The following is a 144,179-nucleotide window of genomic DNA, read 5'->3' as shown; positions in this document are numbered from 1 at the left end:
GTCATATATCATTAAAGATGTTTGTTCATTTAATCTAAGTTGTTGTGCCTATTGGTACAAAATTGCTCACAATATTAGCCAAGTATATGTGTCTATAGGATCTGTAGTGATGTACCTCTCTCATTTCTTATATTGATAATTTTTGTCTTCCTCATTATCTTTTTCCCAATCAGCCTGGCCAAAGGTTTATTAATTTCATTGTCTTTACAAAGTTAATTAACACATCCATTAATTAAGTTAACATTAATTAAGTTAATAAACACATCCATCACCTCACAACTACCTTTTTTTCATTTATTTATTTATTTTTTGGTGAGAGGCTTAAGATCTACTCAGTTAGCAAATTTCAAGTATACAGTACATTATTATTAACTATATCACCATGCTGTACATTAGATCCTCAGAATTTATTCATCTTGTAATTGAGAGTTTGTACCTTTTGACCAATATCTCCCAATCCCTCAGCCTCTGGCAACCACCACTCTATTCTCTGTTTCTGAGTTTGACTTTTTTTTTTTTTTTTAAGAGTCCACATATAGGTGACACAAACAGTATTTATTTTCTCTGTCTCGCTTATTTTACTTAGCATAATGCTCTGCAAGTTCCTCCATGTTATAACAGATGGCAAGATTTCCTTCTTTATTATGGCCAAATAATATTCCTCTGTGTGTGTGTGTGTGTGTGTGTGTTGTATTATTTTTTATCCAATTATTCTTCAACAGACGCCTAGGTTGTTTCCATATCTTAGCTATTGTGAATAAAACTACAATAAAATCAGGAGTATAGATATCTCTTCAAGATGGTGATTTCATTTCCCACTCCAGTGATCCAGGAGTGGGATTGCTGGATCATATGGTAGTTCTATATTTAATTTTTAAAGGAACACCCATGCTATTTTCCATATGACTATAACAATTTACACTCCCACCAACAGTGCACAAGGGATCCACTTTCTCCACATCCTCACCAACATTTGCTGTTATCTATTTGATTATAGAAATTCTAAAAGATGAGAGGTGATATCTCATTGTGATTTTGATTTGCATTTCTCTGACGGTTAGTGATGTTGAGTTTCTTTTCATGTGTCTGTTGGTCATTTGTCAGCCTTCTTTGGAAAAATGTCTATTTAGGTCCTTTCCCCTTTTTTGCATCAGTTTATTTGGGTTATTTTGCTACTGACTTGTAAGAATTCCTTATATATTTTTGATATTAACCCCTTATCAGATATATGGTTAGCAAATATTTTCTCCCATTCCATAGGTTGCCTTTTCATCTTGTTGATCAGTTTTTTCCTATGAAGAAACATTTTAAATTTTATGTAGTCCCACTTGTTTTTTTTATTTTGCTTTTGTTGCTTGTGCTTTTGGCAATAAATCCAAAAAATATCATCAAGACCAATGTCAAGGAGCTTTTCCCTGTGTTTTCTTCTAGGAGTTTTATGGTTTTATGTCTTAAATTTAAGTTGGGGATGTTTTTTGTGTATGGTGTAGGATAAGGTCCAATTTCATTCTTTTGTATGTGGATATCCAGTGTTCCCATCACCATTTATTGAAAAGACTATCCTTTCCCTGTTGTGTAGTCTTGGTACTTTTGTGGAAAATTAGTTGAGCATGGGTTGATTTCTGAGCTCTTTTCTGTTCATTGATCTTTCTGTCTGTTTTATGGCAATATTGTTCTGATTAGCTTTGACGTGTGATGCCTCCAGCTTTGCTATTTTTGCTCAAGATTACTTTAAGCTATGAAGGGTCTTTTGAGCTTCCATATGAATTTAGAATTCCTGTTTCTATTTTTATGGAAAATTCCATTGGAATTTTGATAGGTATTGCATTGAATCTGCAGATTTCTTTGGGTAGTATGGACATTTGAACAATATTAATTTAATATTAATTTTAATATTATTTTTTCTGATCTATGAACACAGGATATCTTTCCATTATTTTGTGTCTTCTTCCATTTTCTTCATTGTTTTATAGCTTTCAGTGTATGATATTTTACCTCATTGGTTAATTTTTTTTTTTTTTAATATATATGCTAGGTATTATTTTTTTTAATTTTATTTATTTATGGCTGTGTTGGGTCTTCATTTCTGTGCTAGGGCTTTCTCTAGTTGTGGCAAGCGGGGGCCACTCCTCATCGTGGTGTGCGGGCCTCTCACTATCGCGGCCTCTCTTGTTGCAGAGCACAGGCTCCGGATGCACAGGCTCAGTAATTGTGGCTCACGGGCCCATTTGCTCCGTGGCATGTGGGATCTTCCCAGACCAGGGCTCAAACCCGTGTCCCCTGCATTGGCAGGCAGATTCTCAACCACTGTGCCACCAGGGAAGCCCCTCATTGGTTAAATTTATTCCTAATTATTTTATTCTTTTTGATGATATTGTAAGTGAGATTTTTTTTCCTTAATTTTTTTTTTGGATAATTTATTGTTACTATATAGGAACGCAACTGATTTTTGTATGTTGATTTTACATCCTGCAATTTTACTGATTTTGTTTATCAGCTCTAACAGTTTTTTGGTAGTGTCTTTAGGGTTTTCTATATATAATGTTGTGTCATATGCAAACAGAGGCAATTTTACTTTTTCCTTTCTGATTTGGATGTTTTTATTTCTTTTTCTTGCCTGATTACTCTAGTTAGAACCTTCAGTACTGTGTTAAATAGAAGTGGCAAGAATGTGCGTTCATGGCTTGTACGTGATTTTAGAGGAAATGTTTTCAGCTTTACACTGCTGAGTATGATTTTGGCTGTGGGCTTGTCATATATGGCCTTTATTCTGCTGAGACACATTCATTTTATATCTAATTTTTGAGATTTTTATCATGAAAGGATGTTGAATTTTGTCAAATATTTTTTCTACATATATTGAAATGATATGATTCTTATCCTTCTTTCTTTTAATGTGGTGTATCACAGTTATTGATTCATGTATGTTGAGCCATCTTTGCATCCCAGAGATAAATTCCACATTATCATGGTGTATGATCCTTTTAATGTGCTGCTGAATTTGCTTTGCTAACATTTGAGGATTTTTCACCTAGGTTTATCAAGGATATTGGCCTGTATTTTTATTTTCTTGTAGTGTCTTTGTCTCACTTTGGTATCAAGTTAATGCTGGCCTCATAAATAACTTGCAAGTGTTTCTCCTCTTCAATATTTCAGAGGAGTTTCAGGAAAATTGGTTTTAATTATTTTTTAAATGTTTAGTAGAATTCACCAGTGAAGCCATTTTGGTTCTGGACTTTTTAACTGGACAATTTTGGGTTATTGATTCAACATCCTTTTCATTAACTTGGCCCTTTCAGATTTCTGTTTCTTCATGATTCAGTCTTCCTGGGAATGTATGTTTGTAGAAATGTATCACTGTTAATTCTTTTGTTGCATATTACATGATTTATTAACAGGTTTACACTTTTCATTATGTTTCAGGTGTACAACATTATAATTCAACATCTATGTATAATAAAAGTGATCACCACTACAAGTCTAATTATCATCCTTCACTGTATAGTTGACATCCATTTTACCCACCCTTCAATTCTTTTCCCCTCTGGTCACCACTAATCTCTTCTCTTTATATATGGGTTTGTTTTTGTTTTGCTTGTTTTATTTTTTAAGATTCTACATAGGAGTGAAACTATGCAGTATTTTCTTTCTCTGTCTGACTTATTTCACTAAGCATACCTTTAAGGTCCATCCATGTTGTCAGAAATGGCAGGATTTCATACTTTTTTAAGGCTGACTAGTATTCTAGTGTGTGTGTGTGTGTGTGTGTGTGTGTGTGTGTGTGTGTGTGTGTGTGAGAACTCACATCTTTTTTATACATTCATTCATTGATGGACACTTAAGTTGTTTCCATATCTTGGCTATTGTAAATAATGCTGCAATGAACATAGGGGTGCATATGTCTTTCTGAAGTAGTGTTTTTGTTTACTTTGGAAAAATGCCCAGAAGTGGAATTGCTGGGTCATATGGTAGTTCAATTCTTAATTTTTTGAGGAATCCGCATACTGTTTTCCATAATGGCTGCACCAATTTACAGTCCCACCAGCAGTTTACAAGGGCCCCTTTTCACCACATCCTCTCCAACACTTATTATTTCTTGTCTTTTCAATAATAGCCACTCTCAACAGGAGTGAGGTGATATCTTATTGGGGTTTTGATTTGCATTTCCCTAATAATTAGTGATGCTGAGTATATTTTAATATGCCTATTGACCATTTATATTTCTTCCTTGGAGAAAATGTCTATTCATAATGTCTGCCCATTTTTTAATCAGGTTGTTGGTTTTCTGTTGTTGAGTTGTATCAGTTCTTTACATATTTTGGATGTTAACCCATTATCAGATACATGGTTTGCAAATATCTTCTCCCACTTATTGCTTTTGATTCCCTTGCCTTTGGAATCAGAGCCACAAAAACATTGCTAACCTGATGTCAATGAAGTTGCCACCTGTGTTTTCTCTGAGAATTTTATGGTTTCAGGTCTTACATTCAACTCTTTAATCCATTTTGAGTTAATTTTTGTGTATGGTTTAAGATAGTGGTCTAGTGTCATTCCTTTTCATGGGCTGTCTAGTTTTTCCATCACCATTTATTGGAGAGATTTACCTTTCTCCATTGTATGTTCTCTGCTCCTTGTCAGAAATTGTCTATATATGCATAGGTTTATTTCTGGGCTCTCAGTTCTGTTCCATTGATCCATGTGTCTACTGCTGTGCCGATACCATACTATTCTGATTATGATAGCTTTGTAGTATAGTTTGAAATCAGGGCGCATGATACCACCAGCTTTGTACTTCTTTCTCAAAACTGTTTTCTTTTTCAGGATTTTTTGTAGTTACCTACAAAGTTTAGATTTCTTCTAGTTCTGTAAAATATGCCATTGGAATTTTGATAGGGATTGCATTAAATCTGTAGATTGCTTTGGGTAAGATGGATATTTAAACAATGTCAATTCTTCCAATCCATGAGCATTAAATAGCTTTCTATGTATTTGTATCTTCTTCAGTTTCTTTAATTAGTGTCATAGTCTTCAGTGTACAGGTCTTTCACCTCCTTGGTTAAACTTATTCCTAGGTGTTTTATTATTTTTTATGCAATTGTAAATGGGATTGTTTTCTTAATTTCTCTTTCTGATAGCTTCTTATTAGTGTATAGAAACACTACAGATTTCTGTATACTGATTTTGTATCCTGCGACTTCACTGATTTCATTTACTAGTTCTAAGTCATTTGATGAAGACTTTGGAGTTTTATATATATAGTATTAATATCTTGTCATTGGCAAATAGTGACAGATTTACTTCTTCCTTTCTGATTTGTATGTCTTTTATTTTTTTCTTGCCTAATTACTGTGGCTTCAACTTCCAAAACTATGTTGAATAAACGTGGCAAGAGAGGGCATCCTTGTCTCATTCCTGATCTTAGAGGAAAAGCATTCAGCTTTTTACTGTTGAGTGTGATATTAGCTGTGGGTTTTTCATATATGTCCTTTATTATGTTGAGGTATGTTCCCTCTATATCCATTTTCTTGAGAGTTTTTATCATAAATGGATGTTAACTTTTGTCAAATACTTTATCTGCATGTATTGAGATGATCATGTTTTTTATAATTTTATATAATTAATTTATAATAATTCCTAATAACTAGTTATGCAACATTTGTCTCAGCCCTGTGCAATTAAGATAAATACAATTAAGATTACTTTTCAAGGTAGTTGTGAGACCCAAATAAGTAATTAAGTTGTGAAATGTTTTTGTTTATGGTAGAGTCTAGAAGGAAGGGATTTTGTATTAGTTAACTGGTAGTCCTTCTTTGTATCTTTAATATCAACAGCGTTTCCTTTAGAGCCCTCTGTAACCCAGAAAAAGCCCATGACTTTCCTAGAATCTGAGTTACACAGTGTTCCTCATCCTTCTGGTGACATTGATTTGATTGCATATCGTAAACTGTCCAGCAGTATTTTTATTGTCAGTTTAAACTGAAATAATAGTATCAGCAGCAGAATGCCAGTTAGGTATTTGTATAAGTGATTCTAGCTGAAAGGATATACTGACACTATTTAGTATTTGGTAGACTCTGGTAGAGTGAGAGGGTGAACTTTAAGTCTGAAGCATCCTTATGAGGATATTCTATATGAAGGATTATTTCTGTAATGCAAAATTTCCTTTCACTTTGCATGAATCCAATCCAATCAAATGAAAATGATTGCATTCATTCCTCGAGTGATTGCACATCTACTCTATGTGAAGACATGTTGCCAAAATATTGTATTGCAGAAGTACTTACAGAATCCAGAGAAGAATAGGGTTAGAGTCGGGAGAGTGAAATTAGCCACTTGTTTCTCTCTCCTCTGTCACTTTCTTTAAAAAGAGGTATCGCACAGGCCACACACATTTTAGAGTTGATGAAATTTGTCTTCTGTCCCTGCACCCACTCCATGTTCCCTTAATGCCTCAGTGCAGTTGCCTACAAGCAATAGGTATTTCCATTGTTACCTCTCAGATCCAGTGGCATCTTTTACTCTCTGGCCTTGTACAGACTGCTAATGAGGTACTGTCCCTGGTCTTCTCTCCCAGGAAGTGTGTCACAGGCTCCTGAATGAACCCTTTATCCTTTATTTCTGTTCTAGTAAAACCTTACTCTTTAAGATAGTTGATTTCAGCTAGATGTTAGAAAAAAGCAGTAAAATAAATTCACACCAAGATTCCATTACTAATAGCTGACAATGGGTTAGATTTCTCAAGTTCAATGTGTAAAACCAAAAAATGGACTGGCCAGTGTTGGACTCACAGGAAGCAGATTCTGATAGGGATCCTTCCTAAGCTGCCTAAAGTCATCTATCAGAGATGAACTTCATCCTATGCATGATGTAGCCTCTCTTCCTGAGTTACAGTTTGAATGGATCACTGCATCATAAACAGAGATATTGCTCTGAATCTAAAGACAAGTTTGTCTGTGGAGAATATCCTTAACCTGGGAGATGAGTGGAAATCTAGTAAAACCCACCAGTAAAGGCCAAATGAGAACCCTCGCTGAGAATAAAAACAGTACTTTGAAATGGGGTTCTGGTCCAAATCCATTTAAAATGATCAAAAGGAATAAAAATGGAATGAAGGACAGAGAATTGATGGTTTTAAATGTATCAAGTCCTTAATTATTATTTACCAAACATATGTTAAACACAGGGTAGGACATTAGAGTTTCAGAAGTGATAGACATGGTCCAGAACTAAGAAAGCTCACTCTCTAGGGAGTAGATCTGCAACGAGAGATTTACCTTATAAACATGTGATAAATGTTATGATAGAAATAAGTAGAAAGTATACTGAGAGCTTAAAGTAGTACCTAGTCTAGACAGGGAGTAGCACATAGGGCGATATCCTGGAAAGCTTTTATTTGGTAAGATAACATTAACTGAATTTTGAAGGCTGAATAAAGATTAACTAGAAGAATAAAAAAAGATCTCTCCTACTGTCTTGCTCTCTATCTTAATTGGAAAGTCATTAACCCTGAATTAGTCTTTTTTGTTGTTTTTTTAAAAAGTATTTTCTAAGTTTACATGCATGATACAGGATAAATTAAAGGTTGAAAAAGCAAGTGGTGTAAAAGATAAAAAGCTTTCAGATTCCTTTTGAATGCCCAACTATGTGTGGATTTTGGTAATTATGTGTTCAATTACTCGTGTACATTTCTACCAGTCCCACAAATGACAGTTAAAGGAGAAGAGCATAGTAAACTCAGCCAGAAACTATTTAAAGTGGTTCAGCATTCATTAACTACAAAAACTCTAAATGAAAAAAGTGAGGTACATTAGGCACTTGGATTCAAGACACAGGGATGGATGTGCAATACCATATCTACTTGGAGTTCTTATACTTTATTGGATCCATAATAATGTGCCAAGGAATTATAGAAACTCCAGGATGAAATTTGTATATCTACCTAGAGAATCAATTTTACTGAAAGATTTAGGAAAATATAGTTAGTAGTAAAACACAGAAATACAAAGCAATCCATGATGGGTTGAGATAATATATGTATGATATCTATATATCTATATATATGTACATGTATCTCCTTTACTTCTTTGGTTTATTTAGGAAAACTGTAAAAGACTAAAAGACAGAGAAAAACAGCAAAAAAAAAATAGTTTATCTGCATGTATTGAGATGATCATGTTTTTTATAATTTATTTTGTTAATATGATGTATCACATTGATTGATTTGCAGTTGTTGAGCCATCCTTGTATCCCTGGAATAAATCCTACTTGATTGTGCTGTATGATCCTTTTAGTATATTGTTGGATTGATTTGCTAATATTTTGTTGAGGATGTTTACATCTAGGCTCATCAAGGATATTAGCATGTAATATTCTTTCTTTCTTTCTTTTCTTCTCTCTCTCTCTTTTTTTTGTAGTGTCCTGTCCTTATCTAGTTTTGGTATCAGAGTAATGCTGGCCTCATAAAATGTGTTTGAAAGTATTCAGTTTTTTTCTCTTTTTGGGAAAAATTTGAGTAGGATAGGTGTTAAATCTTCTTGAATATTTTGTAAAATTTACCAGTGAAGCCTTCTGGTCCTAGGGTTTTGTTTGTTGGGTGATTTTTGTTTCCTATTTCAATCTCCTTACTAGTAATTGGTCTATTCACATTTTATATTTCTTCGTGATTCATTCTAAGACGATTGTATGTTTCTAGGCATTTATCCATTTCTTCTATGTTGTCCCATTTGTTGTCATATAATTGTTAGTAGTAGTCTCTCTTGATCTTTTGCATTTCTTTGGTATTAGTTGTAACTTATCTTTCATCTCAGATTTTATTTATTGAGTCCTCTTTCTTTTTTTCTTGGTTATTCTAGCTAAGTTTTTGTTGATCGTGTTTTTCTTTCCAAAGAATCAGCTCTTAGTTTCATTGGTCTTTCTTATATGTTTTAGTCTTTATCTCATTTATTTCTTTTCTGATCTTTGTTATTTCCTCCCTTCTACTAATTTTGGGCTTTGTTTTTTTTTTTTTTTTTTATTCCCTTAGGTATAAAATCAAATTGCATATTTGAGATTTTTCTTGTTTCTTGAGGTAGGCCTTGTATTTCTATGAACTCCCCTCGTAGGACTGCTTTTGCTGCATCACATAGATTTTGGTATGTTATATTTCTGTTTTCATTTGTTTCTAGGTCCTTTGATGATCCATTGGTTGTTCAGGAGCTTGTGGTTTAATCTCCACATAACTGTGATTTTTCCCTTTTTTGTGATTGATTTCTAGTTTCATAGCATTGTGGTTGGAGAAGACGCTTGATATGATTTCAAGCTTCTTGAACTTATTGAGACTTGTTTTGTGACCTAACATGTGATCTTTTATGGAGAATATTTTATGTGCACTTGAGAAGAATGTGCATTCTGCTGCTTTGGGGTGGAATGTCCTATATATATCTATTAAATCCATGGGTCTAATGTGTTGTTTAAGTCCATTTTTGTTGTTGTTGTTGTTGTTGATTTTCTGTCTGGTTGACCTATTCACTGTTGTAGAGGGGTGTTAAAATTCCTTAGTATAATTGCATTGCTTTCTTTTTTTTCTTTAAGTCTGTTAATATTAGTTTTATATATCTTGGTGCTCCTCTGTTAGGTGCATATACATTTATAAATACTACATCTTCTTGCAGGATTAACCCCTTCATAATTATATAATGCCCTTCCCTGTGTTTTAATACAGTCATTGTTTTAAGTCTATTTTGTCTGATAATGAATATAGCTATTACAGCTTCTTTTCATTTCTATTTGCATGGATTATCTTTTTCCATCCCTTCACCTTGTCATTTTCTGTCCTTTCTTCTAAACTGAGTTGCTTATAGATAGTATATAGATGGGTCTTGTTTTTTATCCATTCAGCCACTCTATGTCTTTTGATTAGCAAATTTTCCCATTTACATTTAAAGTAAATATAATCATTAACAGGTATATAATTATTAGTAGATATGTACTTATTTCCATTTTGATAATTGTTTTTCTCAATGTTTTTGTGGTTCCTCTCTGTTCCTTTTTTTTTTTTCTTGTCCTGTGTTGGTGGTTTTCTTTAATGTTATATTTAGATTCTTTCTCATTTTCTTTTATGTATCTACCATAAGTTTTTTCCTTGCAGTTACTGTGAGGTTCACATATAACATTGCTATGTAAGTAGTAGCCAGTTTTGAGAGGGTAGTGACTTAAATTTGAACACATTCTGAGTCTTTATCTTTTTACTCCTCCCCACACATTTTATACTTTTGATGACACATTTTTCATCTATTTATTTTGTGCGTCCTTTAACTAATAATTGTAATTTTAGTTCATTTAGCTACTTTTTACTACTTTTGTCTTTTAATCTTTGTGCTTGCTTTATAAATGATTGACCAACTACCTTTATGATATATTTACCTTTTTCAATGAGATTTTTACTTCTTTATGTTTTCTTGTTAATTTGTGGCATTTCTTTTCAGCTTAAAGAAGTCACTTTAATATTTCTTGTAGGACTTAGTAGTGATGGACCCCTTTAGCTTTTGCTTATATGGGAAAATCTTGATCCCTTCTCCAATTTTGAATGGTAGCCTTGTTAGGTAGAGAATTCTTGGTTGGATTTTTTAGGGTTTTTTCTCCTCAGCTCTTTGAATATGTTAAGCCACTTTCTTCTGGCTTGAAAGTTTCTGCTGAAAAATCTGCTGGTACCATTATGGGGTTTCCTTTGTACATAACAGATTGTTTTTCTCTTGCTGCTTTTAAGATTCTCTCTTTATCCATAACATTTTCCATTTTAATTATAATGTGTCTTGGTGTGTGTCTCTTTGGGTTCATCTTATTTGGAACTCTCTGGGATTCCTGGACATGGATGTCTCTTTCCTTCTCCATAGTAGGGAAGTTTTTAGCCACTATTTATTCAAATAAGTTTTCTGGACTTTTCTCTCTTTCTTCTCCTTCTGGGACCCCTATAATGAAGATGCTATTCCGCTTGATGTTAAGGTATCTTTACTTTTTAAAATTCTTCTTGTATTTTGCTGCTCTGAGTTAGTTCCATTGTTTTGTCTTCCAGCTCACTTATTCATTCTTCTCCCTTATCTAGTCTGCTGCTGAACCCCTTTAGTATATTTTTCAGTTTAGTATACATTCTATTTTGTACTTCCTTACATTTTTTATCTGTTTAAGTTTTCATTGTGTTCATTCATTTTTCCCGTGAGTTCACAGAACATCTTTATGATTGTTATTTTAAACTCTCTATCAAGTAGATTACTTATCTGTTTTGTTCTTTTTCTGAGGTTTTCTCTCGTTCTTTTCATTGGAACATATTTCTCTGTTTTCTCATTTTGTCCAATTCTTTGTGTTTGTTTACCATTCTTTGTGTTGTTACCATGTATTAGGTAAATCAGTTATCACTTCTAGTCTTGAAGGAGTGACCTTATTTAGGAGATGTCCTGTGGAGCTCAGAAGCACAATCCTACCTGGCCACCAGAGCCAGGCACTCACAGGGTGGCTCCTATGTGGGCTGCCTGCTCCCTTCTGTTGTGGCAGTAGCACAGCTGCACAGTCCTGATGGGCAGGGTTGGTCCCTGGATGAGCTGTGGAGCCCAGCAGCAGCTGCTGTGGCATGCTGGTGGGCAGGGCTATTTCTTGACCAGCTGTGAGGCTTGGCCAAGGCTCAGAGGTAGGTGGGGCTCTCTGCAGGGTGCACCAACTGGTGCTAATGAGGTTAGATGGAGAATTCCAAAATGTCATACACCAGTGTTGACATTCAAGCAGCCTGAGACCACAAAAATGGCTCCCACCAGTGTTTCAGTCCCCAAACAGCATCCCAACTATTTTCTGCCTCTCTGGCAGAGGCTTTAAGATTACTAAGTGGATCCCTTTCACATCTGGTCCATGCACTTTTCAATATGGTGTTTTTATGCTGGTTTTCAAGTCAGGTGGGTCTGCACACCAGCCCTTTAAGAGCAGGTTTTCTGTTCTCTGAAGTTCTGTAGTTTTCCTGGGCACATTCCTCATTGGTTTTCACAGACAGGTGTTTTGGGGGCTCATCTCTCCTGTGCAGGATCTAAGGGTTGGAGTGCCTAATGTGGAGCTAAATCCCTCATACCGCAAGGAAAAGATCCTTACCTTTGTGACCCCTCCCAATTGTGGTTTGCTGTGGCTGGGGTGTGGATATTTCCTTGTTGAGACCATATCTCTGCCTCTTCTACCTGTCTCAGTGCTGTCCTTTTACCCTTTGTTGTGGAGGCTCTGTTTATCCAGTTTGCAGCTCCCTTTTTGAGGGAATTATTCCATATGTAGTTATAGATTTGTTTTATCTGTGGGTGGAGGTGAGTTGAGGATCTTCCTACACCACCATCTTGAAACCTGTCAATGGTTAATTCTTAATTCCTGGTAAAAATGTGAATTAGTAAAGCCATTGTGAAAAACAATCTATCAACATTGATTAAACTGAAGAATACACATACTCTTTGTCAAGTAATCTCTCAAGGAATCTACTGCATGGAAATAAAACCACATCAGTTTGCTATTTTTTTGTCCAAGGACAATTACTGTAGTATTGTTCTGAAAAAAAAAAAATACCCATTAATAACAAGCAGTCTGATTACAGAACACTCACACAATAAAATATTATGCAGTTATTAAAGGAATACTTTATTATTTGACTTGGAAGAATTTCTACAAGGTATTTAATATGATCCCATTGTTGTAAGATAAAATATTTGCATGTTATACATATGTGTGTGAAAGTATATTAAGGATATGATTATGGAGAAATCAAAATGTAAAATTAAGTTCTGCTTTTGGTTGACTGGATAAGGGTTAGCATGGATTGTTGTGAAGTTAGGGGTACCTACTAGGTATATGAGGAATACCCTAGAAAAACTGATGAATGAGTAGCTGGTAAATGATTGTATATCACGAGTGTTGATATGATCTATGTAAACCCAGTATGAGTGATTTCTAAAGCCATCCTCTAAAAAAATATTTATTGAATGCCTATATATGTCAGGCACTCTTCTAGGTGCTAGAGAAACAGTAGTAAATAAGACAGTTTACAGAGGGAGTTTTAGTAGGACATGCCACAAGGCACTATTCTTTATCTTCAATTGGTCAACATTTTTATTAAGATAACATTGGCAGTATTTACAATACAGAAGGGATGGGGATTATTTTATTAATAGAATAAGGATTCATGAATATTTCAGGGGACTTTATTAACTTTCTACTAAAATATTAACTTTAACAGTATTAACAATAAGGTCACATTAAGGTCACTATTTTTTTTTAATGAGAAGCATCTGCTGAAGCAGTAAATGAAGAGTGGTGCTTTCCTAATAGTACAGAAAAGCTATTTCAAAGTTTTAGGTTACTAGAATCTCAGTGAGACTTAGTAATATGGAATGGTTTTCCAAAGAATGAAAAAAATAAATTAATATTGCCTTAATAGAAATTCAGTGTGCAGTTAAGTATAGTATATAACAGAGGAAGCTTTCATTTATGTTAAATACTATAAGATATTATAAATAGACTAACTCCAGCTGTGGGTAATTAACTCTATGTGCAAATTTATGTTATTAATGAAAATGGAATAAATAGTGCCCAGAAAAATATACTATAAGTGGTGAACAGAATTAAAAAGGATTCCATTGAGGAGTAGTTGAGATGTTTAATTTGAAGAAATCTCTTCACACTTTTGAAGTTTTTTTCAGATATGTGGAATGTATTATTTTTTTTTAATCTTCATTTGATAAAATTATAAAGAATCATATTTGTCTTTAACAAGTTGATGAACAAATTATTCACAATAATTCAAATATGGGATGCAATAACTTATCAGCTAGTGAGTTTTTCATCATGAGTGGCATTCAACTGGATGCTAAATAATCATTAGCATAGATGTCATAGAGGGAATCATGAATGTGTTGTAGAGTGAGAAGAATTGGAGTGAGAAGAATCAGTCAGTTTCCGAGGTCCCTTCCAATTCTGAGAATCTTGAGCTAAAGGAACTTCTTTTGATGAGTCTCACAGTATGTCAGGGCTAGTTTGCTGAAAAGTCTGCAACTGTGAAATGATTTGCAGATTGGTTAAGCCCAAGAATATACAAACAAAAGTTTTAATTAAAAAAACCAGCAATCTGTAGAGCAAATATATTTTTTAAATTCCATATTCAATTTAATTTTTCTTCTTTTTCATTATTTTTCAGAAGGTTTAAATTTTATTCTGATGAGTTTAAAAGAAATACAGAATTCCTAAATTATATGCTCTCTATACAGTGAGAGAAAAATAAAGAGGATTTGGCTCTCCATTCTAGCAGACTTACTCATTTTTTTAAAATAAATATATACATATAGTCTAAGTAATGTGTGCCTCAACACATGTATGTGTATATATGGTATCATTAATGTAGTATTTATATTATTTATCATAATAGTTATGTACCTGCCTACTGATTTCAAATCATATTAAGTTACAATCCTTTTTATTAGATAGTATAGTACTTAACTGCTTTGTGGAATTTAAAAATCTAATGATTCTCTTTTATATCAGAGTTTTTCACTTAGCGTGTAGTCATTTAATCTATGATTTTTACTTGATAGAATTTTAATTTTCTACTCAAAACTGCTTTATAAACTAACATGTTTAAACTTCAGTTTCTGAAATCACATATGATTGATTTGTTGATCAAATACTGCAGTGAATTTGTTTTTCTAATAGTGGATGAAGAGAGTGTTACACATGGATATGAGTTGATATATGTAAAAGTTATTTATAAGCTGCAAATAGTAGGAAATTGATATGTACAAGACCTATAATCTTTTTAAATTGCATCTGTAAGAAATAGAAATGAAATATTAAATGGGAACAAATTCTAGTATTTCCTTCAAAGTCATGACTTACAAAGGAATATCCACCACCACACTGTTATTCATCATTGTACAAAATGTGTGAAAGCATTTGGACACACAGGAAAAAAAAAGGAGGTATACATACTAGAATGGAAGAGACAATATTATCATTCCCTCTGGGCTATAGAAATATCTTTCTATAAAACATGTTCAAGAACATAAACCAGAAAACTATTAAAATATTAGAATGAAAAGTAAATAAGTGTAATCAAATTGCTGGATACTGTTGAGCAATGTTGAGATGGTCAGTTAGGAAAACGAGTCCAACTGAAAGTAACAATCAGGCCTTTATTCACGTAGTGTGACAATGCACACAAGAGGCCAAAAGAGGCACTGGCTCCTCAGTGTTCCATTTTCCTTCACAGAATGACACTGGGCAAGAGTCTGAAAGATACAGCTCAGCTAGGAAGAACGGTCCCCCTGCCAAGGACCCCTAACAAAAGACCCCTGCCTATTATGGACTCATGGACCAAGGGAGAAGGAAGAGAGAAAAGGAATAAAGGTGGGAAAGTACTGAGTTAAAGTGGAGAAAAATGCCTCAGCTGAGGTCTCCAGTAAAGGGGGGACACCTGGGAAGTGCCTCAGCCAAAACCCAAATAAGGAAGACCTTGAATAGAAGTGCCTTGGCTCAGAATGCAGCTTTATGTATGAGCATGGTTGGACTGGAGAGGGGGGTCTCAGCCCTTGACTGAACTTCCTCCAGAAAACTGTCATGCACTGGCTGTATATCATGTCTGGTGTGGGGAGGGCAGCAACCCCCCAAGAAACATGCCAGGAAGAACCTTTTAATTGCTTATGACCAGGACTTAAAGATCACACATAAGATTTGTGTCCTAAAACTGGGCTCCTCAGAAAAAAAACTATAAATATATAGTAAATACAATAATTTGTATATCTTTATACTAGCAGAAATTAATGTGTTACAAAAGGTTACTTCATGCTTAATCACTGAAAATAAACTTAACCATAAGTGTGCAACATCCAAATAAAGAAAACTGTTATATTTAGCGAATTCCCTGGCGGTCCAGATCCAGTGGTTAGGATTCTGCATTCATTGACGAGGGCTTGGGTTCAATCTCTGGTCGGAGAACTAAAATCCCATCAAATAAGGCCTGAATGATTGGAAAAACATAATATTCTGGGAAGACACCTAACACTATAAAACTATTAATTTCCCCAAACTGAATTCACATTATATAGGTAATTCTAGTCAAACTCTCAATGGATGCTTTTGGAGCATGATGAATTTATTCAAAATTCCTCTGAAAGAGTACAATGCTTTAGGAAAGTACCAAATTTGCTTTCCTTAGTAAAAGAAAATGTTTAACACTTTAATACAGCTTTGATATTTTTGATGCTGGAATTTTGTATTTTTATGAGGAAGTCATTGGAAAGAGTACAAGGGCCAAGATACATTGAAAGAAAAATTAAGGGACTGTGTGATTATGACAAGGAGAAGAGAAAGAAATTAGGAGATTGTGGGAGAATGTGATTGCTGATGTTGACATAGGTTGAAATCAGAGAATGCAATTGCAAATAATTTCTATCAAGATTAGTTCTGGGTATTTAACCCTGTCTTCTCTTTTATATGTACCTGTATTTTTGAAATGAATCTTATCAACGTTTGTTATAAGAGGATCAGCTTAGACATTTTTAATAGCCTATGGAATACTGGATAATGGGAGAAGTAAACTATAAGTATGAAATTTTCAGATGACTAACGTGAAAGTGACAGCACTAGAGATAATAATCTCAAGATCTGGGTCTTTGATTATACACCCTACTTTAAATCATTTCTGTGATACATAATATTGTAGATTTATCCATGGTTCTTCTTTGCCTCATTTCACAAGACTAGGGGAATTACTGGTTTGATGCTTCCCAGAAGTTTTAACAAAGAAAAAACGTTTCCATAGCAACATTGGGTTTTGTCTTGCACTAATTTCTCCGAAAAAACAGTAGCCCAATTACTATATTTACTGATAGCCTACATTTGTTATACTCTGAAAACATAACAGTCATTCAGTCATAAATAAAAGTGACATTTTCTTTGACATGAGACCAAGGAAAGCAGGCCAAAATAATTGAGTCGGGGGAGGGGGAGGGATAAATTGTGAGATTGGTATTGACATATTCACATTACTATATATAAGATAGATATCTAATAAGAACCTGCTGTATAGCATAAGGAACTCTACTCAGTACTCTGTAATGGCCTATATGGGAAAAGAATCTAAAAAAAAAAAGAGTGGATGTATGTATATGTATAACTGATTCACTTTGCTGTACACCTGAAACTAACACAGCATTGTAAATCAACTGAACTCCAATAAAAATTTTAAAAAATAATTGAATCAGATTAATGCAAAATTATAACATAAGTTTTAGCCAGTTAAACTTTCTATCCACATTTGGAACCATTCTGAACTTGATTTAAAGTAATTATGACTCCTATTGCCTGTCGGCTTAAAACAAACAAACAAGCAAATACTAACTTATTGTTGAAGTTCCAAATGTTAGGTCTCAAAAATTCTTAGTAATTATAATTTCCCAAGAGGATATTTTGAACAGTATAAGTGAGCTGGTGTTAACAGAGGGAAAATCCATAGTCATATAGTTTCCGCAAACTTGATGTCTAGGATTACTTTGGCTATTCGACTAGTAGGGATTTGATGACGATATGACCTCCCATTATGCTTCATGGTGCTAACCCAACCCCAAATTATTAGACTTTCAGGAAGGTTGAGGAACATATTGTAAGTCTGTAGTTCTAGGATTTGGAAGTTACAGAGAAGCATAGAAGAGTGGTTTATGGTGGGAACCTGCATAACACTTCTGTGTCTACAACTGGAGATATGGCAAAGAAATATCTCTTGTATTCATATTTCTCCACCTTCTTTTCTTAACTAAAATTCATCCGGATCTTTTCCAAATAGTTAGTGCTTATCAAGCTCATACAATCTGCTAAACAATAGATGATAAACAATGCCAAATGAAAGAGATAGCCAAGATCCAGGAAGAGAAATGGAAATAGATCTAGAAGTGACATTTCTCCTCATTATACTTTATTAGATGAGTCTTAGTATTTGATTCAGAGCCCTAATGAACTAATCTCTGCCTAGCTAATGGAAATTGTCTCCTGACACTATTCCTTGGACATCCTAAAGTTTCCCATTTACTCACGTATTCAACAAATATATATGACCATATACAAAACCATGTATGCAGGATACAGTATTGAACAAAGCAAAGTCCCTGTCCTAATGACATTTATTTTCTAGTGTGTGTGGGGGGCAGGGGGCAGTGGGTCAAGATACAGATTAACATATAAATGACCAAATAAGATAATTTCAGATAGTGATGAATACTAATCAGAAAATAAGTAAAGGATAATTAATGAGTTACTGAATTAAAGAATGGACCCCAGGATTTGGGTCTTTCAAGGAGATGACCTATGAATAAAACCTGAATAATGAAAAAGAGGCAGCCTTGGGGTGTTTGATGAGAATCTATGGAAAGAGAATGAAAGCAGAAAAAAAGTCCTGAGATTGAAATGATGTTGCTACATTCAAGACTCACAAGAAAAAAAGGCTCATATGGCTGAAGTATAGTTGGCTGGGTCTGGAGAGCTTGGAAAGACACGTGTCATGTAGATACAGGTATATGGTCCATGGTTGTTGTCACCAGCATTGTCTGAGAGCTTATTCTTGGTCCCCACTCCAGACCTACCAAATTAGAATCTGTAGGGCTGGTTCCAGGTAATTTTTATGCATCCTGAAATTCGAATTAGCACTAGTATATGTACAATTCTAGGAGTGATTATTTGGTTGGTGGCATTAATGTTGAAATTTAGTCTAATTTAAATGCAAAATCTTTGAGTAGGGGTTACTGCAAAAACATTGTGTGACTGAAAAAAAACACTCTGGTTTCTGTAGAGAGGGAAGACTGGAAGAAGAGAGACCACTTTGGAGGAAATTACAGTATGGTAATTGAGAAATGATTTTGACTTGGACTGAGTTGTATTCAGTGATGATGATTAAAAAATTATTTCTCCCAAAAAGATTGTAGGATGAATTGGATGTTGGGTAAAAAAGAAAAAAAGGTCTTCCCTGGTGGCGCAGTGGTTGAGAATCTGCCTGCCAATGCAGGGGACACGGGTTCGAGCCCTGGTCCAGGAAGATCCCACATGCCACGGAGCAACTAAGCCCGTGCGCCACAACTACTGAGCCTGCGTGTCTGGAGCCTGTGCTCCGCAACAAGAGAGGCCGCGATAGTGAGAGGCCCACGCACCGCGATGAAGAGTGGCCCCCACTTGCTGCAACTGGAGAAAGCCCTCGCACAGGAACTAAGACCCAACACAGCCATAAATAAATAAATAAATATTAAAAAAAAAAAAAAAAAAGAAGAAAAATTAGGAACAAGAAATGTTTAAGCCATTGTGGTTAATTGGATTATTTACTGAAATGTAAATAATTTGAAGATGAACAGGTTTGGTGGAGAAAAATGCAGATAATGAAGAGTTCAATTATGGACCTGTTAAATTTGAGAGGACTAATACAGTATAGTATAAAGAATGCTTACAACTCAATAACAAGAACCCAACAACAAACCTGATTTTTAAAAGAGCAAAAGGTCTGAATAGACATTTTACCAAAGATATGCATGGCAAAAACACATACGAAAAGATGCTTCAAATCATTAGTCATTAGATAAATGTAAATATAAACCAAAATTATATGTCTCTACCTACTCACTAAAAAAAACTAAAAATTCTTAGAATAGCAATACTAAGTTTTGGTTAGAATATGAAGCAACTGGAACTCTCACATATTTTTGGTGTGAATGCAAAACTTCTAAAGAGAACGATGAAATTGTCTTCAAAGGGAAAAAAAGTGAGAATGACGTTAGACTTCTGACAAGAAAACACTAGAATAATCTGAAATAACTCCTTTAATATTGAGTCAAAATTATTTAAACATAAAACTTTATTATATTTAGCCATATGGCCAATTAAAAATTGTAACCATCAACTAAAAGATATTTTTTAACTATACAAGGATTCAGAAAACCTAGTATGCACAGTCCTCTGGAAAAGAAATTACTGTTTTTAGTTGAGCAAAACAACAAGAAAAGGTGTTCCGAAAAAGAGGAGGGTAGAACATCTAAGAATGACTCAGATCAGCAGTAAGATCAAATCCTATGGTGACAGACATGCTACAGGCTAGAATAAAATTAGTCCAAATTATGTAAGGAAGTCAGAAGGGCTCCATAAAAATGTCTTAAGGAAGAAAAAGACTGGTGTCCTCAAAACCCTGCATTATATTAGTGTTGAGGTTCTATACAAAGAGGGGTAGAGTAAAGCAAGTACTTTCTTTCCATTGTGATTAAGAGAAAACAAGTTTCGGACTGAAAAACCAGAAAAATCAGTTATGTGGCATTATCAGTGGCATGGAATACTTTCTCCCTTGAAAATAATTGGCAAATTAAAATAATAATAATTATCATATATTGCCCTTCGTACCATTTTCTCCTTACATTTTCTAGTAATGATCTCTTTGAGCAGCATATAATTAATGCCATAAAATAATATCTTCCATTTTAGGTGTCAAATCCCAGTACTTAATTCCACAAGAGATCATATGTAATAGCAATGTTTTAAATTTTGAGTGAACTTGTAGAGAAAACTAGGAAGTCAATTATTATTATAGAATAAAATGCAAATGTTATAATATAATAGTAATAACATGGGGATAAAGATGATGTTAACCAGGACTCAGCCAGAGAAGCAGTAGGACACATACACACACGTGAGTGTGGGTATATGCATACATAATGCACATATTATGTATAATATGTTAAGGAACTGGCTAAGCAAGCCAGAAGTCCATGGGGGAAGGCAGGCAAGAAGGAGGACATATTTGTCCTCCTCTGTCATATTGATTAGAAAAGAAGCATGGTTGTGAGACAGTTTTTGAAAGTGAAACACTCAGTTGAATATAAAGTAATTTTAAAATATGATTCTTTTTACTCCATAAAGAGATTTCTTTATTTTGGAATCACTGGACTATTATCTCTGTAGTTTAAAGCAGAGAAGAGATGGTTAAGCGATGGAAACTACCAGGACAATTACCGATACTGAAAAATAAGCACCATAAAAATGTAGAAATCTAATTTGGCTATTGGAACTCCTCCTTAGCAGCTATTCACTCCTAATCAGCCTCAAGTTGTAATGAATAGAATAATAAGCACCATTAGAATAATTCACTATTCATCAAGAATAATAAACCACTTAGAATAACAAGGCTAAAATAATAAGCCAGTGCTTAAATCATGGGGAAAGACTAGGGAGAAGAAAAGGAGATTCTCAGAGGAGGTGAGATTATTGCTGTTGTGAATTACTGAGCTCCCCTAATGTATTGAATTTGGTATTGACCTACTTCACTCCCTACTTCTGCATACTGCTCGATATCACTCATTGTGGTTTGTAGACCACAGACTCACCTAGAGTGCTTGTTAAGACAGAGAGAGAGCGATGGGGGGTTGGGAGAAGATTGATTTTCAAGGCTTCACTCTAACTGGGACGATTCTTATTTATAAAGCTATCTACTGTTTCCCCTCAATGCCATTTACTTCTGCTGTCCTTTCCACCTAGAATGGGCTTGATTTCTAAATTCACCTGTTAAAAATCTGTCCATCCTTTAAGGCTCAGATTAATAGCTATTTCCTTCTTTACCCTTCCTGAATCCAATATCCCACCCACTTACCCATCCTGGCCAAAGTGGAAGTAGAACTTGGAGAATCTTAGCAACAAGAAAAGCTAAAAATTACTTAGTTCAGGTCTTTTCACATGAGGAAGAGAAAACCTTAAGATGTTCACTTAAAGGAAAATCTTCCTTTCCAAACAAGTAATATTAAAGTTGCTCCTAACAAAGGAACTAAATAGACTTATGTAAGAGGGTGATTAAATTACTATTACAAAGATTATAGATTTTTAAAAATGGATAGAATAAAAAGAAATAAAGACAAATACTGATCTCTTTCATATGCAGAATATAAAACAAACAAACCAGCTCATATATACAAAGAACTACAGAGGACAGGTTGGAGGTTGCCAGAGGAGGGTGAGGAGTAGGAGAAATGGATGAACTGTTTTTGTTTTTAGTTTAAATAAATAGAAATTTTAAAAATAGATGTGACTTTCAATGAGATATACAGGTATAAAATATATTTGGTTATTTGTATTTCTGTTTAAAAAGGAAAATGAACACTAAAATATGATAGAAATAGAAGAGGGAATTTTAGGTCCTTTTCCAACCCTGATCTTCTATGGATCAATATTTTTCAGTTTTAGGACTGGCTTCCTTTTCAGCAACTGTGCCAGCCAATTGACTGCCCTGTGATCCTCTAAGTTTAACATACAATATATATATTTTTAATACCTGAATGAGAATTTACATACATTAATGAGTTGATTTCAGCAAAGTATTTTGAATAATGTGTTCTGAATGTATGTGTACAGATATGAAATATTAGTAAAATTAGCCTACTCCTTCTCCCCAAATATTTGAGTTTCTTTAAGCATGACACTGTAGTGAAAATACCAATATTGATTTGGTGAAGAATTTTTACCTCTTTTAATTATATCATGTTTGTATTCCTAAAGAGACAAATGATTTAGAATTCACTTAAGTATTTATATAATATTTGATAACTCTGTATTTTATAATACATGATAACTGATCAAATTTTCCTTTAAGGGAAACAGATAGATAATTGTATCCAATGAAAAGCCTGACCTTCTGAGAAGCAGGAAGCTCTTTCAGTACTTTGCACGTGGCTCAATATGGAGAAAAGAAGTACATTTACCAGATTGTTTGTCCTTTGGCTGCAACTTTGAGAGGAAAAGCAAACAGGTTCTTTCGACAGACCAAATGAATAAATCAGTACTAATTTCTGCACAGTTTAACACAACATGGACTACATAAAAAATGCTGTCAAAGGAAGAAGTTTTAGTAGTTTTAAATTAGGAAAATATTTCCCATGCTTAAAACTGTTTTAAATATCATTCTTATTGCATATTCTTATCTGTCCCTTTTCTCTGTTCTTGGTAAACTCATGTATGAGAGTGTCAGGAAAAAAAAAGCGTGCTTCCAGTAAGGTTGTAGTAAATGCATGGATTCCATAAAGTTATGAAAAGCCCTTGGTAATGAAACTTTTTTGCAAACAGTGTGATTAGACATCAACTAACAAATAATATCATTATCAGAGGTTAACATCTGATATGACCTAATAAAGAGAAACAAATATACTTTTATAGAAAATAGACTGAGCTTTAATTATGTTCTCAACAAAAGTTAAGAAGTTCATTGACTGAAGCCCTGAGCTATATTCCTGTGACGTTCTGCTCATAGCCAATGTAAAAAATATGTCTGCCCCAGCTTCTTATTATCCAAATCCATTTGTAGCTAAACAAGTCATCATAAGAATGAAAAGCTGCACACTGGATGCTTTATCATTACTGCCTCCAAACTCCTACAAAGTGCCTTTCATCACTTTAGCTTATATGGAAAATTTATAAAAGATGGTTCTGGAAAGTAAAACACCCAAAGTATTTGGACATATCTACAAATAGAGACAAACAGAATAAGTGCTCACCCTCCTTCCCTCCCTCCCTCCCTCCTTCTCCCTCTCTCTCTTTCTCTCTTTCTTTTAGAAAACTATATGCTATTGCGTTGTCCTGGAGGAAGAAATTTTCCTCTACCCTTCTAGGTTCTTCTGGCTGGTCTAAGAATTACATTGACATGAGTCAGATTAACAAGAGAAAATCAAACAAAATTTATAACATGTATACATGGGAGAGACCGAGGAAAACTAAGCAATTCACCAAAATGGTTGAAACCTTCACCTTAAATACCATCTTCAGCTAAAAACAAAAGAGAATGTTAGGATAGTGGCTTGGGACTTCAGAGGAGAAGAAGGCAATTGACATGGAAATGGGAAAGAAAATGTTGGGTAAAGAAATGTTTGCTGGGCTGTGCAAACACAAGGGGACACAGAGGGGATTTTAACAGACTTTGCTAGGTTCCTCCCTGTCTGCCATACCTAGTTCATACTATTGTTATCTATGGTGATAGCTCCATTCCTGGAACAGGTCCTCTATCTGCATTCTTTAGACATTTAGGGGAAGGTCAATGTTTCTTCCTGAGTCTTTTGAAACTTGATTGTCTTCAGCTTGAAATAATCTGCATGCCAAAGAGACATTCTGGAGTGGCAAATTTTGCTCCCCTGGCAGTGTATTCTAAATACAGTCAGAAGGAAAGAGTAGAACTCCAAGGAATAGGAACAAGACATCTAGCTAACCAGTACCTTGGGAATAGCAGGAGTTTGTGGGCCAGTAACTATGAAACAGTCACTTTTAGATTATCTGCTAGACTCAACTTCTTTGAGAACTATTTTGCCCATTCAAAGATAAAGCACTGTGGGATAAATAAGCTAACTCTATCTGTGGTGAGTTCACTGGGAAAGGGATTTGAGCTACATCCAGAGATCAGTAGGAATTTGATAAAAAGGAAAAGTAGGCAGTCTTATATAGAAGAAACATATTTGCAAACACAATGAAAAATAGAGAAGTTCTCTATAAAATTCAGTGTGCTTAAACTCTTGAATGTGTGGTGCTGAGTGGCGGGCAGTGAGATGGCATCCAATCAGGAAGGGTTTACTTGGGATTAGCAAAGAATTGCAATTCAGGGTCTGCAACAATGGCGAGCTATATGCAAGTCCCTGCACAGGAAGGGAAGGAGAACTCTTTTACAGAGAGGAAAAGGAGGTTGAGGGGGCTATAGTAAACAGAGAGTCCATGGCTTTTATCGGCTGAGTTGTTGCCAGGAAAGAAGAGGTCCTTCTTCTTTTTGTTGGGCTCTGCTATTGCTGCAGGGCATGAGAGCGCCCCCTACTGGTGCCCTGACTCTAGTTAATTGAGGTTGCTGTTTATTATTTTTTATATTTCCCCTTTGATAAATATCTTCCTCTGAAAGCATCGCAGATAAGACTCAGGTTTTCTGATTTCAGTGGCTTTTTGTCCCTCAATGCCAGAAAGAATCTTTCCTGGGTGCAGTGTTTCAAGTCATAGGGAAGTGCACTGAAAACCTACTGAGGTCACATTTGAGTAACAGGGAGGGGTAGGAAGGAGAACTCTCAAGCACATTGAATCTCATGTTTGTATGTTATCAAGATCTTGACATTAGTGATCATCTGAAGCGTTATGTTACCATCAAAGGTTTGGCAAAAAACTTCCAACAGGCCTGGTGTGGACATCTTGGGAAAGTTATCTCATCAGATGTTGGCTGCTTCAGTTCTGGGAAATCTTTACTTTCAGGTCACCAGATGATGTGCAGGTCCAGTCAGGGTTCAGTGCTATCTTTAGGTGTGTCACAGGAATCCAAAAATCTACTCCCTGGAGTTTGGCAGTACAAGGATTTATTGACAGGGTACCTCTCCAGTGAGGATGAAGAGAGTCCTTCTGGAGGCTTTTTTTCTAATAGACGAAATCTCTAGGTTACAAGGTATGATGCTTAAGTTCTTTGTCTCGTGAGAGCACACTGTGAAAAGATTGCTCTACTAAGCATCTTTTACCAACTAGGCCTTTGCAATATTGGAGTATTTCTCCTTTTATCAGTTGTAGGTCAAAAGAGGCAGGAGCCAAGTGCATTGAGTATCTAGTGACTATCTCCAAGGGTATACATTCCAAAAAAGGTGGATCTGAGATTCAGAAGGACCAATGGCTATGCTTTTAGCCAAGGTATTTGGAGGGCCTCTAAAATCTTGCCAATTGAGTCTTAATAATGCCATTAATGCATTCATCTAAACCAGAGGATTGAAGGTGGTAGTTGCAGTGAAACTTGTAAAACCAGCCAAACAGCACACACTTGTCGAAGTACCTGACCAGTAAAGTGGGCTCCTCAATTACTAAGAAGCTCAAGAGGAGTTCCCCAAGCAGGGATAATCTTTTCCAAAAGGACTTTAGTCACAGAAGATGCAGTAGTCTGACTGCAAGGGAAGGCTTCAGTGCACTGTGAAAACATACAGACCATGACTAAAACATATTTATACCCATGAGACAGAGGAAGTTGTATGAAGTCCATTTGCCAGACCTTGAATGGTCCATTAGGCAGTTTAAAATGTCCAGGAACAGTATGGACATGCTTCCCTGGTTTGTATTTCAGATAAATGGGATGAGTGAGGTAGGCACTTTTTGCGACTTTGTTAATGTTTCCCCACCAATATTGATTCATGAAGGCTATCATTTTGTTGGTAGACCAGTGGTTTAATGCATGTACAGTAGTAAGTAGTGGGAATTTTAAAGTCTTCAGGACTGTGTTGTTATTTGGTTGGAACCAGAGCTCTCTCTTTTTATCCAACCAACAATTCTTTTTCCAATCTTGATTTTCCTTTTCTGAGGCCAATTGTTGGGCTTTTTTAGCCAGTTTTTCTAAGGTGACAGAGGTTTGACTGATTTTGATTCCTTTAAGGGCAGCATTCTTTGTGGAAATGTCAGCAAGGTGATTCCCCTTAGTTTCCACAGAGTCAAGTTTAGAATGCTGCAGAATCTTAATACCTAAAGCAGCAGGTAAAAGTATTGGATCTAATCATTCCTAAGCATAGGGGCCATTTCTATTTTGCTTCCACTGGAAATAAGGTAGCCATGTTGCTTCCACAGCATTCCAAAATCATGAGCTACTCTGAAAGCATATCTACTGTCAGTATAAATATTGGCAGTTTTGTCTTTGGCTAAAACACAAACCCATGTAAAATCTTATAATGTAACCTGTTGGGCTGAAGTAACCATAGGTGAAGGTGATGCCTCAACATCAAAAGTTGTTGTAATATCTTCAGCACAATATTTGCCATTGTCACATTTTAAAAAAGAACCATCAGTGAACCATGAGAAGTCAGTGTTACTCAAAGAATCCTGCAGACCATCATGAGGATTCAGGAGCCATCTGTCAGTAGTAAGCATTTGTGAAGGACTTTGTTGGTGACAGAGGGGAGAAGAGTAGCAGGGCTAAGGTTATTGCAGTGTAAAAGAGTTATGTGAGAAGCAGTTAACAAAAGGTCTTCATAGGAGGTGAGACAGCCGACTGAGAAATGTTGAGTGTGATGAGAGTTCAGGAGGGCTTCTACTGCATGAGGTACAAAAATGGTTAAATAGGATCCCACAACAATTTTCTCAGTGGCTTTAACCAAAAGGGCAGTGGTTGAAATGGTTCTAAGACAAGGGGGTATCCCTATGCCACAGGGTCCAGTTGCTGTCTATAATACACTATGGGTCAATGATAGTCCCCATGTTTTGGGCTGAGTTCCCCCAAGGGCATCCCATTCCTTTTCATATACAAAAAGGGAAAAGGGAATCTGATAATTGGGATGCCCAAGGGCAGGTGGGTTCATCAAACTCTCCTTTAATGCCTTAAAGTGGGTCTTCACATAAAATTGGGTTGGGGTTGTTATTGTTTAGTAAAACATACAGAGCTTTGGCCAGAAGAGAGAAATTTGGAATCCAGTTTCAGCAATAACTGATTAAAGATAACTTTACAGTTGGTGCTTAGGTTTGGGCTTTAGGAAACTTAGAATGCCATGAAATCTACCTGGGACTAGATGTAGCCCTTGTTCTGATATCTGATGCCCAAAATATTGAACCTGGGTTTGGGCAAACTGCAGTTTTTCTTTGGCGACCAAATGTTTCTTTAAGGCTAAAAGCTTTACCAAGTGGATGCTGTCTTCCTATGAGGAAACTTGAAAAAGAAAACAAAGAAGGAAATCATCCACATGTTGCAACAAAATAGAAGCCCTAGGAAACTTTATATCATCCCGATCAACCTCCAGTATTTGTGAAAAATAAGGACTCTCAAGAAAATCCTGAGGCATTACTGATCAGGTGAATTGTTTTTCTTCCCAAGTGGTGGCCAAATGGTATTGACTAGCTGCATCAGCTGGAATACTAAAGAATGCACAGCATAAATCGATTATAAAGAATTTGCTTCCAGTGGAAATGGATGTTAGTAATGTATGAGGGTCAGGAACAACAGAATATCAAGGGGCGTTAATAATAATAAATGAATAATAGTAACAGAGTGTCAGAGGTCGTGAACAAACCTCCACCCTCAGCCCTTAGGTTTTCTTGCCAGTAAAATGGAAGATTTACAGGGACTAGTATAAGAGACAGTGAGGTCTTGAGCCCTATAATCTTCTCTTACGGTCTTTACGCCTTTACGCCTTGAAGGGCTTCTTTACTAATAGTGTAGGGATTAATTCTGGAAAGGGGTTTTGAGGGATCTATTTGAATTTTGATAGCGGGTGCTCTGTGAATTTTGCCAATATCAGTTGGAGATTTTGCCCATATGTAGTGTGATAGCTGACTCAAGGGGGACAAATGATCTAAGTTTCCAGAATCAGCTCTAGTGCCGTCATAGATGGAGCAAATAAAAGATATCAAAGGGTCATTTAATTCACCTGTTTGGTTACTTTGATTACCATCAAATTCTAGAATTACATCCCTGTTTCGGGAAAAAGAAATTCCAGCATGATACTTCTCTAAGAAGTCTTGGACTAATAAATGGTGGAGGCAAAGGAAATAAGAAAAGGGTGTGTATTTCTCAAAGGGCCTAAACAAAAGGGAATAGGTTCAGAGACAGGAACCTTTTGAGGTTCATTAGAGATCCCCACTGTTTGAAGTATTTTAGTACTCAAGTGGGAGCTGCTTTATAGTAGTGGGATTGAGCACCCAGAATGTGGGACCAGTGTCGATCGGGACTAAAGTGACTCATCCCCAATCTGGAGAAATGTTTCTCCAAGCCAATTAAGAGGGAAAATTGGGAAGAGCCCCTGTAGTTCCTCGGAGCTCCATCATCGATAATTGGGAGGTTGTTGGAAAGGCTGGTTAGAGAGCTAAAGGTGCCTAAAACACTTATGTTTATAATGATCTCTTTGTCCTAGCTCTTTGCAATAGTAGCAGAAACTAGGAGAGTTTTGGTTTCACTAACTGGAGTTGAAGATTAAGAATTTTAGTGGTCTTCCTTACAGGTGACTCATCTAGAGTGCACGAAAGCTAGTTAACCAGATGGACTAAATCTGCAGTGGACACAGTTTCCCATTCCATCCTGGTTCTTTCTACTAGGTGGGAAAGGTCCCAGTTCATCCCATTAATAAACATAACGTTAAAAGCCGCCCAAGTGGAATTGATATCTGAATGAAGATCGGAATTTTCTTTAAAAACAATCTGAAGTCAATTGTAACAGTCATGAACAGATTTATCAGACTTTTGTTTATGCAAGCCTGAATTTTGTTCCAATGAACAGGCTTTGGAAAAAGCCCTAGGAATTGCCCAGTGAAGTCACCTAGCAATTGCTCAAGCCTGATCCATACAGTAAGTTAGCAGGCTGGTCCTCCAGTTGTTATACTAGAGACCTTTCAGGATTTTCCCAATAAGTGGTTTTTATCCAGTGCTGGGCCTGGCCTTCCCCAACAAGCATATGAACCAGCTAATGTAAGTAAGAGAAACCAGGTTGATCTGTGAGGATCTTTGGTTACTTTGGGGAAAACTTTGACTATGGCTTCCAGTTCAGATTTAGTCCAGGGAATATAAGAAATTAAGGATTTAGGCTCTGGATCCTCAGAACACTTAATTTTAAAGGAATAGGTTCTGGCAAGTTCAGAGGAAAAGGGAAGTCTGCTGGAGAATTGGTATGGGGGAACTGAGAGTATAGAGGAGGTATAGTTGGTATAGATGGGAAGGAAGAAGGTGGTGCCAGAGGCAGGGCTAGAGCAGGAGGAACAAAGGGAGAGAGACAAGATGGCAGGGAGGTGTAGCCTGAGACAAAGAAGACAAGGAAGAGGAGCATGAGGTTTTGGAAGCCATTTCATCTTTTTTAAATTGTTTCCCTCAGTTCATCTTAAAATTTTATTTTGCAGAGAGGCAATTTTAGACTCCTGATAACATTTGGAAGCCTCGAAATACCAATCAAAATAGGTATTCCATTCAGTTCAGGAAATGTTAGAGCTATGATAGTCCAATTCATTTTAAGAAAAGTAAGTTTGGGGATATCAAAAGATACATAATAGTCATTGATATTCTAAATTGCCTATGGTTAGGTCGGTCCATTTTAGGTAGAAATGCACGTAAGGAAGGACCATGGATTTTAAACATAAAGTCAACCAGAGTTCCTGTCAGGAGAGGGGGGCACTATCAAAATATTTAGACAACTGGGATCCCATTTCTCAAAGGTTTTTCTCTAGAGTAAAAGAATAATTTTCAAAAAGCCTAAACAGCTTAAGGTTAAAACAGTTTAAACACCTCAGATAGCTCAAGCAACTTGCAATTAAAACACATCAAATAGCTCAAACAACCTGCAGGCTTAATACTAGCCAGTTCTAAGGGAACAGCTTGGTCCCAAAAGGAACTAGGCTGTAGGCTTCTCAGCTCAGTCGCCATAGAACAGCCCCTATTCTACAGGGATGGGTCAAAGGCTGAGCCGGCTGAGTTCCAATAAAACAGTCCCTGTTCCCAAAGGAATGGGCCAAAGTCTGAACCAGTCCACTCGGAACAGAGTGATTTCAAATCAGACCAAAGGGCCAAATGAGTACTTGCATACAGAACAAGGCCTTAACTAGGAAGGACAAAACCATGGGATAGACCCTGAATAAAGCCTACAGAGCTTCAAAATGTAAAAAAGAGCATTATCTCGGACCCAGGAGAAAGATGTACCTTCCAACTCCAGGGTCATCAAGAAAAGCAGTGACAATGGACTCAGTGTGGATAACGCACCTGTTTCTTCACCAGCCCCTGAGTCGTAGGGGGTCTTTTCTGGATCTCTGTACGAGCCACCAAAATGTTAACCTAAAATAGACTGCCAGTTATATCTCCAGCATAAATGGCTTTATTCAGGATTAACATACAATTGCAGTTCAAGGTCTGAAACCATGATGAGTCATGTGCAAGTCCCACCACAGCAAGGGAAGGAGAACTCTTTTATGGGGGGTGGGGGGGGGGGAAGGAAATTGGGAAGGCTATCATGAACAAAGAGTCCATGACTTTTCATTGGCTGAGTTGTTGCCAGGAAGAAGAGGAGTCTTTCTTCTTCCTCTTGGGCTCTGCTATCGTTGCAGGGCCTGAGAGCGCCCCCTTCCGTCTCCAGACGCTATTTAATTGAGGTTTCTGTGTATTAATTTTTTACAAAAGAAATGCCCAGGATTTTCTCTCTTACTGCCCTCAAATCTCTTGTGGAAGCCGCTGTTTTTGCTGAGTCCATCAGGAACCCAGCCCACAAGAGAGCCCAGAGGGCACAATTTGCATTGTCACTCTCCCAACAATCTGGATAGAGAATTGGGAAGTCATTTGTCTTAGGCTCCTCTCTTTTTTCACACTATACTGTTTTCCAGAAAGATGCCACTTATGCTTCGGCATCTGGACCATTTCTACAAATGACTTTCAGTGCAAGTCTCCAGATAAGTCCTCTCCTTTGAGCAACAGACCTGTACATAGTAGAAGCAAGATAATATATACTTCATATTACATTCATAACAGTTTTCATCAGTCCTTTATTACTTGTTTTCTTTTCTTAAGCAGCTGTCAACAAAAAGTCTCAGAAAGACAAGTCAAAAATATTTCTTTTCCTTACCACTAGGGAAAAAAACCAGACGCCGTTCTGTGTCATCAAACTAGTTATTATAAAGTCATAAATAGAGATCAATGGATTAATCTACATGTTCTATTCAGGACAGCATGTGTGCAAAATGTGTACCTGTATTCTGTTTTCTGTTAATTTTGCCCTTGAAAGTTTTATTGGTTAAAAGAAGATCTTTTTAGATACCTGGACACCAGAAATAATTTCTTTGTCCTATACAATATAACAGTAACTCTTAAAAGTCTGTTTTTCCTCATTAGTCACTTTACTTGTTAAATCTTGGCCAAGAAATAATACTTATATTAACATCTGTGTTTTTCTAAAAGTATAAGCTTTTGTAATTTTTTTTCAAAAAAGTTAAAATCTCACTTTTTCCTTTTAGCCATAAGTGCATAACATGTGAATTATGAGTATGCTGTATGCTCTCTTTTAACAAAAAGATTAAGAATATTTTTCTCCTTTAAATCAACAGTTTCCTTCAGCCATTAAAAAAAGAAGGAAATCTTGCTGTTAGCGATAACATGGGTGGACCTTGAGGGCATCATGCTAAGTGAAATAAATCAGAGAGAAAAAGACAATAAAAAAAGTATGACCTCAATTATATGTGTAATCTAAAAACAAAACAAAACTGAAACAGTTTTGTTAACTTTTTTTTTTTTTTTAATTAATTTATTTTTGGCTGTGTTGGGTCTTCGTTTCTGTGCCAGGGCTTTCTCTAGTTGTGGCAAGCGGGGGCCACTCCTCATCGCGGTGCGCGGACCTCTCACTATCGCGGCCTCTCTTGTTGCGGAGCACAGGCTCCAGACGCGCAGGCTCAGTAATTGTGGCTCACAGGCCCAGTTGCTCTGCGGCATGTGGGATCTTCCCAGACCAGGGCTCGAACCCGTGTCTCCTGCATTGGCAGGCGGATTCTCAACCACTGCACCACCAGGGAAGCCCTTGTTATCTTTTTAAGAAAAGTTAAATTTAATTTAAAATTTGTCAGATAGTGTTTTTTCTCTCCTTCTAGAATATAATCTCAATGACGACTGAGTTTATGTATTGAATCTCAGTAAACTAGTATAGTAATTAGCAGTTAATAAAAATATTAAATGCATGAAAAGATTCATGAATAATGTATATGACTGAGTCAATAAATTCTGGCCTTTGGTTGACACAGCTATTATCTCAAGCAAAATGATGAATGGTCTCCGTTAAAACCTTTTTCCTTATTAGTTTTTTATTTGTTATGGATTCCTAAAATTATTCCAAATAGTTAGTTTGCTGAGATTCTGATTCTATGAGCTCAAAATATACTCATATTATCAGTTTCTAAATCGTTACCCTGCTAAATAGTATAATAGTATTATTTCTTTAATTTCAAGTCAACCTGGGTTAATAGAATGAGAAGCCTTGCCTGTATAAATATGCTCAACATACTAGCTACAAGTATGTTGATAATTGAGTTTATCTATTTAGCCTTTATGGAAAATTAATTTAAAAAGTTAATGCTTTCCTACAAGTCTTAATACGATCCAACATTTTGCTTCCATATAACCACTACTCAATCAATCACATAGTAAAAGAGCGTGTTATAAAGTATGCAGTTAAACAGTGGACTAAAGCTTCATCTACCTAAGTGAAACAAATTTGGAAATATATGACATATAATTCATAAATCAGTCAATTTTGGAATCAGAAGGCCTATTATGGATATGTAACTTGTTACCTTGTAGATAAGGAAAATGAGATCTGTGAGTAGTTGAATGCCTGGCCAAAGTCACCCAACTGTCTAATAATAGATGTCTAGAACCAACACTTCTAATTCTTAGTCTTTTGCTCTTTCTACTGTATATTACCTTTTATCTAAAATCATATCTGTGCCAGAACAACATAGATACTTGCCTTAATTCACTTTACCAGTTCATGAATCCGTTGATAATTTCTTATGTCTAGAGCAAAGATTTAACCATATGGCATACAAAATTATAATCAGCAATTGTCAAAAACATTTTAACTTCAGACATAATAAGCTGTTTTATAAAAAATAGTCGATCTATCAATGTTCAATATACATTTAGAGTATATTTTTTTCAATGTAGATCTAGTACTTAATGATGGAGAAAGCACAAATTGTCAGTCTTCAAGTACAGAACTCCTGAACGAATTAAGTATCAGCTACATTTAGCTAATAAGATGACTTTGAGGGACATTATACATGAGAAGTATAGAATAGGGCATAGAATGAAAGAAGAAATCAGATCAAGATATAGCCAAAAAGCAACATGCTTTTATGATTGATAATAAATTTATTAGAACAATATCTTGCAAAAGTTAGTTTGCTTTACCTTGTGTAATGAAATGGTTCACCAGATTACATCTAGACCTTTCTTTTCTCTCTAAACTTTTTTTTTCTTTCTTTACATGCATGATTTTTTAAGTATATGGTAGTGTATCTGAAAAACTAGAAATAGATTGAAAATTCTGGAATGAGAAATAATTAAATAATAGCTTTAAAATATTTTGATATGTTATTTTGATTTTTACTTAGTCTTTATAGCTCTCTCATGTAATTGAACCACTACATTCAATGGCTATAGCATTCTTCAACTACAGAGAAATAAGTCTGGGATTGGATTAATATACTGTACCAGAGTTTATTTATTTGGCAATAATGAAAACAGTAGGCATGAGGTTGTTGAGTTATACCACATAGTGATTAAAGAGACACTGGTACCCATAAAAAAAGAAAACAAGCATATTTTCTACTTCCTATAGGTAAAAACTAATAGCAGGTGATTCACTGCTAATGCATCTCTTTCCCTAAGCCTTGTTAGATGCTCAGTAATTCACAACTGTATGTTTTGAGTAACAGGCAACAAGAGTAAAAGAGCAAATGTTTCATTTGTTTTCTATCCTGAGTGAAACCTAAGCAGCTCCATGCTGGCACAGCTTTGTGAAGAAACCTATAACTTATATTGCTTTCCAAGGAGTTTGGAACTCCCTACAGATTACTGGGGTTTTGCCATATAAAGAGAAAGACCCTCATCATCTAAGCTGGAGAGTTAAAGCCCCCATTTTATAAATCAAATAAACATTTTACAGTTTTCTTGGCATATATGTAAAATGCTTGACATTTCCAAAATATACCATGATTTTATTTCAAGAACTCTATAATGTCTTCTGTAATATTCCTCATACTTTTTTCCTTGCAGGCAATCTTATAGGCTGTGTGTGTGCACGTAAGTGTGTACTATTTCTAAATAAACAAACAGTATATATGTGTGGGTGTGTGGGCAAATGGAAGGATGATAGGCAGGCTCACCGAGGCTTTGGGATTTGAGTCCATGTGATGATGGTGTGTTAACAGTCCCTATTGTCTCTTGTGACATCTGTGCCTGTGTTGGATCTCAGACTCCCAGTGCCATTTGAGCTGCCCAGGGGCACATGTCTATATTGGAGCTGGCGTTTTGGGAGAAGAGGCTCAGTGAAATCATGGAAAGTATCTCTCAAACATGGTAGATACAGATTTCCTGATTAAAATTTGAGCTTCAATATTTCGATCTCCGTGATCTTGGGCAAGTTGCATAACCTTCTTTGTCTCTGTTTCTTCAGCCTCCAGGTTAAATCAATATGCACCTGGGAGACAGAGAATAATGTGACTACACATTGGTGTTGGTGGTTGACAGCAAATATTTCCTATGGAATACACATTCCAAAGTTTTCAGAGAGACAAATGTCTCAAAACTGCCAGAAGCTACATCTTTTTTATGTACAGTTGGGATTCTAAATCCAAATAGAGAGTAATTAAAGTTTTTATTCTAGAAAATCTTGAGATAGCATTTTCTGAACACCTCCCATCATACTGCCCAGGATTCTTTCACCCAAGTCTAAGGTGACCACAAGGAAAAAGCATTACCATGTGTCCTGTGAGGCTAAGGGCTGACATCTTAGTTCATCTCTGAGAATGTACTTTTTAATACCATTTCTATTTATTGCTGCCCTTTTCTCCAAATAGCACTCAGAATTAACCTCTGTTCAAGTAGATGAAGTCTTAGTAATGCAGTAAAACTCACCTTATTGCCTCATGCTCCAATTCTTCTATTAAATTCTTTTCTCTCTCAATCTATGTCTACTTCCTTGTGACCACCTCACTGATAACCAGGTTGCCATACACAGTTGTAGCAGTTTGTGCTCTGCTCAAAGAGACCTAACCAAGGGAGTAGCTGAAGACTGAAATCCAAACTGCATTCTTCTTACCAAGCAATGTTCCCAGAAGGGTGGACATGTTTTTCTAAATTACACAGTTGAGTAGAAATAGGTCACAAGGCAATCTAAATGTCTTTTTACAATGGTGATGGGAGAAAATGGCCAATAAAAAGAAATCCTAAAATTCCAAAGGATAAAAGAGGGCTAATTTGTGTGTGGGGGGGGGTGGTGGGGTGGGTGTGTATCATATAGTTTTCCATTCTATAGAATTATAGATTTTCAACTTCCGTTATTCCATTCTCTTTCCCATAAAGAATGAAGTGAGGCCTAGCGAAAGACCAAAACTCACAGGCGCATGCAGCCTCTGCAAAATGTTACTTCTTATGCATGTCTAGTGTTTGGACATCAGAAATGCTTTTGCAAAGTTTCCTGTCAGACCAATGTATACGCTATAATGAAAGTAAAATATTTAAATCTTTAACTGTATGGTGAACTCTCTTCTTGAACTAAGCGGTAGGAATCCATAAAGATATTTCACACATAATTAAAAAGGTGATAATTAGGTTTGGGCCATTTGATATTCTGAAATGTGGTATTTGGCTTGCAGATAAGATCCTTTTAATTCAAGCCAGGAAAACTCTTGCATAGAATCAAAGACTAATATCTGAAATTTCTTATCTTTGACTGCATTTTTTTATTTTTGGAGCAGCAGTGGAAAGCATTTCAAAACTAATAGCTCTAGCAAACGTGATTCATCATTTCTCCCTCACTCCTTGGTTTATAAGTCACTTTCCTCCAGCTGCAAGTAGAAAAGGGAATTTTAACCATAAAACATTGAAAGACTCAAGCGCTGAGATTCTTGACAATTTAATGAAGACTCTTCATGCATTTTTGCCACCTTCATGGTTCTGATGCAGTGATTTCAGAAAGAATGGTCTACTCTGATGAAGGAAATACACTGGCCAAATTCCAGGGGTCCCTTTACTCTTTATTTCATAACCGCTGATTAATTTGTAATGTATTCAAAGCAGAAACTGGCCTTTTGGCTCTGAAGCTCTTCTTTTTTGTGCTTTGTGATATAGGTATGACAGAAATGATTTTTTTATATTGTTATCTGCCATTTAATGTGGCATTGTAAGACCTAAAAGATATCAAAGACTAAGACACCAATTAGAGCATAATGCTAGACACTTCATATTTGGATGATATGCACTTATCAACATACCTTCAAAAATTAATACAACTAAATAGGTAATGCAACAAAATATTTCCTTTTAAAGAAAACTTGTCTTTGAAAGATGAGAGGAAAAACACCTCATTAATCATCTGCATCAAACTACTCATTGTTATTGTGCAAAACCTTATGTCCTTTTACATTTGTACTATTAATCACGGATTGTACTGCTAGTAGAGCATACGTACATATTCCATGGATGCAAACAGGAATATTTTCACTTTTCCTGACATATGCCTAAAATTTGAAAATTGTAAATGTCTAGAATGGCTTTGATTTTTTTCATGTATATTCCAGAGGAGGATAATGGATGCTTTTGAAGAAGCATTCACATGTGTACTTTTTGAAAGTGTACACATTAAGTTTTATTTTTCTAGAAGAATGCTTCCTTCCAGTTGGAATTTTACATTTCTTCAGAAAACTCAAAAGGCATTTGAAATTGTCAAATAATCAGGGTTGGGTTTTTCCCAAAATTATTTCATGAGAGAAATAAATGCCTTATATTTATAACAAACATTTTAATACTAATGTTTATATTAGTTTTAAAGCATTGTAATATTAATAGAAACTGTGAACCAAATGACCGTGTTTAATTATGAATAGTAGACCTTTTGGTAATAGCTGTTGAGCTGTACATTTATCCCCAGAAATCTGCTATGATCCTTTAAAAAATATCTTGAGTTGTGGGTAAATATGGAATAGATGATAAAGACACATGGTACAGAAAAAAGAGAAATAAAGCCGTCAGAATAGCCAAGGTCCATAGCACTATATAAAATATATTGAACTTATTTTATTACTATCAATCATGTACAGAGCTCTCTTATTAAAACATTAAATGTAAAACTTCCTCTCCTCTCTTTAAATTATAAAAAATCAATGAGTCTGTACTAAATCTTCCAAATTTTATGGAAGATACTTTCTGACAGTCAGTATATGAGTGAATTTCAAACAAAGCTTCTGAGAAGTAAGCAATTCAACTATACAAAGAACACTGCCTAATAAACCCTATCATGCCCTGATATAGAAAGAAGAAATGTATGGCTTGTGAACTTCCTTCTAAACAGAATTGGAACAATCACATAATTTGCAACTTAAGTATATATTATAACATTCTTTACATGGAAATATTACTTCTCCCCTATCCATCTTACAGGGGTTATTGTGACAATCAAAATGAGAAAATCTTTGTGCTAGTGCCTTAAAAACTGGCAGGTACTGTACTCTTCTTCAGTGTAATTATTTTGTTGTGATTATTTCTTTATAGCATAGATTGTATTTATGATGTATAAAATACCCTTCAAGTTGATATTAAAAACAATGAAGACTCATTATAGTATTTTGCTACACTTAACACTCTCCTTTAGGATTACTGTCTTCCTTTATTAGTTTCCTTGGAAACTTGTATTCAGTAATCACTAATAACTAGCAACTAGTAATCATTTGTGTTAAGGTATGAAAATAGAGTTGCTACGTTTTGACCCAGAATCTGATTGACATATGTTACCTGGAGCATCAGGAAAGCTGCCTGTGTATGAAGCAAACACATAACTAAGGCTGGTTTCAATGTAAAAATGACCTAGGAACTTGAGTGCTATAAATGATGTGCAGACTGTAAAGGCTTGTTAAATCTCTTCAGAATACCTGTCTGGTGATTTAAATAAATGGGAACTCTTCCTGCTTAAACAGAACTTTTGCTGGTTTAAGAATACTTGAGTCTTCTGTCTCTGAAATAGCAAAGGTCTCTGAGAGAATATCACATACAGACGGAGGTTTGCTTCTTAGCTTTGCTGTGGGTTCATGGGGTGAATTGATCAAATCTGGGTTTGAGGCTGTATTCTTCAACTCAAAACAAAGAATAGTTCTGTAAACATTGACAACTAAGTCATGCAACATGGGGACTATTTCCAGATATGAAGGAGCAGAGCAAATATTATTTTAAGAAATTTTTTAGAAATTAAATTAAAGCCTTTAAAAGCAGGTTTATTTTCACCAGAGAAATTTATAGGAAGCGCAAGCCACGGTCCTCCTTATAGAAAGGAAGTGTGCTTTAACTCCTCTTCCTGCTGGTAAGAGGAGGTTGTTAATTTTTCAGGAATTTTATGAGCCAGTGGTAAGGTAGTTTGTACCTTGAAATTTGCCACGAAGTCTGTAACTACACCACAGAATCTGGAAAACTACCAATCAGGGCCTCTCTCTCTCTTTTTCTTTCTGTTGTGGGAGTAAAGTGTTGTTTCATTTTGCTTTCTTTGTGTCTAGAAAGTTGCTCTTAAACATTTACCAGCATACTACGGGGCTTAAGTCACCTCTTCAGTAATACTTTCTTGAAGACTGAGATCAATTTCTACACAAAGCAAATATTCATTGGTTGTCTTCTAAATGCTTGACATGGCCAACTGTCCTTGATCTCATTCTACTTCTGTATCTGTATTTATATAAATAAAAAGAAACATGATGACTGGTTTTATAAAATAATTTAGTGAAAGAAAAAGATCAGCTTTCAGGGACCAGGCAAGATAGGACAGACATTTATAGGTAATAGCTGCTTTGAGAGTTGTATGCCTGTGCCGCTCAATGAGAATAGCATTTGCTTACTGAATCACATGTTTATATCCCCCAATTTTCAATTTTCAAGGACATTTTGTTATCCTTTTTATTGTTCCTGGTTTTTCAGTTTAATTTATCGTATCCCTAAGCACTATATTATATTAGAGAGAATATGACATAATCCCTGCCCCAAATAAACTCATAATCTAGTGGAGATAACAAATGCAATCACAATTATTTACATGTCAGTATGTATGCATTATTCAAATACATATATTCATGACTTTACCATGTTCTAAAAACTGAGTTGATTGTTTAAGGAGATTATACAAATAGGTGAGAGATATTAAGAGGTACAAACTTCCAATTGCAAAATGAGTGTGTCACAGGTATGAAACATACAGTGTGGAGAATACAGTCAATAACTATGTAGTGCCTTTGTATGGTGACATATCATAACTAGACTCATCGTGGTGATCATTTTGAAATGTATAGAAATACCAAATAGCTATGTTGTGTGACAGGAACTAACATAAGGTTGTAGGTCAATTATACTTTGAAAACAAACAAACAAACTCATAGAAAAACAGATCAGATTTGTGGTTACCGGTCGGGTAGGGGGAGGGGGAACTGAATAAAGGCAGTCAAAAGGTATAAACTTCCAGTTTATAAGTAAGTACTAGGGATGTAATGTACAAAATAATAAATAAAATTAACACTGGTGTATGTTATACATGAAAGCTGGTAAGAGAGTAGTAAATCCTGAGTTCTCAACACAAGAAAAAAATTTGTTTCTATTTCTTTAACTTTGTATCTATATGAGATGATGAATGCTCATTACGCTTATTGTCATAATCATTTCATGATGTATGTAAGTCACATCGTTATGCTGTACACCCTCAATTTATAGTGGTGTATGTGAATTATATCCTAGTAAAACTGGAAGAAAAAGAGAGGTGACTATACATATTTCACAATTGTAATATAAAGAAAATACTATAAGGCATTTAATTTTGTTGTTGTTGGTAGGATGACAAGAGTAACACTGATAATTTTTTTTTTTTAATTTTTATTTATTTATTTATTTTTGGCTGTGTTGGGTCTTCGTTTCTGTGCGCGGGCTTTCTCTAGTTGCGGCGAGCGGGGGCCACTCTTCATCGCGGTGTGCGGGCCTCTCACTGTCGCGGCCTCTCTTGTTGCGGAGCACAGGCTCCAGACGCGCAGGCTCAGTGGTTGTGGCTCACGGGCCTAGTTGCTCCACGGCATGTGGGATCTTCCCAGACCAGGGCTCGAACCTGTGTCCCCTGCATTAGCAGAGCAGACTCTCAACCACTGCGCCACCAGGGAAGCCCCCTATAATAATTTTTTAAAAGGGCATAAACATTTGTTTCTGGTTCTAGGTCCACGTAACAGCTAAAGGTCCACTTTCCTCAGAGATCCAGGAAAATGTTTTTTTCTTTCCTTTTTTTTTTTTTTTTTTGGTGCTGTGCTCCTCTTAACATGTGACCTTCACTTAAAGGCTTAAGATGGTTGCTTGAACTCCACACTTCATGTCTTCATTCTGCTCAGTATGAAGGAGGAAGGGGAGGAAAGCGTACGTCCTCTCCCTTTTATGGAGACTATTTACAAATTCCTCTGCATATATCTCATTGATAAGAACTTAATCACATGGTCACGCTTAGAAGGAAGTCAGAGAAGTATAGTATTCTAACTGGTGCCAATGTATAAAGTGATTAAAAAGTAGCTTTCTGTTATGAAAGAAGAAGAGAATGAATATATGGTGGTCCTAGGGGTTGGCCACATGTGGGAATCCTGCACATGGACGTTTAGTCATGGAGTATCCTACGCTAAAAGGAATACTGAAGAAAAGAATGTTTTCTACTAGTTCCTGAGGAAACCCAGTTTTCTGGGACAGTTAACCAGAGCCTGAACTGGTGGCTGTATAAACAAGGGTGCTGGGAAGAGCTAGAGCAAGTGGCACAATAAAGGCCACATTTCAGCAGATTCCTGGGCTTCAGCAAGAACAGCACAGAGCCTCTAGAGTCCAGGAGACAGTAAGTGGGGCACTGGATCAAGAAACGTAGTCCCAAAATTGATAAATGCTATTAGAGAAGGCAGTGGACAGCAGCCCTCTTCCAGAGTGGTCCTGAAAAGAACATTTGAGAACTCTTGACTGAGAGGAACAGATCCAGTCCTGCTTCACTTGCAAACAGGCAGTACAGGCAGGTCAGAATCTCAGGCAGGTGTCTGGAAGCTGCACACACTGAAGAGAGGGATATTAGGGGCTGAGTGGACCTTTCTTCATTTGGCAGGTAAGGGCTCCGAGTGAGATAACTTGGCTTATCAAAGTAAGTGTGACTTTACTTGTACCTGAATTGGTGAAACTGGGACATATCAATTGTAGTAGACCAGAAACCCCAAACTCTTGACTCTCCTGCAGAATATCAAAGGAATATGTCTTTTTTCCCCCTACCCTCTCTGAATATCTCTTATTTTTATTTTATTATAAATGGAAAATATTGTCAATTGAAATTGAGAGGTGAATTACGTCCCTGTTTAAATATCAATGGAAATATAAGAATTCCAGATTGTATCATTTATCTTCTCATTTAATAAGATGTTAATCAAATACTATGAACTTCAGAAAAAGATTTGATTAAAAATTCCCTGTTTTTTCCTCAAATAGAAAGTTCTATGCAAAAATCAAGTGCCTGGTCTGAGTGTAAAATCAGTCTTCCATATACTACTGCACCAAAATTCAAAACACAGTAAAATACACCATGATATTTTATATAGATATATGTATAGCCTAGTGGTTAGCTTTGAGGGAAGGCAACCCTAATTTTGGATTCCAACTTTCACATTCACTGGCTGTGTCTATGAAATGAGAATTATATTAGTACTCTGGTAATTTTGTTATATGGATTCATTCATTTGCTTATTTAGAAATATTTATTGAGATCCTACTATATTCATGACACTGTTTTAGGTGTTAGAGACACCTTCACAATCAGGAGGATCAAACACCTGCCCTTGTGGAGCCTTCTACCTAGGTGGAGATTAGCTGAGCAATACATTGAGCAATACATAGCTGAGCAATACAATTAGCTTGCAATACATTGCAAGTACTTAGCATATTTCCTGAAATATGGTAAATATTCCCTAAGAAGAGCAGCTGCCATTGCTTCTGTCATTTGTGAAATAACTAGATGATTGAAAAAGTCACTTCATTAGAGTCCTACAGTAATCGTAACATTGTATTTGCTTTGGAACAACTGCTACTCTCCAGCTAACTCCAGCCATAATACTCCTTAATAAAAATGTGAGATACATTGAACTTAATTCACTCAAAGTTCCTTTTTTTTTTTTTTTTTATTTTGGCGATAAATACAACTATGTGGTACGGTGGAGTATTTTAACTTTCCAGCTGAAGGTACTATTGAAAGGCTGAGTACCATGCATTTTGCCCCCATTAGAACTACTTTGTTCTAAATACTAAAAACTCAAATACCCTACTTTTTATGACTGATTGAGGAGAGAGCTTTAATTCACGTTTCTAGTAGCAGAATTTATTACTTCTACACAACTTCTACTGTTATCAGAATTAGATTCTACTTTGTCAAAACAAGTTATTTTATGTTGACTTAATGACCTAAGTATATAGAATACATTAAAATTGTACATCACCTGACACAAGTAATATTGTGTGTACTTTATCACCTGTTATTTAGAATAGTGTTTCATCAGAAAATATTTGATAATACCTTTGTAGTATAATAATCACACAGAAGAAATCATGGTGTATAGCTCTCTTCTTGAGTGTGGAAAAAATAGATGAAGCAAATTTTATTGCTTAATACATTTGTGAAATTCTTCATAACTAGGAGACCTTTAAATGGAATATAGAGATAACAATATTTTATATTAAAAATTTCCAGAATATTCAGGAGAGTGGTGGATTGGCACTTTTTATTTTGGACTTTAAAGCACAGAATTATTTGAAAATATCTCACTTAGCACAACATGAATAAAATTTAATCACATATCACATAAAGTATTAAGTTTCAATCTCATTTAACCACCATTATTCTTAACTACAGAAATGTTCATTGCCTGTGAGCTATTAAATATGAAATTTAATATTAAGTTTGTCACATTTTGGTAACTCTCACAATATTTTAAACTTTTTCATTATTATTATATTTGTTTTAGCAATCTATGATCAGTGATCTTTGATGTTACTATTGTAATTGTTAAGGTGTGCCATGAACCACCCCCAAGATGGCAAACTTAATTGATAAATGTTGTGTGTGTTCTGACCACCCAGCCATTCCCCCCACCTCACCTCCTCTCTTTGGGCCTCCCTATTCCCTGAGGCACAACAATATTGAAGTTAGGCCAATTAATAAGCCTATAGTGGCCTTAAGTGTTCAAGTGAAAGGAAGAGATGCAATTCTCTCTCTCTAAATGAAAAGCTAGAAATGATTAAGCTTAGTGAGGAAGACATGTTGAAAGTTGAGACAGACCAAAAACTAGGCCTTTTGCAGCGAACAGCCAAGCTTTGAATGCAAAGGAAAACTTCTGAAGGAAATTAAAAGTGCTACTCCCGTGAACATAGGAACATTGTGAAAGCAAAACAGTCTTATTGCTGATAAGGAGAAAGTTTTAGTGATCTGGATACAAGATCAAACCAGCCACAGCATTCCCTTAAACCTAAGCCTAATCCAGAGCAAGGCCCTAAGTCTCTTCAGTTCTGTGGAGGCTGAAAGAGATGAGGAAGCTGCAGAAGAAAAGTAGGAAACTAGCAGAGGTTGTTTCATGAGGTTTAAGGAAAGAAGCTGTCTCTATAATGTAAAAGTGCAAGGTGAAGCAACAAGTGCTGCTAATAGAAGCTGTAACAAGTTATACAGAAAATCTAGCTAAGATCATTAATAAAGGTGGCTACACTAAACAATAGGTTTTCAGTGTAGACAGGACAGCCTTATGCTGGAAGAAGGTGTCATCTAGGACTTTCATAGCTAGAGAGGAGAAGTTAGTGCCTGGCTTCAAATCTTCAAAGGATCTACTGACTCTCTTGTTAGGAACAAATGCAGCTGGTGACTTTAAGTTGAGACGAATGATTATTTACCATTCGAAAAATCTAGGGCCTTTTAGAATTATGCTAAATCTACTCTGCTTGTGTTCTGTAAACGGAAAAACAAAGCCTGGAGGACAGCACTTCTGTCTACAGCATGGTTTACTGAATATTTTAAGCCCTGTTGAGACCTACTGCTCAGAAAAAATGATTCCTTTCAAAGTATTACCAATCATTGACAATTCACCTTGTCACCCAAAAGCTCTGATGGAGATAGATGTACAATGAGATTCATGTTTTTTTCATGCCTGCTAACACAATATCCTCCTTCAGCCCATGGATCAAGGAGTGATTGCGACTTTCAAGTCCTATTATTTAAGAAATACATTTGTAAGGCTATAGCTGCCATAGACAGTCATTCCTCTGATGGATCTGGGCAAAGTAAATTGAAGACTTCTGGAAAAGACTTACCATTCTATATGCCATTAAAAACATTTGTAATTCATGGAAATAGGTCAAAAGATCAACAGGAATTTGGAAGAAGTTGATTCCAACCCTCATGGATGACTTGGAGAGGTTCAAGACTTCAGCAGAGGAAGTAACTAGATGTGGTGGAAATAGCATGAGAACTAGAATTAGAAGTGGAGTCTGAAGATGTGACTGAATTGCTGCAATCTCATGATAAAACTTTAACAGATGATGAGTTGCTTCTTACGAATGGTCAAAGAAAGTGGTTTCTTGAGATCAAATCTACTCCTGATGAAACGCTGTGAAGATTGCTGAAATGACAACAAAGGATTTAGAATATTACATAAACTTAGTTGATAAAGGAGTGACAGGATTTCAGAAAACTGACTCCCAATTTTGAAAGAAATTCTACTGTGGGTAGAACACTATCAAACAGCATCACATGCTACAGAGGAATCGTTCATGAAAGGAAGAGTCAGTTGATGAGGTAAACTTCATTGTTGTCTTATTTTAAGAAACTGCTGCAGCCACCCTAACCTTTAGCTAACACCACCCTGGTCAGTCAGCAGCCATCAACATCGATGCAACACCCTCCACCAGCAAAAAGATTAGGACTTGTCGAAGGCTCAGATGGTTAGCATTTTTTAACAATAAAGTATTTTTTAACTAAGGTGCATACATTGTTCTTTTTAGACATAATGCTATTGCATAGTTAAGAGACTACAGTGTAGTATAAACATAACCTTTACACACACTGGGAAACTAAAAAAATGTATGTGACTCGCTTTATTGCGGTATCTGCTTTATTCTTGTGGCCTGGAACTGAACATGCAGTATCTCCGAGGTATGCCTATAGTATTTTGGAGAGTCTTTTATTGGCACCCAAGCAGCAGTTGCTATTTTCACTTTAGGTGATTTCAAATTAACACCTGGATGGAATTCTTTTATCAGAAAAGTAGAAAGAAAGGAACTAAATAAGAAAAAAAGTGAGTATAATAGTTATAGTACTTATGAATGTATTGTACTATTTGGTAGATGTAAAACTGATTATAATGTTTGTAATTATGTGAAGCCTTTGTTTAATCACCGATCTTTCCTTATTAAAGAATTGGAAAACTCATTAGAGATATCAGCAAATGAAAAGATAATGAGTCCTAGCCTTGGTCCCAAATAGCTCTTCTTTTTTATAGTTTTCTGGGTTTCACATTTGTCCTTTTATGTTTAGTTACCTTCTTTTCTAGGGAATTAAATTTCTGTGCTGGATACAAAGATTCCCTCAGAGACTAGTTCCATTTACTTAACTAATTTGATAGTACAAATGGTCTTTTGAATATACTGCTCTAAAATTGTATTTCTATTACTCTCATCCTTTAATGTCTTTGGAAGCAAACTTTTTCTTTGCCTGTGACATTTATTCTAACTCCTTTTAGACATGATGACAACAATGACCCACAGATAAACCACATTCCAAAGGTCAAATTTGAACTTGGATTGTTTTTTATAATTTTTTAAATCTACTTGTCCTTTTAAAATATAGCATTAATCAAAAGAAAATTAAATTTTAAAGGAAGAACAATTGGAACATATCTGAGCCAAAGCACATTTTGTTGTGCAGGTGAGAATAAAAGTCCAAAATATAATAAGAATTTTAATGATAGTTGAGGATACATTTTTTTGTCATAAATGCAGGTCAAGAAGTAGCTAGACTTGCTATAGGAAATATTTAGTCTACATTGGATAATTAAACACTGGAACCGTAGACACAGCTATGCCTAACTTACTCGATAATATCCAGGGGTATGCTGGAGGAGATTCCTATGGGTTTGCAAGAACCTATTACGCACATTTCTTTCCAATTCCACATTCAGTGACCTTATGTTAGTTGCTTGAAATCAGCCATGGTGGGAATATTTGCACCTCAGAAATCAGCAAATACCTCAAATCAGAGCTTTCTCTCCCCTGGAGAGCTGCTTATTAAATTTACTAGCATACCACTGGCAATATCCTAAGAAGTGAAGATTGGAGTGTACAATTTTTAAAGGCACAATTTAAAGCAAGCACATTGTTCTTGGTGAGATTCCAGAGATCCTACTTCTGCTCTTTTTCTGTGTTTAAAAACTGTGGATGATGACCTTCCTGAGTCCTACTTCCAACCTGCCATCACTTTAACATTTCTATCTTTCCTTACCTAATGCCAAGATGCTCTGGATACCAGAGGTAGTAAGTCCGAAGACCTAGTATCCATTTAGGCCTACAAGGATCAAAACTCTTAATAGTAGAAGCCCATTTCTCCCTGTAATTGCCTCATAAACTTTTTAGATGATTGGGTGAGAATCTTAAGAAAATTAAATCTCTACTAAAGCACACCATCTAAACCAAGGGCTCCTGGACCCTTGTGAATGCTGTCTCTTAATACCAACAATTATGTTAGGAGGTATGCAGGAAAGAGTTAACCCAGCAGGGTTTGGGTGCCCACTGTGCAGTAGAGGGTTAACTCAATGGAATTAGGCAGCTCAAACCTCATACATTCTAAAGAAAGGATTGGCTCTTGACCAGGTTCTGGGAGATTATCTCAACCCTTGGAATATCCTGCATGATGAGAGTATCTTTGTACAGTGGAGCCATGCGCTATGCTGGAGAGTTTATATTAACAATGTGCTTTGTGATGGGGGCCTTGGGCCAGGATGTATTAGTTTGATCTCTGGAGGGGTTAGAGATTGAGTAATTCAGATGAGGCATGCTGGTCCTCCATGCCTACGCGACTAACCCTTCCCACCCATGTGAAGAATCTCTGTACACCACAGCTCAGGTGAGCTTCCCTTGTGGGCAGTACTTCATGCATGCTGTCACATGTCATTGTTGCGAGAATTAAGCACTGTCCATATGACTCCACTGGGAGAGGACAACTGGAAGCTTATGGCTGGTCTCTTCTGGACTATGCCCTATTTACCTTTTTCCTTTGCTGGTTTTAATTTCTAATCCTTTCACTGTAATAAATGGTAACTGAATTTCTGAGTTGTGCAGGTCTTTCTAGTGAATAACTGAAACTGAGGGTCACCTTGGGAAATCTTGACACAAGTGATATTCAGGTGAAGGCACTGACCTGGAAGTCAGGAGTCCTTAAATCTATTCCTCCTTCTGTCAAGAATGTAACTCTATGACCTGAGACCATGTGCTCTCTTTGCTAGATTCCAGTTTATCTATATAATTTTTAACCTATGTGACTTTTGAGTTCAATTCTATATTTGATATTCTGTGATTCTAAATATGCAATTTACCTGTTATGTTTCTGTTAAGACTTCAAAGACAGTAACACACTCAAGTCCTAGATCTTTGAAAGTAAAAAAGCATGTGAGAATACTTTAGTGCTAATAGTAAATCTGGTTTACCTTTGATTTTTTGGGGGGGCCAGGGGGGCGGTCTCCCTCTGATCATCTGCTATTCAAAGGTGCCACTACTAAAGAAATCAACAAAACCAAAAAAAAAAAAAAATAGCCCCCTGTATGTATAACAATGTGTTGGGCACTGTGGACAATGGATACTTTTTATATTAAATTATATTCTTCATTGTAATTATTGGGAACCATAAACTTTAAAATATTATGTTATTTGTCTCAAACAGGAAGACTATAAAGTTGTCAAGGGATTGGAAAATGTCTTCCAGCAAAACTTCAAAAATCTCAAAACACATTTATTAACATCAGAAGTTAAACCAGGCAAAGTTAATTCTCCATTGCTCTTATGATAAGATCATACATTTTAAAAGTTAGGATTTCTTGGAGCTTCAGTGATTCAACTATATTTTTGAGTAATAAAAAAAAGATGGCAAACTATTTCTGACTCTTTTTTTTTTGTATTTTCCTCTTAAATTAATGATTTGATTTAATTCTGGGGACAATCTTAATCAGAATTAACAATTTGGATTTTAAGCCAAGGAGTATAGAATGAATTGAGGCCTTTGCATAGTGTAAACTATATCATTCAGCCTTTAAATGTATCTTATCCATCTTTTGAGGGACTCCTGACAGGTATCAAGAGAGATCCAAGTGCTCCTCCCTTTTTTTAGGTAAAGAAGTAAGGAAATGCATCTTTGCTTTATGGATACCAAAAGAAGAAACAGGGATTGTCCTATATTATTTTGTTTTATTTTAGAAGAATATAACATGAAATCTACCCTCTTAAAAATATTTAAATGTACAATATGTTATTGCAGACTATAGGTACAATGTTTTATAGCAGATCCCTAGAGCTTGTTCATCTTGCTTGACTGAAACTTCGTGCACCTTGATTGGTAACTCCCTGTTTCTCCTCAATCCCCAGTCACTGGCAACCACCATCCCACTCTTTGATTCTATAAATTTGACTCTTTTAGATACCTCATAAAAGTGGAATCACGCAGTATTTGTATTTCTGCGATTGGCTTATTTCTCTTAGCATAATGCCTTCAGGTTTCACACATGCAGTTGAATTTTGCAGAATTTCCTTTTTTTTAAAGGCTGAATATTATTTCATTGTTTGTACAGTTGACCCTTGAGCAACTTAGGGGTTTAGGGGCACTGACCACATATGCAGTTGAAAATCTGAGTAAAGCTTTACAGTTAGCCCTCTGTATCAGCAGTGCAGTTCTGCAGCTGAGGGTTCAACCAATCACCAATCATTTCGTACTGCAGTAGGTATCTATTGAAAAAAAATTATTGTATAAATAGACCCGTGCAGTTCAACCCTGGTCAACCGTATAGGTGACAGTTTCTTCATCCATTCATCCTTCAATGGACATTTAGGTTGTTTCCATGTATTAGCTATTGTAAACTGTGTTGCAGTGAACATGGGAGTACAGATATTTCTTTGAGTTCCTGATTCCAATTTCAATGATGTTGAGGTATATTCCCTCTATACCCAGATTGTTGAGAGTTTTTATGATGAAAGGATGTTGAATGCTGTCAAATGCTTCTTCTACATCTGTTGAGGCATTCATATAATTTTTTTAAAAAAAATTTATTGAAGTATAGTTAATTTACAATGTTGTGTTAATTTATCCTGTACAGCAAAGTGATTCAGTAATACATATATGTATATGTGTGTGTATATATATATATATATATATATATATATATATATATATATACACATTTGTTTATGTTCTTTCCCATTATGGTTTATCTTAGGATAGTGAATATAGCTCTCTGTGCTATATATTATGACCTTGTTGTTTATGCATTCCGTATATAATAGCTTACATCAGCTAATTCCAACTTCCCACTCCATCCCTCCCCTAAACCCCTCCCCTTGGCAACCACAAGTTTGTTCTCTATCTCTGTGAGTCTCTTTCTGTTTTGTAGATAGGTTCGTTTGTGTCATACATTAGATTCCACATGTAAGTGATATATGGTATTTGTCTTTCTCTTTCTGACTTACTTCACTTAGTATGATAATCTCTAGTTGCATCCATGTTGCTGAAAATGGCATTATTTCATTCTTTTCTATGGCTAAGTAGTATTCCATTGTATATATGTACTACGTCTTCTTTATCCATTCATCTGTCGATGGATATTTAGGTTGTTTCCTTATCTTGGTTATTGTGAATAGTGCTGCTATGAACATAGGGGTGCATGTATCTTTTTGGATTAGAATTTTGTCTGGATGTATGCCCTAGCGTGGGATTGCTGGATCATATGGTAGTTCTATTTGTAATTTCTTGAGAAGCCTCCATACTGTTTTCCATAGTGGCTACACCATTTTGCATTCCCACCAAGAGTGTACCAGGGTTCTAATTTCTGCACATCCTTAAATATTTGTTGTCTTTGGGGATTTTTCCACTTTTATTGACATATAATTGTTATACATCACTGTATAACTTTAAAATGTACATCATAATGATTTGAGTTATATACATTGGGAAAGGATAACTGTAAGTTTAGTTAATATCCATCCTCTCATATAGATACAATAAAAAGAAAAAAAAATGTCTCCTTGTGATGAGAACTCTTCAGATTTACTCTCTTAACAACTTTCATATGTATCATACAGCAGTGTGAACTATAGTCATCATGTTGTACATTACATACCTAGTACTTATATATTTTAAAACTGGAAGGTTGTAACTTTTGATTACCTTCTTCCACTCCCATCCCCATCCTCTGGTAACCACAAGTCTGGTCTTCTTTTTTGAAGATTCCACATATAACTGAGATCATACTGTATGTGTCTTTCTCTGTCTGACTTGTTTCACTTAGTATAATGCTCTCAAGGTCCATCTATATTGTCACAAATGGCAGGATTTCCTCATTTTTAAGGCTAAATAATATTCTAGTGTGTGTGTGTGTGTGTGTGTGTGTGTGTGTGTGTGTGTCTTCTTTATTCATTCATCTGTTGGTGGGCACAGATTGCTTCCATATATTGGCTAATGTAAATTATGCTGCAATGAACATAGGGGTGCCTGTATGTTTTTAAATTAGTATTTTCATTTCTTCTGATATGTACCCAGGAGTAGAAATGCTGAGTCATACGGTAGTTCTAGTTTTAATTTTTTGAGGAGGCTCCATACTGTTTTCCATAGTGGCTGTACCAGTTTTTAATCTCACCAACAATGCAAAAGGTTTCCTTTTCTCCACATCCTCACCGGCATTTGCTATCTATTGTCTTTTTGATTATGGCCTTTGTAACAGGTGTGAAGTGATATCTCATTTTGGTTTTTATTTGCATTTCTCTAATGACTAGTGATGTTGAGCATCTTTCAAATACCTATTGGTCATTTGTATACCTCTTTTTTGGAAAAATGTCTATTCAGGTCCTTTGTCCATTTTTTTTTTTTTAACATCTTTATTGGAATATAATTGCTTTACAATGTTGTGTTACTTTCTGCTGTATAACAAAGTGAATCAGCTACACGTATACATATATCCCCATACTCCCTCCCTCTTGAGCCTCTCTTCCACCCTCCCTATCCCACCCCTCTAGGTGGTCACAAAGCACCTAGCTGATCTCCCTGTGCTATGCAGCTGCTTCCCACTAGCTATCAGTTTTACCTTTGGTAGTGTATATATGTCAGTGCTACTCTCTCACTTCGTCCCAGCTTCCCCTCCCTTCCCCCACCATGTCTTCAAGTTCATTCTCTACTTCTGCGTCTTTATTCCTGTCTTGCCATTTTTACCTGGATATTTGGGGTTTTCCTATTAAGTTGTATGAATTCTTTATATATTTGAGAAAGATTGGCATTAATTCCACTTTAAATGTTTGGTAAAATTCACCAATGAAGCCATTTGATTCCGGGCTTCTCTGTGTTGGGAAATTTTTGATTACTGATTCAATCTCTTTTCTAGTAATTGGCTAATCAGATTTTCTATTTATTCCTGATTTAGTCTTGGTAGTTTATATGTTTCTAAGAAATTTTCCGTTTTCTAGGTTGTCCAGTTTGTTGGCATATAGTTGTTCAGAGTAGCCTCTTATGATCCTTTGTATTTCTGTGGTATCACTTGTCTCTTTTTTCATTTATTGTTTTGTTCATTTGGGTCCTCCCTCTTTTCTCCCTGGTTAGTCTAGCTAATGATTTTTCAATTTTATCTTTTCAGAGAACAAACAGTTTAACCTCTTCTATTGTTTTCCTGATCTCTATTTCATTTATTTCTGCTCTAAGCTTTATTATTTCCTTCCTTCTGCTAACTTTGGTTTCAGTTTGTTTTTCTTTTGTCTTTTGCTTTTTGATAATAATCATACTGACAGGTGTGAGGTGACAGCTCATTATGGTTGTGATTTACATTTCCCTGATTATTAGTGACATTGAGCATTTTTTTAATATAGGTAGGCCAGTTTTAAGTTTTCTTTGCAGAAAATTTATATATGTCCTTAGCCTATTTTAAAATTGGGTTATCAGGGTTATTTTTAACTATTAAGTTATAGGAATTCCTTATATATTTTGGATATTACCCCCTCATCATATACATGGTTTGCAAATAGTTTCTCCCATTCTGTGGGTTGCCTTTTTGCTTTGTTGCTTATTTCCTTCGCTGTGCAGAAGCTCTTTAGTTTGATGTAGTTCCACTTGTTTATTTTTATTTTTATTGCCTGTGCTTTTGGTGTCATATCCATCAAATCTTTGCCAAGACTTATATCATGAAAGTTTTTTTCCTATGTTTTCTTCTGTGAGGGTTAAAGTTCTAGGTCTTATATTTTAAGTCTTTAATCCCACTTTGATTTTATTTTTGTGTAAGGTATAAGATAAGGGTCCAATTTCTTTCTTTTTTTTCTTTCTTTTTTTTGCATGTGGTTATTCAGTTTTCTCAGCACCATTTGCTGAAGACTGTCCTTTCCCCATTGTGTGTTTTTGTGAAATATCATTTGACTTTTTATGCATGGGATGCATAGGTTTATTTCTGGGTTCTCTATTCTGTTCTATTGGTCTATAAGTTTCTTTGTGTGCCAGTACCATACTATTCTGGTTATTATAACTTTTTTTTTTTAATTTTAATATTTTTTCTATTTCTATAAAACTATCACTGGGATTTTGATAGGGATTGCATTGAATCTGTAGATTGCTTTGGACAGTATGGACATCTTAAGAATATCAGGTCTTCCAATCCATGAACATGAGACATCTTTCCATTTGTTTGTGTCTAGTTAATTTCTTTCACCAATATTTTGTAGTTTTTAGTATTCAAGTCTTTCACCTCCTTAGTTTATTCCTAAGTATTTTATTCATTTTGGTGCTGTTGTAAATGAAATTGTTTTCCTAATTTCTTTTTGTATAGTTCATTTTTAGTATATAGAAAAGCAACTGATTTTTGTATGTTGATTTTATATCCTGAAACTACACTGAATTTACTTATTAGTTCTAGCAGTTTTTATGGAGTCTTTAGAGTTTCCTATATATAAGATCATATCATCTAAAAACAGTGACATCTAAAAATTTACTACTACCTTTCTAATTTGAATGCCTTTTATTTCTTTATCTTGCCTAATTGCTCTGATGAGGGCTTCCAGTACTACATTAAATAGAAGTAGTGATGGTGTACATCCTTGCCTTTCTCCTGGTCTTAGAGGAAAAGCTTTCAGTTATTTTCTGTTGAGTATGATGTTATCTGTAGGTTCTTCAAATATAGTCTTTATTAGATTGGGGAAATAGCTTTCTATTCCTGGTTGTTGAGTTTTTATCATGAAAGGGTGTTGAATTTTGTCAGATAGGTTTTTTTGACATTTATTGTGATAATGTGATTCTTATCCTTTATGCTATTAATGTAGTGTATCATATTACTAGATATTCATATATTTAGCTGTTCTTGCCTCCCAGCAATAAGTCCCACTTGGTTATGGTGTATGATCTTTTTATTATGCTGTTGGATTCTGGTTCCTGATATTTTTTGAAGATTTTTCATCTGTATTCATCAGCGATATGGTCTGTAGTTTTCTTTTCTTGTGGTGTTTTGTCTAGCTTCAGTATCAGGATAATGTTTGCCTCATAAAATAAGTTTGGAAGTGTTCTCTCCTCTTTAATTTCTTCAGAAGAGTTTCAGAAGGATTGGTGTTCATTATTCTTTAAATATTTGATAGAATTCACCAATGAAACCATCCAGGTCTCAGCTTTTCTTTGAGTAGTTTTGGTAACTTATTTAATCTCCATACTAGTTATGGGTTTTTTCAGACTTTCTATTTCTTCCCAATTTAGATTTAGTAGGTTTTATGTTTCTAGGAATGTATCCGTTTCACCTAGGTTATTCAGTTTGTTAGCATATAATTGCTCATAGCAGTCTCTTATGACTCTTATTTTTGTAGTATTAGTCTGCTTTTACTTCTGATTTATTAAGTCTTCTCTCTTTGTGTTAGTCTATCTGAGGGTTGGCCAGTTGTTTTTTTTTTAAACCACAACTTATTTCATTTTTTTCATTTTTTAGTTTATTTTTATTTATTTCTGCTCTAATCTTTATTTCCTCCCTTCTGCTAATTTGGCATTTAGTTTGTTCTTTTTCTCTAGTTCCTGATATAATGTTATGTTGTTGATTTGAGATCTTTCTTCTTTTTTAGTGTAGATGTTTATCACTATGAACTTTCTTCTTAGTGCTGCTTTTGCTGCATACCATAACCTTTGGTATATCTTTTTGTTGTTCTTGTGTGTCTCAAGGTATTTTCTAGTTTTTTAATTTCTTCTTTAACCCAATGGTTGTTTAAGAGCATACTGCTTAATTTCCATGCATTTGTGAATTTTCCATTTTGACTTTGATTTCTAAGTTTCATTCCACTGTGGTCAGAAAAAATAACTGGTATAATTTCAATTTTCTTAAATTTTTAAAACTTGTTTTGTGATCTAACTTGTGATCTGTTCTAGAGAGAGATGTGTGTGCTTAAGTAGAGTTGTGTATTCTGCTGCTGTTGAGTGGAATGTTCTATATATGTCTTATAGGTCCACTGGTCTGTAGTGTTATTCAAGTCCTTTGTTTCTTTATTGATATTCTGTCTGGATGTTCTTTTCATTATTGAAAGGGGTATTGAAGTCTCCTATTATTATTTTATTGCTGTATATTTCTTCCTTCATATCTGTTTTTACCTGCCTTATATATTTAGGTGCTTATTACATTGGGTTCATATATAATTATAATTGTTACATCTTCCTGGGAATTAACTCCTTTATCTTTACATAATGTCTTTCTTTTTCTCCTGTTTCAGTTTTGAACTCTAAAGTCTATTTTGTATGATATAAGTATAGCCACCACTGTTTTCTTTTGGTTACCATTTGCAAGGGATATCTTTTTCCATCTCTTCACTTTCAGTCTATGTGTGTTCTTAAATCTAAGGTAAGTTTCTTGCAGAGGGCATATAGTTGGGTCTCTTTTTTGTTTGTTTGTTTATTTGATTTCTTTAATCCATTCAGCCACTCTATGTCTTCATGGGCCAGCCTCATACAGGGGAAGATCCTTACCAATCATTGCAGCCTGAGATTCTGAGGGCCTCTACTCTTTCCCTCACCATGGAGAAGTAGGCAACTGTTGTATTGTCCACTCATTGTGTGCTGAGCCAGGGGACAGGATCAATGGCATCTTCCAGCCTAAGCTTCTGCCTTTCCCCTGGGCAGCTAGGATGTGCTGGATCTGTCAGAACTCCAAAACTGGCAACTCAGAAGCCAGACCTCTGAAGAGCCCCCTCAGACATGTTTAGGTAACTAAACATTTGATCTAATCCCTCCCTCCCCTAGGTGAGGTTGGGAGCTAGGGGGGGTCTCCCCTTGATTATATGGCACTGTGCCAGGGGAAGGGTCACTGTCAAGAAGGTGTCCCAAATCCCCTTACCAGCTTCAGTGAGTCTAGTTTTGCATTCTCCCAGGGTTTGGAGCCTTTCAATTATTTTCTGATTTATCAGGAAAGGAATTTGTTTTTGAATTGTTTCTAAATCAGTGTGATTGTCGGGGGAAAAGGGGGTCTGGTCCTTCCTACTCTATCATCTTACTGACATTACTCCCCATGATATTTCAAAATATGGTAAAATGTTGGTAACATTTCACTGAAGGACAGAATTCCTGATTAAAAATGGCTATTAACAGAGCATATTTATAATTATTTAGAAGAGTCAATTACTTGAAGATGAAGTAGGAGACTAGAATTTGTTATGGCGGGGATTTAACTGATTTAAAGTAAGCAATTTTACAAAGTTATTTAAAGTTAAGCAATAATCTAAAAAATAAAGGAAATAAACAAAGCAAAAAAATATATGATGGGATATTATTGTCTGCCAAGTTTGAGCATTGGCTCTTGGGGTTTCCTATATAAGCAGAACCGCTTGTATGAAGGCTGATATCACCTTCATTCTTTTTATCTCTCCAAGGAAAACAAAAACACTTCTCTGTGTTTCTGTAGAAAAATGCCTCAGAGGACCTTATGTGATGACCTGATGTGACCTACTTTAATTCACACAAGTCTTGGGTCCTTTAGACACAAAATACAAAAAAATATTTGGAAGATCAAGACAGTAAGTTATTTCTGAAGGAAGAACATTTTTTTAAATTTTAATATTTTCTTCTATTTCTATAAAACTGCCACTGGGATTTTAAAAGGGATTGCATTGAATCTGTAGATTGCTTTGCATAGTATTTCGACAAATTGTTATTGTGAATCTAATAAGTCCTCACTCATGATGTGTGAGAAGTTGGGTGGGAAATCTACCCCCAAAAAATGGTTGTCTGGGGCTTTGTGAAGGTCATTGGGACAGGCCAGTAGTCTTTGCTTATGTCGCTGCCTCTAGAACTGAGAGGCCATCAGGGAATTTAGAACAAGGAAAAAATGTGAAAACTACATTGCTTCAGTATCCCACTTCTCAGTAAGATCTCAAGAGATTTTCTTTTCTTCAGCACTCTGGTAGAGTGCAATCTTTAGTCAGGCTAAAAGCAGCATGCAACAAACCCCTTTAGATCTCCTTGAGGAGGAAGGTCAATGGAGAGGAAAACTGGTTCTTCAAAGGGATGGAGGAGTGTGAATCATCAATATGGGAATTATCGTAAGTGAGAGAGCCTGCCTTTTAATTTGTACCTATTAGAGTTACCTCTCAAAGCAGGATTTGTAATGGCTACACATCACATATTCAGTTAATTGTGTAAGGAGATGCCATTTGTGATATTTATTCTTGTTTTTTAAAATATCTATTTAATGACATTTAAAAATTTATAATTTCCTGTCTTCTTTTGACCCACAGATTATCTATAGAAGGGTTTACAATCAAGTTGCTTTTCAAGACTCTAGTGATGTTTATATGTAACATATAAATGTTGTTTCTTAACAAATATCCTGGGAGATATTCAGTTAGAATAATAAAAATATGCTAGACTGCTGAAACTAAAAGTTATTTTTTGTTTTTATGTTGAGCAAACATGTTTTGACTCATACAAAATGCCAGGCAGTGTTCTAAGGCTCAAAATGTCTCTATACTACCAAGATAAGTGGACTTGTCCCTAAGGTACTGAAGACATTGGGTAGATTGTATAACCTCCATAATTTTCCCTTTTAAATGACATAGATTCTTTTTTCTCTAATTTTTATTGGAGTGTAGTTGATTTACAATGTTGTGTTAGTTTCTGCTGTACGGTAAAGTGAATCAGGTATACATATACACATATCCACTCTTTCTTAGATTCTTTTCCCACATAGGTCATTACAGAGTATTGAGTAGAGTTCCCTGTGCTATACAGTAGGTCCTTATTGATTATCTATTTTATATATAGTAGTGTGTATATGTCAATCCCAGTATCCCAATTTATCCCTCACCGCCCCTTTCCCCCCGGTAACCATAAGTTTGTTTTTTACAACTTTGATTCTATTTGTTTTGTAAATAAGCTCATTTGTACCATTTTTTAGATTCCACATATTAGCGCTATCATATGATATTTGTCTTTCTCTGCCTGACTTATTTAACTTGGTATAATGCCCTCAAGGTCTGTACGTGTTGTCACAAAAGGCAGGAGTTCCTCCTTTTTATGGCTAAATAATATTACATTGTATATATATATATATATATATATATATGTGTGTATATATATATGTATGTATGTATATATATATATATATATATATATATATATATATATCTATATATCTATATACCATGCCACATTTTCTTTATCCATTGATCTTCTGATGGACACTTAGGTTGTTTCTATGTCTGGCTACTGTAAATAATGCTGCAATGAATTTGCGAGTACAGCTATCTTTTTGAGTTAGTGTTTTCATTTCCTCTGGATGTTACAGCGGGATCACTGATCTTTGTGGGAAACACTTAGTGACCATGGTATGGAAGTGTTGACCTCCTCTCCCACCTCTGTGATGTTGGGCTTAAGCCTGGCCACAGTGGTGTCCCTGACTCCGGCTACCATTGTCCTGGGTCTCACGAGGAGGCATTGGGCTACTTCCCACCCTGTGTGCCCTCTGCCTCCCCAAAAAAGAAGAAAGTAAAGAAAAAGAAAAAAAAAAAAAAAACAAACAAGTGGAATTACTAGATTATATGATTGTTCTATTTTTAAGTTTTGAAGAATCTCTATACTGTTTTCAATAGTGGCTGTACCAATTTACATTCCCACCAAAAGTACAAAAGGGTTCCCTTTTCTCCACATCTTGTTATTTCTCCAACACTTATTATTCCTTGTTTTTTCTTTCATTTAAATTAATTTTTATTGGAGTATAATTGATTTACAATGTTGTGTTAGTTTCAGGTGTACAACAAAGTGAATCAGTTATACATATACATATATCCACTCTTTTTAAGATTCTATTCCCATATAGATCACTACAGAGTATTGAGTAGAGTTCCCTGTGCTATACAGTAGGTTCTTATTAGTTACCTATTGTATATATAGTAGTGTGTATATGTCAATCCCAATCTCCAAATTTATCCCTCCCCCCTTTTCCCCTTGGTAACCATAAGTTTGTTTTCTATTAATACATCTGTGACTCTTATAATAGCTATTCTAACAGGTGTGAGGTAATATCTCGTGGTTTTGATTTGCATTTCTCTGACAATGAGTGATGTTCAGCAACTTTTCATGTACCTGATAGCCATTTGTATGTTTTCATTGGAAAAATGTCTATTCATATCCTCTGTCCATTCTTAAATCAGATTCTTTTTTTTTTTTTGCTATTGACTTATGTGAGTTCTTTATATATTTTAGATATTAACTGCTTATCAGATTTATGATTTGCAAATATTTTCTCTCACTTAGTACATTGTCTTTTCATTTTGTTGACTTCCTGTGCAGAGCAGAAGCTTTTTATTTTGATATCTTCACACTAGTTTATTTTTGCTTTTGTTGCCATTGCTTTTGGTGTCAAATCCAAAAAAATCTTTGCCAAGGCCAATGCCAAAGAGCTCACTTCCTATCTTCTCCTCTAGTAGTTTTATGATTTCAGGCCTTGCATCAAGTCTTTAATTCATTTTGAGTTAGTTTTTGTGTATGGTGTAAGATAGGGGTCAGTTTTACCAACACCATTTATTACCCTTTCCCTATTGTGTATTCTTGGCCCCTTTGTCATAAATTAATTGACCATATATGGTGAGTGTATTTCTGGGCTTTCTATTCTTCTCCACTGATCTATGTGTGTATTTTAATACCCATTCCATACTATAATTACTATAGACTTGTAATATAGTTTGAAATCAGGAAATGTGATGCCTGCAGCTTTATTCTTACTCAAGATTGTTTTGGCTATTTGAAGTCTTTAGTGGTTTTAGGATTGTTTGTTATATAAAAAAGAAAAAAGTCATTGGAATTTTGATAGGAATTGCATTGAATCTGTAGATTGCTCTAAATAGTATGGGCATTTAAACATTTTAATTCTTCCAGTCAGTGAGCATGGAATATCTTTCCATTTATTTGTATCTTCTTCAATTTTTTCATCAATGTCTTATAGCTTTCAGTATACAGGTCTTTCACCTCCTTGGCTAAATTTGTTTCTAAGTATTTTTTAACACAATTGTAAATAGAATGTGTTCTTAAATTCTCTGACAGTTTGTTATTAATGTATAGGACTGAAACAGATTTTTGTATATTGCTTTGTTATCCTGCAACTTTATTGAATTCATTGATTAGTATTAACAGGTTTTTTGGTCAGGTTTTTAGGGCTTTCTATATATATAATATTATGTCATCTGCAAATAGAGATAGCGTTACTTCTTCCTTTTGGATTCAGGTGCCTTTTATTTCATTTTCTTGTCTAATCTCTCTGGCTAGGACTGTCAGTACTATGACGAATAAAAATGGTGAGAATGGGTATCCTTGTCTTCCTTCTGATATTATAGGAAAAATTTTTCACGATTGAGTATGATATTAGCTTTGAGCTTGTCATATATGGCCTTTATTATGTTGAGGTATATTCCCTCTATACCCAGATTGTTGAGAGATTTTATCATGAAAGGATGTTGAATGCTGTCAAATGCTTTTTCTACATCTGTTGAGGCATTCATATAATTAAAAAAATTTTTTTATTGAAGTATAGTTAATTTACAATGTTGTGTTAATTTCTCCTGTACAGCAAAGTGATTCAGTAATATATATATATATATATATATATATATATATACATTCTTTTTTTATGTTCTTTCCCATATAGCTCTCTGTGCTATATATTATGACCTTGTTGTTTATCCATTCCATATATAATAGCTTACATCAGCTAACTCCAACTTCCCACTCCATCCCTCCCCTAAACCCTGTCCCTTGGCAACCACAAGTTTGTTCTCTATCTCTGTGAGTCTCTTTCTGTTTTGTAGATAGGTTCGTTTGTATCATATATTAGATTCCACATATAAGTGATATATGGTATTTGTCTTTCTCTTTCTGACTTACTTCACTTAGTATGATAATCTCTAGTTGCATCCATGCTGCTGAAAATGGCATTATTTCATTCTTTTCTATGGCTAAGTAGTATTCCATTGTATATATGTACCACATCTTCTTTATCCATTCACCTGTCGATGATCATTTAGGTTGTTTCCATATCTTAGTTATTGTGAATAGTGCTGCTATGAACATAGGGGTGCCTGTATCTTTTTGTCTGGATATATGCCCAGGAGTGAGATTGCTGGATCATATGGTAACTCTATTTTTAGTTTTTTAAGGAACCTCCATACTGTTTTCCATAGTGGCTATACCAACTTACCTTCCCATGAACAGTGTAGGAGGGTTCCCTTTTCTCCAAATCCTCTCCACCATTTGTTATTTGTAGACTTCTTAATGATGGCCATTCTGACCAGCGTGAGGTGGTACCTCATTGTAGTTTTGATTTGCTTTTCTCTAATAATTAGTGATGTTGAGCATCTTTTCATGTGCCTCTTGGCCATTTGTATTTCTTTTTTGGAGAAATGTCTGTTTAGGTCTTCTGCCTGTTTTTAGATTGGGTTGTTTGTTGTTGAGTTGTATGAGCTGTTTGTATATTTTGGAAATTAAGCCCTTGTCGGTCACATTGTTTGCAAATATTTTCTCCCATTCTGTAGGTTGTCTTTTCATTTTGTTTATGGTTTCCTTTGCTGTGCAAAAGCTTGTAAGTTTGATTAGGTCCCATTTGTTTATTTTGCTTTTATTTCTATTGCCTGGGGAGACTGACCTAAGAAATCATTGTTACGATTTATGTCAGAGAATGTTTTGCCTATGATCTCTTCTAGGAGTTTTATGGTGTCATGTCTTATGTTTAAGTCTTTAACCCATTTTGAGTTTATTTTTGTGTATGCTGAGAGGGTGTGTTCTAACTTCATAATTTAAATGTGGCTGTCTAGCTTTCCCAACACCACTTGCTGAAGGGACTGTCTTTTTCCTGTTGTATATTCTTGCCTCCTTTGTTGAAGATTAATTGACCGTAGCTGGGTGAGTTTATTTCTGGGCTTTCTATTCTGTTCCATTGATCCACATGTCTATTTTTGTGCCAACATCACACTGTTTTGTTTGCTGTAGGTTTGTAGTATTGCCTGATGTCCAGGAGGGTTATGCCTCCTGCTTTGTTCTTTTTCTTCAGGATTGCTTTGGCAATCCTGTGTCTTTTATTGTTCCATATAAATTTTAGGATTATTTGTTCTAGTTCTGTGAAAAATGTCATAGGTACTTTGATAGGTATTGTATTAAATCGGTAGATTGCTTTACATACTACGGCCATTTTAACAATATTAATTCTTCTAATCCAAGAGTGTGGGATATCTTTCCATTTCTTTGAATCATCTTCAATTTCCTTTATTAATGTTTTATAGTTCTCAGTGTATAAGTCTTTCTTAAGTATTTTACTTTCGGGGGTGTGATTTTGAAGGGTATTATTTTTTTACATTCCCTGATATTTCATTGTTAGTATAATCAAATGCAACCAATTTCTATATGTTAATCTTGTATCCTGCTAACTTGCTGAATTCATTCCAGTAGTTTTAGTGTGGAGTCTTTCAGGTTTTCTATATACAGAATCATGTCTTCTGAATATAATGACAATTTTACCTCTTCCCTTCCCTACATTTTATTTCTTTTTCTTCTGTGATTGCTGTGGCCAGGACTTCCAATACTATGTTGAATAGAATAGGTGAGAGTGGGCATCCTTATCTTGTTCCAGATTTTAGTGGAAAGGCTTTTAGCTTTTCACCATTGAGTATTATATTGGCTGTGGGTTTGTCATAAATGGCTTTTATTATGTTGAGATATGTTCCCTCTATACCCACTTTGCTAAGAGTTTTTATTATGAATGGATGTTTAATTTTGTCAAATGCTTTTTCTGCATCTATTGAGATGATCATTTGTGTTTTTTTTTTAAATGTGGTGTATCACATTGATTGATTTGGTATATTGAAACATCCTTGTGAACTTGGAATGAATCCCACTTGGTCATGGTGTATGATCTTTTTTATGTGTTATTGGATTTGGTTTGCTAATATTTTGTTGAGAATTTTAGCATCTATATTCATCAAAAATATCGACCTCTAATCTTTTTTAATAGTGTCTTTGTCTGTTTTTGGTATCAGGGTGATGGTGGCTTCATAGAATGTCTTTGGGAGTATTCCCTCCTCTTCAATTTTTTGGAAGAGTTTGAGAAGGATTGGTATAAAAGTTCTTCTTTGTATGTTTAGGAGAATTCATCTATGAAGCCATCTGGTCCTGGACTTTTGTTTGTAGGGAGTTTTTAAATCATAGATTCTATTTCACCTCTAGTAATTGGTCTGTTCAAATTATCCATTTCTTCTTGATTCATTTTTGGTGGGCTGTATATTTCTAGAAACTTGTCCATTTCTTCTATGTTGTCAAATTTGTTGGCATATAATTGTTCATAGTACTCCCTTATGGTTTTTTGTATTTCTGTGGTATCAGTTGTTATGTCTCCTTTTTCATTTCTTATTTTATTTGGGTTCTCTCTCTTTTCTTCTTGGTGAACCTGGCCAGAGGATTATAAATCTTGTTTACCCTTTCAAAGAAACAGCTCTTGGTTTTATTGATTTTTTTCTATTGTTTTTTAATCTCTGTTTTATTTATTTCCTCTCTGATCTTTATTATTTCCTTCCTTTGGCTGACTTTAGGTTTTATTTGTTCTTCTTTTTCTAATTGTTTTAAGTGGTAGGTTAGGTTGTTTGAGATTTTTCTTGTTTTTTTGAGGAAGGCCTGTATCAGTATGAACTTCCCTCTAAGAACTGCTTTTATTGCATCCCATAGATTTTGTATGGTTGTGTATAATTTTTATCCTTCATCTTACAATATGATATATCATCATATTGATTTGCAGATGTCAAACTGTCTTTGCATCACTGAAATACATACCACTTGATCATGGTGTATGATCTTTTTAACATACTGTTGAATTTGGTTTGCCAATATTTTGTTGAAAACTTTTGCATCTGTGTTCATCAGGGATATTGACCTGTAATTTTCTTTTCTTGTAGTGTCATTGTTTGGCTTTGGTACCAGATTAAATGTTAGATTCATAAAATGAGTTTGAAAGTGTTCCCTCCTCTCCTAGTTTTTGGAAGAGTTTGAGAGGATTGGTATTAATTTTTCTTTAAATGTTTAATAGAAATCACTGGTGAAGCCATCTGGTCCTTGACTTTTATTTGTTGACAGTGTTTTGATTACTGATTCAATCTGCTTCCTGGTAACTGTTCTATTTAGATTTTCTATTTATTCATGATATATTCTTTGTAGGTTGTATGTTTCTAGGAAGATATTCATTTCTTATAGTCTGTCCATTCTGTTGGCATAAAATTGTTCGTAGTATTATCTGATGATCCTTTGTAAACCTAGGCTATCAATTGTTAAGTCTCCTCTTTCTTTTCTGATTTTGAGTTCTCTGTTTTCTTTATAAGTCTTGCTAAACATTTTTCAAATTTATCTTTTGAAAAAAGAACAGCTCAGTTTCATTGATCTTTTTTCTATTGTCTTTTGTTTCTATTTCATTTACTTCTGCTCTAATCTGTAATTTTTTTTCTTCTACTAACTTTGGGCTTAGTTTGTTATTTTTGCCTAGTTTCTTCAGGTGAAAAGTTAGATTGTTTATTTGAGATTGTTCTTGTTTTAATATAGGCATTTATGGCTAGGAAATGCCCTCTTAGAACTGTTTTGCTGCATCCCATAGGTTATGGTATGTTGCATTTCCCATTCATTTTTCTCAAGATATTTTTTGATTTCACTTTTGATTTTTTTCTTTGACCCATTTGGTTCAGTAGCATGTGGTTTAATCTCCAAATATTTGTGAATTTTCCAGTTTTCTTCTCATAATTGATTTCTATTTTCACACCACTGTGGTTGTAAAAGATGCTTGATATGATTTCAGTCTTCTTAAGTTTATTGAGACTTGTTTTGTGTCCTAAAACTAACATATGATCTGTCCTAGAGAATGCTCCATGTGTGCTTGAGAAGGATTTGTATTCTATTGCTTCTTGATGGAACTGTCAGCAAATGTTCTTCAAGTCCATATGGTTTAACCTGTCATTTAACTTTCATGTTTACTTATTCATTTTCTGCTGGATGATCTATTCATTGATGAAAGTGTGGTATTGAAGTCCCCTACTATTTTTGTATCACTGTTTTCTTTATGTCTGTTAATATTTGCTTTATATATTAAGTGTTTATATGTTGGGTGCATAAATATATACAAATATTATATCCTCTTTGTGGATTGACCCCTTTATCATTATACAATGACCTTCTTTTTCTCTTATTACAGTCCTTAAAGTTTTTGTCTGATATAAGTATAGCAACCCTAGCTTTCTTTTGGTTTTCATTTGCATGGAATGTCTTTTTTTCCATCTTTTACTTTCAGTATCTGTGTATCCTTAAAGCTGAGGTGAATCCTTTGTAGGCAGCATGTACTTGGGTCTTGTTTTATCCAGATCCCATTGGAGAAAGGGTCTCTTAGAGGTTCCAGAAACCCATTATATTTCCCCAAAATACACACAGAAAAAAACAATAAAAGAAAACATTGTGGAATTCTAAAGGGTCAAGAAGAAAAAGTATATATTTAGAATTTAAAAATTAATAAAGCACATTTTTATCTCTTAGAAGAAAAAAAAGAACAGTTGATCATATAGAATACCACTTAATCTTTTTAATAGACTTGACATGTTCCTATAGACAGCTAGATACTGAGTGCCTTATGTTTTCTTTTCTTTCCTTTCATTTTTCTTAATGTAGGAATTTTATGTGGAAAGACTCTACCTTCTCACAAGTATTAGCCAATGGAAAATGAGAACCCTAGTCATTTAATGGGGCATAAACAGAGCAACCAATTGCATACTTGATTTTTGCCTTTCATTAAAAATCTCTGTCAACTATGAAAAGCATAGAAGAGTCAACTTATGGCTATGATTATCTATAAATATATGCAATTGATAGCCCTCATATAGAATAAATTAATTATAAAATTTTAGAGTGCAATTAGATTCAAATACTCCTTCACCAAAATACATAATGTTGTATTCTAAGCATATAATTTTGAGACTGATGCAAATTTACACTATTGGCATATGGATAAAAGTCCTTCATTGAAGTGAGAAATTGCAAATGCCATAAACTCAGTATTTTAATGTTAATTTCAATGAGTATGTCTGATGCTTTACATTTATACTATATTTAACCAACTCCTTGTTTTCCTACCCACTTTCATCTTAAAAAATTATAAAGAAATGGAAAATTTTCTCCCAAATCATGGGACTCAAATCATAGCTTCAAGGGTTTGCTATACAAGTCAAGTGAGTTAAGAAATGTATACATTTTTTAGTGACATGGGACAGATAAATAAGGCTAGAACCAAGGTGTTTTTCAGACTGTGAATACCCAATCTGCCAAGTAATATTTCCAATGACATATTAGATAGCTCTTAAAAGAAAAAAAAAAAAACAGAACAGCAACAGATACAAGACAACAGTAGTTCTACACTTTGCACAAATTGTACGTGACTTACTAAGCATGAAGGATAGGATAACCATATTTTTAGGCTTTTCATGAGTGCTGGTCTACATTTTTCTGCAACAAAGTAACTTGGATCTTAGAGAAGAAATACTTAAAATGGAAAAAAAAGTAGTATGTTGGAAGTATTAATAGTCTCCCTACTTAAACTTCACACATTAAATATAAGAGTCTGCCATTAGAGTGAGGTAGCTGGAAGATGCTACTTTTTGTCATTGTTATTTTGTCTGTTGCTGTTGTCTATTTGTTTTGCATTCCTGTAGTTAGTTTTACTCCACTACCTGAATGATAAAATCAAAAAGACTCATCTGTGTATTTCTTAAATAGATTATGCCAACTGCATCTTGAAATCTAGTTATGAAATTTAATTAAGCATTTAAGCATTATTATATGAAATATGTTTGTAAACATTTATGTTAATAAAGGCTAGTTGAGTGTTATGGAAAAGAAAAACCCTGATATAGGTAATTGTCTTACTCAGTTCAGGTGGCTATAACGAATTATATAGGCTGGGTGACTTAAAAGAAATTTATTTCTCACTGTTCTGTAGGCTGGGAAGTTGAAGATCAAGGCTCTGGCAGATCTGGTATCTAGTGAGTATACTCTTCCTGGTTTGCAGACAGCCATCTTCTCCCTGTACCTTCACATGAGAGTGGGAAGGGGTGTGGGAAAGGGATAGAGATATAGACAGAAATAGAGATAGGGAAATAGCTAGTGTTCTATCCCATTCATGAGGGCTCTACCCTCATGACCTAATTATCTCCCAAAGGCTCCACCTCCTAATACAATCACATTGAGCATTAAGATTTAAACATATGGAATTCGGGGGACATAAACATTCATTCCATAGTGGAAAATTATACCAATGAGTGGCTGAAACTAATTATACTGACTGCAAATACTGGTTAACTTCTACAAGGATTCTGCTCACAGTTTTTAAAGTAAGTATATTTTCTATATTTATAAAAGAGAATAAAACTTAATATAATTAATGCAAACCAAATTTTATTGATTATATACCATATATAAAATATATATATGATAAATTAATATACATTAGGTTTTAGGTTAAAGTTAAAATGGTTACATTATGTACCTATACATTTTTATGATTCTCTGCTTTGCCTGGGTTTCAAATGGGTTGACCAACAGAATTTCTATTGTCTATATATGTTTTCATTTCATGACTAGATAAGTGTGTAAATAATGCCCTTGTGTGTGGAGAAGATACTTATTGAAGATAACTAGAAATGTGTGTTTAAGGTGATGTATACTTGTCGTTTTTACTTTTCTAAACTAAAAAACTCTCACAAATGTAGTTAATTTTTTAGTCCCTTGTCAAATGTGTCTTAGAATGACAATCATTTCTTGACCATAGAAGTATATTCTGGCCTTATTAATTAACTAAACATTACATCTCACTTTTCATCGTCATTTCAAATGCTGATAATAATAATAACAATACTTACTTAACTGATTTTAGTTGGTCCATTTACCTGGAATGTATTTGCAAGTTTCTCAAATAACATTTACAGTAGACCATCTTAAATATAAGAAATTAAATTCCTTTATAGGTACAGGACCTTTGTCAGGTACAATGAAAGCTTTGTCTACATTATACCTGAAGGCAGCATTTGAAATACTTCATCATGACCAGGAGCCAGATTATAAGGCTGTCTTGCATAAGGGTGCTAGCCTAACTGGGTGAGTGTTGCAGAACCATGACCCTGGTCCTGGGCTAAGCCTGCCCCAAGGAAGGAAAGTGTTTTTTTCCCCCCAATTCTCACAGAGGAGACGATGAGTTAGCAACGTCCCTGTAGGAGACACTGATTCCAATATTTCTTGGAGGTTGGAAACCTATGTGGACTAATTGCAATAATCTTAGTATAATTATTTATCAGTGAAATGAATCTTTTGTATTCGTCTTCATCCATGTGCGTACTACAATATATTGTTCATGTGCCCTGGTAATAACAATAACTTTTAAAAGTGTATTTCTTACTACTATATTCTATGGGGGGGGTAGGTGCAGAAGATTATTTTTCATTGCATTTATTCATCTATGCTTTTATACCTAAGTACTCTTAGATCTTGGATTATTGGCTTGAAAACTGCATCTCAGCATCTGCCCTCATATCATTTAATTGTGTAGAGAAATACCTTTTAAGCACAGCTACATTTAACTGACAGATATTTGCAAGATGTAATCCTCAATTTTTCCTGAACTGGGAATAGATCTGATTACTTTTGCCATCTTAGCTTTTTAAAACTTATATCCTTTGGTTCTTACTTATTGTTTTACTGTATACAAGTTTGATCTTTACTTGAAAGTCTTAGCTCCCCATTGCCTACTTTTTAATGTACCTGTACAAACAGAAAAACAACAATCACACTAGAGTGGCAAAATTTCTGCAAGGGTCATAAAACAGAAAATATTTCTTTAAAAAGGAAAAGCAATATTTAAGCAGGAATATGTGTGCAGATGATCCTTTGTCTGGTGATTTGTTCTGCCAGGACCTGGCTTAAATCACATGTCCCTCAGAAGGCAAGGTTTTTCCTTCCTCCTTTACTTCTCTGGTTTTCACTTTTACTTTTGTTTGTCCTTTAAAGTTTCTAAAATTTGTGCTTTATGGCTCTTAATCTCCTCATAGTCCAACTGACAAGGTCAGTGAAGACAGATGATTAAAAACCACACTTACAAGCGAATGCATAAAGACCCATTGAGAAGGTGTTCATTGTCCATTGTGTATTTATCTTTGCTTCCAAAAGGCTCTTTGTCAGAGCCCAACTGCTTCATGCTGCACCTGGAACAGAGCATCAGCATCTCAACATGCTTTCCAAATCAGTACAAATCTAAGCACAGAATCTAACTGAGCAAGTCTGTCAAGTTTTTTAAACTACTTACCAGTGCTAAAATCTTTGAAATTTAAGTACCTTTATCACTGGGACTATGAGGCCTATTATGAGTCCAGTAAGGGGTAACATCTTCTTTATTTTGACTCACTCTTTAGACCTTTTCACTATTGTTGTATTTTTAAATGACTTTATATTGTGGAGGATTATCTACTCTAAACCATTCTTCTACTTAAACCATTCTTCTACTGATGATTTTTTAGGACACTGATGGTTTTCTGATTGGTTTCTTTAGAGATTATGTGCACTTGCCTTTCTATATATAAAGCATACAAACAATTTGGAGTACTGGTTCTAGAGAAGTATCGATTAGAAAATAGTGAACAGAGAGACCTTTCATTTTCAGCAATCCTATGTCAGCAGTAATTCTACTGAAGAGAAAGTGGCCCCTTATGAGGGACAAAAAAATAAGATGACAAAATTCAAAAGGTACCCAAAGAAAACTTTTTTTCTGATTTCAATACCAATTTTTTTAATAGAAAAAACATTATGAGAGAAAGAAGCTTGTTAATTTTCATAAACTTTCAATTATAGGATCAGATATCCATCCCTAAAAGCCTTGTAAATTCTGACTTAGTTCAAATGATGAATCAGCTTGAGTGAGTAAACTTTTTTTATTTCAACATATTTTGTTGCTTTGACTTACCTAGTTATTAAAGTGCATTTCAGCTCCCACACTCAGCAATCTGAAGTTGTTACTCTTAACAGCTTGTCGTATAGTTCAATCTATGGCAAACTAAAATCTAAATCAATTTTATCTCTTTGTCCAAGAATCTACCATCAAAATAAGGTGGGAAAATTCCATATCCTCTCATGTTCTATATCCTTCTCTTTCATTATCATCTCCCACTAATATTCTCATCTACCAGTGTTGCTTTTAGTCTTCACGTGATTTTATTTTGCCTAGTCTGCTACTTATGACTGACTATGCTCTATTACCTTCTCACACCACTCTGGAGGGAAGGAATGTTTCCAACTCCTTTTGTTGTCCCTGCTACTTAGCCCAGTGCCTGGAACATGTTGGATATTTAATAAATACACTCACTCATACTTGTTTTCCAGAAATATCAATAAGAACTCTTCCTATTTCCTTTTGTGAGGGTTATTTAAAGGAGGCTCCATGAAGGCAGGGATTTTTTTTTGTTTTAGTCTCTGCTTTATATGCCAGATACTATTCTAAGGAGTAGGTATAAATAGGCATTAAATAAATATTCATTGGATTAACTATTTAATTTAGTGTGCATATTTTCTAAACCATTGTATATGAATTCAGAAAACTTGAATATGGTAGGGCTATAAAATTATATCAAAAAATTTAAGGGAAAAGCTAAAATGACATGGAATTTACTCTCAAATACTTTCCTGTAATTTAGTAAACTGTGTACAGTGTAACATTTCAGACTTGCTATACATACCTTATATAGTCAAGGTTACTGTTGAATAATGAAAATATACCTTAATACATAACATTTCAATTCAAGATCAGAATGCTATGTGATCCTTAAGGGACTACGTTTACTGATGATGTTGGCTGTGGTCCAAATGCAAAATATCATGGTTATTCAATGTACTTGTTGGCATTTAATCTGCTAATTATTGTTTAAAGAAAAAGTCCTTGACATTTCAAGAGTTATTTCCAATCATTGCTGTTACAGTGTGCTACACTTCTTTTCATTACAGAAAAAAAATCACATAAGGCTATGGCAGCAGAAATTGAATAAATATTAACATTTACATAGAGTAACTTCCTATTGAACAACAGTCCATGCTGATAAAAAAGCCGCCCAAGAATTCCTATGACATGAGAATCACTCATTATTACTTTAGGTAGGGGGCTATGCACGCTTAGAGGTAACACAATTAGGGTGACCACTACAATGTATGAGACGGTGATTGATTAGTAGGAAGTTCTAGGCTGCTTAGTTCAAGCTCTCATCCTCAAGCCAGTGAAGCAGGAATAATTTCTCATAGAAATTACTCTCTGATATCTCAACTTCCTTCCTAGTGTTATAGCTGACATCAAATAAATATTTCTCCAGCCTAAGCTTAGACAAGAGATTTTACAATTAAAGGAATAAATTTCTAGCTTTAGAAACTCAACATGTGTCAACAAAGAATACTCTTAAAGAGATATTAATTGCAAATATAAAGAACTTTTTAATATTTTGATTCAAGTTAAAAAAAAATGACAACTGGGACAATATGAATACTGAGTAAATTCTGATATTAAGAAATTATTGTTTCTGTTATGTAAGTGCAATAATAACACTGTTGCAATGTTTTAGAATGGTCCATTTGTTTAGTGATTCACACGGACATATTTACAAATAAAATCATTTGGGATTGGTTTCACAATGGTAAAGTAAGGGGATGGGAGGAGTTAAGAGCATATATAAGTGAAAAAAGATTGGTGTTCAGGCAATAATTGTTAAAACTAGGTGATGGATGGTGAAAAACTGAAACCATTTCCACTAAGATCAGGAACAAGACAAGGTTGCCCACTCTCACCACTATTATTCAACATAGTTTTGGAATTTTTAGCCACAGCAATCAGAAAAGAAAAAGAAATAAAAGGAATCCAAATTGGAAAAGAAGAAGTAAAAAACTGTCACTGTTTACAGATGGCATGATACTATACATAGATAATCTGAAAGATGCTACCAGAAACCTACTAGAGCTAATCAAGTAAAGTAGCAGGATACAAAATTAATGCACAGAAATCTCTTGCATTCCTATACACTAATCATGAAAAATCTGAAAGAGAAATTAAGGAAACATTCCCATTTACCATTGCAACAAAAAGAATAAAATACCTAGGAATAAACCTACCTAAGGAGACAAAAGATCTATAGGCAGAAAACTGTAAGACACTGATGAAAGAAATTAAAGATGGTACAAACAGATGGAGAGATATACCATGTTCTTGGACTGGAAGAATCAACATTGTGAAAATGACTCTACTACCCAAAGCAATCTACAGATTCAATGCAATCCCTATCAAACTACCAATGGCATTTTTCACAGAACTAGAACAAAAAATTTCACAATTTCTATGGAAAAACAAAAGACCCTGAATAGCCAAAGCAATCTTGAGAAAGAGAAATGGAGCTGGAAGAATCAGGCTCCCTGACTTCAGACTATACTACAAAGCTACAGTAATCAAGACAGTATGGTACTGGCATGAAAAAAGAAATATAGATCAATGGAACAGGATAGAAAGCCCAGAGATAAACCCATGCACATATGGTCACCTTATCTTTGACAAAGGAGGCAAGAATATACAATGGAGAAAGGACAGCCTCTTCAATAAGTGGTGCTGGGAAAACTGGACAGCTACATGAAAAAGAATGAAATTAGAACACTCCCTAACACCATACACAAAAACACACTCAAAATGGATTAAAGACCTAAAGGTAAGGCCAGACACTGTAAAACTCTTAGAGGAAAACATAGGCAGAACACTGTATGACATAAATCACAGCAAGATCCTTTTTGATCCACCTCCTAGAGAAATGGAAATAAAAACAAAAATAAACAAATGGGACCTAATGAAACTTAACAGCTTTTGCACAGCAAAGGAAACCATAACCAAGACGAAAAGACAACCCTCAGAATGGGAGAAAATATTTGCAAATGAAGCAACTGACAAAGGATTAATCTCCAAAATATACAAGCAGCTCAATATCAAAAAAAACAAACAACACAATCCAAAAATAGGCAGAAGACCTAAATAGACATTTCTTCAAAGAAGTTATACAGATTGCCAACAAACACATGAAAGGATGCTCAGCATCACTAATTATTAGAGAAATGCAAATCAAAACTACAATGAGGTATCACCTCACACTGGTCAGAATGGCCATCATCAAAAAAATCTAGAAACAATAAATGCTGGAGAGGGTGTGGAGAAAAGGGAACCCTCTTGCACTGTTGGTGGGAATGTAAATTGATACAGCCACTATGGAGAACAGTATGGAGGTTCCTTAAAACATTAAAAATAGAACTACCATATGACCCAGCAATCCCACTGCTGGGTATATACACTGAGAAAACCATAATTCAAAAAGTCATGCACCACAATGTTCACTGTAGCTCTATTTACAATAGCTAGGACATGGAAGCAACCTAAGTGTCCATTGACAGATGAATGGATAAAGAAGATGTGGCATATATATACAATGGAATATTACTCAGCCATAAAAAGAAATAAAATTGAGTTATTCATAGTGAGGTGGATGGACCTAGAGACTGTCATACAGAGTGAAGTAAGTCAGAAAGAGAAAAACAAATACTGTATGCTAACACATATATATGGAATCTAAAAAAAAAAAAAAAATGGTTCTGAAGAACCTAGGGTCCTGACAGGAATAAAGATGCAGACCTACTAGAGAATGGACTTGAGGACATGGGGAGGGGGAAGGGTAAGCTGGGACAAAGTGAGAGAGTGGCATGGACATATATACACTACCAAATGTAAAATAAATAGCTAGTGGGAAGCAGCCGCATAGCACAGGGATATCAGCTCAATGCTTTGTGTCCACCTAGAGGGGTGGGATAGGGAGGGTGGGAGGGAGATGCAAGAGGGAGGAGATATGGGGATATATGTATATGTATAGCTGATTCACTTTGTTATACCTCATAAACTAACACACCATTGTAAAGCAATTTACTCCAATAAAAATGTTAAAAAAGAAAACCAAAAATTAGGTGATGGGTCCTTGAGGTTCACTATAGTATTTTTCTTCTTTTGTAAATATTTCAATTTTCTATAATAATAATTTAAAACAAAAAAAATGGCAGCAAAATTATCTTTTGTATAAAAGAGAAGGCAGAGTAAGGAGAAAAGTATGTCTTTACCTCAAAGGCACAGAGAAACTAAATCAGCCTACACCAAGCTTTCTCTTCTCAACCTATGTTGTGTGTAATAACAGAACTACCACTTTGAGGTATATATTTTTGTATTTCTTCTGGAATTTTTTCTGCCCAACTATATTTTTAGCTCAATGAAGAAAGCTGCTTCTTCTTAAAATGTTTTTGTATCCTCTACAGTATATAAAAACAACAAGGATATACTTAGTATTGAAAATGTGCTGCTTAATATTTTTTAACTAGGAAAAGTAACGTAAAATGAACATTTCTGAAGTAACCATAGTATTCAAATTAAAATGCAAGACAATGTCAGTGAATGAAGACATAAAGCAGATAAAAACTCAGAAAGGTTTTAATTTTAGCAAATTACCCCAAGCCAGAAAGTAGTAAACAAAACAGAACAGAAATCTCAAAAAGAAAGATAGTTGGTCAAAAATGAAAGCAGAGTAAGAGAAAATTAAGTGCAGGGCACCTAGAGATGATGACAAACTACAACTGGAGAAATGGAAAAAGAATACTAATTTCTACCATGTTCCAGGCTGTATTATAAAAAGTAGGTCTAAAGTAGCAAATAAATCAAAATTCCCGTCTTCATACAACCTTTTTTTCCAGCTTTATGAAGGTATAATTAACAAAGTTGTAATATATTTAAAGAATAAAAAGTGATGATTTGATATGTGTACACATTGTGAAAAGGTTTCCCCCATCATGTTAACACATCCATCACCTCACATATATACTTCCCCTCACTTGGTGAGAACATTTATGTTCTACTTTCTTAGCAAATTTCAATGCTACAGCACAGTGTTCCTTACTCAACCCATAACAAATCTTGCACCCCTTTACTAACTTCTCCCTATTTTCTCTACTTTTAACTTCTATAAATTTGACTTTTTAAAAATATTTCATGTATAAGTGATACCATACAATATTTTTCTTTCTCTAATTTATTGCACTTAGCATAATGCCCTCCAGGTTTATCCATGTTACCACAAATGACAGGATTTCCTTCTGTTTTGAAGTTAAATTATATTCCATTTGTGTGTGTGTGTGTGTGTGTGTGTGTGTGGTGTATCACAGTTTCTTAATACATTCATCCACTGATAGACACTTAGGTTATTTTCAGATGGTGGCTACTGTGAATAATGCTTCAAGCAACATGGGAGTACAAATATCTCTTTGAGATAATGGTTTTGTTTCCTTTGATATATACCCAGAATGGGATTGCTGGATAATATGGTAGTTCTATTTTTAATTTCTTGAGGAACCTACATACTGTTTTCCACAGTGGCTGCACCAGATTACATCCCAGTCAACTGTGCACAAGGGTTCCCTTTTCTCCATATCCTCACCAGCATTTATGTCTTGTCTTTTTGATAAGCACTGTCCCAACAGGTGTAAGGTGCTATCTGATTGTGATTTTGATTTGCATTTCCCTGATGATTAATGATGTTGAGCAATTTTCATGTACCTATTGGCCATTTGTATGTCTTTGGAAAAATGTCTATTCAGATCCTTAGCCCATTTTTCAATTAAGTTATTTTGGTTTTTTACTATTAAGTTGTATGGGTTCCTTATATATTTTAGCTATTAACACCTTACCAGATATGTGGTTTGAAAATATTCCCTCTCATTCCATAGTTTGCCTTCTCATTTAGTTAATAACTTCCTTTGCTGAGCATAAGCTTTTTAGTTTGATGGTGTCCTGCTTCTTTATTTTTGCTTTTGTTACCAAATTTAAAAAATCATTGCCAAAATCAATGTCAAGGAGCCTATCGCTTATGTTTCCTTCTAGGAGTTTTACAATTTCAGGTCTTACATTCAAGTCTTTAATCCATTGTGAGTTGATTTTTGTCTATTGTGTAAGATAGGGGTCCAATTTCTTTCTTTTGCATGTGGCTGTCCAGCTTTCCCAACACCATTTATGGGAAAGACTATCCTTTCTCCACTGTATATTCTTGGCTCCTTTGACAAAAATCAACTGACCATTTATGAGTGGGTTATTTCTGGACACTCTATTCTGTTCCATTAATCTATGTGTTTGTTTTTATGTCAATACCACACTGTTTTGATCACTGTAGCTTTGTGATTTAGTTTGAAATCAGGAAGTGTGATACCTCCAGCTTTGTTCTTGCTCAAGATTGTTTACCTGCCAAATGTCTCATAACTAATAAGTGTAGGAGTAAGAATGCGTATGGTATCCTTGATACCAATGACTTCCTCGTTTCTCCTTTTAAGTTATTTTTCTTTGAGAGTGCCTTATTTGTCCATCTGCTTTCTTCTGTATGAGCTTTGGGTGAGGGAGGCAAGAAGAACAAAGCTGAAAAAGTAGATCCAACCATAGAGAGCCACACAAACAAAAACTGTTTTTTTCTATAGTGGTGGTGCTTCATTACTGGTGGGAACATCAATATTCATTTATGAAGTCATGGCCCATTCACTGCATTTTTCTGTTAGTTTATCTGTAAGATGAGTGATCTTTCAGTTTCTGATTCTTTTAATCTATACTATTTCCCACAATTCCCTGTGTCAGGACTTTTCAGGTAATTTCAATATGTGCTTGGTCTGCCTCTTACCTCTCAGATTTTGCAAAGCACAGATAAGCCTTCTGTTCATAAAGTAATGATGATAACGATCAATACAGCAAATTACTAGATAACCTACATTACAACAATTGAATTTCCTTCTGAAGACAGACTTCCTGATGGAGATCATATGCTATTATATGAAAAGTAGGTAGGAAATAGTTCTTTGTGGTAAAAGTTTATACTTTTTCCTGGCTTGGCTGATTTAGAGATAGCATCATGTGAAATCAATCAGGTAACCTTTTTGCTTCTCTTTGAAATATAGCCTGGTATATCTTTGTAGTACCTAGGGAAATTGGTCAGTTTATTGGAGAGGGAAATGATGATAAAGAATAAGGAGGAGGTGGAGGACAAGGAGGAGAAAGAAGAGGAGGAAGAGGACTTGATTTTTGAGACTATGTAAAACTTGACTGTACCTTAGAGTCATCTGAGGAGCTTTCAAAATCTTGATGCCCTGGGACTACCCCAGCTCAATCATATTAGAATTTCTTGGGGTGGAATTCAGGCACATTGTACAGTCAAATCTGAAAACAAATGATGTAAATAACCCATTCATTAACTGGAGTTCCACTTGTCAGTAAGTTCTAAGTAGTGCATCAGGATCAACTAAAATAACATGCTTGTTATTTGTTCTCTTATCACCACTTAATGTCTACATGAACTCAGTCAATTCACTCTCCATTCTAAGTATAAAGTTCCCAGCATGGAAACTTGAGATAATGCCATGTTTCCCTCAGGTGGCTTTGAGTATTAAGTGAATCAATGTACAGTGCATGGCATGTTATCCAGAACATACCAATCACTAATGAATAGAGGCTAGTGAATTAACTTCTCTTGGGAAAATTGAGGAAATCGTCATTCAAATAATTTTTTTCTTGTATTCTGTAGTTCAGATGATGAATCCAGGTTGAGAAATACTGTTGTTACAGATGCTTTTTCTAGACTTTTGAAATCAAACAGTCTTATATTTAAGCTGATCTACACATTTACTAGCTTTGTGTCCTTGGAAAAGTTACTTAATCTTTATGAGCTTCAGTTAGCTCATTTATAAGCTGGAAATAATAAGACTCTTGGAATTGTTGTAAGAAATAAATGTCTAAGTGCATAACATGGTGCATGATATGTAGCAAGTTCTTTCTTATGACACATTAGCTATTACTATTTTATAACTATTATTTGTATACTTTTAGAATTTCTTTGGCCAATGCAATTAATGAAGCTAGTATTACAGTACTGAAAGAAAATTTGGCAAAAGGATAATAGGATTATAAGAAATGGAAAATAGTACAAGTTGTAGCTTTTGGTTTTTTTGACACTCAATATTTTGCTTTCCCTATCATTTTAGTAAGTAGAGACACTTTGAATTACAAGATAAACTATTTAGACAAAAAGAAATCTATAACACCATTATAGTGGTGAGGAATACACAACATTTAAGAGATTATCCATTCCATAATACCAATGGGCACATAAACTTGGAATAGAGAATTTACAGAAATGACATATAGAAAGATATGAAAATAAATGTAGTTTATTTCTAAATGTAGAAAATAAATGTAGATATAAGTAGTTGCTTTTAATTTTTTTTATAATTTACTGAGGCATTTCCCTTTCTGATAGTTCACAGAAACAATACAGCTGCTTCTCTTCCACTGAAGCTCAATATAGTTGTTTTTAACATCAAAAGGCTGATTATAAGCTATGAAGAGCTTCTCTAATTTTTAGGCATGGTTGATTTCTCCTTGTGTATATTATAATTTTTGTTGTTTATTATATTGAGTGACTTACAAATATTTTTTGCCTTTAGAAATAACAGATTTGTTGAATTTGCTAAATATTTATTGCATAATGCATTTCCACATTTGCAAATAAAATATGATAACTTCTCAGTCATTTTTAGAAATTTAGTTGCATCTTGATCTGTCACAAAATTGAGAAAATGTTTCCTATCATAGTGCTAGGAGCTAAGAGTTACATAGTTCTGAAAAGTTCCTAAGTGATAAATTGGTGAGGTGCGTAAATTTGCTACAGGTCAGTCTTGAGATCTCATTAGTGGTGACTAGTGGAACAAGATTCTGAAAGAGGTGCCAAGGCCCTGGATTTCCTGAATAAAACTAACCAGAGGTTGGTGAGTTTAATGCTCAGCATTTTTTCTGTACCCTCCTACTATTTCCTCTGTTTTATTCATTCTTTTCTTTTACCTTTTTATTTTGACATAATTTCAGACTTATTGAAGTGGTGAAAGAACAGTACAAAGAATTCCCTATAATCTTTATCCAAATTCCCCAAATATTAACATTGTCACATTTGCTTTTCTTTCTCTTTCTCTTTCCCTCTCTCTTCCTTATGCTCTCTTCCTTTCTCTACTGTTGAGGAAATATAATTACAAATAAAATCTTCTTCTTTCAACCCAGAAAACCTCTTCACAAAGGTGTAAGGGAAAGAAAGCTGTATTACTGAATAAGCATTAATCCAGAATTCGATGCTCTTTACAGGCAATCTGCTAAGAGACTGCCTAGAGGGGGAAAAAAAAAACACCCTTTTGTATAACCTAGCAGATACAATCCATTTGCAACCTGGAAAGAGGGACTCGCCCAAATTAGGTTCCTACCCTCGCACAGAGAATTGGAAACTGGGCACTATCTTCTTAGGTGACCACATTATAAAGAGATGGTTCCTGGGTCTTAAAGCTAACAAGAGGCTTATTTAGCTTCTAAAAAGGTTTACACACATTTTAAAGACATTGAGAATGTGCTTATAATACAAGTTGTCTAAAGGACATGCTCTAAGAAAAGCGAGAAGGGAAGTTTCTTCCCTTATTTTCCACAGGGAAATTTAAATCTCTTATTTTTAATTTGTATTTACCCTTAAAACACAGGTACACTTATAATCTTTATTTTGAACCCTTTAAGAGTAAATTCAGACATCTATAATATAGTTACTAACTAGCTTAATCCTAGAATATATAGAAAGTAGTTTGAGAATTGCTAAACTATACCACTGAAAAAGCATACCTACTACAACTAAAGTTCAGTATTTGTTTATGATTGTATAAGTATTATATCCAAAGGTTAATTTCTAAAAAAAAAATGTTCCTTGATCTATAAAAGATGGCAGAGTAAAAAGACCCTGAGCTCAACTCTTCTCATGAGCACACCAAAATTACAACTATCTGAAAAACAACCGTCGATAAAAATGACTGGAATCTACAATAAAAGATCTTCTACGGCTAAAGACATAAAGAAGGAAACACAACAAGACTGAGAACAATTATATTGCAGAGGTTCTCCCACAGGAGCAAGAATTCTGACCTCCAAGTCAGGCTCCCCAGCCCAGGAAGATGAACTCTCAGAGCATTTGGCTTTGAAGGCCAGTGGGGCCTAATTGCAGGAACCCCACAGGCCTGGGGAAAATAGAGACATCACTCTTAAAAGGTGCCCAGAAAAATCTCAAGTGCACCAGGACACAGGGCAAGAGAAGTAATTTGATAGGAGCTGCTGCTCTTGGAGAATCTACTGGAAAGATGGTGGCGGGTGGGGGCTGTGTGTGGCTGCAGCTCACCTGGGGACATAGACACCAGGGGTAGACATATTGGGGAACATTGTTGGCAGCTGACATCTTGGCTCAGTATCTCCAAGATCTGGCCCCACCCAACAGTCTGCAGGTGACAGTGCTGGTATGCCTCAGGCCAAACAACTAACTAGGTGGGGACAGAGCCCTACCCATCAGTAGACAGGCTGCCTAAAGGCTAAAAAGCCCACAGCTGCCTCTGGGCTTGCTCCAAGACCCAGCTCCACCCACCAGTAGACAGGCACCAGCCCCTCCCACCAGGAAGCCAGACCAAACCTCTAGACTAACCTCATCCACCAGGGGCAGACACCAGTAGCAAGAAAACTATGATCCTGCAGTGCAGCCCAAACCTTTCCTTGGGACCAGCAGGGCCCTAGCCTGGCCCAAGAGCAGATCAACACAATCTTCGGGACACCCAAGACCCCATACCCAACTGTGTCAGGAACTGACACACACACCCCAATGATCTAAAACAAGCTCTGGGAACCCTGGGCCCTGCAGCCAGACTCCAGTAATCAGCTCTGTCTGCCAGTAGACTGGCACTAACCACGGGATTTGGCTTTGCCTGCCAGTGGGTGGGCAACAGCTCCAGAGTCATTGGGACCCTGAATCTGCCCACCAGAGAGCCAGCACTAGACCTGAGAGCCCCCTAGGGCTCCACAACCAGCAACCTGGTGACCAGGCCCCACTAAATAGCAGCCAGGAGCAGCCACACAAGGCAGGGCCTGGCAACTAAACAACTAGGGGCCTATTAGACCACCCACACATCCCACCACAAAAAGACCAACGTAGCCCCCTTAGGGTGAAACCCTAAAGCATATAGCTTGGGTGACAAGAGGGAGTGCACTCCTGGGATGCATAGGATGCCTCCTACAGAGGGCCACTTCTCCAAGGTCAGGAGACATAAATAACCTACTACATACATAGAAATACAAATAGCAATTTAGCCAAAATGATGCAGCAGAGGAACATGTTCCAGAAAAAGGAACAAGATAAAACCCAAGAAGAAGAACTAAGGGAAGTGGAGATAGGCAATCTACCTGAGAAAGAGTTCAGAGCAATGATAGTAAAGATGATCAAAGAACTCGAGAGAAGAATGGATGCACAGAACAAGAAGTTAGAAGTTTTTAAGAAATAGCTAGAAAATATAAAGAACAACCAAACACAGATGAAGAATACAATGACTGAAATGAAAAATACAATGGAAGGAATCAGTAGTAGACTAAATGATTCAGAAGAACAGATCAGTGAGCTGGAAGACAGAGCAATGGCAATCACTGCCACTGAACAGAAAAAAATGAAAAGAAATAAAGACAGTTTAAGAGACTTCTGGAATAACATAAAGCACACTAGTATTTGCATTATACAGGTCCTAGAAGAGCAAGAGAGAGAGAAAGGGCCTGAGAAAATATTTGAAGACATAACAGCTGAAAACTTCCCTAACCGAGGAAAGGAAATAGTCCCCTAAGTCCAGGAAGTGCAGAGAGTCCAAAGAGGAACACATCAAGACACATTGTAATCAAAATGACAAAAATTAAAGATAAAGAAAGAATACAAAAAGCAGCTGCATAGCACAGGGAGATCAGATCAGCACTTTGTGACCACCTAGAAGGGTAGGATAGGGAGGGTGGGAGGGAGATGCAAGAGGGAGGAGATATGGGGATATATGTATATGTATAGCTGATTCACTTTGTTATACAACAGAAACTACCACACCATTGTAAAGCAATTATACTCCAATAAAGATGTTAAAAAAAAAGCAACAAATAATATACAAGGCAACTCCCATAAGACTATCACCTGATTTTTTCAGCAGAAACTCTATAGGCCAGAGGGAGTTGCAAGATATATTTAAAGTGATGAAAGAGAAAAAACCTACAACCAATAATACTCTACTCAGCAAGGCTCTCATTCAGATTTGATGGAGAAATCAAAAGCTTTACAAACAAGCAAAAGCTAAAAATTCAGCACCATCAGATAAGTTTTAAAACAAATGTTAAAGGAACTTCTCTAGGTGAAAAAGAAAAGTCCACACTAGAAACAAGAAAAATATGAAATGAAAAAGCTCACTGGTAAAGGCAAACATACAGTAAAGGTAGGAAATTGTCCACACACAAAGCTAGTAGGGATGTTAAAAGGCAAAAGTAGTAAAATCATCTGTAGCCACAATAAGCAGTTAAGGGATACACAAAACAATTAGATGTAAAATATGATATCAAAAACAGTAATCATGAGGAGAGGAGAGTACAAATGCAAGGTATTTAAAATGCATTTGAAATTAAGAGATCAGCAACTTAGAATAATCATGTATATATGTATAGACTGCTACACAAAAACATCAAGGTAACTGCACACCAAAAATCTGGAATAGATATACACACAAAAAGGAAAAAGGAATCCAAAAATATCATTAGTCATCAAAACATAGGAGAACAAAGACAAAAGGGTAAAAAAAAGACCTAAAAAAACAAATCCAAAATAATTAATGAAATGACAATAAGAACATACATATCAATGATTACCTTAAAGGTAAACAGACTAAATGCTCCAACCAAAAGACACAGACTGGCTGAATGGATACAAAAACAAGACCCATATATTTGCTGCCTACAAGAGATTTATTTCAGATCTAGAGATATACACAGACTGAAAGTGAGGGAATGGAAAAAAGTATACTACCAAAATGGAAACCAAAAGAAAGCCAGAATAGCAATACTCATATCAGAAAAAAATAGACTTTAAAATAACGACTGTTACAAGAGACAAAGAAGGACACTACATAATGATCAAGAGATCAATCCAAGAAGAAGATATAACAATTGTAAATATATATGCACCCAACATAGGAGCAACTCAATATATAAGACAAATGCTAACAACCATGAAAGGAGAAATTAACAGTAAAACAATAATAGTGGGAGTCTTTGCCACACCACTTACATCAATGGACATATCATCCAGACAGAAAATCAATAAGGAAACACAGGCCTTAAATAACACATTAGACCAAATGGACTTTATTGATATTTATAGAACATTCCATCTGTAAGCTGCAGAATACACATTCTTTTCAAGAGCACATGGACCATTCTCCAGGATATATCACATGGTAGGCCACAAAAAAAGGTTTGGTAAATTTAACAAAATTGAAATCGTATCAAGCATCTTTTCCAAGCACAATGTTATGAGAACAGAAATCAACTACAAGAAAAAAACTGCAAAAAACACAAACACATGGAGGGGGAAAAATAGGCTATACTAAACAACCAATGGATCACTAAAGAAATCCATGAGGAAATCAAAAAATACCTATAGACAAATGAAAATGAAAGCACAATTATCCAAAACCTATGGGACACAGCAAAGGCAGTTCTAAAGGGGAAGTTTATAGCAATGCAAGCTAACCTCAGGAAACAAGAAAAATCTCAAATAAACAACCTAACTTTACACATAAAGCAACTAGAGAAAGAAGAACAAACAAAACCCAAAGTTAGTAGAAGGAAATAAATCATAAAGATCAGGGCAGAAATAAATGACACAGAGACTAAAAAAGCAATAGAAAAGATCAATGAAACTAAAAGCTGGTTCTTTGAAAAGACAAAATTGATAAACCTTTAGCAAGAGTCATTAAGAAAAAAGGAAAAGGGTCCAAATCAATAAAATCAGAAATGAAAAAGGAGAAGTTACAATCAACACCACAGAAATACAAAAGATCATAAGAGATTCCTGCAAATAACTATACACCAATAAAATGGACAACCTAGAAGAAATGGACAATTTTTTAGAAAGGTACAATCTCCCAAGACTGAACCAGGAAGAAATAAAAAATATGAACATATCAATTACCAGTACTGAAATTGAATCAGTAATTTAAAAACTCCCAACAAAAGTCCAGGACCAGATGGCTTCAAAGTTAAATTCTACCAAACATTTAGAGACGAGTTAACACCTATGTTTCTGGAACGATTCCAAAAAGTTGCAGAGGAAAGAACACTTCCAAACCCATTCTATGAGGCCACCATCCCCCTAGTACCAAAAGCAAACAAAGATACCACAAAAAAAGAAAATTACAGGCCAATATCACTGATGAACATAGATGTAAAAATCCTCAACAAAATACCAACACTACATTAAAAGGATCAGACACCATGATCAAGTGAGATTTATCCCAGGGATGCACAGATTTTTCAATATCCACAAATCAATCAGTGTGATACACCACATTAACAAATTGAATAACAAAAACCATGGTGTAATTTCAATAGATGCAGAAAAAGCTTTTGATAAAATTCAATATCCATTTATGATAAAAAAAATAAAACTCTCCAGAAAGTGGGCAAAGAGGCAACATACCTCAACATAATAAAGGTCATATATGACAAACCCACAGCTATCATACTCAACAGTGAAAAGCTGAAAGTATTTCCTCTAAGATCAGGAGCAAGACAAGGATGTCCACTCTCACCACTTTTATTCAACATAGCTTTGGAAGTCCTAGCCACAGCAATCAGAGAAGAAAAAGAGATAAAAGGAATCCAAATTGGAAAGGAAGAAGTAAAACTGTCACTGTTTGCAGATGACATGATACTATACATGTAAAATCTTAAAGGTGCCACCAGAAAACTACTAGAGCTCATCATTGAATTTGGTAAAGTTGCAGGATACAAAATTAATACACACAAATCTGTTGCATTTCTCTACACTAAGAACAAACTATCAGAAAGAGAAGTTAAGGAAACACTCCCATTTACCATCCATCAAAAAATATATATATATATACTTAGGAATAAACCTACCTAAGTAAACAAAATATCTGTGCTCCAAAAACTATAAGACTGTGATGAAAGAAATTGAAGACCACACCAACAGATGGAAAGATATACCATGTTCTTGGATTAGAAGAATTAATATTATTAGAATGACCATACTACTCAAGGCAATCTACAGATTCAATGCAATCCCTATAAAATTACCAACAGTATTTTTCTCAGAACTGGAACAAAAAAGTTTTGCATTTGTGTTGAAACACAAATGGCCCTGAATAGCCAAATCAATCTTAAGAAAAATGGAGCTGGAGGAATAATGCTCCCTACCTTCAGACTATACTACAAAGCTACAGTAATCAAAACAATATGGTACTGGTACAAAAACACACACACAGATCAATGGAACAGGATACAAAGCCCATAAATAAATCCACGCACTTATGGTTAATGAATCTACAACAAAGGAGGCAAGGATATACAAGAAAAGACAGTCTTTTCAACATATGGTGATGGGAAAACTGGATAGCTGCATGCAAAAGAATGAAATTAGAACATTCTAATCTAATTCGAATGCCATATACAAAAATCAACTCCAGATGGACTAAACACCTAAATGTAAGATTAGATACTGTAAAACTCCTAGAGGAAAACATAGGCAGGACACTCTTTGACATAAATCGCAGACATAATTTTTTGGATCTGTCTCCTAGAGTAACGGAAACAAAAATAAACAAATGGGACCTAATTAAACTTAAAAGCTTTTGCACAGCAAGGGAAACCATAAACAAAATGAAAAGACAACCTACGGAATGGGAGAAAATATTTGCAAATGGTGCAAATGACAAGGGCGTAATTTCCAAAATATACAAACAGCTCATACAGCTTAATATCAAAAAAACAAACAACCCAATCAAAAAATGGGCAGCAGACTGAAATAAACATTTCTCCAAAGAAGACATACAAATGGCCAACAGGCGCATGAAAAGATGCTCAACAGCTAATTATTAGAGAAATGCAAATCAAAACTATAATACAATGAAGTATCACCTCACACAAGTCAGAATGTTCATCATCAACAAGTCTACAAATAATAAATGCTGGAGAGGGTGTGGAGAAAAGAGAACCCTCCTACACTACTGGTGGGAATGTAAATTGGTACAGTCACTTGGGGAGAACAGTGTGGAGGTTCCTTAAAAAACTAAAAATAGAACTACCATATGATCCAGCAATCCCATTCCTGAGCATATATCCTATCCAGAAAAGATGAAAACTCTAATTCGAAAAGATACATGTACCCCAATGTTCATAACAGCACTATTTATAATAGCCAAGACATGGAAACAACCTAAGTGTCCATCGACAAATGAATGGATAAAGATGTGGTACATATATACAATGGAATATTACTCAGCCATAAAAAAAATGAAATAATGCTATTTGCAGCAACATGGATGGTCCTAGAGATATCACACTAAGTCAGGTCAGACAGAGAAAGACAAGTATAATATGATATCACTTACACATGGAATCTAAAAAAAAGATACAAATGAACTTATTTACAGAACAGAATTATACTCACAGACATAGAAAACAAACTCATGGTTACCAAAGGGGAAAGTGGGGTAGGTGTAAATTTGGAATTTGGGATTAAGAGATATAGACACTATATATAAAATAGATAAACAACAAGGACCTACTTATAGCACAGGGAACTATATTCAATATCTTGTAATAACCTATAATGGAAAAAGTATATATATATATATATATATTTGTATAACTGAATCACTTTGCTGTATGCCTGAAACATTGTAATCAACTATAATTAAATTAAAAAATAAAAACCAAAAAAAACTTGGTTTCTTTTTCTCTCCCCTTCAGTGAGGATTCATAGTTAATGTTTAATTCATTTGTTTTTGTGTTTTTAGGGTATTTACCCAAACTATTTGATTTTTAAAAAATTATTTTTGAGTGTATGAAAACACTAACATGATTCTAAAAGTGTTGGAGGAGGTCATGAGAAGACATGACCACTGGCTGACCCTGAAATGGACCTGGGCAGTGGGAGGCTCCTCACCCCTTCCCCTGTCCTAGGAATGTGTATTCTACTTGCCTTCCCCATGCTAGAAGCTGCTCAAGGAAGATACAGCCTTGAGATAGTAAGGTGTTGTTGAGACCATCTGGACGGTACACATGACTGAACCCAGTTAAGGCCTCTCTGTAAACTTTTAAGATTCTGGCAGGTGGATGCAGAGATCTATTCATTTTGTAGCTGCCCAAGACAAGCCTCATAAGTCGCCTTGCTTATTAAACCTTCCACCTACCAATCTGGAGTGATTGGCCTCTTTCTTTGGTCTCTCCCTGCCCTCCCCATATGGGAGACTGTTTCAGATTTCACCCTGGAAGCTCCTGGGGTTGTGAACCAACAAAAAAGTCAGAACTGCACACAATACTAAAGATACTCTTTCTTACTTTGCTTTTTCACCTAATACTTAGTATATCCTAGACATCACTCTATATTGGTTTATAGAATCTTTCTCATTCTTCTTTTTCTTAAACAGAACTATAGTACTCCACTGTGTGGCTGAACCAGCTTTTCAACCTCTCTCCAATATGAGGTAATATAGGAGATTGCAAACAATTACAAATAGTGCTGCAATGAATAAATGTGCATAAATTTTTATATTGTTGGGCATATCCTTAAGGCAAATTTCTAGAAATGGGGTTGCTGTATAAAGAGGGTAAACACATATATAGTTAAGTTAGATATTGCCAAATTTCCCTCCCTAGAGATTGTACAAATTTGAATCTTCACCAGCAATGTAAGAGAGTGCTTGTTTCCTTACAGTCTCACCAAAATTTGTGCTTTCAAATATTGATCTGGTTAGTGAAAATAAAAGGAAAATTTTTATTAGGATAGTCTCAATTTTTACTTCTCTGGTACAGCACTACAGGAATTCAAAGTATTTTCAACCATTAGATATCTAAAACATAATTTGATATCTAATAAATGAAATATTTAAAAGCAACTTTACCAGCAATTATGTATTATCTTCTACCCTAAAAATCAAAACACGTGCCCATTGTTTTGTCCTGCAACCCTCCACCTGGACAGTATCTCATTTCCTGTATGCTGTGTCTTCTTTGAGTTTGCTAATGATTTTTTTCTTCCTTTGTGAACATTGTACTCTATGTTAAAAGTTTTGCCTGGCAATCCATTCTTAGCATGAAGGGTCAGTAAACCCCAGTCTCGCATGTTCGAGTGATAGGGGTAAACCAAACTTATAGGAAGTAAAAACCAAACTAAGAAAAACTCAAAAGAATTCCCCAATATAAACCTTTTCATCATAGCACTGGGTGGAACCCAATGCACAGAACTCTTTACCTAAATTAGACTACATTATTTACAGACAGATCATAAAAAAAGCATAATGCAAGTATTACAAGAGTGAAATTATAAATTTAGGAATAATTTTATTAGCAAATAAATGGAACCTGTGTGGCAATAATATTGCAGTGAAATAAATGCACCTCTGGATGATCCTCCATGACTGATTCTGCTACTCTTCAATGGGTCTGAAATCAGAGCGGGCTATTTTAATCTTTCACATGGCTGCCTTCCCAGGCATGTCACGTACTCGCAGATTTTAGATTCATCAGTCCAAATCTCTTTTGCAGTAGTTGTTCACTTTAGGCCTTAGAAGCTAACAGAGATATGCCTGTCACAAAATATGAATGGCTGCATCTTTTTCTTTCTGTCTCTCATTGCAGCTGTTATTTCTAGAATGTGGGTACATTCAGAATATATAATATATTGCATTGATTTGCCTCCTACTTAAGCTGGTTTCATGTATGAAAAAGCAAAAGGTTTTGTTTAAAATATTATAAGTGGAATGAACTTACAGTAAATGCTAAATGTTTTCATTATAGATAAGGTATATACCTGTCTTGAATCTCAAAAAAAAAAAAACAATTCCTAATCTTCTCTTTTTGTCTTTAAACAATGCAAATTGCTTATAAAACACAAGAGACAAGAGAAAAATGAAATCTCACTTCTATAAAATGAAATTAAATAGAGAATATTTTTATAGTGGATTTTACACCCACACGGATCACCAAAAGCCATCTCTTTTGGGCGTTTAATTTAAATTTTCATTGTCATTGTTTTTAAGCCTCTTTATGTACAAAATGATAACCCTGCACATCCTATAATAAGAGATAGATTACTAACATCTATGTAAGAAAATTCAGTGACTATTCATTCTCAAGTACAGTCAGAATTCTGTGTTATCTAGACATTAAATACCATAAAATTTATGTGGCTGAGAATCAAGTAACCTTGAATTTTCTTATTATCAACAAATATTTATTGAATATCTAACCTAGTATAAGAAATTGTAGCATAATGATTTGTATATTTACTGTACACAGACTTATTTTATATAGGCATTATTTTAGAAACATACAAACTCTCCTTAAAGAGATACTTCATCTTGTCCTAGATAAGCAGAAGATACAGATTTCTGATTTCTCCCCCATAACTGAAAAGTTAGTGGGACGATTTCCCTGAGGTTATGGCTTAGTTGGTGAGTAAAACGTTGATAGGGGAAGCCACAAGTTAGAAGAAAATATAAATTAAATAGGAATAGTTACTTCTGGTTTTCATTGGAATACAAATGAAATATTATTATCAATTTTGTCAACTCATGTTTCTATTACTTTTAGTCATTTGCTCCTTTGACATCCTATAGTTGTATGCAGTAGTTCTTTAAGATTTAACAATTATGCGTCTAGTTTCTTCCATGACTCATTTTGCCACCTTCATACAATGTCACCTGGTGACAGAGAAAAATATATCATTGTTTCTAACTCCCCACCCCACAGACCCCATAATCCATACCAAAACTGGGCAATATTAGGCATTCATTTTGAAATCTACCTTCAGTTCCATTTGGAAAGTAATTTCATTTAGTCTATTCTTTGAAACAAAAGGAACTTTAAAAAATGTTCCAGATATTATTTTAATGTTTGATGTTAGTCATTTTCTGGAACTCATATACTTATATAATATATATAAAATCTTGGTAAATATATAAAATATAAATTAATGTAAATTATGTAAATATTAAAATATAAATGCATTTATAATATGTAAATATAAAATATAAATGTATTTATAACATAAATATATTAAATATAAATGTATTTATAGTATGTATATATGCTATATGTAGTTTATATGTAAAATATATCACTATAAAATTAATTATAGGATATTTTTCACAGAGATTTTTATAAATGCTTATAGAAAAGTTATAAATTTTCTCAAATGGACAACAAAATTATAATTATCTGGTTCTGTATTGCTTCTAAACTATTGTATGAGTCTTCAATCTTCAGGATGTAGTTGAAGACAGAGAGGACAAAAATAGAGTCCAAAATTGTAATCTTAATTGGGTTTCTTTAGCAGAAATGTTCAATCTTTAGATTTCTAGGCCAATTCCTTTCACTTCTCCAAAATTGACTTGAGTATTTGGAATAGGATTTTGTTTCACGGAGCCTCATTGCTTGAGAGAAGATGTACTTGGATCTATTTACTGCTCTCCTGTAGTTTCTCTCATCTCTATTTTGAATTAGTAGTTGGATTGGTGACTGCTGAGATGTATTCGGTTCCACCTGAGTGGTAGTGGTAGATGTGCAAATGTTGAAATGCAACTGGTCTCATCTGAGCGCTGGGATGCAACTGGTCCCGCCTGAGTGTTAGGTATAGCCGGGTTGGGGCTCATCACTGAAGTCCATGTCTCCAGTCATTTCCTACAATCTCAAGTTTTCTGCCTCACCTCCACCTAGGCCACCAGCCCTCTCAGATACTCTGAGTCTCTACATGGGGCATGTGGAGACCTGTGGCTTGCTTACCTATGGGGTAGAGGCCCCAGGGACAAATGGTGATTCTGGCTCCTTTGGATAGGTGTTGGCTATTATTATTGCAGGCCATACTGCCAATCGCCCTATGGATAGGGCATCTCCTAGACTCAAGCATGCCAGAGGGCAGATATTCTCACTCCTCATCCCCATACTAATCTGGATAATCTGGATATCTTTGAAGTGTCCCCACCAACTTGAGGTTCAGTTCCTAGAGAGACTGGTGCCTTACCCATTTGATCTCCTTCCTCTTTCCTCTCCTGTTTACTTTTTCCTACAAGCCACTAGAAACTGAAGGGTCAAGCTTCAGGTTTCTTACATCCTCAGCATTATTACCTTATTTTATCTAGTACAACAAATTTAGTTTTCATGAACAGAGAGATATCCTCTCAACATTTTGAAGAATTCAAAGTACAGTTTCTTTTAATCTCGATTCATGAGATATTAAAAGAAATCTAAGAGAATTTAGGAAACCCTGTCTTTCTTCACAAATTCTGCAAAATCCTGCTTTAAATAACAAAACTTGATATTTATTTTCTCTTTATTTTTGCATTTTCCCATAACAACTGCATTTTTCACCTCAACCTTTAACAACCAACCAACCCCAAGGCAGATAAAAATTCTAGGTCAAATAAAGAAAAGTTTAATCACATAAAATGCCAAAGGAGAAAAGCACTTTGGTGTAGTTTAGAACATTATCACGATTACAAGTGGATGAGAACAACATTGATTTTTCATAATTGTAATAATCATGTATCATAGCTTCTTAGAGAAGCCGCTTGTCAAATCCAGAAGTGGGAATTTACAAAAGTATTAAGGAGCAATTAGTCAGTAACGGTCAGAATAAATATGCAAAGTCTTCATCCTAGTGAAAGACAATACGAAGCTGTCAACTCACTACCTTTGGAATTCAACTATGCAATGAAAGGTTTACAGGAGGAGTTTAAAGTCATTTCCTCTAGCCATGACCATTAACCAACTGCAGTGAAGACAGAGTGTAACACCATACCCCAGACATGGTAACTGCTCAAAAACATTTATCAAATGAAAGAACTAGAAAATGTCTTTGTCATTAAGAGAACTATTGTTGGAAACACTTGAGCATCAAATGCAACAACATGTCCATGTCACACAGGCCTGGTGAGCTCCAACCATTGTTCTGGTATTAACGTCAAGTGCCATTTATAAAAATTATCATAAGCTTATAATTCATTACCAGTTTATAGAGCACTTCATTATTGGAAAATGACATAAAATATCAGGTAAACATAAATATCTAGAGAAAACATCCCATCAAAATGGCTGTGGCAAGTCTTAATAGTTGTGAGACTTCAGAGGTTTATCATTTATTTCACTTCACTTAGACTAGTGTGGCCTTGTTAGCAATACGTTGGGTCCTCTAAGTTAATTTATTTTTTGTTCTCCAGTTATTAATTTCAGCACCACTTTCATAAATTAATAAGAAAAATATGTATATAGCCCCAAAACTCTATCAGCTTGTCTGTTCTCAGCATAGGGACAATGTTAGTTTTAGAAAGTTTTTATTTTCCTATAGTCTATTCAGGGCATCTGAACTCAGCAGCAAAGGGGGAAACCCACAGGGTACTTAACAAAGGAGTCACTCCCGATCACAGAAGTGGTTTTCTTGGAGAAGTTATTGAGTTCAGCATTCGGTAAACATGGTGCTGTCTTGCTGTGGGGCTGCTCTTGCTCCATTCTACACGGTGGCAGCCAGGTGTTACTTTCCTTGCTTTCAGACCTCTCACGACCTCTCTGTCTCCTTACCATTCTGAACTTAGCTAGTTCATTCTGGCTGAATCTCATTCAAATCCAGTTTCTGATCACTCAAGGCAAGGGATGTTTTAAAGAAGGATTTTGCTGGCACATACTTTTCCATCAAGTGTTAAAAAACTTGAGGGAGATTCATTTATATTACAGAGCAAACTTGTCACCTGCTGCCTTTACCTTTGAAGTCCTCTTGTTTTATATAATAAAAAAATTAATTTAGTTTATTCTCTCATGTTTTTCCATTATACAAAGTGAAGAAAATATTGTGTCTTAAAATTCAAAGACAAGTCACTTTTGTCTGCAGCATGATGGCAGCCTGCATCATTTGCCTTTTTTTGTCTTCTTGATTTGCAGCTAATTGGACATACATAACCAAACCCAAGTGCCTCTGCCTTTTATAACAGGACAGCCAGGATTTTCTACCCACCTGTGCCTCCAAAGCTGGGCAGATAAGACCTCAGTGGGGATGATGGATCCTGGGAGTCAGTGAGCCTGCCCTAGCTCCACTCATGTCCATCAGGAAAAAGGGAACTGGAAGAGAGCAAAACTGGGTGGATATCCACAGATGACAGACAATTGGTGGAGGCCCAGCCTGCCTGATAGGGGACTCTGGCATGCTGTTGAAGAATAAAGACAAGTTTTGAGGCAGAGGACACAGAGGAACTAAGTCAGCACCTCTCCCCCAGGTGACATTAGAGGCCACCTCTTTGGCAGTGGAGGTAGAAAGTGAAAGTGTTGAGTGACCATCCAGCTGCCCCAGTTGTTCTGGATGCAGGTGGAGGGACCTATTTCTCTTCACCAGGAGGGCACTCAGTGACTGGTGGGGGGGCTGGTGAGAAATAGAGAGAGTCAGACAAGACTGTCAAAGGGCACTGAAGGAATGCATTCTCTCCTGTGAGGTTTCAGCAGGAGGTCTGCCCACGGACCTCTGGGAGTGTCCTGCTGGAAGATCCCTCTACTAGACTCATGGGCAATCCCCAAAGCCTCATGTGCTGAGCCCATACCTCCCCTCACTCTGCTGTCAGTTCTGTGTGCTCAGAGAGCTCTAGCTCTGGTAGGAGAAAACACAAACTTGAGCTGTAGCGCCACCTTCTAGAACACAAAAGAAAAGATTCTAATTACCAGCCTGTTGAATTGTAAGAAACAAAACAAAGTAAACATAAGATCTTAACTAAGAAAGTAGTCTGCTACTTTATGTGAGAAAACAGAAGCATATACCGTCAAACACCATTGAAAAATCAGGGAAATATGGTATCACAGAGAAAAAAATTCTCCAGTAACCAAACTCAAAGGCATGGAATATTGTAATCTAATTGATAAAAAAAATTTTGAAATAGCTGTTATGAAGAAATTCAGTGAGCTACAAGAAAACTCAGGAATAACATTAATGAGCAGAAGGAGTTATTTACCAAAGAGATTAAAATTATCAAAAAGAACCAAACAGACATTCTGGAGCTAAGGAATTCAATAAATGAAGGGTACACTGGGACCATAGGTAACAGGGCAGACCAGATGGAGGAAAGAATAATGACTTGGAGGACAGAAATATAGAAATAATTCAGTTACAAAAGGTGAACTTAGATTTTTTTTAAAGTGAGCAAACCCTATAAGAGCTATCAGATTTGACCACAAAGGCAAATATAAGAATAATTGCTACACCAGAAAAAGAAAAGAGGGAGAAAGGGACAGAGAGTGTATTTAAAGAAATAATAGCTGAGAACTTCCCAAACCATGGGAAGGAATTGGACATTCAAGTTCATAAAGCTGATAGAACACTATTATCTCAATGCAAAAAGATCTTCTCCAAGACACCTTATAATGAAATTGTCAAAAATCAATGATCAAGAATCTTAAAAGTAGTTAGGGAAAAGAAATAAAATCGTCTACAGAAGAACCCCCATTAGGCTAGCATCAGATTTCCAAGCAGAAACTCTACAGGCCAAAAGAGAATGGAATGACATATTCAGAGTGCCAGCCAAAAATACTTTATCCTGCAGAGTTATCCTTCAGATATGAGGGAAAAATAAACAAAAGCTGAGAGAAATCACTACTACTAGACCTTTCTTGCAAGAACTGCTGAAAGGAGTTCTGCAAGGTGAACTGAAAAGAAGGTAATCAGGGACATAAAAACATATAAAAGAACACAACAAAGGTAAAGGTGAAAAATAAACATTCAGAATAGAGTATTAACCCATTTACTAAGTATAAAGCTTAAGGAAAAGAGCATTAAAAATAACTACAGCTACTATAATTTTTTAAATGAATTCACAATGTAAAAAGAATTGTGACATTAAAAATATAAAAGGGGAGGAATAAGGGGATGGAATCTTTATTGAAGAATGAAAATAAGTTGCTATCAGCATAAAATGGACTTTTACCTATGAGATGTTTTATGTAAGCCTCATGTTAACCACAAGGCAAAAAAAAAAAAAAATCTAGAGTAGATTCAGAAACATATAAAAAGGGGAGACTGAGCATATCACAATAGAAAACCACTAACCAACAAAGGTAGACAGAAACAGAAGGAAAAAGAAAGAATGGAGATACAAAACAGAAGGTAAATAAGATGGCAGCAGTAAGTCCTTACATATCAATAATCACTCTAAATATAAATGGATTGAGTTTACCAATCTAAAGGGACAGTGTGGCTGTCTGGATAACAAAAACAAAACCCAACTATGCTACCTACAAGGAACTCATTTCAGCCATATAGACACACATAGGCTCAAAGTTAAGAGGGGGAAGAAGATAGTCCATGCAAGTGGAAACCAAAAGAAAGCAGGTAGCCATACTTATAACAGACAAACTTGTCTTCAAGACAAAAATGGTAACAAGAGACAGAGAATATACTTACATAATGATAAAGGGGTCAATACATCAAGAAGATAGTACAATCATAAATATATGCACACCCAGCCTCAGAGCACCTAAATATATTAAGCAAATACTAACATAACTGAAGGGAGAAATAGAAAACAATAAAATAATGGTAGGGAACTTCCATACCCTACTGTCAGCAATGGATAGATCATCCAGACAGAAAATCAACAAGGAGGGAGAAGATCAAGATGGCAGAGTGGAAGACTCAGAGCTCATCTTCCCCCATGAGCACATCAAAAATACATCTACAAGTGGAGTAATTCTCACTGAAAACAAACTGGAGACTAGCAGAAAGACTCTTACACAACCAAGGCTGTAAAAATGATCCACAATGAGTCAGGTAAAAAGGAAAGAGAAGTGATAGGGTCAAGACCTGCACCCCTAGGACAGGGCACAGAAGAGGAGGAGAATTACACATGCTCAGAGATCCTCCCTGGGGAGTGAGTGGTTTGAACCACATAATTTGGCACCCTAGCCTTAGGGTCTGACACCAGGAAGTTGAGTCCCCTTTGCTGGTTTGAAAACCAGTGAGACTAACAGTAGGGCTGTAAGAAACCTTGACTCTGCTTGTGAAGAGCACACACATGCTTGCTTACTTCCAAAACAAGGCAGAAGAAGCAGACTGAAGCTGCTCAGGAGCCTGGCTGGGTTCCTGTGACTTGGTCCCTATGACCGCTCTTGTGCATGTACTGACCTATGGGACCTATGGGTGACCTAAGCACATGCTCTGGCCCGTCTTGTTCTGCAGCACAGCTCCACACTAGGGTGAAGGTCCCTGCCAAGGAGAGTGTGCAGTTGTGGGGAATGGAGCCAGCTTGGACCCTGTATTAGCAACTGAATGGGATGAAGGCAGCCATTACTGGCAATCATGGGGGTGGCAAGCTGGGAGTGGTTTGGAACTCTGGTGTGCTGGGACTGCACCAGCATGTGCCCCAGACCACACAAGGCACCCACCATGGCCCCTCTTGCTCTAGCACTGCTTCCTTCTAGGACCAAGATGCCACTGCTAGGAGGGGGGATAGCACACACTTAGAGGGAATGGAGCCAGCTTAGACCAGACCCTCAGGGCTTCTGTTCCAGCAATTTAGGATGTGACTCTACCCCCCCCCCAAAGGTGGTGGTGGCCATTGAGCAGAGGAGAAGCAATGGTTCACACCTAGGTCTGACTCTAGCCCCTCCATCTCAAGCCACACCTCCCACTAATGTGATGGTAGCCAGCACACTCTGAGAGAAAAACATGACTCATGCTCACTTCAGATCCAGCTCCCCAACTAAAGCCACTGGGGACACGCAGACTATAATAGGGATGCTCCCATATAATGATGCCCCTTCAAGACACGGATAGGCAACTCTTTCACCTGATTTCATAGAGACAGAGAAAGTTAAGCAAAATGAGAAGACAGAAGAATTTGTTCAATGAAAGAAGAAAAAAAAGCCACCCCTGAAAAAACAACTAATGGAACAAATAATTTACCAGATAAAGAGTTCAAAGCATTAGTAATAAGAATTAAATTAGTATTAGTAATACTAATTAAAGTGGGGAAAAGAATAGATGAACACAGTGAGAATTATAAAAAAATTAAGATAGAAAATATAAAAAGGAACCAGTCATAACAGAAGAATACAATAATTGAAATGAAAAACACACTAGGAGGAATTAACATCAAACTAGGTCTTACAGAAGAATGCATAAATGATCTGGAAGATAGAATAACAGAAATCACCCAATCAGAACAGCAAAAAGAAAAAAAAACAAGAAAATGAGAACAGTTTATGGGACCTCTGAGACAACAAGTATACTAACATTCAGAGAGGAAATAGAGACCAAAAAAAAAAAAAAAAAAAATAGGAAAGATCAGTAAAACCATGAGTTGATTTTTTGAAAAGATAAATATAGTTGATATGACTTTAGCCAGGCTAATCAAAAAATCATGAGAGGACCCAAATAAAATAAGAAGTGAAAGAGGAGAAACTACAACTAACACTACAGAAATACATTGCACCATGAGAGACTATTCTGAACAGTAATATGCCAACAAACTGGACAACCTAGAAGAAATGGATAAATTTCTAGAAACAGTCTTCCAAGACTGGATCAGGAAGAAATAGAAAACCTGAAAAGAGACTGAATCAGTGATCAAAAAACTCCAAACACAGAAAACCCAAGGACCAGGTGGCTTCACTGGCAAATTTTACTAAACGTTAAAAAAAAAAATTAACATCAATCCTTTTCAAACTCTTCCAAAAAATTAAAGAAGAGGGAAAATTCCCAAATTCATTCTAAAAGGCCACCATTACCCTGATACCAAGTCAGGTAAGGAAGTACACAACAGAAAACTATAGATCAACATCCATGATGAATATAGATGCAAAAATCCTCAACAAAATATTATCAAACTGAATTCAACAATATATAAAAATGAGGGAAGGTGGGAGGGGATAGACAGGAATAGGGGATTAATAGGTACAAATTATTCTGTATAAAATAAGTAAACTACAAGGAAATATTGTACAGCACAGGGAATATAGCCAATATTTTATAACTTTAAATGAAATATAATCTACAAAAATACTGAGTCACTATGTCATACTCCTGAAACTAATATAATATTGTAAATTAACAAAGAAATGCTGACTGTGAACCATATTTCAGACCAAATGAACTTAGCAGACACATATAAGACATGTCATCTAACACCAGCAGAGTACACATTTTACTCAAGTGCATATGGAAAATTCTCTAGGATAGATAATACGATAGGACACAAAACAAATCTTAGCAAACTTAAGAAGATTGAAATCATACTAACTATATTTTCTGGCCACAGTGGTGTGAAACTAGAAATCAACAAAAAGAGGAAAGCTGGAATATCTACAAATATATGTACACCAAACAATACAATTCTGAACAACCAATGGGTCAAAGAAGAAATCAAAAGGGAAATAAATAAATATCTTAAAACAAATGAAAATGGCAGAAATAGAGACACAGATGTAAAGAACAAATGTATGGACACCAATGGGAGAAAGTGGGGGGGGGGGCAGTGGTGGAGTAATGAATTGGGATTGACATGTATACACTAATATGTATAAAATGGATAACTAATAAGAACCTGCTATATTAAAAAATTAATTAAATAAAATTCCAAAAAAAACAACAAATGAAAATGGAAATAAACACATCAAATCCTATGGCATGCATCAAAAGCAGTTCTGACAGGAAAGTTTATAGCAATAAATGCATATATAAGAAATTGGAAAGATCTCAAGTAAACTAACTTTACACTTCAAAGACTTGAAAAAGAACAAATTAAGTTCAAATTTAGCAAAAGGAAGAAAAAAGTAATGATCTGAGCAGAAATAAATGAAATAGAGACCAGAAAAACAATAGATAAGATCAACAAAACTAAGAGCTGTTTTTTAAAGAAACAAAACAAAACAAAATTTATGGATCTTTAGCTAGAATAAGAATAAAGGGAGAAGACTCAAAATAAATGACATTACAACTAACACTGCAGAAATACATAGCGTCATAAGAGATTACTATGAGCAATCATATGACAACAAATTAGATAACCTAGAAGAAATGGATAAATTTCAAAAACTCACAACTTACCAAGACTGAATCAGGAAAAAAATAGAAAACCTGAGAATACCAAACCTATAAAGAGATTGAATCAGTAATCAAAAACCCCCCAACACAGAAAACCCTGGGACCAGATAACTTCATTGGCAAATTTTAGTAAACATTTAATGAAGAATTAATGCCAATCCTTTACAGACTCCTCCAAAAAATAGAAGAGGAGGAAACACTTTCAACTCATTCTACAAGGCCAGCATCACCCTGATACCAAAGCCAGGTAAGGACATAACAGAAAACTATACACCAATAACCCTGATGAATATAGATGCAAAAATTCTCAACAAGATATTAGCAAACCAAATGAAATTCAAGGACACATTCTATACAATGACCAAATGGAATGTATCCTTAGATTTCAATGCTAGCTTAACATATGAAAATCAATAAATGTAATACATCCCATTCATAGAATGACAGATTAAAATCACATGGTCATCTCAATAGATGCAGATAAAGCATTTGACAAAATGCCACATTATTTCATTATAAAAACCCTCAACAGATTGGGTATAGAAGGGACATGCCTCGACATAATAAAGGCTATATATGACAAACCCACAGTTAACATAATACACAATAGAGAAAAATTGAAAGCTTTTCCTCTAAAATCAGGAATAAGACAAGGATGCCCACTCTCATCATTTCTATTTAACATAGTATTGGAAGTCCTAGCAAGGGCAGTTAGGCAAGGCAAAGAAAAAACATGCATCTAAATCAGAAAGGAAGAAAATTGTCGCTATATGCAGATGATATGATTTTGCATATAGAAAATCCAAAGACTTAACCAAGAAACTGTTGGACAAAGAAACTATTTCAATGAAGTTGCAAGATATAAAATCAATATACAGAAATCAGTTGAATTTCTATACAATAATAATGAAATATCTGAAAAAAATAAATAAAACAATCCCATTTACAACAGTATCAAAACCAGTAAAATATCTAGGAATAAAATGAACCAATGAAATGAAAGATCTGTACAATGAGAACTATGAGACTTTGCTGAAATTAAAAAACAAACAAGTGGAAAGACATCCCATGTTCATGTATCAAAACAATATTATTAAACTGTCCATTCTACCCAAAGCCTTCTTAAATTCAATGCAATCCCCATCAAAATACCAAGGACATTCTTCACAGAAATAGAAAAAAAAATTCATAAAATTCTTATGAAATTACAAAAGACCCCAAATAGCCAAACCAATCCTGAGGAAAAAGAACAAAGCTGGAGGTATCACAATTCCTGATTTCAACTATACTACAAACCCATAGCAATAAAAATAGTGTAGTACTGGCATAAAAATAAACACATAGAATAATGTAACAGAATAGAGAGGCCAGAAATAAACCCTGCATATACAGTCAAGTAACATTCAACAAGGGAGCCAAGAACACCTGATGTGGAAAGGACAGTTTCATCTCTTCAATAAATGGTATTGGGAAAACTGGATAAACATATGTAGACAAATGAAATTGGACCCCTATATTCCATCCCTCACAAAAACTAAGTTGAATGGATCAAAGACTTAAAACATAAGACCTAATACTATAAGTCCTAGAAGAAAATGTAAGAAAGAAGCTCCTTGACATTGATCTTGGCAATGTTTTTCTGGATATGATGCCAAAAGCACAAATAACAAAAGCAAAAATAAACAAATATGACTACATCAAATTTGAAAGCTTCTGCACAGCAAAAGAAACACTTCACAAAATGAAATGTCAACCTACAGAATGGGAAAAATTTTTGCAAACCATGTATCAGATAAGGAGTTAATATTCAAAATACATTATGAACTTACACAATTCAATAAAAAAAATAACCACAAACAAACCAATTTAAAAATGGGCAGAGGAATTAAATAGACATTATTCCAAAGAAGACATCCAAATGGCCAACAGGTACATGAAAAGATGTTCAACATCACTAATCATCAGGAAAATGCAAATCAAAACCACAATGAGATATCACCCCATACCTATTAGTATGGCTATTGTCAAGAAGACAAGAGTTAAGAAGTGTTGGCGAGAATGTGGAGAATAGGGCACCCTTGTACACTGTTGGTGGAAATGTAAATTGGTTTAACTACTATGGAAAACAACATGGAGAGTCTTTAAAAAATTAAAAATCAATCTACCATATGATCAAGCAATTCCATTTCTGGGTATATACCTAAAGGAAATGAAAACAGATATATGCACTCACATGTTTATTGCAGCATTATTCACGATAGCCAAGATCCAGAACCATCCTAAGTGCTCATCAATGGATGAATGAATAAAGAAGATATGGTACATTTATACCATGGAATATTATTCAGCCACAAGAAAGAAGGGCATCCTTCCATTTGTGACAACATTGATGGATCTTGAGCATTTTATGCTAAGACAGATAGACACAGAAGGGAAGGAACCATATGACATCACTTACATGTGGAATCTAAAAAAGCCATACTCATAAAAACAAAGTAAAATGATTGTTACCACGGGAAAGGGGTGGAAAGATAGGACACATGTTGTTTAAGTGTACAAACTTGCACTGAGTAGTAAAATAAGACATAGAGGGGCTTCCCTAGTGGCGCAGTGGTTAAGAATCCACCTGCCAATGCAGGGGACACGGATTCGAGCCTTGGTTCAGGAAGATCCCACATGCCGTGGAGCAACTAAGCCCGTGTGCCACAGGTACTGAGTCTGCACTCTAGAGCCTGCGAGCCACAACTACTGAAGCCCGCATCCCTAGAGCCCATGCTCTGCAACAAGAGAAGCCACCACAATGAGAAGCCCACACACCACAATGAAGAGTAGCCCCTGCTCTCCACGACTAGAGAAAGCCCATGTGCAGCAACGAAGACCCAAAGTAGCCAAAAAAAAAAATTAAACAAAACCTAGAGATCTAATGCAGAGTATAATGGATATAGACAATATTGTATTTAGTCATCAAACCTGCTAAGAGACTAGATCATAATGATTCCAACCACTAAAATGAAAGGATAATTATATAAAGTGATAGAGGTGCTAATGATCTCTACAATGGCAAGCATATTACAATATATAAATGTGTCAAATAACATGTTGTACACCTTAAATTTACACAATGTTTTATGTCAAATATATTTCAAAAATAAAAAGTCACTTTTGTCTTGTGTGATTTTTCTTTAAAAAACACTTAGTTCTGAATTTGCATGTGTAAATTTAATTATTTGTAATTTTCAACAAAGTTTGAATGGGCAAAAATTTTTCACACAACATTATTGCATCCAACAGATTCTGTAATATAATGTACAGAGTGCATGATTAGAGTACAAATATTTATTTATAATGTTGCATAACTTTTATAGTATAAGTTTATGACCTCAGAGTTTTTAAATTTTTAGTAGAACTACTTCAGGCTAATATTTTACTTTACATACAAGAACTTTGAGGATAATCTAATATTTAGTAATATTTCAAGTCTTTTTTTCTCCTATAAGGAAGGCCTGAGAATAGAATCACTATATCATGTTGTCCTTCTACACATTGAAATATCTCAGTACTGCACTGGGTAAACACATCATAACTTATGATTCAAACATTAATTAAATTCAATGATTAACTTTATTAATTTTGGTGGTTATGAATTAATAGGTGGTTGAAAATTAATTACTTCTCTAATTAATTACTGATATAGTTGGTTTAAAGTTCACCACTTTGCTATTTGTTTTCTATTTGTGCCCTCTGTTCGTTTTCACTTGTTTTTCCTCTAGTCTGCCTTTCTCAAGTATTATTTATTATCCATTCTATCGTTTCTATTATTCCACTTTATCTTTTATATTGGCTTTATAGCCTTACTTTAAAAATAATTATTAACTGCTTACTCTAGAGATTTCATCATGTATCCTTAATTTATTGTAGTCCAACTTGAGTTAATATTTTACCAATTAAAATTGTTTATAGCCAATATACAACTGTATATTCCCATTTTTTCACCCACTGCCCTTTGTACTATTATTGTCAGATATTTAGCTTCTCCATATGTTATAAACCTCATAATATATCGTCATCAGTCTCAGCAAAATGGAGAAGCTGCCCATACATATCACCATGGTGCACAACTTCCAATTTTTTGAGTTGGGTTTATATCACACCCCTCACCTAAGATCAGATCTTTGTGCAACTAGAGATGTGTAACTCATCACTGCAAATGAACAAAGAGCCCATAGCTTCCTCACCTCTAACCACTGCAACTCCTGGGCCAAGGCATACAGCACCTTTATCAAAGACAAAGGTGAACTGGGAATCAGGGCAATCCATCCAGGAGAGCATCTTCACCTTATACCTGGATGCATTCTTGCCACTCATCTCCAGAGATGTGTACCACAATCACATGGCCAGCCAAATGCTGCCTGGGGGCAGTGGCAAAATCAAGAACACCAACAACTGTTTCCATAAGAAGCTGTAGTTCATTCTGGCAGAAGTTGGTGCCTGTGAGATTAGTTACAAGCATGCAGCAGTAGAGAGCTCCCCCGTTTATTGTCCTTGTGGACCACATCACTGAGTTCACAAAGAAACCTGAGTTCACGAGGTCTCTTATGGTTCCCCTGCTTATTCCCAAGAAGCTGTAGTTTATCATCATCCCCACATAAAGAGCGACATTGAGAAGAACAAGCAGAATCTCATCATGAGAGAATCATGATCCAGGACCTGGATATCAAGTGATGGTGATAACAAAATATTGTTATATAAAGGCAGTGTTCTTTTAAAAATTTAAAAATCAGTCTTTTATATTTCTGTCATACTTTTCAGTACTGTTTGTTCATTCCTACAGTTCAGAGTGCTATTTAGGGATTTTTGACTTTCTATAGTATTTTGTAGTGTGAATATCCTCATGACAAATTGCTTTTTTTTTTTTTTTTTTGTCTGAAAATAGCTTTACTTGTCAGTGTTTTTGGAAGATACATTTGCAGGATACAAAATTATACTTCTGTTATTTTTTACTTGCTTCTCTTCAGAAATGTCATTTTATTATTTTCTGGTTTCGTCTTTATTCAAGGTCAGCCATTATTCTTACTGTTATTCTCTAAATGTATTATAACATGTGCTTTTTTTCTGGATACTTTTAAGATTTTCTCTTTTCAGAGGAGCTTCAAGATGGTGGAAGAGTAAGAAGTGGAGATCACCTTCCTCCCCACAAATACATCAGAAATACATCTACATGTGGAACAACTGCTACAGAACACGTACTGAATGCTGGCAGAAGACCTCAGACCTCCCAAAAGGCAAGAAACTCCCCACGTACCTGGGTAGGGCAAAAGAAAAAAAAAAAAAAAACACAGACAAAGAATAGGGATGGGACCTGCACCAGTGGGAGGGAGCTGTGAAGGAGGAAAGGTTTCCACACACTAGGACGCCCCTTCACTGGCGGAGACTGTGGGTGGCAGAGGGGGGAAGCTTCAGAGCCATGGAGGAGAGCACAGCAACAGGGGTGTGGAGGGCAAAGTGGAGACATTCCCGCACAGAGGCTTGGCGCCGACCAGCACTCACCAGCCCGAGAGGCTTGTCTGCTCACCCACCGGGGCAGGCGGGGGCTGGGAGCTGAGGCTCGGGCTTCGGTCAGATCGCAGGGAGAGGACTGGGGTTGGCGGCGTGAACACAGCCTGAAGGGGTTAGCGCACCACAGCTAGCTGGGAGGGAGCCCGGGAAAATGTCTGGAGCTGCCGAAGAGACAAAAGACTTTTTCTTGCCTCTTGTTTCATGGTGCACGAGGAAAGGGGATTCAGAGCACTGCCTAAATGAGCTCCAGAGATGGGCACGAGCCGCGGCTATCAGCGTGGACCCCAGAGACAGGCATGAAATGCTAAGACTGCTGCTGCAGTCACCAAGAAGCCTGTGTGCAAGCACATGTCACTCTCCACACCTCCCCTCCCAGGGGCCTGTGCAGCCCGCCACTGCCAGGGTCCCATGATCCAGGGACAACTTCCCCGGGAGAACACAGGGCGCGCCTCAGGCTGTTGCAACTTCATGCCGGCCTCTGCCACTGCAGGCTCGCCCCGCATCCGTGCCCCTCCCTCCCCCTGGCCTGAGTGAGCCAGAGCCCCCTAATCAGCTGCTACTTTAACCCTGTCCTGTCTGGGCAGGAACAGATGCTCTCAGGCGACCTACACGCACAGGCAGGGCCAAATCCAAAGCTGAAACACAGGAGATGTGCTAACAAAGAAGAGAAAGGGGAATGTCTCCCAGCAGCCTCAGGAGCAATGGATTAAATCTCCGCAATCAACTTGATGTACCCTGCATCAGTGGAATACCCGAATAGACAACGAATCATCCCAAAATTGAGGTGGTGGACTTTGGGAGCAATGATATATATATTTTTTTCCTTTTTCTCTTTTTGTGAGTTTGTATGTATATGCTTCGTTGTGTGATATTGTCTGTATAGCTTTGCTTTTACCATTTGTCCTAGGGTTCTGTCTGTCCATTTTTATGATTTTTGTTTTTGTTTTTTTTAGTATAGTTTATAGTGCTTGTTATCATTGGTGGATTTGATTTTTGGTTTGGTTGCTCTCTTCTTTCTTTCTGTCTTTCTTCCTTTTTTTTAATTATTACTTTAAAAAATTTAATATTTATTTTTTAGTTTTTATTTTAATAACTTTATTTTATTTTATGTTTTCTTTTTTTTTTTCTTTTTTTCTCCCTTTTATTTTGTGCCGTGTGGATGACAGGGTCTTGGTGCTCTGGCCAGGCGCCAGGCCTTTGCCTCTGAGGTGGGAGAGATGAGTTCAGGATATTGGTCCACCAGAGGACTCCCATCTCCACATAATGTCAAACTGTGAAAACCTCCCAGAGATCTCCATCTCGATGCCATGACCCAGCTCCAATCAACGACCAGCAGGCTACAGTGATGGACACCCTATGCCAAACAACTAGCAAGACAGGGACACAACCCCACCCATGAGCAGAGAGGCTGTGTAAAATCATAAAAAGGTCACAGACACCACAAAACCCACCATTGGATGCAAACCTGCCCACCAGAAAGACAATATACAGCCTCATCCACCAGAACACAGGCGTGGGTCCCCTCCATCAGGAAGCTTACACAACCCACTGAATGAACCTTACCAAATGGGGGCAGACACCAAAAACAATGGGAACTACGAACCTGCAGCTGCGAAAAGGAGACCCCAAACACAGTAAGTTAAGCAAAATAAGCAGACACAGAAACACACAGCAGATGAAGGAGCAAGGTAAAAACCCACCAGATCAAACAAATGAAGAGGAAATAGACAGTCTACCTGAAAAAGAATTCAGAATAATGATAGTAAAGATGATCCAAAATCTTGGAAATAGATTGGAGAAAATACAAGAAATGTTTAACAAGGAGCTAGAAGAACTAAAGAGCAAACAAACAATGATGAACAACACAAAAAATGAAATTTAAAATTCTCTAGAAGGAATCAATAGCAGAATAAATGAGGCAGAAGAACGGATAAGTGACCTGGAAGATAAAACAGTGGAAATAACTACTGCAGAGAAGAATAAAGAAAAAAGAATGAAAAGAATTGAGGACAGTCTCAGACACCTCTGGGACAACATTAAAAGCACCAACATTCTAATTATAGGGGTCCCAGAAGAAAAAAAGAAAGGGAATGAGAAAATATTTGAAGAGATTATAGTTGAAAACTTCAGTAATATGGGAAAGGATATAGTTAATCAAGTCCAGGAAGTGCAGAGAGTCCAATACAGGATAAATCCAAGGAGAAACGCCAAGACACATATTAATCAAACTATCAAAAATTAAATACAAAGAAAGAATATTAAAAGCAACAAGGGAAAAACAACAAATAACATACAAGGGAATCCTCATAAGGTTAACAGCTAATCTTTCAGCAGAAACTCTGAAGCCAGAAGGGAGTGGCAGGACATATTTAAAGTGATGAAAGGTAAAAACCTACAACCAATATTACACTACGCAGCAAGGATCTCATTCAGATTCAATGGAGAAATTAAAACCCTTACAGACAAGCAAAATCTAAGAGTTCAGCACCAGCAAACCCGCTTTACAACAAATGCTAAAGGAACTTCTCTAGGCAGGAAACACAAGAGAAGGAAAAGACCTACAATAACAAACCCAAAACAATTCAGAAAATGGGAATAGGAACATACGTATTGATAATTACCTTAAATGTCAATGGATTAAATGCTCCAACCAAAAGACATAGACTGGCTGAATGGACACAAAAACAAGACCCATATATAGGCTGTCTACAAGAGAGGCACTTCAGACCTAGGGACACATACAGACTGAAAGTGAGGGGATGGAAAAAGATATTCCATGCAAATGGAAATCAAAAGAAAGCTGGAGTAGCAATTCTCATATCAGAAAAAATAGACTTCAAAATAAAGACTATTATAAGAGACAATGAAGGACACTACATAATGATCAAGGGATCAATCCAAGAAGATATAACAATTGTAAATATTTATGCACCCAACATAGGAGCACCTCAATACATAAGGCAAATACTAACAGCCATAAAAGGGGAAATCAACAGTAACACAATCATAGTAGGGGACTTTAACACTCCACTTTCACCAATGGACAGATCATCCAAAATGAAAATAAATAAGGAAACACAAGCTTTAAAGGATACATTAAACAAGATGGACTTAATTGATATTTATAGGACATTCCATCCAAAAACAACAGAATACACTTTCTTTGCAAGTGCTCATGCAACATTCTCCAGCATAGATCATATCTTTGGTCATAAATCAAGCCTTTGTAAATTTAAGGAAACTGAAATCATATCAAGTATCTTTTCAGACCACAACAGTATGTAACTAGATATCAATTACAGGAAAAAGTCTGTAAAAAATACAAACACATGGAGGCTAAACAATACACTACTTAATAACTAAGAGATCACTGAAGAAATCAAAAAGGAAATTTAAAAAAAACCTAGAAACAAATGACAATGAAAACATGACAACCCAAAACGTATGGGATGCAGCAAAAGCAGTTCTAAAAGGGAAGTTTATAGCAATACAATCCTACCTCAAGAAACAACTCAAATAAGCAACCTAAACTTATACCTAAAGCAATTAGATAAAGAAGAACAAAAAAACCCCAAAGTTAGCAGAAGGAAAGAAATCATAAAGATCAGATCAGAAATAATGAAAAAGAAATGAAGGAAACAATAGCAAAGATTAATAAAACTAAAACCTGGTTCTTTGAGAAAATAAACAAAATTGATAAACCATTAGCCAGGCTCATAAAGAAAAAAAGGGAGAACACTCAAATAAATAGAAATGAAAAAGGAGAAGTAACAACTGACACTGCACAAATACAAAGGACCATGAGAGATTACTACAAGCAACTATATGTCAATAAAATAGACAACCTAGAAGAAATGGACAAATTCATAGAAAAGCACAAACTTCTGAGATGGAACCAGGAAGAAACAGAAAATATAAACAGACCAATCACAAGCACTGAAATTGAAACTGTGATTAAAAATCTTCCAACAAACAAAAGCCCAGGACCAGATGGCTTCACAAGTGAATTCTATCAAATTTTTAGAGAAGAGCTAACACCTATCCTTCTCAAACTCTTCCAAAATATAGCAGAGGGAGAAACACTCCCAAACTCATTCTATGAGGCCACCATCACCCTGATACCAAAACCAGACAAAGATGTCACAAAGAAAGAAAACTACAGGCCAATATCACTGATGAACACAGATGCAAAAATCCTCAACAAAATACTAGCAAACAGAATCCAACAGCACATTAAAAGGATCACACACCAAGATCAAGTGGTGTTTACCCCAGGAATGCAAGGATTCTTCAATATATGCAAATCAATCAATGTGATACACCATATTAACAAATTGAAGGAGGAAAACCATATGATCATCTCAATAGATGAAGAAAACTCTTTTGACAAAATTTGACACCCATTTATGATAAAAACCCTCCAGAAAGTAGGCATAGAGGGAACTTACCTCAACATAATAAAGCCCACATATGACAAACCCATAGCCAACATCGTTCTCAATGGTGAAAAGCTGAAACCATTTCCACTAAGATCAGGAGCAAGACAATGTTGTCCACTCTCACCACTATTATTCAACATAATTTTGGAAGTTTTAGCCACAGCAATCAGAGAAGAAAAAGAAATAAAAGGAATCCAAATCAGAAAAGAAGAAGTAAAGATGTCACTGTTTACAGATGACATGATACTATACTTAGAGAATCCTAAAGATGTTACCAGAAACCTACTAGAGCTAATCAATTAATTTGGTAAAGAAGCAGGATACAAAATTAAACCACAGAAATCTCTTGCATTCCTTTACACTGATGATGAAAACTCAGAAGGAGAAATTAAGGAAACACTCCCATTTGCCATCGCAACCAAAAGAATAAAATACCTAGGAATAAACCTACGTAAGGAGACAAAAGACCTATAGGCAGAAAACTGTAAGACACTGATGAAAGAAATTAAAGATGGTACACACAGATGGAGAGATATACCATTTTCTTGGATTGGAAGAATCAACATTGTGAAAATAACTATACTACCCAAAGCAATCTACAGATTCAATGCAATCCCTATCAAACTACCAATGGCATTTTTCAAAAAACTAGAAAAAAAAATTTCACAGTTTGTACAGAAACACAAAAGACCCTGAATAGCCAAAGCAATGTAGAGGAAAAAAAATGGAGCTGGAGGAATCAGGCTCCCGGACTTCAGACTATACTACAAAGCTACAGTAATCAAGACAGTATGGTACTGGCATGAAAACTGAAATACAGATCAATGGAACAGGATAGAAAGCCCAGAGATAAACCCATGCACATATGGTCACCTTATTTTCGATAAAGCGGGCAAGAACATACAATGGAGCAAAGACAGCCTCTTCAATAAATGGTGCTGGGAAAACTGGACAGCTACGTGTACAAGAATGAAATTAGAACACTCCCTAACTCCATACACAAAAATAAACTCAAAATGGATCAAAGACTTAAATGTAAGGCCAGACTCTTTAAAACTCTTAGAGGAAAATATAGGCAGACCACTCTATGACATAAATCACAGCAAGATCCTTTTTAACCACCTCCTAGAGAAATGGAAATAAAAACAAAAACAAATGGTTCCTACTGAAACTTAAAAGTTTCTGCACAACAAAGGAAACCATAAACAAAACGAAAAGACAACCCTCAGAATGAGAGAAAATATTTGCAAATGAAGCAACTGACAAAGGATTAAGCTTCAAAATTTACAAGCAGCTCATGCAGCTCAATATCAAAAAAATAACAACCCAATCCAAAAATAGGCAGAAGACCTAAATAGACATTTCTCCAAAGAAGATATACAGATTGCCAACAAACACATGAAAGAGTGCTCAACATCACTAATCATCAGAGAAATGCAAATCAAAACTACAAGGAGGTATCACCTCACACGAGTCAGAATGGCCATCATCAAAAAATCTACAAACAATAAATGCTGGAGAAGGTGTGGAGAAAAGGGAACCCTCTTTCACTGTTGGTGGGAATGTAAATTGATACAGCCACTATGGAGAACAATATGGAGGTTCCTTAAAAAACTAAAAATAAAACTACCATATGACCCAGCAATCCCACCACTGGGCATATACCCTGAGAAAACCATAATTCAAAAAAAGTCATGTACCACAATGTTCATTGCAGCTCTTTTTACAATAGCCAGGACATGGAAGCGACCTAAGTGTCCATCAACAGATGAATGGATAAAGAAGATGTAGCACATATATACTATGGAATATTACTCAGCCATAAAAAGAAACGAAATTGAATTATTTGTAGTGAGATGGATGGACCTAGAGTCTGTCATACTGAGTGAAGTCAATCAGAAAGGAAAAAACAAATTCCATATGCTAACCCATACATATGGAATCTAAAAAAAAAAAAAAAAAAAAAAAATGCTCTGAAGAACCTAGGTGCAGGACAGGAATAAAGATGCAGATGTAGAGAATGGACTTGAGGTCACGGGGAGGGGGAAGGGTAAGCTGGGATGAAGTGAGAGAGTGGCATGGACTTATATATACTTCCAAATGTAAAATAGATAGCTAGTGGGAAGCAGCCACATAGCACAGGGAGATCAGCTCGGTGCTTTTTGACCATCTGGAGGGGTGGGATAGAGAGGCTGGGAGGGATATGCAAGAGGGAGGAGATATTGGGATATATGTATAGCTGATTCACTTTGTTATAAAGCAGAAACTAACACACCATTGTAAATCAATTATACTCTAATAAAGATGTTAAAAAAAATACCATTGAAAAAAATAAACCTGCCTGGCCTTTACAGTTAAAAATATAAATCTACTTTAGGGATAAAAGAGACACTGTGGATGCATGGGATGTTTTATCATATTTTGACATAAAGTATTCTGTCAATATGAAATATTAAGATGTCTATTACTGAAAAATAAATTTTCAATTTAATTACATTCCAATCAAAATCCCACTGCAGCTCCAGTTAAAGATGGTGATGGAGGAAAACCCTGAACCCCTCTCCTGCCGCAGACACGCCCAATTTACAGCTACATATGGAACAATTTCCTTTGAAGAAAACCCAGTATTATTTGAGTGACTCATACACATCAAGTGAATGTGGGGAAAAAAATCCATATTGAAGTACATAGACAAGGGTCAGATACCACTTCACCATAAATCCTAACTCTAGCACAGGAACCCACACCTTGGAGGAAACTCAAAACCCCAAGTTTCTCCTTGAGCTACCCAACTTTTAAGACCTGCACCTGAGACACAAGCCCCCAAAACATCTAGCTTTGAAAGCCAATGGGACATGTGTTCAGGATACCAACAAAGCTACAGCAAACTGAGAAACATTTCTTAAAGGGCTCATGCACATAAACCCACACACCCCAGAGCCCAGCATAGCATCAACCAACTGCAAAGAGCCCAGACTTTCCATGAAAGAGTCTTATTTGCTTATTTTAAAGCAATGACCTTTAAAGGGGCAGGCATATAATTTAACACACATCTATGGGTCTCCTGAAATACTCTCCAGGGATGGAGACTGGTGGCTGCCATCTTTGTTCCCTCCCTCTGCCTTGTTCCAGCTCACCAGTATCTCCCAGAAAGGAGTTTGTATCCTCATCTAGCACCCCAGTTTTTGTGGCTGCCACCCAGAGGATGTCCCTTGACCACCTGGTTCTGGTGGCCAGCAGGGCTTGCATTCCTGTGTCCCATGGAACAGTCCTTGGCCAATTACCACTCCCAGGACACAGCACAGACAATAGACTAAAGCACATCCTCAGTCTTTCTGTGAAAGAGCTCTATTTGCTTGTTCTGGAGCCTGAGGGACCAGCTTCTGGTCTGGCACACATGTAGGATCCTACTGAGATGCTCTCTAGGGACTCCAGGGATGGAGGTCAGTAAATGGTATCTATGCATTCTCCCTCTGCCTCACTGGAAGTCACTAGTATCTCTTGGAAAAGAGCTTATACCCCTGTCTGGCACGTGATGTTTTCAGCTGCCTCCCAAGGGACACCTCTAGCTCACCTGGCTCTGGTGGCCAGTGGGACTTACACTTATGGGTCCAGGGGGACTGTAATCAACGGAGACATTCTTAACCAGCTACCATTCCTAGGGCACATCAAGAAGCAACAGAATGAGGTGCCTAGTCTTTCTGTAAAAGAGGTCTATTAGTTCATCTTCATAGCTATGGCCTGAGAGGCAGGCTTCTAATTAAACATACTTCTTAGAGCCACCTATAATCTTCTCCAGAGACCTCAGAGGGTGGGTGCTAACTTTGTACTTTCCCACTGCCTCCTTCCAGGGTATCAGTATCACCTGGATGGGATTTTGTATCTGCTGCCCCAGTTCTTGTGGCTGCCACCCAGGGATGCCAGTTGATTGCCTGTCTTTGATAGCCAGGGGGACTTACCCTTGTGGGCCCATAGGACTGTATATATGTGTGTGTGTGTGTGTGTGTGTATTTTTTTTTTTTTCAAAGCTACTTCCTGAGTGTCTGGCTTTCAATCAGCCTGAATCTAGATGCTGACTGAGATCCTCTCTTTTGGGACACTGACAAGTCTTGGCACATCGTCAACCACTAGGATCCACTAAAAGTAGGCTGCTTGTATAATCACAAATGTTTGAGAGACAAACAAGAGCTAGTGCAAGGATTAATGATAAGGTTCATGTCTTACACAAGTCTACTTTTTCAAGAATGGGAGAGGTAGCTGTTTTATTTAAAGTGTAGAAACCAACACAGAGAGTCAAGGAAAATGAAGTAACAGAGAAATATGTTCCAAACAAAAGAACAAGATAAAACCTTAAAAACATATCTTAACAAAATAGAGATAAGTGATTTACTTGATAAAGTATTCAATACATATCAGAGATATACAAAGGATTGTAAAAGGCTACTATGAATAAATATACACCAACAATTTGGACAACCTAGAAGAAATGGATAAATTTCCAGGCAAATACAACCTACCAAGACTAAATCATGAAGAAATAAAATATGGACAGAACTATTACTAGTTAAGAGACTGAATCAGTAATCAACAATTTGCCAACAAAAAAAAGTCCAGAACCAGATGGCTTCACTGATGAATTCTATCAAACACTTAAAGAAGAATGAATACCAATCCTTCTGAAATTCTTCCAAAAATTTGAAGAGGAGGGAATACTTTCAAACTCATTTTATGAGGCTAGCATTACCCTGATACCCAAAACCAGACAAGGACCACCACAAGAAAAGAAAATTACAGCCAATATCCCTGATGGACATAGGTGAAAAAATCCCTAGCAAAATGGTAACAAACAACATTCAAGAATACATTAAAAGGATCATACACAACAATCAAGTGGTATTTATTCCCAGGATGTAAGGATGGTTCAGTATCTGCAAATCAATCAATAGGATACACCATGTTAACAAAATGAAGGATAAAAATCGTGATCATCTAATAGATGCAGGAAAATATCTGACAAAATTTAACATCAATTTATGATTAACAACTCTCAACAAAGTGTGTATATAAGGAACATACCTCAAAATAATAAAGGCCATATATGAAAAGCTCACAGCTGACATGATACTCATGGTGTAAAGCTGAAAGTTTTTCCTCTAAAAATCAGGAACAAGACAAGGATGCTTACTCTTGCCTTGTTGAATATTTATTTAACATTGTACTGGAAGTCCCAGCCAGAGCAGTTAGGCAAGGAAAAGAAATAAAAGGCATCCAAATCAGAGAAGAAGTAGTACAAGAGTAGCCATTTGCAGATGACATGATATTACACTGAAAAACTCTAAATACTCCACCAAAAAACTTGTAGAACCAATAAACAAAATCAGTAAAGTTGCAGAATACAAAATCTATATACAAAAATCAGTCATATTTCTATGTATTCATAATAAACTATCAGAAAAAGAAATTAAGAAAACAACCCCATTTTTATTTGCATCAAAAAGAATAAAATACCTAGGAATAAATTTAACCAATGAGGTGAAAGACCTGTACACTGAAAACTTTAAGATATCAATGAAAGAAATTGAAGAAGATACAAATAAGTGAAAAGATATTCCATGATCATTTTCTGGATTAATATTGTTAAAATGTCCATCCTACCCAAAGCAATCTATAGATTCAATGCAATCACTATCAAAATTCCAATGGCATTTTTCACAGAAAGAAAACAAACAATCCTAAAATTAGTTAGAACCACAAATGACCCTTAATAGCCAAAGCAATCTTGAGAGAGAAGAGCAAAGCTGGAGGCATCACACTCCCCGATTTCAAACTATATTACAAAGCCATAGTAATCAAAACAATATGGTATTATTGGCATAAAAACAGACACATAGATCAATGGCATAGAACAGAGGCAATAAATAAACCCACACATATATGGTCAATTAATTTATGACAAAGAAGCCAAGAAAATACAAGAGTAGTCTGTTCAATAACTGTTGCTGGGAAAAATGGACAGCCACATGCAAAAGAATGAAACTACACCTGTTTCTTACACCATATACAAAGTAACTCAAAATGGATCACAGACTTCAATATAAAACCTGTAATCATAAAACTCCTAGAAGAAAACATAGGTTGTAACCAGTGTAACCTGGATATTGGTTTTGATGATGATTTTTTTGGACTAGACACCAAAAGCAAAGGTAACAAAATCAAAAATAAACAAGTGACACTACTTCAAACCAAAAAGCTTCTGCACAGCATAGGAAACCATCTATAAAATAAAAAGGCAACCTACCAGATGGGAAAAATTATTTGCAAATCATATATCTGATAAAGGGTTAATATCAAAATATATAAAGAACTAATTCAACTCAAAAACAAAAAGTAAATTAATAAATAAACAATTTGATTAAAATTGGGCAGAGGATCTGAATAGGCATTTTCCAAAGAAGACATACAGATGACCAACAGGTATAAGAAAAGGCACTCAATCATCACTAATCATCAGGGAAATGCAAATCAAAACTAGAAAGAAATATCACCTCACACCTGTTAGAATGGGGTATAATCAAAGATAAGAAATAACAAGTGTTGATGAGAATGTAGAGAAAAGAAAACACTTTTGCACTGTTGTTGGGAATATAAACTGCTATAGTCACTATGGAAAACAGTAGGGAGTTTTCTCAAAAAAATTAAGAACAGAACTACCACATGATCCAGCAGTTCCACTTCTGGGTATTTATCTGAAGAAACCGAAATCAATAACTTGAAAAGATATCTGCACCCCCATATTCATTGCAGCATTGTTTACACTAGCCAGGATTGGAAATAACCTAAGTGTCCATTGATGGATCAGTGGATAAATAATATGTGATACATACACACAATGGAACATTATTCAGCCATAAATAAGATAGAAATCTTGCCATTTGGGACAACATGGATTTACCTTGAGGTCATTATGCTAAGTAAAAGAAGTCAGATAGAGAAAGACAAATACTGGATGATCTCACTTATAGGTGGAATTTTAAAAATGTTCATAGATACAGAGAACAGATTGGTAGCTGGCAGAGGGAGGGTAAGAGGTGAGGAAAATGAATGAACGGTATCAAAAGATACAAATTTCCAGTTATAAAATAAGTAAGTCATGGGGATATAATGTACAGCATGGTGACTATAGTTAATAAAACTGTATTGTATATTTATTATATATTTGAAAGTTGTTAAATAGTAGATCTTAAAAGTTCTCATCATGTAGTAACCTTGTATATCAATGGATGTTAACTAGACTTATTGTGGTGATCATTTCATAATATATACAAATATCAGATCATTATGTTGTATACTTAAAACTAATATAATGTTATACGTCAGTTATACCTCAATAAAAAAAATCCCACTGCAACTTTTTTGGGTAGCTTTCCTAATTGACTTTAATGTTTATCTGAAATAATAAAACATGCCTTGACACAAAAAATATGAGGAAATAATAAAGGAAACATTCCTAGAATATTAAATGTCACAAACTAGATAATGTTAACTACACGCCCACTAAAGAAAAGTAGAAAACCTGTACACACACATACACACATACACACTTGATATAAGGCAGCTATCAAGGTAGTGAATATCTGCAAAACCAAATTCAGAAGAAGGAAACTCAGAGAGATGAGCCTCGCTCATGGAGCAGCTATTTCTCTGGGGACTATTGCAGATTCTGGCAAAGGTCACTTAGCCTGAGAAACTGTGCCTTGATGATAATGTAATGTCAGTGTTAGACTTCATGACAAGTGTCATGTTACTAGAGGAATGAAAGTTGCAGTTCAGACCTGCTAACAAGCCAAGTCCTGATAAATCCTTCGTGCTTTAGGGACCACATCCAAGGAGTAAGTGTGCCCAGGGAATAGTCTCATTCTCAAGGGGACTGAAGTTAAGGTTCAAATACTATTAGTTCCTTAGAATTGTTTACAAGTAATCCAAGATTGCTAGTGTCCTAGTGTTCTGCCAGAAGCATATGCAAATCCTCTCTGAATGAACATAATATTATCCTAGGCATCATATGATTAAAAAATTATAAGCAGCAAATATCACCCAATAAAAAATATCAGGACAATGAGGAAATAAAGGAACATAAATACAACAAATTGAAAAATACACAATAGAAATAGATGCACAGAGGAACTGGATAATAGAATTATCAGATGCAGGCTTTAAAATAACTGTTAAATAAGTTAAAGAATATAAAAGACAAAATCTAGAACTTTAAAAGTAGAATATATAAATGAATAGAAAAAAATAAAATAACCAAATTAAGATCTCTGAAGATGGGTTTAATAGCATATTAGGCAATGTTAATCAGTGAATTGCTAACCAGAATATAGGTCAGAAAAAAATATACAGAAGGAAATACAGTGTTTTAAAAAGAATGGAAATTTTAAAAACTAATGTAAGAAAGGTGACACAGTGACAAGACTAATTTACATGTAATTGGTGTCCCAGAAAAGAGCAGAGAAAGAATCCTTTGACCTTGCCACTCATTGTGGTAATTTTGTCCATCTAGCTTCTGATGATTAATAATCTCTCCTACCTGCCCAGTTGCCATCAGTGAGCCCATATCTGCAATGTCATCTCCTATCATGAGTCTTTGCATACAAAAGAAACCCACCACTGAATTTCTTAGTGACCCTAACCACCTTCTCACTAACGCACTCATTTTTGCATTAGTAAATAATGTATCCTCTGGGCTGTTCATGGAACATAATCATTTGATGGAGGTTTTTGCCTTACACTGTATATTCACTCCAGCATCCCTACTTATCCAAGCCTTTTAATCCCTTCCTTCACTATCTGTCATGGCAATTCTGGCAATTCTACCACACTAAATGTTAGTGATTGCTTTTTCCATGCTTCTAGAAGTCATCTTAGTAGCATGTTTATAACATCTTCTGGGGTCCTTGTCAAGGTGTTGAATCCTGGGTCCTATGAGAGTACTCCCAAATGAATAATCTCTCCCTTATCCAATTTTGTGTTTCAGCCCCTTGATCAAGAATTCTCAGAAATCTAGTCCCATGCTTAATCTCTCAGCTCCTGCCAGAACACACAGGCTAACTCTTGCTGTACACTCTTTTGAGCATAGGCCCTTTCCTCTTTTATCAGACCCAGGTGTCCCCAGCTGAGTTATGACTTAACCCTAGTTACTCTCCTAGTAGACCAGAGGGGCAGTGCAGGCAGATCCTGAGTGGACATGCCTCTGAATTTTCTACTTGTGAAGGCTCAGAAAGTTTGAGGCAATCCAAGGATCCATGATTTGGGGCTTCCTATTCTTTTCCAGTCAGGCTCCCAACCTTGACATAGAAGACTTATCTTGGCTGTGAATTTAATATTTAGATCGTGGCTACTTTTACAATTAAGTCCTGAGCCTCATCCTCAGCTTTCTCTGCTCTCCAAACTGCAGGAGATGAGCGCTCTCGGTATGCAACCAAGGAGTCCTCTTTGCTTTCTCAGCTTAGCTTATAAATGATGAATTACTCCCAGCTTCCTAGAAAAATAAATGTTTCTAAATATCAACTGAGTTGAACAGTTACTTCCCAATTTCATTGCCCTTATAGTTAAATTTTTCTCCATATTTCTCAGAGGTCCGATCTCTGTTGTCAGCAAAATCATTCCCTTATACAAGAATATCATTGCAGTCTAATACCTGTGGAAGTCTAACAGTTGGACACCTACCTTGTAGAAGTATCTGGTCTTCACCTACCTCCTACACCAAGGATGGCAGTCCTCACTGTTAGCTGGGTGGCAAATGATCCAGCTCCAAAATTCCATCCCCATGGCTAATTTCTTGGGCCATTCCTTCCATCAACTGCTACAGGTTGGGTTCTCTGGAAGCAGATATGGAGCTGGAGATTACCATGTTGCAGATTTGTTGAGGAGTACTCCTGGGATCAGCAGCTATAGAAGAAAGAGAAAAAGGCAAAACTGGTCAGAAAGAAATGTTGAGATCTAATGCTGTCTCTGTGAAAGTTTTAGCCTACCCTTAGGGGAGTTCTGAAGATGAGATGATCCTTTGAATTTTTTCCAAATTGGGATAAGGAAGCCAGGCTTTTATATCCCTGCATGGATCAGTTATTGGGTATAGGAAACTCCAGAAAGGTCTCTGAAGGGTGCTGTCAGGTAAAAGCTGTCTGCCTATAGCCCTCTCTGCAGATGTGGTACTAAATCCTCATTTCTGAGGAAAATTTGAGTGGCATATTCCAGCATCTACCACAATGGAAGATTTTAACATATATATATCTCAAAGACGGATGAAACCAGCAAAAACCAAAATCAGTAGTACATAAGTGACTGGAACAACATGATTAACACTATTGACATTTTTTTTACAGGAGTATAGTTGATTTACAAAATTGTGTTAGTTTCAGGTGTACAGCAAAGTGATTCAGTTATTACAGTTCCCTGTGCTATACAGTAGGTCCTTGTTGTTTATTTTATGTATAGTAGTAACACTATTGACTTTTAATTGGTATTAGTAGATCACTGCACCTAACGACTGCAGAACATTTTTTTTAAGGGCTTTCAGAACATTTACCCATATTGATTTAACTCTATCATTTAAATACTTGCACACAATGAAGCACATTTCTACAAAGTTCAAAGGACCGAACTTATAGAATATGTTCTCTGACCACAGTGGAATAAGCTAGAAATTAAAAACAAAACTATAACCACAAAAAAAAAATCCCCATATGTTAGGCTATTAAGCATATACATCCAAATAACTCAAGTGTCAAAGAATGGGTTAGATATAAAGTGGAAATTAATCATATTTTGAACTGAATATAGTGAAAATATGACATTTCCCAGCTAGAAGGATGCAGCTAAAACCATTCTTGTTGGTAAATGTTCAGTGTTAAATGTAAATATCAGAAAAGAAGTCTGATAAAACTTCTCAAGAAGTCTGATAAAACCCATCTCAAGAAGTTAGAAAAAGAAGAACAAATTCAACTCATTTTTGAAGATGATAACACTGTGGTTGTATTAAAAGTAGCTTTTTAGATATATGTTCTGAAATATTTGTAAATAAAGTAATATGATTCCTTTGATTTTCTTTAAATTAACTCTAAGGGGGTGGAGAGAGTAGTTCTGATGGGCGTATGTGTAGGGAGATATAGACGATACAAGATGGGTCATATTTAAGTTGGTTGATGGGCATATGGGTTTTTATACTGTTCTGTATTCTATGTTTAAAATTTTTCATAATGTAAAGGTTTAAAAATAGTGCAAATTTAGTGCTTAAATTCCAAAATGAAAAAAAACAATACATGAATAGAAAAATTGGAAAAGGGCATGAATGTGCAGTTAAATTACAAGGCAGAGTAATGGGCAATAAAATCAGATTTCAGGTGAAATATTTTTAAACCAGTCAGGTTTAAAAGCCTTTTGTCAGAAACTAGCCATAATTTAATTTTACTGGAATGAACAAGGACTTTAATAAGTAGTTGATGGTACACTGCATTTTTGCTTTGAATATACATGCTCATGGCTCTTAAAAGTGATAATGTCAGTGCTTTTTATGGAGATGACATTCTGAAGCTGATCATAATGCTCCTGCTTGTGAGCTTGTGGTGAGGACCCATGGGGCCTATTTGACTCAGGTGCATGCAGATTTGAAACAAGATAGACCACCTATGACAGCAGTGCATGTCTAACTTCTTTTAATGCTATACTAGAGTTCCTATCCAGAACAATACATGGGAACAGTTTAAGAAAGTTCCAAGGAAGAACTAAATATATTATTATTCACAAATGACATGTTTGTGTTCATAGAAAATCAAAAATATCTACAACTTACTATTATTTAACAAGGTCTATAGACACAAGATCAACATGTAAAAATCAATTGTATTTAAATATAAAAAAACCTGAAAATTAGAAAATGAAATATAAAATTCATTCATACCTTTTATGATATATAAAAAAACATTAAGTGCTCTGGTAAAATCTAATAAAAGATTTTTAAGTCCTCTTCACAGAAACTATGAAATATTGAAAGAAATCAAAGGGCAAAATAAATGGAAGAAATGACATTCAAGAATTTGAAGATTTGGTATCATAAAATGGAAAATTCCTCCCAAAATTCTTCTTCAGATTCAGTACAATACAATCCCAATCTAAAGCTCAGCAAGGTTTTTTGGGGGGAGGGGGAAGTTCCAGGGAGGGATACTGATAAACTGATTGTGCCAAAAATATCAAAGACAAAAGACAGTGTTGAGGAGGAATAACATAGAGGACATATACCAGATATAAAGGCTTATGTTAGCCTTACAATTATTAAGACAGAATTCTATTGATGTAAAGGAAAACAAAAAGCCAATGGAAGCCATGGAAATTTCAGAAACAGAACCATACATGTATGACATTTAACTTATGACAGAGATGGTACTGATATTATATTTCAAAAAGTATTAATGTGGAAAAACCTTGTATCCTTCCTGCATCTTCCACCCTCACACACATACACATCAATTCCAGATAGGCTGCAAATGGAAATGTGAAGAACAAAGCATCTGGAAAATATAATAGGAGAAGATCTTCCTTAGCTTGGTGTACTAGGCTGAGTTAATGGCCTCCTAATCTCTGAATCCTGTAAATGTCATCTTATTTGGAAAAAGCAACTTTTCAGGTGTGATTAAGCATCTTTAGATGGGGAAATTATCCAGGATACCTGAAATACAATCACGTGTATCCTTCTAAAAGGAAGGCAGAGGGAGATGTGACCATACAGAAGAGGTGAAGGCAATGTAAAGAAGCAGATGCTGCAGTCATGCAGCCACAAACCAAAGATTGTCGGCAGCCACCAAAAGCTGGAAGAGGCATAAAAGGGATTTTCTCATAATGCCTCCAGAGGGATCACAGCCGTACCAACACTTTGATTTCAGCCCAGTGATACTAATTTTGGACTTCTGGTTCCACAACTATGAGAGAATAAATTGTTCTTTTAAGCCACCAAGTTGTTGGAAATTTGTTACAACAGCTACAGGAAATAAATATGCATAGGACAGATAAAGATTGCCCAAACTGGTCATGAAAAAAAGTACTAATCATAAAGGAAAATTTGATAAATTAGACTTTATTAAAATTAAGAATGTATATTCATCAAAAGACATTAAGAAAATGCAAAAGAAGGCTAGGAATTAAAGAAGATATTTATAACACGTAGAAAGATTTGTGTCCAGGAAAAAATATATAAATCACCAAGATATAAAAACAGGCAACCTAATAGAAAATGGACAAAAAGACTTGGAGAGGAACTCCATAAAATAGCATATCTAAGTAGTCAATAAATAAAAAGTTAGCAACTCTACTAGTCATCAGGAAATGCAAAGTAAACCATAATGATCTACCATTACAGCCCCTCCAGAATGGCTATCATTAAAGGGATTGACAATATCAAGTGTTGAGGAGGTTGTGAACAATGGAAATGCTGCAACTGGGAATATAATTTGGGTAACTACTTTGGCTATGTGTTTGGCAGTACCTACTGAAGCTGAACGTACACACATCTTATGATGCTAAAACCCCATCCCATCCTTGGATATGTACACAAAAGAAGGGTGTGGGATATGCATATGTGCGTGTGTGTGCCAAAGACAAGCACAAAATCATTTAGTAATATTGTCTGTAATAACCCCAAACATGAAACAAGACATACATCCATTAGTAGTAAAATGGATAAATTGTGGCATACTAACAAAATAGTAGACAAATGAGAGGAAACTATATACTCTATAGCATTGAAAATAAATGAAATACTGTCATACCTAAAGAAATGGGTGAATTTCACAGGCACAATGTTGAGGAAAAGAAGCCAAATATAGAATAATACATTGTTTATTATACCTTTTAAATATAGTTCAAAAAAAGCAGTCAAAACTAAAATGTGGTGTTAGAAGTTAAAAAGTGGTTACCTTTGGGAGATGTCGCTAATGGAGGAGGAGAATGTGAAGATGGCTAATGATGTGCAAATTATGTTTTGTCTCTTAATCTGTGTAGTAATTTCATGAGTTAGTTCATTTAGTGACAATGCATTAAGCTTTAATAATCTGTACATATTTCTATATTATATTTTGATTTTTAAAAACTATTTAAAATTTTTTTCTTGGCTCTTTTAAACCACTTTAGTCTTCCGATTATAAATTACCAGAAGTGATCCTGTTGAAATTTTTGACGAAATTGCTTTGAATATATAAATTATTATGAGAAAAATGGACATTTTTGCAATATTTCATCCCCCATACACAAGGATGAGATACGTTTTCACTTATTTTACATTTCTTTATGTCCTTTAGTGATTATATACATATGTACATATATATATATATAGAAACACACACATTTTTTTTCCTATACAGATCTTACACTTGGTGTATAGCCTCTATTTCTAAATGCCTTATGGGGTTAGTTGCTATTGTGAAAAATATTTTTAACGAGTTGGTGCATAGAAAATTGTTCTTTGTACTACTTTTTATGCTGATGTTTTTAAATTTTTTCACATCAGCAATCATTTTATCAGCAAACAGTGAAGTTTAATTTTTCTTTTGCTATAATTTTCCCTTTAAAAAAAAAAATCTTACCTTATTGAGCCCCATAAGTGAAGCCATTAGATAGAAGCCATTATAGCTGGAATCCTTGATTATTCTTCACCTTAAATTGAATGTTTCTAGTATTTATGTCTTAATTATCATTTGGGCATTTGTACCATTAAAATATTTTTTCAACTATTCAACAGGCCTTGCATTTGGGGATTAAATTCTACTTGACTCTGCTGTATTTTATCTATGTATTACTTTATATATTTTGCTACTTGTTTTTAGAATTTTGCCTCTATGTTCATAAATATTGATCTATAATTTTTCTTTGTCTTACTGTTCTTGTGTGGTTTTGAGATAGTTTTTCAGAATGATTTGGAAGACCTATTGCTCTGTAGTCTTTACAGTAGTATACTACAATGACATTATCTTTTCTTTAAGGTTTTGTGAAATGACCCTGTAAATTCTTCTAAATTTAGGACTTTGAGAGGGGGGAGCAGAAAACAGAACACTGTTTCAATTTCTTTAGTAGTTATAGGTCTCTTAAGATATTTACTTCTTGAGGCCATTTTAATACTTTAAGTGTTTTTCAGAAAATTATCTATTTCATCTAATTTTTCAACTTTATTAATATGTTCATTTTTGTTGATATTTTGAACATGTATAATGTAATATAATCTGTATCCAATTTTTATAACTAATACTGCCTTTTGCATCTTCTTTCTTTTTTTAAGCTCTATTGAGATATAACTGATATCCAAAAACTTTGCACAGATTTAACATTGTGATGAGATTGGACATATGCATATCACTTCACTACAATCAAGATGCTAAACATATCCATCACCTCCAAAAATTTCCTTGTGTGATTGTGTGTGTGTGTGTGTTAAGGACACTTAACATGAGATGTATTCTCTTAACAAATTCTGAAGCACACAATACTGTATTATTAACTATAGGCACTATGTTATACAGCATATATCTAGAATTTATTCATCTTGTATAACTGAAACATATATCCATTAAGCAATAACTTCCTATATCTCCCCTTCCCTTTTCCCAGAAAATCATCATTCTATTCTCTGCGCCTATAAGTTTGGTTATTTTAGATACCTTTTGTAAGTGGAATCATACAGTATTTGTCCTTCTGTGACTGGCTTATTTTACCTAGCATAATATCCTCCAGGTTCATCCATGTTGTCACAAATGTAAGATTCCCTTCTGCTTTTTAAGGCTGAATAATATTCCATTGTATATGTATATCACATTTTCTTTATCCATTCATCTGTTGATGGACATCTGGGTTGTTTCCATATCTTGGCTATTGTAGGTAATGTTGCAATGCACACGAGGGTGCAGATACTTTTTGAAATCTTGATTATTCTTTCTTTTTAATCATTCTTACAAGAGTGTAGTTTAATAATATTTTCAAATCATCAGCTCTGGTTTTAGCTTATCTTTGCTACTATCTCTTCATGAAAAGAATTATATATTTTAAATTCCATACAATTGGATTTAAAGTGATTTGAAATTAGATTGTCAATTTAGTTATATACCGTGAGAGATATATCTGGCTAGATTACCAATATGAGTCATTTTCATAATAATGGAATTTACTCCATTATTATATGGAAGATCAATCACATTATTATTGAATTAATACAAAGAAAGTCTTTAGAAACGTTTCTACAAGCATTGCTAAGTGGATGATTGCTATTTTCCAATTAAGGCATAGTTCTCTTGTAAGTACCAAAATTACTCCTTAGGAATCATTTTGTTTTTCTCTTCATTGTCTATTGTATAATAAAGACTCAGTCTTATGCGTTGAGTTGAAATGAAGTGAAGATTAAAGATTCTGTCATTTTTTCTTAATTCTACTTGTATCCTTCTCATCTTCATTAATTCATTCCAGAAACAGGTATTCAGCACTATCCTGGAGCATGGCAACACAATGGTAAATAATTCAGGGAAGATCCTGATTCAAAGAGCTTATGTTCTTCTATGAGGAAACTCGAAAAATAGACAAGTAAAGAAATAAAGACAATACTAAAATGTGATCAGTAATTTTTTTTAAATAACAATGTGGTATAGTTAAGTGTGACTAAGTAGGTACAAGGGGGAAGGGGCACACTGTATAAAATAAAATGATCACCAAAGTTCTCCTTAAAAAATATTTGCAAGACCAAAATTATGAAAATGAACCAGCTATGAAAAAAATGATTGTGAATCATTGAAGGAAAAGGGTGTAACAAATGCGAAGGCCACAAGACAAAAAAGACCTTGGCATGTTTGAGTAAGAGAAAGAAAGCCCCTGTAGCTGGAACCTAGAAAAAGAAGAAGTGACTAGTAGAAGATGGAGTAGGTGAGAGTCAGACCATGTGACTCTGAGCATGTGATCTTGTAGACCAAGGTAAGAGTTTGGTTTTGATCATAAATACGATAATAAGCCATTACAGAGTTGTTATTGTTGCTGTTGTTGTTGTTTTATTTTTGGCTGATATTTAAGTTTTGTTTAACAGAAAGCTATGACCTGATTTCAGTTTTTAAAAGACAATTTTAGTTGTAGCCTACGAAGAATGGTTTGTAAGCAACAACAACAGGAATAGAAATATCAGTTATTACAGTTTAAAGATGACGTAGATTTGGACCAGCACAATGGCAGTGGAGATGGAAAGAAGTGAACCAATTCAAGACACAAATGAGAGACAGAACAATCATGATCCATTGATGAATTAAATATGAGGGATGGGCATGAAGGAAAGGGAGAAATAAAGGAAAATCCAGGGTTTGGGGCTTGAGAAGATGAACACTGGTATAACGTGGTACATTACAATACCATTGTCAAGATGCCAAATTTTTCCCACTAATTATATTGCACAGATATTTTTCTAACAGTGTAGAGACAGTAAAATACAATATAAGGAGCAATTAATTATGAGTCAGAGGACTTTGGTAGCTTACTTGCTGTACAAGGCTTTCTCTCAAACTAAAAATTATGAAAATAATTACCAAATGATTGTGCGAATTAAATGAGATAACACAGGCAAAAGTAATCAGCACAATACCTAATGTGTAATATTTATTCAGTACTTATTGGTTAAATCTGAATATAGATACATTCTGATCACCTTGATAACTGGTGGAAGATATGCTGGTACCACTGGATTAATTTGTTTACCTTTTTTTAAATCTCAGAGATATAGACTGAGAAACACCCTATTCTAAACAGTCATACATTTATCTATTATTTCGTCAAGAAGGTGACTTCTTCAGATGTTAATCTTGTCAAGTTTAATATAGAGTATATTTAGAGTTACTTAAAGAGGTTAATTTGTAGATGTTATCAGTCTATTTTCTAAAATATGTCAAACACTAAACTGTCAAAAGAGGGGTATAAGGCAGGCATTGAATAATTTGACATTAGGTTGTTTAGGGGTAAACCATCTCAATCCTTTCTTATAATTTATGCAAGTCAATTAAATCTCTCTAAAAAGAGGTTTTCATCATGGTAGCAGAGGAACAGAATCGGAATAGGTGATCTTTTAAGCCATGTTTATGTCAGGCCTCTAAGATGGGAGGAAATATACTGCATTCCTTGCTGATAATAGTTAATCAGATAACGAGTTTCTATACATAAAATCCTCTGTCAGTTCTAAAGTATAATTAATTCCTTCTGCAAATGTTTATTGAGCATATTCTATGTCCCTGACCAAGCACCTATATTCTTAGAGCTAAGAATTGCAGGAAAACAAGCAGGAAAGTTAGCAGGAAGTCTAGTTGCAAGAAAGCAAGTGATAATTGAATGAATGAATTGATCAGTCAATAAAAACACAGGACAATTATTATGGGCCAAAAAAGAAATAAACAGGAAGATGTAGGAAACAGAAAGTTACTTAGGCTGGGTAGGTTACTTTAGTCAATGTAGGCCCTATGAAGGAAGTATCATTTCAACTGGAAGTTGAAAGATGAAACTAATCCAGCCTTGGGATCCAATGAAAACAGAGGTCGAGAGATAAGAACAAATGTAAATGTCTAAGCTGATAATAAGCTTATATTGTTGGTGGAAAATGAGAAAACTAAAGTGGACAAGGAAGAGGAAACAGGATAGAGCACAGTATGAGAAGAGGTATGAGAATAGGCAAGGGCCAGATAATTTATGAGTGCATAGGCTATAGGAGGTAATTTGGATTTCTTTTAGCATGATGGAAAACACTTAGAAGATTTTAAGCAGTAGAGCTACATATTTCAAAATAATTAATAGGTAAGATTAGAGACAAACAGATCATTTAGAAGGCTAATAATGATGGAAGTAGTAATCATGAAAAAGGTGAAAAGTAGTGATGCTTGGGAAATATATTGAAAGTAAGGTTGACAGGAACTGCTGATGTATTAGATGTACAGAAAAAGGAAGACAATTGCCACTCCTATATATACCTTTTATATATAGGCAGCATCACTAACTGAGATGTAGAAGGCTGAAACAGGACCAGGATGACGGGAAGTAAGGGATGGAGCCAAAAGTGACAGTTCTCTTTGAAACAAATGAAATTTAGAATACCTACTATACATCTATGTGGAGCTTTTGAAAAGGTAAAATAGGTATATCATTCTTAAGCTCAGAGATTGGGGCTGGATATATAAACTTGATAGTCATGAACATAAGACAGTATTAAAAATCACAGGACTACATCAGATTGTATAAGGAGAGGGTGTGGACATGAAAATACTGCTGAGAATTTCTAAATTGAGAAACAAGGATTGACCACTGGACTTATCAAGATGGAAGACATTGGTGACTTTGACAAAAGCAATTTCAGTAGATCATGGGCAAAAAATTTAACTGAAGTGGATTGAAAAGCAAAGGAGGAAAGAGAATAGTAGAAATAGTGTGTCTAGAATATGTGTGTGAAAAAGAGCAGAGAAATGGGGTAGGAGTTAGAGGAATATTGTGAGGACTAGAATTTTTTAAGAGGGAGATACTATGATTTTTTATTTTGATGGGAATTTTCAGATAAAAGAGATTAAATTGATTGTGAAAAGAAATAAACTATAACTACAGAAGCAAAATCCTTGAGTAGGTCACAAGCAAAGAATCTAATGACCAAGTTGATCAAGTGGAAAAAATTTTCTTCCCATGGGCACACAGAGAGTTTCACTAATTTCAACAGGAAAAAAGGGAAGGTACATGGGTACAATAGTAAATCAATCAATGTCTATTCAAAAATATCTCCACTGAAATCTCCTCCCCCTACAAGAATTAGCTGCATATCGTGTAAAAGTGTAGGCTGTGGAGTCCAATTGACTTGGTTCAAATCTCAGCTCAGTGTGACCATGAAGAAAACTGCTTATCTGTGTCTCAGTCTTTTCATCTGTAAAACGGGGATAATAATAGTACCTACCTCATAGGTACAGTTGAGATAATGCAAATAAAACTTTAAGACACACAGTTGAGGGGGAGTACTAAATAAATGTGGTGGTTGTTATTGTTGTCATTACTATTATTATGGCATTATGTTACTATAGCCAACTGCTTATTCTAGATCTCCACTTGGATGTCTAGAAGCCTACCTACCTCAAGCACAGCATGTCTTAGATTAGGTATGTAGTATCCTAAATTTGCTGATGCAAAGCCAGAAAAAGATTATTCCTGAACCAGACCATCAGTTACACTTGTCTGATTTTATTTCCTTCATCTTTTATCTTCTCTGAAACTCATTAGCAATAGTAAATATTACTTATAAAATTCATTTTAAAATTTGATATACTATTTTTTTAATTCAATAAGTTAATGTGTTGTAAAAATATAAAGCAATATCAATTCAGAAAACATTTACATTTTCCCCTTTTTTTCCCCATCCATATTCAATCCAAATATCCTAAAAGCTTCTCAACAAACTTTTAGTCATACTAAAATTATGTTTATGTCTCATGGTCTGGCACAGAAGTCAATTTATAAATTATAAACTTTAAATTAAAATTGGTCAATTTCAAATTATTCTAATTGATTTTATCAGAAAATTCTATAAACATTTTGTGGGAAATATTGTTTTCTATTAGCTGTCAGAAAATAGATTTTTATTTTCTTTCTTTTTAATGAAATAAAATTAAAATTGGAATATTCCCAATTGAGGGGGAAAGACATTCAATTAAAAAACCATCTACTTTATTAAGTTAAAGTTTAATTTCAGTTTTCATTACATGCAGCTGCATTAAAGCATACTTCAGCATTTATATATTTTTTTCATGATATACACAGAAATACTTCAGTTTGTCAAGGATATCACATTGTTTTAGAAAGAAGAGTATTCTTAGGAAATGAAACGTTACCACAAAATTGTAAAATACAATAATAACTATCATCAATTAATGACCTGTGGCCAAAATGGACATATAAAAGAATCAAACCTTGTAATGAAACATTCCTTAGGGAGAATATTAGGAAAATGTACTTAGAGCTTATTAAAGTCAGTATTTAATTGGGTAGTCACTGTTGCACATAAATTTATATTTCTCTTAAAAAACTGCTAGAGAAGTAGTTTCCCTGTATTTGATAGTCTTTCAGTCAAAAAAGCAAATAGAATCAAATGGTATGTGCACAAAACATAGGCTGTACATTGAACAGTGTATTACATAAAATCCTAAAACAAAGGTTTCACTAATGTTAATTACTGAATATTATATTGTGTCTTGGAAATAGAAAGTGCTTCAGATATATTCAACCCAGAATATTTCATATATTCAAAGCACTAGAAGGTAGCAGAAATACAATCTCTCCCCATATCATTGACATAAACCCCTCTTTATATAATAAACATTTCTGGAAACCAGGTAAAAATAATTTTAAAATTCTCATAGATATTAGGATACTGATTACACATACAGATACTGTCTAAAACCCTTTGTACTGTCAGGAAGGACCATGTCTTTCACAAAACAAGATGAGGGACTAGAAACAAATATAATAGGTTGACCCACATGAAACTCCCAAAATTTGATCCCTTTGTGTTGGCAAAAATATTTTTATATGATTAAACTTTATGACAACAAGAGAAAGGCAAATATATTAACCAGTCATATGCTTGATATACCTACAAGGAGTCAGTTTCCCAGCTGTGGTTAAGAAGTAGAGACCAGTCCCTCCCATCAAGCCTCTTAGATAGCCTCATCCACCAGAGGGCAGACAGCAGAAGCAAAAGAACTACAATCCTGCAGCCTGTGGAAAAACAACCACATTCACAGAAAGATGAAAAGGCAGAGGGCTATGTAGAAGATGAAGGAAAAAGATAAAACCCCAGAAAAACAACTAAATGAAGTGGAGATAGGCAACCTTCCAGAAAAAGAACTCAGAATAATGATAGTGAAGATGATCCAGGACCTCGAAAAAACAATAGAGGCAAAGATCGAGAAGATGCAAGAAATGTTTAACAAAGACCTAGAAGAATTAAAGAACAAACAAACAGAGATGAACAATACAATAACTGAAATGAAAACTACACTAGAAGGAATCAATAGCAGAATAACTGAGGCAGAAGAACGGATAAGTGACCTGGAAGACAGAATGGTGGAATTCACTGCTGCAGAAAAGATAAAGAAAAAAGAATGAAAAGAAATGAAGACAGCCTAAGAGACCTCTGGGACAACATTAAACACAACAACATTCGCATTATGGGGGTCCCAGAAGGAGAAGAGAGAGAGAAAGGACCCAAAAAAATATTTGAAGAGATTATAGTCGAAAACTTCCCTAACATGGGAAAGGAAATAGCCACCCAAGTCCAGGAAGCACAGTGAGTCCCATACAGGATAAACCCAAGGAGAAACACGCCAAGACACGTAGTAATCAAATTGGCAAAAATTAAAGACAAAGAAAAATTATTGAAAGCAGCAAGGGAAAAATGACAACATACAAGGGAACTCCCATAAGGTTAACAGCTGATTTCTCAGCAGAAACTCTACAAGCCAGAAGGGAGTGGCATGATATACTTAAAGTGATGAAAGGGAAGAACCTACAACCAAGATTACTCTACCCGGCAAGGGTCTCATTCAGATTCGATGGAGAAATCAAAAGCTTTACAGACAAGCAAAAGCTAAGAGAATTCAGCACAACCAAACCAGCTCTACAACAAATGCTAAAGGAACTTCTCTAAGTGGGAAACACAAGAGAAGAAAAGGGTATACAAAAACAAACCCAAAACAGTTAAGAAAATGATCATAGAAACATACATATCGATAATTACCTTAAACATGAATGGATTAAATGCTCCAACCAAAAGACACAGGCTTGCTGAATGGAAACAAAAACAAGACCCATCTATATGCTGTCTACAAGAGACCCACTTCAGACCTAGGGACACATACAGACTGAAAATGAGGGGATGGAAAAAGGTATTCCATGCAAATGGAAGTCAAAAGAAAGCTGGAGTAGCTATACTCATATCAGATAAAATAGACTTTAAAATAAAGAATGTTACAAGAGACAAGGAAGGACACTACATAATGATCAAGGGATCAAGCCAAGAAGAAGATATAACAATTATAAATATATATGCACCCAACATAGGAGCACCTCAATACCTAAGGCAACTGCTAACAGCTCTAAAAGAGGAAATCGACAGTAACACAATAATAGTGGGGGACTTTAACACCTCACTTACACCAGTGGACAGATCATCCAAAATGAAAATAAATAAGGAAACACAAGCTTTAAATGACACAATAGACCAGACAGATTTAATTGATATTTATAGGACATTCCATCCAGAAACAGCAGATTACACTTTCTTCTCAAGTGCACACGGAACATTCTCCAGGATAGATCACATCTTGGGTCACAAATCAAGCCTCAGTAAATTTAAGAAAATGGAAATCATATCAAGCATCTTTTCTGACCACAACGCTATGAGATTAGAAATCAATTACAGGGAAAAAACCATAAAAAACACAAACACATGGAGGCTAAACAATACGTTACTAAATAACCAAGAGATCACTGAAGAAATCAAAGAGGAAATCAAAAAATACCTAGAGACAAATGACAATGAAAACACGATGATCCAAAACCTATGGGAGGCAGTAAAAGCAGTTCTAAGAGGGAATTTTATAGCTATACAAGCCTACCTCAAGAAACAAGAAAAATCTCAAGTAAACAATCTAACCTTACACCCAAAGGAACCAGAGAAAGAAGAACAAACAAAACCCAAAGTTAGCAGAAGGAAAGAAATCATAAAGATCAGAGCAGAATAAATGAAATAGAAACAAAGAAAACAATAGCAAAGATCAATAAAACTAAAAGCTGGTTCTTTGAGAAGATAAACCATTAGCCAGACTCATCAAGAAAAAGGAGAGGACACAAATCAATAAAATTAGAAATGAAAAAGGAGAAGTTACAACAGACACCACAGAAATACAAAGCATCCTAAGACACTACTACAAGCAACTCTATGCCAATAAAATGGACAACCTGGAAGAAACGGACAAATTCTTAGAAAGGTATAACCTTCCAAGACTGGACCAGGAAGAAACAGAAAATACGAACAGACCAATTACAAGTAATAAAATTGAAACTGTGATTAAAAATCTTCCAACAAACAAAAGTCCAGGACCAGATGGCTTCACAGCTGAATTCTATCAAACATTTAAAGAAGAGCTAACACCCATCCTTTTCAAACTCTTGCAAAAAATTACAGAAGAAGGAACACTCCCAAACTCATTCTGAGGCCACCATCACCCTGATACCAAAACCAGACAAAGACACTACAAAAAAAGAAAATTACAGACCAATATCATTGATGAATATAGATGCAAAAATCCTCAACAAAATACTAGCAAACAGAATCCAACAGCACATTAAAAGGATCATACACCATGATCAAGTGGGACTAATCCCAGGGATGCAAGGATTCTTCAATATATGCAAATCAATCAATGTGATACACCATATTAACAAACTGAAGAATAAAAACCATATGATCATCTCAATAGATGCAGAAAAAGCTTTTGACAAAATTCAACCCCCATTTATGATAAAAACTCTCCAGAAAGTGGACATAGAGGGAACCTACCTCAACATAATAAAGGCCATATATGACAAACCCACAGCAAACATCATTCTCAATGGTGAAAAACTGAAACCATTTCCTCTAAGATCAGGAACGAGACAAGGATGTCCTTTCTCACTACTATTATTCAACATAGTTTTGGAAGTCCTATCCATGGCAATCAGAGAAGAAAAAGAAATAAAAGAATACAAATTGGAAAAGAAGAAGTAAAACTGTCACTGTTTGCAGATGACATGATACTATACATAGAGAATCCTAAAAATGCCACTAGAAAACTACTAGAGCTAATTAATGAATTTGGTAAAGTTGCAGGATACAAAATTAATGCACAGAAATCTCTTGCATTCCTATATATGAATGATGAAAAATCTGAAAGAGAAATTAAGGAAACACTCCCATTTACCATTGCAACAAAAAGAATAAAATACCTAGGAATAAACCTACCTAGGGAGACAAAAGACCTGTATGCAGAAAACTATAAGACACTGATGAAATAAATTAAAGATGATACCAACAGATGGAGAGATATACCATGTTGGATTGGAGGAATCAACATTGTGAAAATGACTATACTACCCAAAGCAGTCTACAGATTCAATGCAATCCCTATCAAATTACTAATGGCATTTTTTACAGAACTAGAACAAATCATCTTACAATTTGTATGGAAACACAAAAGACCCCGAATAGCCAAAGCAGTCTTGAGGGAAAAAAACGGAGCTGGAGGAATCAGACTCCCTGACTTCAGACCATACTACAAAGCAACAGTAATCAAGACAATATGGTACTGACACAAAAACAGAAACATAGATCAATGGAACAAGATAGAAAACCCAGAGATAAACCCACACACTTATGGTCACCTAACCTATGACAAAGGACATAGGTTAAGACAGCCTCTTCAATAAGTGGTGCTGGGAAAACTGGACAGCTACATGTAAAAGAATGAAATTAGAACACTCCCTAACACCATACACAAAAATAAACTCAAAATGGATGAAAGACCTAAATGTAAGACTGGACACTATAAAACTCTTAGAGGAGTACATAGGAAGAACACTCTTTGACATAAATCACAGCAAGATCTTTTTGATCCACCTCCTAGAGTAATGGAAATAAAAACAAAAATAAACACATGGGATCTAATGAAACTTCAAAGCTTTTGCACAGCAAAGGAAACCATAAACTAGACGAATAGACGACCCTCAGAATGAGAGAAAATATTCGCAAACAAATCAACAGACAAAGGATTAATCTCCAAAATATACAAACAGCTCATGCAGCTCAATATTAAAAAAACAAACAACCCAATCTAAAAATGGACAGAAGACCTAAATAGACATTTCTCCAAAGAAGACATACAGATGGCCAAGAAGCACATGAAAAGCTGCTCAACCTCACTAATTATTAGAGAAATGCAAATCAAAACTACAATGAGGTATCACCTCACACCAGTTAGAATGGGCATCATCAGAAAATCTACAAACAACAAATGCTGGAGAGGGTGTGGAGAAAAGGGAACCCTCTTGCACTGTTGGTGGGAATGTAAATTGATACAGCCACTATGGAGAACAGTATGAAGGTTCCTTTAAAAACTAAAAATACAATTACCATATGATCCAGCAATCCCACTGCTGGGCATATACCCAGAGAAAACCATAATTCAAAAAGACACATGCACCCCAATGTTCATTGCAGCTCTATTTACAATAGCCATGTCATGGAAGCAACCTAAATGCCCATCGACAGACGAATGGCTAAAGAAGATGTGGTACATATATACAATGGAATATTACCCAGCCATAAAAAGGAACGAAATTGAGTCATTTGTTGAGACATGGATGTGGTACAGATGAACCAGTTTGCAGGGCAGAAGTTGAGACACAGATGTAGAGAACAAACGTATGGACACCAAGGGGGGAAAACCGCAGTGGGGTGGGGATGGTGGTGTGCTGAATTGGGCGATTGGGATTGACATGTATACACTGATGTGTATAAAATTGATGACTAATAAGAACCTGCAGTACAAACAAACAAACAAACAAAAAAACAACTAATACTCAACTTTCTTTGGGTTATTTATATGGAAATATGTTAATATAAATGTTTCAGACAATCCATGAAATTTCTAAAAATCTTATATGTTCTGGTATAATGTTATAAGTCATAATTCTAGTTATTACTTTAAAATGTAAAGCTCAGAAATAACTAAATTTCCTTGTCAATTGCATTATTATGAACTTTCATCAAATCTTTAACCATGGTCATTTTTAAGTCTTTTGTCATTTACAGACAGTTCTGGGTGTACTCTGATGCTTTCCAAAAAATGTTCCTATAAAAGGGTTTCATCTTCAAGGAATTCATGGAAAAGACTCTGACAAGTACAGGTTTCTGGTAACTGACTATACTGCTGAACTGAAAGAATAAGCATTTTTAGAACTCTAATGGAAAACTGATGAATTCATAAAAGTGCTAACAAAAGATCAAGATAAAAAAAATTAATTACATGGGACTGAGTGAACTGATGAGGATGATTATAATTTTTGTGACTTTGTTTGAATAAAAAAAAAAATCCCACAAGGACTCAGAGGCAAAAAATATACAAATCAATTTTCACTGCAAAGTAATGGAGCTGTTATAGTGGAGGATTACTGGACTGAATGTCAATATTATGACATAGTATGAGCATGTTTCGTGTTTGGTAATTGCAATCATTGTTGCTTTTGTTGTGGTCATCCATTTACAATGCTTGGTGTCAGTTTATTTATCTCTTGTAAAAATAAAATACAGTGTGTGTGTGTAAAAAAAAAAGAAGTAGATAGAATCTGAATTTTGTAAGTAACTCAAGCTTTTAAACAGACAAAAGCTATATATGCATCTAACTTTTAATTTGATTAACTCACTTTTAGAAAATTGTGTAGAAAAAAAGAATAAAGGAATTTTTATATTAAGATGAAGAACTTGAACATTCAATTTTGTTCTATTATCTAAGAAATGACAGTTTACAGCTTTTTAAAAATTTTGTGTCTATTTTAAATAGCATTTTTTTCTACTTCCACTTCACCACATCCTCAGAACTTTCCAAAATCCATGTGCCACCTCAGAAGTTTCACATTAAATGTCAGATCATCTATTGTCTACCACACTGGATAATATCAAGCTTGTATTAAAAAGCCAATTAGTGAGAACTTTAACTTATGGGGAACGAAATTGTGTGAAAGCTCAGTTCTTTATTTCAAAGCTACTGCCAAATAAGACCTCAGTTTCAAGGAACTTTTTAAGGAGACCACCGTCCTACTGATTGATCATACCTTCTAACCTTTCCCAGTGCCCCATCGATGGTCTGGGGAAAACAGGAAAAGCTGTGCTACAGTGAGGCCAGCAATTGTGGTTCAACAAGAATCAGTAAAAGGTCAGCAGCTTCAGTTTGATCTTTCTCCTTGTAGATTTGCATATATTAAACTTGAACGTCTCCACAGATTCAATGCTTAAGGCTAAGCAGAAAAAAAGAGAGTTGGGGATGTATTTAGCAAGGGTACCTCCACAAATTTCCTATACATATGTACTTCAATAGCTTAGGGGCAGGTCTCACCCGTTCTTTAACTTATCACACACAGGTAGAAAACCCTTGACTTAAAACTTATAAGAAACATGCCAATTCACAAATGGCAGGGTTGTTTTCTATTGACTAAAATTAAATCAGAAAAAAATTTTGAGAGTGTAATTCGATAGCTAATATATGCCTGAAATTAGGAGTTAGTTCATCTTAAAAGCAAAACAGGGCCTCTTCACAAGTAGATAATGTTTTTCTGTTTATAAAAGGCTTTTACATATGATTTCATTTAATCATTAGTAAGTAACACCTAAGGTATATAAAATCCCACTTTACTGTTGAGGAAAAGGAAGACTAAATGGAACAGTTTGCCCAAGTTGACATAGCAAGTAGCAGAAATAAAACTAAAATTCTTTTTATCTGACTACACACATAACTCTCTTTTATATTATGGAATATTCATAGGACATACTAAATATATCATGGGATATACAAAGAGATCCTCACTAAAGCTTAAACACTATGTTGTACTTTATTCCCTGACTTTTAGAGACCTGGCCACAGTCAATTCTTGTCATTATGTGATGTTTTATTGCTTAAAATCATGGTCAACGAAAAATCAATGACATCCCTGAACTCACAATATCAGTCTAGTTACTCTTAATTGTATTTAGGTCCTAAGAGAGGGGCTGGGAGAGGACTCTTGAGTGAAACAAAACAAAAGAAAACCAACCAACCAACAAAAAAACAAGAAATAAAACAAAAATAAGCAAAATAAGACCAAACCAAAAATGAGACAAACATGACTAAACACAAATGACCAAAAGAAAACAAAACAAAAAACTGTTCAAAAAATCCAGTTTTTGCATAGCTATTCTAATCTCTAGTTTAAAAAAAATTATTTTTCTGCATTATTTTGTGCCCCATGCTATTCCAAAGAACAGAGCACTGATTTGGAGAAAAAAAGATAACACTAAGTTTAATTTTTTCTTTATGTAGTTCTCCTACCACTGTAAGAGTGAATAATTCTTTAGCTTTAAATGTTGTTATAAATTTTGGTGATAATTTCAGGAAAGTATATAAAAGTTAAAAACAAAAATCTTGAGTATTTTGTATAGTCACATACTATTGTATTGCCTTCTTGTATATGATACTTAGAAAACTAAGCTTTTGGAACATAATTTTTTGATGATTTCTTTATAGCTTTATCAATACTTACTATTCTGCCTAAGCATGTTTTGAGAAAACTATTACCATTTATGTCTTAGCTAATTTTGCTAAATGCTTTTTGTTTTTTATAGCAACAATAGTGTTAGCATTAGGAATTCAAATTATTTTGGGGTAGAGAAAACCAGATGTAAATTGCAATCAAACAAATTGTTGTTATTGGTGTGTGTGTGTGTGTGTGTGTTCAACAGTGTTACAAATAAAGATGTTAGTCCATGCATGGAATAAATAATACAAAGAAATTGCTCAGCTGTAATGTGTAAGATCAACTAACAGTCTTCCTAACTATGAATACATTTGTAGACAATTCCAAGAGTGTTAAAACTTTAGATCTCAGAAAAAATTGGGGTGCTAAAGTGGTAAAAGTTCATACTCCTTAAAAAGTATACCATTTAACCTTCATTGGGAAGACAAGAATATTGATGTGCAATGGACTGGAGGGAACTTGAATTAGCTCAGTCAATTAAGTCATGATTAATTTATGTTAGATCCTGCTCTCCTGAGTCTATAAAAGCCAAGACTTTAGTTAACTGGCAGTATTTAGTTTAATAAAAGTAAAGTCTTTAAAAATGAATTCTAGACAGAGAAAAAAATCTACTATTGACACAATCGATAGACAGCAAGAGTCCCACTTTAATTTGTGTCAATGGAAGTTAAAATAAATTTAGAAACTAATAAGAACAGGGTTGCTCCCTTCAAATGGCTGACCAAATTTCCCAGATAGTTATTAGCATTAGCATGGCTTATACAGCAGCTCTGCCTGGACGTGTGACAAATCATAAGTATTCACAAGAGCAAAGGCTTTCTTTGTAGCAATTGCTGCCGCTAGTGATAAGTTCAAGTTCTGTACGGGTCTAACAAGAAACATTCAATTGCTAGTACCTTTGGTCAAAAATGATTCTTCAGAGACTGAGTAGATTTTGGTTACTCTAATTATCCATCTGAACATAATACATGAGCCTATAAGGCCTTTGTGTGTTTAGGGTATATTGAGGGAGCATGTGGCGGTACACCTAGCTAGGTTCCTAAACCAGAGAAAATAATAGAGGCTCATTCAATATGTTCAAGGGAAAAAGCAAAAATGAATCTTAAGGAAAATGCCTCAGCTCCGTTCACACAGTGGCTCAGACAATCTAAATATTGTGCAAAACATTTCACTGAGTACAGGAGTAGCACTTATGATTGATCTTTCTTTAAAAGAAACCAGTGAGGGCAGTGTGCACTTTTAGGAATATCTTCTTGGCTGATGAAGAGAAGTTATGTGGCTGATTTGACTCACCTCATTTTTCTGAAACATTTGAATTAACCCTACCTATGTAATCTGAGTTCTAGAAAAGTCATGAATAATGGCCTGGTATGGGATTGACCTTGATAGAGCAATTACTCTGTATGATGCAATAAATAGATTCTACAAGTTCAAATATGATGCTCCCAAGAATACTATGTGTGGATTTTGCCAGACCAAGTAAAGTGATTGAGAACATAAGATCTGAAGTCAGACTGCCTGGGTTTCAATTCTGATCCTGTTATCGACTAGTTGTGCGGTCCTGAACAATTTATTTGACTTCAATTTTCTTCATATGTACAAGAGAGATAATAAAATAATAGTCTCTACTACAAAGGTTATCATTAGGATGAAATGAAATATGTATGTAATACCTGTAGCACCTTGCCTGACGTAGTCGGGGCTCAGGAAGTATTGGCTCTAATTATTGTTTTTAGCTTAATGTCACTTGCCACCTTACTTGAAGGGTATTGGAGGTGGTGTCTGGGGGCCATTATCAGTTTCTAGGCTAAAACACACAGTTCCATGGTTATAAGGCCTTTGTCTTGTGGTCAAAATGAAGAAACGGCAGAATGGGATGAATTAGAGCCTGTTTACCTAACCAAGAGCCATCTGGGGCTCTGGTCCTCTTCCCTCTTCTGAGGCATAGTCCAGGGCAAACAGGAGCATCTCATGTAAAAAAAATAGTGGTTAAACAGAGAGGTCTTCCCAAATATGTTCTTATATTTCTCCTGAATTAAACTTTAGCTACTTTCTATCATTATTTTAAAAATATATCAACATAATGTCGTTACATGTACTTAAAATCACAGCTAGTGTGTTATATAAAATGTCTGAGATTGTAACAATTCATTTCCTTTTTACTTACTTACACTTTTGATTTTGAAACATATGCTTGCAAAGGAAAGGACTCTACTTGAAGTTTTTTTATATATACTGAATTTTTTTTTTATGTGTTACTAAGAATTCTGGCTAAGGGCATCAGTGTCAGATACAAAGTAGCTATTCACAAAAATGACAGTGAGAAAGACACACTCTCCATGATTGTAAACGCCTAAGTGCTCACATTATCTTTCATGAAACACATGCTTCAAGTAGTGATCAAGCACAGCCATAGTCCTTCTCACAGGCAATGTGGCATGAAGTAAGAAGAGTCCCATCTTTGTGACTTGCCATGTTTCACTGCTGGCATGAGAGGGTCTAGGGGGGTTTTTTGTCTTTTGTTTTGGTATTTTTTTGGCGAAAGTCAGTTGTAGGTAATGATATAGTAGCTCAAATGTGTCATTTTTCAGCAGTAACTATCATAATTTCTATTGGTCTAGAAAATCAACAATGGCTTGTTCACATTGACTGAAGCATTAACTGGACAATGGAAAGAAGGGTATTTTTGACAGCAGTGGCACCTGTATAGGGCCTTGAAAACAAAACAAGGGAGAAGGGTATGAAAAGTATTCTGTTTTTTTGCAGTGGATGTGAAGATGACCTTGTGTAATGATAGACTGATGTCTCCAAAAAGGAAAAAAAAAAAAAAGTGAACTGCCTATGAGGTCTAACAAAGGATAGATCACTAGAAATAACTTTTAAGAATTGGTTTAAAAAAAAAACACACAGAGAAACATGAAGACCTTATATGTCTGTACAAAAGTCAGCCCCTTTTGAAGATTGGGGAAAATGGTAAAAACAATAATGATCTCATGTGCTTAATTGTTACCCAAAACCTTTGCTTACAATATTAGCAAGTTTATTTTCTTATAAAGGAATACACGTCCATTGTAAGCAACTTGGAAAATATAGCTAGACAAACAGAGGATCATTTAAATAATCCATTATCCCACTAACTACCTTTGCATGAGTCCATTTTATACAGAGCAACTGCTGTGATCTTTCTAAATTGTTCATCTGTTCAGAACCCTCTAATGGATCCCTGGCACACCTTAAAGTATAAATGACTTTCCACGCCTATACAGCCCCAAATGACCTGGTCCCATGCTCTCTCTTTTTCTCCCTAATTTCCCACCACTCTTCCCCTAGCTCATTCTGCTTCAGTCCAGAATTGAGCTAGGATTTCTCAAATATGCCAAGCACATTCCTACTACAGGGCATTTCCAGCTGTTCCCCGTCTGGAACGCTTTTTACCCAGATACTCATGGCCTTTGCTGTGGACTTCATTCAGGTCTCTGCTCAAACATCACCCCTCAAAGAGGTCCTCCCTGAGAACCCCATCTATCTAAAGCAACACCCCTCCCATGGCCCCCTCTCCTTAATCCTGCCATTTCTTAACCTCACTTACACATCATTACATAACTTTACATTGCATGTTCATGTTGTGTATATTCACTAAAATGTAAGCTTCCAGAGGCTGTTTTGTTCATCAGTGCATCCCCAGTGCTGATCAAACCCTTGACCTACAATGAGCTCTCAATAAATATTTGTTGAATAAATGAATACCCAATGTTAACACTTTGGTTATAAAAATTTTAAAAAATGTTTTGGGGTGCTTATTTGGGCCATTCTTCTAAACGCTTTACATGTGTAAACATTTAATCTTCCTAACAATCAGAAAAGAAAGGTATCATTTTGTTTTTCCAATCTTATGAATGAGGAAATGGAAACAACAGGAATATTGAAATACTTGCCCAAGATTGATTTAGTAAATGTCAGAACCAGAATATGAACCCGAGCAGGCTGGCCTCACAGCCAAAATCTCAGTCACTTGTCCGCTATCTCCTTTCTTTCTCACTGTCTCTCTCTCACACACACACTCTTACATGCACAAATGTGTTTTGGGTCTATTTTCCGCATAATTAAATATCCTCTGGCAACATCATTTTATGCCTACACCATATTTCACTCTTTGAGTTTGCCAGAGGGATTTTTAAACCATTCTCATATGATGAAAATTTACAGATATTTTTCTTTTACTACTGTTATAATTAATGTTATTTTCTATAAATCAAATTCTGAGATAAAAAGTACATTTTTTTCTCAAGGTTTTTAAAAATTTATATTACCAAATTGTTCTCCAGAAAAATTAACATAATATCCATTTCTTCATACACTTACAAACTTGAATATACGTATTTTAAATTTTATTCATTTTGATAAAATTTTTAATTTAATGTTTGCCTGCTTTCTAGAGGGGTTGAACATTCTTTATAAATTTATTTCTTCATTTTTGGACTTCCCCTTTTTAACTGAGTAAAGTTTTTAAATATCATCTTATAGAATTATAACATTCATGTATTAAGTTTAGTAATGCTCATATGTTTTGAAATATTTTTCTAGTTTATAATTGCCTTGAAATTTTTCTTATGTTGTCTTACGTGAAAAAGAAATTTCAGTTATATAATTGTGTTTGTGTGTCTTTTATTCTGTGATTACCAACACTGGATATATATATTATTAAACAAATGCCGTAATGCTTCCCATATTCAAGCTACTTCCAAGTCCCTGGTTTTACTCACAAGCTTTTATTCTAGAACTGAAACCTGTTTGCAAGTGCTGTGTTTTGACAAATGTTTATCTTTGGTACCAAATGAGTCATCGGGCACACCTGGTATTTCCCCTAAAAGTGAAGTGCTAGCTAAATTTCGGTCTGCATTTTACCTG

The 144,179-nt window shown here is 35.3% G+C and overlaps 1 long non-coding RNA gene across 1 annotated transcript; it reads right to left on the bottom strand.

The window, feature by feature from the left end:
• Nucleotides 1–67,503: 67,503 nt before the first annotated feature.
• LOC309656140 lies at nt 67,504–134,603 on the bottom strand. Its single transcript, XR_014261169.1, has 2 exons — nt 119,620–134,603; nt 67,504–69,765 (listed from the first exon to the last, which is right to left on the bottom strand). It is a non-coding gene; the product is annotated as an uncharacterized lncRNA (long non-coding RNA).
• Nucleotides 134,604–144,179: the final 9,576 nt, after the last annotated feature.

This window comes from Balaenoptera physalus, assembly GCF_965194825.1.
Source record: "Balaenoptera physalus genome assembly, chromosome: 2".
Classification (NCBI taxonomy): Eukaryota; Metazoa; Chordata; class Mammalia; order Artiodactyla; family Balaenopteridae; genus Balaenoptera; species Balaenoptera physalus.
The sequence above is the reverse complement of the archived record's forward strand: the minus strand, read 5'-3'. Positions and strand labels throughout refer to the sequence as shown.